This window comes from Cydia pomonella, chromosome 10 (genome assembly GCF_033807575.1).
Source record: "Cydia pomonella isolate Wapato2018A chromosome 10, ilCydPomo1, whole genome shotgun sequence".
Lineage (NCBI taxonomy): Eukaryota > Metazoa > Arthropoda > Insecta > Lepidoptera > Tortricidae > Cydia > Cydia pomonella.
The window spans coordinates 13820591-13964769 of NC_084712.1; the positions used below are offsets into that span (position 1 = coordinate 13820591).

The 144179-nt window shown below is 36.6% G+C and overlaps 1 protein-coding gene and 1 non-coding gene across 4 annotated transcripts; one reads left to right on the forward strand and one right to left on the reverse strand.

Moving 5' to 3' along the window:
• Positions 1-13434: 13434 nt before the first annotated feature.
• Positions 13435-13507, forward strand: Trnad-auc (transfer RNA aspartic acid (anticodon AUC)). Its single transcript has one exon. It is a non-coding gene; the product is annotated as a tRNA-Asp (tRNA).
• Positions 13508-50253: 36746 nt separating this feature from the next.
• LOC133522190 (uncharacterized) lies at positions 50254-96079 on the reverse strand. Of its 3 annotated transcripts, none has more exons than XM_061857422.1 (5): positions 94993-96079; positions 70735-70869; positions 60816-60930; positions 51356-51453; positions 50254-50386 (listed from the first exon to the last, which is right to left on the reverse strand). In XM_061857422.1, the coding sequence occupies exons 2-5, from the start codon at positions 70784-70786 to the stop codon at positions 50265-50267; spliced, it is 387 nt and encodes a 128-aa protein (XP_061713406.1). In that variant the 5' UTR covers positions 70787-70869; positions 94993-96079; the 3' UTR covers positions 50254-50264. The 3 variants fall into 3 exon arrangements, with proteins under 3 accessions (XP_061713406.1, XP_061713405.1, XP_061713407.1); XM_061857421.1 differs by having other exon boundaries at positions 51356-51471; XM_061857423.1 differs by lacking the exons at positions 60816-60930; positions 70735-70869; positions 94993-96079 and adding an exon at positions 52476-53692 and having other exon boundaries at positions 51356-51471.
• Between the last annotated feature and the right edge of the window lie 48100 nt (positions 96080-144179).

A 144179-nucleotide genomic window follows, 5' to 3' on the forward strand; every position in this document is an offset into this window, starting at 1 on the left:
TGTTAGAGCTGGCACCAACTGTTAGGTCAGGTTAGGTAGAGGTTAAGTTTCGTGTTAGTTTACGAAGAAATCTTCATAGATACCTAAGTGCATTACATTACAAAAACTTTCCTTGAAATAAGTTCATTTTATAATTATTATTTCAACACGAAGAAGCTAGTCGTAAAAAGTACTCCATTGCGCAAATGATGGTTTTAATAAATGTCGACGTTTTATGAGACAGTGATAAAGAGAGGTCAAAGTTGTAAAGTGCTTAATGCGTAGGTAGGTATGAATAGACGTCTCCGATGTTATATTTTAAATAACGTTTTTTATAGTGTAGTGTTCTTTTCAGTCAAATTATACCTATACGAGTACGTAGACGTACCTAGTTAATTTAAAGACTAGCAGACGAGGGTAGTTTTAGTTAGTTTTGTAGTAGTAAAAAATATACATTTTACAGTTCCAAAAGGCAGACTTTATGCCACACGGTATTCTGTACTAGTCGCAGTCAGCCTTTAGGCCAAACATTATTTTTGGTTATAATCTTCCTACATTTGTTATGCGCAGAATTGAGCGAAGACAGCGTAGATGGAATGAATCTAGTGGAATGAATAAAGTGGCAAGATAGGATACCGAACACAGAAGTCCTCCGTCACGTCAAGATGCCTGGTATCGAGGCACTTATCATCAAGCACCAGCTAAGGTGGGGTGGCCACGTCGTGCGTATGGGTAATAACAGATACCCAAAGCAGTATTCTACTCGGAACTCTCCAGCGGAAAGAGGAAACAAGGGGGTCAGTACTTGCGCCATAAAGACGTCCTCAGCGTCACCTGACCACTTGCGGTATACCGAGTGATTCCTGGGAGAAACTTGCGATGCGTAGAACGGAATGGCGCGTAACTGTTCATAAAAATGTAGAGCAATACGAGCAGCGGCGCTTGGAAGACCTGGATGCTAAGCGCCATCTCCGTAAGACGCGACCGAAGCCCTCGTACACCTATACCTATAACCCAGCTGGCCAGCTTCATTGCGCACCTTGTTATCGCATTTTCAAAACCAAATTTGGCTTTGCAAGTCATATTAGAGTAGAGCGTTCCATGTTTCTGAATAAAAACAGTTGAAGGAGTCGCCGTCGTCGGATACGGCGAAGAGGACTATATATTTATATACATTTGTTAAATAGCCGTTGTGTCACAACTCCTTGTCCATTCGCCCTTGCACGCGTATCGAACTACGTTTTTTAATACAGTTGCGAAAAAATAAGAAAAACAAGTACTTTTTTATGCATGTTCTATAAGACAGAAACAATCCTAAATATAAAATATTATACTATTATTACCTAAGTATCGTTATTTACGATTATTTGTGTAGGTATAGTATATTTAAATTGCATGAAAACAATATCGAATGTTCCCTTTGGAAACTTAAAACATTCTTGCAGTAAGAAAAAACGCCTCTTCTTTTTCCATTCAGACCACTTATTAAGAAAGGTTTTTCAATATTCAATATTAAAAAATAAACGTGTTATAATGATGAAGAGGAAAGCAATAAAATATGAAATATGCTTATATTTATTATTTTTACATTAACAGTAGGTTTTTATGTTGATTACGACTTTAAAAGGAAACTAACATGAACACTCATCAATAAGTAGTCATGAATTGTAACAAGTGGAAAAGTAAAAAGCACTAGTTTTCGAAATCCAACTTTCCGCACGCTAAACAGCTACGTAAAGTAGCACTTTTTGAACAACTGTATTAAAAATATTATTTTTTATGTTTTGCCACAACCCTATGGGTTTCATGTCCTATACTGTCTATACTGTGTAGTGTATTGAATGCAAATAAAGAAATGAAATGAAGCCATCTGAGCAAGCTTCTCCCGTATATAGTTATATATTATATAAATATTTAACATATTTAAAGTAGGTAATTACACTCCTACAAGCTTATTTCCTGAAAATTACATTGATATTATTTAGTAAAACAAGAATGATCGACCACTTTAGACAATTCGTTTGTAAAAGTTTAAAAGCATAAAGTTTGTAATCGATAGCTGAGCTGAGTTGCTCCTTCTGTTCCAGTATATGTACCTATGTGAGTGCTGCCTCGAAACTTTCAACATTCCCAACTCTGTATCAGGAACTTCGGTACGAGCTGGTTGAGTCAAATTTACAGGGTATTTACAGCATGCGTCTGAGTTTGAACAGGCGTTGTAAGCTAAGTGGATGGAAAAGACACATACAAGTAGGTACAGTCAGCATCAAAAGTAGCGGATGAAGCAACGCGCCAAAAGTATCCGATATTCCGGATAACTTCTCCAAATATAGATTAATTTCTAAAATTCGCGTTCAAAAGTATATCTTTTACAGTCTTAGTTGTACTATAGAGTTGTATTAAAGACATCACTTTTTGTTAAGCTGTTACAGAATGGTAGTTACTTATGAAACGTTATTTGACCCGCTACTTTTGATGCTGACTGTACCTACCAATGAATTTTAATGTCTCACTATTTTTTTTGTTTTGGGTATTTGTTACTTTTTTATTTAGGGACAGGAACGGCTGAATAGTTTCGCTTTCGTTTAGTTAGGGTACCTACTTCTTTGGTCGTTCCCTGGGGGCCAAATCTAGTTTGCACTTGTTTTAACATTCAAACATCGCTCTTTTTTTAAACAATGAGGAAGTTTTGATTTGATTGAGTACCTATAATATTATTTATAGTACATATGGGGCTACTTTATAGCACTAGTGCGAGAAGTAGCATATTATGTTACTGTGTCGAACATTTAAAGGGCCATATGTACTGTAAAACGTTGTACGATACATGTGCGAATAGGTAATTCGCAACTCGTGTCGATTTAAAACACTCCCTTCGGTCGTGTTTTAATTTATCGCCACTCGTTTCGAATTTCCTATTTTTCGCACTTGTATCGTAATGTACTATTATGAACGGCTGGTATGTTAGAGATGGGAACGCGACCTAACGAGCTATAAAACTGTGCAATGAAACGTTCTTTGAAGATTAAAGGAGAAGTTACCGCTATGCGAAGTTTGCTGCTGAGAATTTCTTCACTGTCGCCTATTGCGGTGTTAAATCAACGTCTTTTGTATATCTTCCTCTGAACAGATTTTACAGTTCGTTTTACAGGCTCGAATGGATTCGGCTGACTTACTCAGATAAGCAACTTTTGGTTATATAACGTTATAGAAGACTTTTATATGCTCAACTTACCTACTTTATCTGCTCTCTTATACGGTCGGTTTCGAATAAATAGGCTTTGTGTAACTTCTTAAATCGCATGTTTTCCTCTCTAACTTTTGGTAAGTTTCAGGGGCGTACATATAATGTATTGTAAAAAAAAATTATAATCAAAAAGTCAAACATGTCACTGTTATGTAAGGTACTTGGTGTTTTTAAGGATTAGTTGTTTTGAAGTTGCCTTATGACATAAAAGGCAAGTCACGTGGCGTTTATTTTAGTTGCCCGCGAAACGAGATACTAATCGTAAATTCTCTTGCAAATCACTTATGATGCATTTCCAGTTGACAACAACGTCAAATACCTTGAATTTTGGTTCAACGTTCAACGGGGAGTATAATTTAAGTTGTCAGTAATCGTTACGAAAACTATCGAGACTGTTAAGACTCGGTGGAAATTGCTTAATGGCTTTTAAACTTACTTATGGCTTGTTAGGTAGTTGAGTCTAAATTTCTCTGTTAGAGTATTAATTAGGTAATCGTCTAACTTTCGCTAATTGTCATACATTGAGGTACCTATGTAAGAATATTGGCAGAATTGTTGCCTGGCAAAGTTACAAAATTAAAGTAACACTGTTCGACTGTTTACATGATACGGTAGGGGTCGGGTACCTACTGGCTAGTAGAATATTTGAAGTATGCTTTAAGCGGTTTTCTTTTCCTAGTAAAAATATCAGTACAAGATACAATAGTTATTTGTACAACAAGAGAGCAAAGTTTGATATTTCTTCGAGTGCTTGTTTTGAGTCCCGTGCAAGCGAAAGATTCTATAATATAATTTAGAATGTTGAGCGTAGTAAGGGACTCAAGAGCGCACGAGATGTAAATAACTTTGATCTCATGTAGTACACAAAATTTTTCACGTCAGTCAGCCATAAAAAAATACAGCCTGAAAAAATGTAATCCAGACGGACGGACGGACGGATAATCCAGATGTGACATGCCTATATCATGTGCATCACAATCTACAACAAATTACCTGATCATTTTAAAGACATGGATCTAAAGCTGTTTAAGTCGAGCACAAAAAAGTGGCTTATAAAAGAATGTTTTTACTGTATAAATGATTATCTAAGTTTCTCATGAGTGTTACTAGTATGTAAGTTAATATGTTAACATAATTATATGTGTATACTGTAAATGTATGTACACCTGAAAAGGTAAAGTTTCGGTGTGACTAAATATTCAATTGTATATTCGACCTACAATGTAACCTGATTCTTACATACAATAAAAAACTTTGAACTTTGAACTTTGAACGGATCACTATTTCACTCATATTTTCTGAAGGTATTCTAACAATTAACTTTAATTACCGCAATAAAACAAAACGAAAGAAATTTCAATAAAATAATACGAAAATAATGAATTAACGAACATCAATAATTGTCAGTTCAATCGACAACTTTTTTTTTGTAAAAAAAAAACTTTGTAAGATCCGGACCGAATTGCGGATACTACTATTTGTCAAGTATAGTAGAGATCGTTAAAAGTAGTTAAGTAGAATTATTTACTGCGTAACAATTGCGTAAAATTGTATAAGTTCATTGTTTTGATTGTATAATAAAATACGTAAAATATGGTGTTAAAAAAAAAAAAAAAAATAAAAAAAAATTTATTTCGTGAAAAAAACACGTGTTCTTATTAAATTTTAAACTTTTATTTCATTAATTAATTATTACGAATGAAGAGTCGTAGGGTGTTTTGGAACGATGCGGTCTGACTTATTTCGGGGGTCTATTATAAACCGTCAATATACCGTTGAATTACGTATGCACTTTTTTTGTCTCTTTCTTTTTGCTAATGACGTGAAAGGGATAAAGACAATAGAATCCAAATATTTCGAACTTGTATTAGGCTCTGCACGTTGAAATGACATTCGAATCTAAAGGTCACTTGAATGTTATTTTGTCTCAATCGGTGAGCAAAATGCGATTTTGCTCACTGTTTTTAAGCAGCAAATTACCCTTGTTCGAGCTGCTGACGTGAAAATGTTTTATTTTTAACTGCCTTTAAGACTTCCTTTTTGTATCAAATAGATTGCTTCAAAAAGTCAAGGAAACCTTAAATATTGACACACGCGTATGTTTTGTACTGCATGCATTTTCTCTCAAAACACGTAATTTTCTGAAGAAGAACTGCTAATTTAGACCATAAAATGATAGCATTTTGTTATGTGAACAGATTTTGTATTTATCATTATATCCACGAATATTAAAAGCGATTACGCCACCAGCTGGAGCACGGGTTAAAAAGTTTGAAGACTCTTACAGGACGTAATAAGAGAACTAGATAAGGAAGCGATAAGTTGCCTGGCAACGCTCCAGCGTCCTTACGCTCGTAATTAACTAGAACCGCCGTCCAGCCATGCCATCGCCGCTGCCAACGACAACCATTTATGACAACAAAGTCATCATTATAGTATATCAATATTATCAATTGAAACGCAGACCGTTGATGACGTGCTGATGAGGTAATATAATATATTATAATGTATTAAGATGTGTAGATTATATGAAAATGTTTAGTTGAGAGGATTTTGCGATTGTGGAGCTCAATTTAGATCCACCATACAAGACCCTATTTCACTAACGTTTGGCTGCTTATTTTCCTTACAAGTTTCTGTTTTGGTGCACTTGGTTTACCCAATGTAGAAACTACCAATCTTAAGTTTACTAATAGATGTATGTATTGAACCACAATCTTGGTACTTACCTAATATTAGTACCTTTATAAATGCTGTGTTTCTACTAATGAAAGGATAATATGAAACGGTCAAGCAATTGGAATACCACCGGCGAATCCCGAATTCCTTGTACTCAACGAACACGACAGAGTTGATTATATAGAGGTAGTTAACAAAGCAAGTTGCGAGACTACCGCTTCCTTATTGTCAACAACATGTGGCAAACACATTCGCCTGCTTAATCAAGGTAATGCTTTACAAATTCCATAAGCCAAGTTTAGTTTTGTCACGTTCACGCACACAGGGATAGGATAATATTACGTGCAAACTGATCTAAGGAAGGCGTGAAATAATTGTCGCGATATTGCGGTGCGAAGTTATCGCAAACAGTTTGAGAGCTGGCAGCGCTCCAGCGACGTCCGCGCCCTCTTTATTAACTAAGAACTGTACGTCCGGCCGCTGCCCCGGCCCCTGTGCCGGTCGCGCCGGTGCACAATTACTGACCAACAAGTTATCCCGCGATATTCTGGTAGCCCAAATAAATGTTGATGGCTTCCAAATAAATTTATTATTAGACGTTCTAAGTTTAATATCGATAGTTATTCAAACAAGGTTCGATCCATTTTAACGTCATACCAAAAGTTGCATTGCAACCCTCTAGGTAGATGAGGAATCACTGTATTGACAGTTTATTACCAGGTCCCTCTACGCCAACTCTATATGCATTCTGGGACGTTCTGGCAACATGATCTGTTTGTGATAATGATTACATATGTAGAAGTAGGCATATATCCCAGAAAAATTAGGTATAATTACAAGCCGCCACGAAGTCTCATCTCCTTATTACTGTTAAAGTTTTCGGACAGTTGACTAAACGGACTTCTGATTTAATAAACTATCCATCAAGTAACAAATTCCAAGGTTGGTGTAACTTTCCCATTAACTAGGCAATAGGCATCGTTGTTCGCTTTATGGTCGGTTTAGTTTTAGGTCGGCAGTCGCCAGTCAACAATTTGCAAGTTTTCTGTTTTTGACGTCTATTAAATATCCAACAATTTGTCTCGCGTTCAATCCAAATATAGTTCAATTTGCAATAAATTGCTTTTGGACAGTTGCTTTCCGTATGATTCAGGATTCATTTTATGATTTACATTAGCTGTTGCCAACTACCAAGGGAAGCAAATACTACCAGATAATATTTGTCATTTACTGCACAGTTTGCGATTTGATCATGATTTATTGACCCATTAGTACATAAATCGGCGCGAATATACTCCATAGATTTGATGCGTGATTTGTTTTGGTTAACGCTGATTATTCACGTGTCCGCCCTCGTTCCCGACGCTCCGCTACTATTCAGGGATAATAAATGAGCCCTTAACTTAGGGCTTTCCAATGCCGTAGATATATATTTTAGCTATCGTATATTTACAGCAGAAGTGACTGCGATCTTGCGATCTCTATCGCTCGCGCATGACTATATTGCTGTTCCGCTCGCACAGTGGCATTGACCGCCGGCATCATGCGAGTGCGACAGAGATAGGAACAGGCGGGTCAATGTACAAAATTCTTCGTGCTTAGCGTCCTTACTTTATAAGTACGTGAGCCTTAACCTTGCGTGGATATGTGTCTTTTCACCCCGCAAATGACTTGACTCAACTTGATTCAACACAAATCATAACAGTACAACAATTGGCTACTTGACAGATTTTTAAGCGACTTCAATTTCATAGAAGGAGGAGGTTCTGTATTCGATTGTGGCAATTTTTGTTTATGTATGTACACCGATTACTCCGACACCTGTGGTCCGATTTGAGTGATTCTTTTTTTGTTTGAAAGGAGTTACCTCCAAGTTGGTCCCATTTTTTATAAATAATGTCAATCGATCTTAATTTTCCCGAGGATCAAATGTGTATATAGGACTCATGGCATTTAAGCAGCACAAAGGTCAGAAATGAGAGTCAAAGTCTGACGCTCGCACTCGACGATTGAAACGCCTCTAATAAAATGATATTGTAATGTGACGTCACATTACATGTCTGTCCTAAATGTATGGAAGATCATGAAAATTGCTGTTTGACTCTGAAATATTGCGTTTATGTATGTAGTTGTGTTACAATTTATATCTCAATAAAATGTAAGGAATCGAATGGTACCAATGGTTCTTAAAGAAAAAAAGAAAAAAAAATTTTTTTGAGACTTTAAGAGCCTTGTATTTTTTTATACTCTCAATATGTGATTCTAACATCCACTTTGTTATAATGGAAGGCTCATTTTCTATCCATTTAGCTAAATTTTGTTATAATATTCAACATGTGTCATGTACCCAATTATATTTCTCAGAGAGGCGTAGAATAATAAGGCTTAATTTTTAATAATTGTAAGGTGTAAATAATTTCCTTCTTATTCAAACTTATAATCATTGTAAGGTATTACAATTATGACAAGATTGAACAAGAAGGAAATGATTTAGAAAATGTAAATTGCTTGCGGGTAAAATATTTACAATTTAGGCGACGCACTGTGGTCTGAAATTCGGCTTTAATTGACATAGAAACCGAAGTTGTTATTTTTACGTTTTTTTTATTAAAATAGGTTTTGCCCAGCATTGTTATGGTAACCTATGAATTTTAGACGATTTGGAATGAAAATTGTGGAGTTACGTTTTTTTTTCAAAATAAATGTATGGAGCAGGAACAAGAAATCATCATTACTCAAGAACCGCAAAACAAACCGTAATATCCTCGCAGGTGGTTATACTACGAATTATTTGTGATTTTTTGGCATACTACATATATCCGCCACGGGTGCGGTTTTTTTTTTAAATCATTAATTGTTTCTATGGAAAAAGCATAAAAACCAAATTCAACATTTTAAGATTTTTTTGATTGAAATGGGTTTTGCTCAGTGTGTTTATGCTAAGTTATAAGTTTCACACGATTTGAGTTGAAAATGGTAGAGTTATGATTTAAAAAAAAAAAATGTATATGTAATCAAGAACCACAACAAATACGGTAATATCCTCGCAGATAGTTATGCTAGGAATTATTTGTGATTTTTTGGCATACTACATATATCCGCCACGGGTGCGGTTTTTTTTTTAAAAATCAATTATTGTTTTTATGGAAAAAGCACAAAAACCAAATTCAACATTTTAAGATTTTTTTGATTGAAATGGGTTTTGCTCAGTGTGTTTATGCTAAGTTATAAGTTTCACACGATTTGAGTTGAAAATGGTAGAGTTAAAGTTTGTTTTTCAAAAAAAATTTATGGAGCCGGAACAAAATATCAAAATATCTCAAGAACCGCAACAAATACGGTAATATCCTCGCAGATAGTTATGCTACGAATTATTTGTGATTTTTTGGCATACTACATATATCCGCCATACATTTGCCATGTTCCGGCTCCATACATTTTTTTTTAAATCATAACTATACCATTTTCAACTCAAATCGTGTGAAACTTATAACTTAGCATAAACACACTGAGCAAAACCCATTTCAATCAAAAAAATCTTAAAATGTTGAATTTGGTTTTTGTGCTTTTTCCATAACAACAATTAATGATTTAAAAAAAAAAAACCGCACCCGTGGCGGATATATGTAGTATGCCAAAAAATCACAAATAATTCGTAGTATAACCACCTGCGAGGATATTACGGTTTGTTTTGCGGTTCTTGAGTAATGATGATTTCTTGTTCCTGCTCCATACATTTATTTTGAAAAAAAAAAATCGTAACTCCACAATTTTCATTCCAAATCATCTAAAATTGATAGGTTACCATAACAATGCTGGGCAAAACCTATTTTAATCAAAAAAAACATAAAAATAACAACTTCGGTTTCTATGTCAATGAAAGCCGAATTTCAGCCCACAGTGCGACGGTAAGTAAATGAGAATGATACATGACCCAATATTATAATAGTTAATCATAGTGTGTACCTTATTCAATCACTCACGCTGCATTCAGATATTTTACTAATTTGAAGCATAATTCTTCTTTTTCTCTCTGTATAAAAGACTTGACAATATATAACCATGAAAAGTTGAATTTAAGCTTGTAAAACGCTAATAAAGCCTAAAGAGAGTATCAATTTTTGTAAATGGGGATTTCCATTCCTGACGTCGGTTGTATAAAAATAATAACTGCTGGTGTATTGTACTGTCCCGATGTTGTTTCGTTGGTTATTTATTACTTATCGCAACTTTCTGCCATTCTGGAGTTTTGAAACCGGTATAGTAGATATTTTTAATTGAACTTTAGGGCTTACATTCATACGATTAACGTATAATACATATAATTAGGATCCCCTAGACAATAAATGGCAAAAACCGGAACCCTTATGGATTCGACATGTCTGTCTGTCTGACTGTTCGTCCGTATGTCACAGCCACTTTTTTCAGAAACTATAGGAACTATACTGTTGAAACTTAGTAAGTAGGTGTATTCTGTGAACCGCATTAGGATTTTCACACAAAAATAGAAAAAAATAACAATAAATTTTGGGGGTTCCCCATACTTAGAACTGAAACTCAAATATTTTTTTAATTAAAACCATACATACGTCTGGGGTATCTATGGATAGGTCTTCAAAAATGATATTGAGGTTTCTAATATCATGTTTTCTAAACTGAGTAGTTTGCGCGAGAGACACTTCCAAAATGGTAAAATGTGTGTGATAAGATAAAATGTAAGTTACAGGGGGGGGGGGGGGGGGGGGGGGGCTGTAACTTCAAAAGTAAGAGCATGATAAAACAAAAAAATATATGTGATGTACATTACCATACAAACTTTCACTGAAAATTGGTTTGAACAAGATCTAGTAAGTATTTTTTTTTAATACGATATAAATTGTACGGAACCCTTCATGGGCGATTCTGACTCGCACTTGGCCGCTTTTTTTATGGGGCAGCGGCCAACCCTTCATACAAAGGCCAAAAATGTGTCACGTCAAACGGCCCGATTCGAAGAATGATTAAGACACGTTTAAGATCTTGGTAAGATTTTTAAAAGATCGATAACTAAAAGACATGTCAAATTTGACGTTTATTTCGATTCCGCTGTGATCCCAATAAGATCTATCAACGATATTTCTAACGTCAAAGTGACATTAGTTGCTCGAATCGAGCTGCTTCTGTCAATTTTACGACATACAAACGGTATCTGAATGCGTACTTTTATAAACCAGAACTTATCGTTATCGTATCTCATTCGAATCGGGCCGAAAAACTTCTACTTTTTCCTAATCAGAACACGACTGCCACAAATATGCCCTTAAACGGATCCCCGCTGAATTTGTTACTTCCTATATATTTATAATATTAACAAAATCCAATATTAAATATAATTTAAACACTGATTAAAAATCAAACCTCTATCAAAAGTCAATCAGTTTAAGATTCTTTATTCTCACTAATAACGTAACGTAATTTAAAACTACTTAAATACATTTATATTTATTACGCAATGTATGCAGGTCCAAGGTGTATTATATTGATATACTATATATGTATGTATACAGGTGTATAGTATAGACTAACAGGTACCGGAGAGTCCAGTAAATCTCTTGGACGGAGGTTGCTGCCGAGAACCGTTGTCGGTATATAGCCTAACAATTGGTTCTCATGCAAAATGCAAACGAGAGCCACCGCGCCCCGGACTGTCGGCCGAATAGCTTCCGAGCCACGAAACTGCGGTTACTCCTACCTGCCGCCACTCTAAACAAACGCATACATACGACCTACTACGCTTTTTACTTTTACCTATTTTAATTTTTTAAAAGGCCACAACCTTCTTTTATATCGCCGGACTAAATTGGGACGCTCTATTATTTATGGCTTTGTCCGCACGACAGCGCTCTTTGCAGTCGATATAAATATGAACAAGAAGTAAGGGCTAATGAGATACCCGCATAGAGCATCGCTTTATTTTCGGTAGCTCAAAAGGAAAATAAATGTCAATATTGCGTGTGGAACACTTGCGAGACCAGTGTTATTTATACGGCTACGGGTTCAACCCTTCTTGCAATCCAGTATAGATGTGATCTTCGTTATGGGTAATCGTTCCGGGTCTGGAGGTCGCATTATACTAAAGACAATATTAGCCAAGACAAATTATATTTGGAATATGTGCTCAGGTGCTTACTCGAAACATTTGGAAAATTAAATTGATAATTTTTGTGTCCGCGGCAAGCAATCTGCATTCACTTTTATGTCTTGTTTTCGGTTTCGGCAAATTAAAATTTAATTAACTTGTAGATTTTGTAGGTCCAGGTGGTTATAATTGTTGAAGCAGACCTTCTCTTACTCGTATTTTGACTACAAGTGATGTTTTATGTGCATTTTGTTGTTGGGTTTGCAATGGTTTACAATTTGCAACAGTCTTACACCGGCGAGATCAAGGCCCTCTTTTAGGATTTTGATGCGATTACATCCAAAATTGTTTCTATTCGTACCTAAATACTAATGAAAAATACTTATTCTGTAAACTTAATTCAGATAATTTTAAATACCTGTCGGATATCATGTGCTATAAATGGATATTTGCAGGCAATAAACTTGGCTTATGAAATGGCATACGGGCAGACAGACGGTCATGAAGAAACTTGGGGTTCCATTTTTGCCATTTTGACTGTGGAACAACACGAAATATTTGTGCGATAAAACTGATAAATGAACGCCAGTTAGCAGCTGACTGACGTTTATTCGTATTCTTATGCGCCGGTAGGGGAGATATTATTTTTTGCTTTCCACAGCTTTATATATGTTTTTGAGTGATTGTACCTAGTTTGTAATGTTTAACTATTTGTGGATATTGTAAATAATTCTAATTATTAATATTATTATTTAACATGTAAGCGCTTTGGTGCCTGAACTGTAAGCTTGTGTGTTGCATGAATAAACAATAAACAACAATAAACAATATGCAATGAAACGGACGCGTTTTGAAACGGAGACTATAGATATCTTTAAAAGTCTTTTAGTTGTTAGCAACACTGATGACTATAGATAAACCCACAATAACGACAGATTCCGGCAGCCATTATTTCAAAAACACTCACTTTCAAATATATTCTAAGTTTAATAGCATCGTTCGCAGACGTTTCTGCTTGTTAATAATTTATTTTGTATGGGCAGCACATCGTTACTGGTGAATTTCCAATATGACTTGGAACTCTGGTAGCCGTCTAAAAAGTGTAACGTTCTTACGGTAGATGTCGCTAGGGTCCCCTAGACCCATATGGTGGAAAAATTTGCTGCCTATGTCTGTATCTTTAGGTATTTTAAAAAAGGTAAACAAAATCTACCCTCAAATGGCTCCTTAAGGCAGCTGAGGGTAGATGAAAACATTACATGATCAAATAATGTAGGTTTAAAGTCAGGTCGTTCAGTGACAGATCCACGCGGTTTTGTATTTGGTTGGTTAACCAATAAATATTAAAACTACCCGAAAATGTACAAATTGTTTGTTTACCTTTTTTTAAATACCTAAAGATACAGATGAGGTCTTGGTGGCTCAGATGGCAGAGCGCTGGAGTATCGATCCAGAGGCCGTGAGTTCGAGTCTCACCCAAGACAGTAGTTTTTCCACTTTTAAATTTATTCTAAGCCATTATTTCGTTTACCTACTTTTTCGCCCTTTTGCACAGAATATATTATATTTGCAAACTGATTCGATAATAACATAAGCTAGAATTGTGATGGTTGTATTTTTCGTAACATAATCTCGAGAAGATACGAAACGGTGAGTCAACAATTAATTATTTGTAATTTGCTAAAATGTTTTTAGGCATATTCATAATATAATACACAGAGACCGATAGTCTCCATACGGCTAATCTGTCAAAAGTGAAGCCGAAACACGATCGACGTGTGCGTGCGACGCTCGTGTCTTACGCTTAGGAACGCACACACGTATGTAAAAATATGTTGCCAGTAGTTATTTATTCCCGTCAGAGTAGGGGTATTTTAACAACATACTTATACTTGGTTATGAATAATTTGGAAGTTTGTAGATTTTTAATTTTGTAACAATAGCTTTTTAGGGTTCCATTATTACATTGAACCCTCAAAATTTGCGTGTAATTGTAGTATAGCTAAAGCTTTTCTGACAGTAATGCAGTCAGCAGTATTGTCGTGCCGCAATACTGCTGCGGTCGACTTCATTACTGCAGGTAATGTCAAATATATAGGTCATTTACCTAATAAAAAATCTATCAAATTTGCCGATATAAATATGTATCAAAATGTATTCGTTCCGTAGCAGTGCGCGGAAACCACTGCTAGACACCAAAATTGGTCTGGGCATGGACCGCATCTACTTGTAGCGACGCGACAAAATCGCAGGGTGAGCTACGCCTGTTTTTTGGCAATAAGGTTTAAATAAATTACATTTTACTATTTTATTTTATAAATATGGAAATAATACAATATTTGTAAGTAAGTAAGTAATCATTTATTGTCAGATTGTGCATGTCAGTACCGATGTTACAATAGTATGTTATAATAGCAAGTGTCACAATCAACCAGTTAACGGTATACAAAGTACTTATTCCTAAAATACATTAATACCCCATTCAGAGACTTCTTTTAGGGAAGTCTCAATTTCAGACACAAGTTTGTTCCGGCTCTCTATGACGTTTTCCCGAGAGATATTGGTGCGGCCGGTGTAAGACGCATCACCCGTACTATCATCAGCATAACAATGAATGCCGCTGATTTGCAGCATGTCATTGATATGAAGAAGGAATAGGGTGGGTGATAGCACACAGCCTTGGGGGACACTAGCATTCACAGACATGGAGTCTGAGCATTTACCGTCAACTACGACGTTTATGCTTCTGTCTGCTAGAAAGCTCCTGACCCATACACATAATCTCTCGGGAAGCCCATAAGATGGTAGCTTCGAAAGAAGTGCTTTATGCCAAACGCGATCGAAGGCCTTCGCTATATCCAAACTAACAGCCAATGCTTCACCTTTTGTCTCGATCGCCTGTGCCCAACGATGTGTCAGGTAAACTAGAAGATCACCAGCCGAGCGGCCTCTACGGAATCCGTATTGTCGGTCACTAAGCAACTGGTGGTCCTCTAGGTACCGAAGGAGCTGGCAGTTGATAATGGCCTCCATTATCTTCGAGAAAAGGGAGGTTATAGCTATTGGCCTGTAGTTGGATGGATTTGAGCGGTCGCCTTTTTTAGGGATCGGGTGTACCAAAGCTGACTTCCACGAGGTTGGGACTACGCCAGAAGAGTAAGAGAGCCGAAAAAGACGCGTTAAGACCGGTGCCAACTCAGGAGCACATATCTTCAGCACAATCGGAGGGATTCCGTCGGGCCCACTCGACTTATGAGTGTCGAGGGAAAGAAGTGCCTTACGCACTGAACTTTGGTTGAACCGGACATCCGGCATACAGCTCTCGCACCGCGGTATGGTCGGCGGCGCGTATCCCGCGTCATCCAAAGTCGAGTGGGACGCAAATACCAATTTATGACTACTTATTGATGAGTGTTAATGTTAGTTTCCTTTAAAAGTCGTAATCACCATAAAAACCTACTGTTATTGTAAAAATAATAAATATAAGCATATTTCATATTTTATTACTTTCATCATTTTAACATGTGTATTTTTTAATATTGAATAACCGTTCTTAATAAGTTGTCTAAATGGAACGGAATAACTGCCGAAACACCTGTCAAAGCAGAGGCGTTTTTTCTTACTGCAAGAATGTTTTAAGTTTCCAAAGGCAACATTCGATATTGTTTTCATACAATTTAAGTATACGATACACAAATAATCATAAATAACGATACTTAGGTAATAATAGTATAATATTTTATATTTACAATAGTTTCTGTCTTATAGTACATGCATAAAAAAAGTACTTCTTGTTTTTCTTATTTTTTCGCAACTGTATTAAAAAACGTCGTTCGCTACACGTGCGGAAATGTCATTCTTCACTCGTCCCTTTCCGCACTAGCATCGAAATGTACTATTTCATTTCCCGCAATACGGCCATAAAACAAAGTACACTACAATACGCGAATTCCTCACTGGAAATGCTTTTAAGTGGTTGAGCTTACGAATGTTTACCCCCTCTAGTCCTCCTAGTTGGTTAATTTTCCAATTTTTTTATACTAAAGCAACGTTTACTTACTCGGGCTGAGTCAACAAAACTTGGGAAAACTCATCATACAATAACAAACTTCTTCACTGCTGGATGAATTGTTTTATTATTTTAGGCCAGATACATTAGAAATTATAATATGACGAAAAATAAATACTTACTAACATTATGTATGTATATGTATTTATATACCTTTTTTATTAGGGTTCCGTAGCCAAATGGCATAAAACGGAACCCTTATAGTTTCGCCATGTCCGTCTGTCTGTCTGTCTGTCTGTCTGTCCGAGGCTTTGCTCCGTGGTCGTTAGTGCTAGAAAGCTGAAATTTGGCATGGATATATAAATCAATAAAGCCGACAAAGTCGTACAATAAAATCTAATAATTTAATTTTTTTTAGGGTACCTCCCCTACACGTAAAGTGGGGGTGAAATTTTTTTTTCGCTTCAACCCTAGAGTGTGGGGTATCGTTGGAAAGGTCTTTCAAAATTAATAGGGGTTTTCAGGAAACATTTTTTGATAAAGTGAATATATTCGGAGATAATCGCTCCAAAAGAAAAAAAAATGTGTCCCCCCTCCCTCTAACTTTTGAACCATAGGTCCAAAAAATATGAAAAAAATCTTGGAAGTAGATCTTAAGAAAGACATTAAATGAAAACTATAGCAGACATGATCAGTTTAGCTGTTTTTGAGTTATCGCAAAGTTTCCCCTTCATAGTAAAAAGACTTACTTTAATTAGGTTCTGATTATGCAAATTTGCCTATTTGTTTAACTCGCGTGAAAGGTACCGTTTCATCCCTTGGTTAACAATTTACTATACTTTAAGCTCCAGTTTAGCTTATTGTGACGGAAGAGTAACTACGGAACCCTACACTGAGCGTGGCCCGACATGCTCTTGGCCGGTTGTTTATATTTGTATATGATATATTGTTTTGTTTTGTGTTTATTCTGTGCTAGACTTCTTTTATTGCATCTGGAACACCTACTGACATAACATAATTTTTTTTTAAATTCCGCTACCGATCGCTTTTTAGCGATAAGACCGCCTGTTGTTTACCCCTTCGTTATGTGTTGTATTATATGTACTGTTTCTGTATTGAGGTGTGCAATAAAGAGTATTTGTATTGTATAAATGCGAGAGTAACTTTGTCTATCTGTCTGTCTGTTACCTGTTCACGCTTAAACCGCTGAACCATTTCTGTGTGAAACCAAGAAAAACGATATTTGTATTATGTCTCGCAATATGTTGTGAACTTTGTAGCTACCACATGAATTAATCTGAAATATCTTTGTGCCAGTTATTATTATTATAAATATACATTAATATTTTTTGTAAGCACGGGGCCTTAAAATTCGTAGAAAGACATTTTGTTAAATTATAAAAATAATAATTTCAGCAAATTATTCATTAAACATAACTAATAGGTACAGTCAGCTGCAATAATATGTATCGAAAGAATCGTCGCATAAATATGGTACTGCGCTCTTATTACACTGGAATAAGATGCTATGGGACATATTTTTGAGTAAGATGTGTACGCCCATATTTTTACACTTGACTGTACACAATACGTAAAGAGTACCTCTAAGATTTTGCTTTAAGCTTTTGGTTATTCTTACCTTCTGCCTTTATAATACCACATTAAATTGCAGTGTAATTTTTGAAGCGGTCTCCAGAGTAGGTACAATGATATCTTATCAGTGTTAGTTTTTTTTTATTGAGCAGTAATTGCGGCGAAGAAAACTTCTCAAAGCGAACAAGTTTTTCATTAAGGGTGACCGGACTCCTCTACGTGACGTCATTTTAGCTTAGCCGCTCGGTGGTACTCTCATCATGACCATGGAAACGGTTACTTTCTACGAAAATTTCCGACAAAATAACCCGTTTTAAATGCTCTTTATTGTATGAGGTTAGATTAGTTACCCTGATCACGTTGTTAAAATAAAAATACCTGAGTGTCACTTATATGTTACTGCTGTCGGCGGCCGTCGTGATTTCATTGTTAGTGAGGAGAAGCAGAAAGTCATTCTTATTGTATATTCATTTTGAGCATAATTAACCATTTGTTCCCTTTATTGAAGAATGAGTTTTTTTATACAAAGTTTTAAATTTCTCCTGTTTAATGATTATCGGCATTACGATATCATTCGAATTCGTCCCTTCCCGTAACTGGGCAAAAATACATGTATATAAAATAAAAAGGCTATACGTTTTTGAAGTTTAATATTTCAATTGTCCCATAAAAACATAATTATCCCTTTACATGACTCAATTGCGACGAATAGATTTCCAGACGTATTCTTCAATATCCCTCTTTACACGCGAATCTCGTCATTTCCTAACGTAAAAAGATTTCACAGAATGCTATTCTATGTAATAACAGGATCTTTTTATCACGTTATATGAACTTGGGACTCAGAGAGGTGATTCAGTCTGAGATCGGTGAAGACTTCTCGCTAAACCAATCAGACACAAATAGCTGAGCTGAAAATATTAGGTGAACAGAAACCAACCCGGTAAGGAACCCCAATTTTAACGATACGTTTTGTTCTTCATACCCTACTTGTACTGTATATTTTTATTGTTATATGATAATCAACACGAACTGTATGGTGACTGTGTGGCGTATTATGGCGTTGTGCTCTGTAGCGAAACCAGTTTCAATGGCAGCTAGCGCTGGCTTGTAATTTGGCCTCGTATAAGCAGTCGAGGGAAGACGAGCCAGCGCTGGCTGCCAGTATGAATAGAACGTTTGTCTATTCCCGCCACTCCCGCCAGTGCTGGCTTGTCTAAACAGTGGTGGGGAAACTTTCTTCATGGGGGGCCAGAAAATTTAAAAAAATCAGGGGGGGCCGGAACTGTTACGTCGTGAGCCATATACTAAATATTTCGAAGGACCGGCGGCGGGCCAGATAAAACCCTTGCGCAGGCCGGAGCTGGCCTGCGGGCCGTACTTTGCCCACCACTTGTCTAACTAAACCTAGCTTCAAGTGGTTTCAAACAATAGAAAAGAAAAAAGAAGTATTTTAGTTAACAGGTCTTATCCTTTACCCCTAGTGTAAATTTATTCGATGGCATAACGTGACGTACGCGTTTGCGTTAAGTCTCATTTTGTATGGGATTTAAGTTTCCAAAACGTTCCGCTTGGCGCGCTGTGTCTAAATCCCATACTAAATAAGACTTAACGCAAACGCGTACGTCACGTTTCGAAATCGAATAAATTTATACTAGGGGCTCTGTGCCCCTAGTGTAAATTTAGTCGATAGCGAAACGTGACGTACGCGTTTGCGTTAAGTCTCATTTTGTATGGGTTTTTGAACAGCGCGCCAAGCGGGACGTTTTGAAAAGTCAAAAATCTCATACAAAATGACACTTAACGCAAACGCGTACGTAACGTTTCGCTGTCGAAAATATTTACACTAGGGGTACTGATCTACGATTCAAGTGCCTATGTACATAAGTATAAGTTTACCACTTAAATTAAGCGGCTAATAGTGTTGTGCAGTTGCAATATTATAAATCAAGGTTACTATCGGATGACTACAACATTACTGTTGCAACGTTATTGCTGCAGCGTACTACACTGTCAAAATAAGTGATAAACAGGGCTCGTACATTTCATACCGTGGACAGAAAAATGTCGTCACGCTACATAGAGTATGATTCCTATTAGTATTTTCGTAATAATTAATCATTTGTCAACCTCTTTCGTTAACTGATACATATACAGTGTAAAATAGGGATGTTACGGAGCTTCGCCTCCGGATCCGTTAAGACAGAACTTCCGTTTGGTTTCACACCTCCGGATCCGCCTCCGCCTTCGCTATTTTTTTATTTTACACCTCCGCCTCCGACTCCGCCTCCGTTACATTTTTACCGGAGTTATACCGGAACTGTAGGTATTGTATTAGCCGCGGCAGCGGCGCAGCGCACGTGAACTTTTAAAAAAGGAAGCACAGTCCTCATCCACAGGTTCAAGTTCAACGCCTCTTCAAGAGATAAAAAACAAATAAAACTACAAGATGCGTTTACGAAAAATCTTCATTTTAACTTCGTAGAAGGCATTGGATTTAAACGGCTTGTAAGTTACCTTGCGCCGAATTATCAGCTACGAGGACGGCAATATTTCACGACATATATATATATATATATATATATGCGAAGAAATGTACCCGAAATTAGCAGGAAAAATCGGCGAATTAATTGAAACGTTCGATAAAATATCTTTCACTACAGATATATGGAGTGAACCCAGATCTAATGTGTCGTTACTAAGCCACACAACACACGGGATAGACGAAGAGTTTAAAAGAATAAAACTAATCCGGAAATGCCATACGTTTGTAGGCCGACACACAGGCGACCTGATAGAAGTAAAATTTAACAACATGCTAACAGAATGGGGCATTATTTACGAGAAAATTCACTGTTTTGTTCGCGATTCTGGTTCAAATATGATACAAGCACTGAGGTTGGCCGATATTCCAAACGTGAACTGCACTGTCCATCAGTTACAACTTTGCGCGCGACATACGTTGGAGTCTAATGAATGCATCAAAGATTTAATAGCGAAATGCAAAAATAAAATGTTTTGTTTTATAAATTTAAAACTAGCGCGATGAATCAATAATCTATCTAAGTTTAAGTGTATGTATATACATTTAAGTTAAAAGTTAAGAAGTTATTCTTAATTTGTTTTTATGTTCGCTTTCACTTTCGTTTAACGTATTATGCATTACTTTTTTTATACGTTACATTATGTAATACATTAAGTTTGCCTTTCAATTAAGTTTCGTCCTGACATATATATTTGTTTGTCTAAAATAGATATTTAATTATAATTAAAGCAAAGCTTGATTCTATTGTGTCGTTTCATTAAAACTTGCCCTTATCAAGTCAGCTTCCACTTAAAAAATACTCGTCTCCGACTCCGCCTCCGGTAAACCTCCGGATCCGGCTCCGACTCCGGATCCGGGTGCGGCGCCTAACCCGCCTCCGGCTCCGGATCCGACTCCGTTAAATAAAAAAATAAATCTCCGCATCCGGCTCCGGCTTCGGTAAAGTCGCCTCCGTAACATCCCTAGTGTAAACTCTATATAGCGACACAAGGGCCCAAAGGTTTTTTTGCTGCTACAGAGAGTTCTCGTTATATATAGAGAAATTAATACTAAAGTAAACCAACTATTGCCAACAAATGTCGACATTCTAGGGAGTGAATATCGAGTGACGTTATATGGAGTTTACACTGTACTTGACAATAAGTACAGAATCGTCTAACTGACATTCATCTTATTGTCACTCAACTATTTAATAGATTATTGATATAATAAATAAAACATAGTTTTGTTTTTTAAAATCGTATTTCACGTAACAAGTATTTATTTTTCTACGCGTCAATAAGTAAGTTATCTAGTAGTGTTATCAAAAAAACTTCCTGTATGTTAAATTACGTCATTTTTGCGTCAACAGCATGAAAACTACGGGACCTGGTAATAAAATTATAACAACAATATCTCACGAACGGCCTCTGTTAAGTCTAATGACTACATTGAAATGCCGAATAGGTACTTATACCAGTTATACCTCAATACTACTTTCCTTTCTGTGACAGGAATTCCCTATATATTTACTAGGTAGGTAGGTATGTTAAATTGATGACAACATCGATCAATCCCGGCGGTCCGGACGCGACGTAAAACATTATCGTGAGGCGTCGGTCCATCACGACTAGTGGCGTTGATGAATCCAGTAATATACTTTTTACAGCAGATATGGCAGTGCCAATCAACTTTTTTGCAAGTGACGGAAATATTGGTCTGATATTGATGATTGGATGATTAGGTATTATGTAGTACATTATAATTAAGACTGGCAAGAGAAATATTACGTAGGTACGAAGAACGTAGATCCTTCATATATGCACAGTATGCAGCAAGAATGTTATAGCAAATAACACCCTGTGAGTGTGTGGCATTCGAAGAAGCGCGGTATAACACTAGCCTTTATGTCAATTATAGACCCAGTAGTTAGGTTGCCCGCTGGTGGTGGTTGGGCTTTAATGTTTAAGCTATTCGATACCTCCTAAGAGTCCTAAGTATACTGAGACAAGTGACCATTTTAAGATTTTGCGTTTTTTTATTAAAATACCAATATTTACCTTCCACTGAAAATTCATGCTGAAATTAGTATTCGTTTTGCAAATAAAGTGACGTAAATGGATGCAACTAACTACATTTAATATACTCGAACATAGTATACTAAGCCACTTGCGCCACAGTACACGGTACAGTTAACGCGGAGGAGAGTAACAAAAGTGTGGCATACTGATACAACTCACTGGGTCAACGTGGTGGACGTAAAAAAAACGGATAATAACAATTGAAATCACAACTATTTGATCAATTTTAAATATTTTTATAATTGGGTAATATACAATTCCACTTTAAATCAAATATTATAGTAAAAACTGTCAAAGTTTGACATATAGGTACTGGAGAAAATGCTTGTTGATGCGGCTAAAATACGCGTATACTAGAGTATGTATATTATACCCTTATTTCATAGGAATCTCGCCAGACCAAAATTTTATGCCCTTTAACAAATAAGGTAGTTACGTTCCGTTGTACCTTTGAATCGTTCTCCTGCAAAATACTGATTTTGTACTTGCCTCAGTATACTTAGGAGATATAATATCTGCGCTTGTAAAATCCGCTATGTTATAAAACCCAACTTTACAGGAGACACAAAAAACATGTTTATTTTATAACTTTATATAGAACACAAAAACTGGGGATGTCAAAAATTCAAGTTCTCAATGGGGCATTAAATAATGAGAAGTATAGAAATTTTAACTTCTTATTTAAGGAGCTATAATTTTTTATTTATATTTTGGGCACATAGCGGATTGTTTTTGTGTTGCAAAAACCGATATGTGCTTTTGAAGACACAAGTCGGGTTATTTTTCTATACAATATCACTTTGATGAAGCACTAAGCTTATCTGTACCACATAGAAACGAATGAAAAAACATATTGTTGTGTATTGAACTGTTTATTGGCATCAATTTTTATGATATTATTGTTTTTTTTCCAATTAAAATATAGCAATAAGTTTTTTTAACTGGTAATTTGTCAAAGCATGTCAACATTGTCCAACATAATGTTTATCAAGTAACCAAACTACCTATTCTAACTATATATCTTCAGGCGTATTCTGATTTTAACAGGTTACGAATTTGATCTAGATTAGTAATGGATATGATCTGTCAGTGTCAAAATCCAAATCATCTCAATTTATCATTGATAAATTTAAAAATGTGTTTTATCTGATATCTAAACGCACTTAGATATATACATAGATATATTGAGATATTGTCATAAAATGCATTGTAATCACGATGCATAAAAATACTTCAATGACTGTAGTCTATAAAATTTAGTTTTTTTTTCTATATATAGTGTAGAAACGTACAAACACTGAGCTTCTACCTATGAAGCCGATGGTGCTAGTTTGTGCTTTGTCTGGTATCGATGGTTTGGTAAGATGGTGCTTTGTTCTTTGCGTTATTAGAGTCCACTCTTAATCAATGTGTTCTCTATTATTATACAGCAGGGACCTTACGGCGTTCACCGTCGGACCACCGGTTCTTTTACCAGGACGTATGGACTTGTAATTACTAGGCAGGTTTTCGGTATCCTTCACAAATGTATTACCTATATAATTTTCTTACGAGTACAATATACATCATCATTATCATCATCATCATGTCAGCCCTTTATTGCCCACTGCTGAGCATAGGCCTCTCTTCTAGTACGCCGCCGTGAGAAGTGATCCGTGGCCATATTATACAGTTGTGATGATCTAGCTTTTCGATTACTATTAATATAATCGACTGGTGCGTAGGTATAATGTTTTAAGTCCTTTGATAGAGTAAAGTGCACACTATCAACCTCTATTATATATACTCCTTCAGGTGTTTCGTTTAGTTCTGTAGTTATCTCTATTACCAATACGTGGGAATTTTGCCTATCTTCAAATATAATTGAGAACAACTGTTCGACTTTAACAGAGAGTAATGATGTTTGACTTTAACATGACTGCTTGAAATTTCTTAAGTCATTGGTTCTTGCAGTTCATCCAATCCGGCAAACAAAACAATCGAAACTGAACACAGAGTAACGTTTATCGTTAGTAGCGTTTTTGTTATTCAACCACGTAGAATACGTGCCACGAACCAAGATCCGTCTATTCTAAAGCCTCATTAACCAGATCAGAATAAACAATAGGTCGAAGCACGGTCGAAGAGTATTGATAGCAGTTTGCTTCCGCTTCAGTCTCCTCTAATAAAGAAGACAGTTGAATAATAAATTTCTTTCTTATTTGCCAATGAGACAAGCAACCCTGCACTCTGGTGCGTTCCATTTTGAAAAAGTGAACTTGAACCTGTGCAACACTAACAAATGTTCACTTCTAATTTATATGTGTTCTTAATAAAAAAGTAACAAATACTTATAAAAACCATTAATGGACTAAATATTATGAGAGGGGCCCCACTGGTGCGTTGCGTTGCGTTTACGCTGGTGATAAAACAACGTGACGCAACGCAACACAACAGACCAGTGGGGTTGGGCCTTGTTTCGTATCTGAATCAAATAGAAATGTAATTATCTCACTATTACTAACTCAAAAAGCAAATCGGTGAACCACAAGTTATGAAATAAAACAGAGGTACCTATGTATGTATGTGCCTACATACAAACATATGTAGATTGCTAATTCTTTTTATGTCTTTGCCTCTTATGCCTTAGTATGATACACAAAGTGCTAGAGGAAGACCAAGATAACTCTGCAGTGATTTTTATGGCACAGACGAACAAGTGTTCATGGAAGTTTGACGTTTAAAATAACACTTGCACGTCTGTGCTATAAAAATCGCTGCATAGTTACCTTGTTCTGACTCTATTGTATAAAAATAACTAAACTAACTAATGTAACAAATCCTTGGCACTAAACAGAGTTAAATCACTATTTTTTAAAGCGTTCCTAGGTCACTTCGATTATCTGTTTGCAATGAATTCATATAACAATTAACGTATTTTCATGTTATATTTTATTAAATTGTCTACCCACTTGTATGTAATACCCGCTTTGTGGCATAATAAGGCGCAATATAACCGTGATATGTACCTTTGGTAAAAACAGCTATGTGATATTTGAACATTTAGCGCATTTTGCGCGGCTAAATGAGGCATATTTTACATAGCTGATTTTATTTTTTTGTGAACCAATTAAAATAGAGAAAAATGGATTTTTGAGGAATATGCGCCTTTAAAAGTAGTTTCAAAATACGTCAAAAACCATTTTTCAAAAAAAATCACATGTTGGATTTTACAAGCGCAGCGACTTTATTTATTATGCTTGGGTAAAAAAAGGGTAATTTAAAAAAAAATGGGTAACATAATGAAACGACTAAAACATCTTGAACTAAGTGATCATTTCATGTAATAGGTATGTAGGTAATGAAACTCAAAACAGGTAATTATTTCGTTCTTTGAAGTCCCCACCGAGCTACCCAAAATATTTACTGAGATTGCCAGGAATAAAGTATGATCTCCACGGTTTGATTAAATAAGCGTAAGCTCCTCGTGTTCGTTTTGCGTTTGAAAGACTCCTACGCTAATTGTCAAACAAGATAAGAAAGTTATATTTCCTCCAAATTAACTTACGATGCTTACTAGAAGGAAAACTCTGATCTGATGTTTTGCTGATGAATGAAATGTGTTCTCACACAATTTTCCCCTTGAAAAGGCAGTCCCTCTCGAGTGAATGTTTGCTATCTTACATATTCCTCCGCCGAGCCTTTCTAACGAATGAGTGCTTGCTTGTATGTCAAAGAAACGTAAATGAGACCTTTAAAACGAGCTCTGTGTGTCACTCGGAACTTGGACTCCGTTTCTTTATACTGCGCGAGCGACTATAAATACGTAATGAGGCAATCAGCATTTGCTTAAAAATGATCCGCGTGCACGGAAATATCGTTGCTTGCTCTGGTTTTTAAACGTCTTTTAGTTTCCGAATTTTCGTATGTTTCATAAGAATATTGTTACTTGAGTCTTTAATTCACTCCAGCCTGCAGCTGTCGTGAATATAAAGACTCTCGTGCAATATTTCACTTACCCCCCTCGTGCAACGGCACAATATACTACCTATTTGATCACGCTTGCTCGATAAAGATATTATATGCAGGCATACTGAAGGACTAAGGCATGTATTGCTTCTGGGGGAGTTATGGATTGTGAAAAAAATCCATAACTCTCGAGGGAGTTATAGCTTTTTTTATGGTGTCTCTAATTCATACGAACCAAGTTGGTATGAAAAAGTTTTAATTTTAAAATACTGACGTTTATAATTTATTTTTATTGTTTATGTTAAAAATATTTTATTTGATTAATTGAATAGTCATTTAAAATATTTTTACAGATGCTGGATAGGTCTGTGCTTTCGATGCCTAACCTGTCAAATAATGACAATATGACGGACGAATGATTGAAATGTCACCGTATTTACGAATAATTTCACTTAAAATTTAGTTTTTTCTTCGCAACTGTGATGTAAATCATTGTGTGTGACTCTGGTGGTAATAATATTGCAAAACACACACGCACGCACGCACGCGCACACGCGCACACACATCATTCAAGACTCTTAACTTGTCTAGAATACAAAATTTCGTAAAGGTAGCTCAAACATTGAACTTGGAAACCACAAATAAAATGACTTATATTATAATTGAATATGAAGGTACAAAAAAGGTACAAAAATTTGGCTTTTATAGAATTTATCAATAACCACGGGAACATAGCGTAATAAAGTACACCTGCCATTCTGACTGTCAGGATGGCGGGTGTACTGTTTTTTGATGATAACTTTACGTACCGTGAGGTAAATTTTTTTTTAATGGAGGTACTAAATAGTACAAATTAGGTACAAAAATATGGTATTCTTTTCAATTATTTTTATTTAGGTACACCCGCCATTCTGACTCTCACTAAATTATTAGTATTATCAATTTTAATGTTTTACGCATAATATTGGAGCACCTTGTCTGCGTTCTACGCTTGGTGCCCGAAGGGTTAAGAATAGGGGGATGACTATTGATAGAGCTGCGGGAAAGGCTACCGGCACACTATGAATCAGATCAACAACTGTAATGTACGCCGGGCCAGGTAATGTAACCAACAGAACGATGAGTTACACTCGCAATTTACCCGAATAATGAAGCGTCATGGTTGTTATTCTCATCGCTTACTGATTTCAGGTGTGTATAATGATTATTTGAGACATTATGCGTGTACTCTTGTTAGTAATTACCGATCTATCTATATCTACCGATTAAGACATTCTAGGATTCGTACTTTACTTTCCCACTGCAGACGATGTGATAAGAAAATTCGCTACTAGTCGAGAGTTTTCTAGCTGCCATCGTGCACTTGAGCTGGATGCCTGTAACATACCATCGCGTCCGCTTATTTTTGACTGAAAGCTGTTGCCGAATCCTACAACAAACCAGGCGACGTGATTATATTGTTCTCTACAAACATTTTTATACATAGTTTAATACGACGTTACATTTAATCTGATTCATTTGATTGATTTCAGGTGCGCCGGGGTAACTGCACCATTTAACTGATAGGAATACAGCAAAATATTGATTACTAAACAAGTATCATTCATTTCATAAAAACAACTTACAAAAAATACCCGTGCTCCGTAGTCCAGGTTATATTGATTTTAAAGTAACAAAACAAAGAATACTTAGCAGTAAACCTACCTGCAGTGTAATTTTTACGTATACATTTTTGGGCGCATAAAACGTAGTAGGTTGATAATAAAATATAAAAGTTAAATGAAACTGGATGACATTCCTACGTATACCGCAGGTAATTAATACAAGTCAGTGAAATTATCAACATTGGTAGTACCTAGCAGGTGCAGTTAAATGTATTGGCTTTTACCGGATTCGTTGAAACAATTTTTATAGGGTGCGTGCATGAACTGTAGGAGGCAGCACAGGAGCCGTCAGATTTTTGGCGCGAGGCGTAAATGTGATGTTTTTTGTTCCGATGTAGCCCACAAGATGGCAGAACCTACTATGCACAAGAAAACACGTGACGTGTACATGTGCATGTTTATGGTTCCGATTCAGGCCACAAGATGGCAGACCCTCCAACGCGGTCCAAAGTAGCGCTATAATTTTTATTACGTATTTTTGAACCTATATTTTATGCAGCACCAGTATGAAACAAGGTTGGTAATACAAACTTATTTATAAATGGGTATCAGACTGCTTAAGTAAATATTATGAATACATAGCCTGAGAATAGACGGGTATATCAATTTCAAGAGATGCACACTATTATCGAATTTAATAATAAGTTTAATGACTCGTTAATTATTAATAATGATTCATAAATACTCTACTCATACTGCCATGTTCATTCTCAATAGTTGTACAATATATGGAATTGGTACACGATGTTTTACACACCTTTTTTAAAAATATGAAAGTTTTCGATTTTATTAAACAAACAATATTCGTACGATCATACACAACAGAATCTGATGTACTCGTAAGAACATCATTGATCTCCCTATGCAACTCAATACGATATATGTTTTTAAAAGGTAGAAAACTACAAAGTAGTGGATTTTAGTAACACTTCTCTGCTAAAAGTATGCTACAAGAATGATTTAGATTTTTTTAAAGTTGGGTTTTTTTTAAATGAAAAAAAAAATACGTATTTTGCTGCAATATGATTAATTTTGGTTTCGTGGCTGAAACTTAACAGGCAATTAGCGTAAAATGACAGTAACAATATAGTAAATAATAATATTTAATTATTTGAGAACCGAAACCTAAACAACAACAACAAGTCTTAAAACAGTAGGTATTTATCAATATATACACATTGCAATGACTCATATACAATGATATGCAGCGAGTTGGTAATCGGCATAATCAAAAATCAAAAGGTTAGAATGGCACATCTTACAACCTTAACAGCAGTAGACTGTGATATCACATTCTTAGATCGTTCTAGAAAAAAACGCGATGCGGCGAGACGGATATAGCGCATATATGGGCCATCGCGTTTACCCCGACGCCTAGATTACCTGGAACCGTATTTAAAAACGAAAATTCATTACTAATATTGCTTCAGTGTAACGTAAACATCTGTTTGTCGTAGTCGCTCACATGTGTTTGCGCTCTAGAGTAAGCTAGAACACGAAAACAATATGTTTTTGATATCGTTTTGATAAGCCAAGTACACATTTGAGAATAAAGCCTCCACTCCCGCCCTTTACTGCTCTTCGTACATTGAACGGGAGCACCGTTCATATTTAAAAGCTTTTCCACAGTGATCGTTAACGCTAACGGTAACTAACGACCAATTAAGTTGTGTGACAGGAAATCTCTTAATTGAAATATAATAACACTTGGTCGAGGTCTTGGCTACCACGAGGTCGATGGTAGGTATTTTGTTATCTAAGTCTTTACTAGCGCTAAATTAAAACGGTGTGCTTATAACATGTATCAGAGCTGACTGAGGTTATATAGCCCCATGAATTTTTAACATAATATATTTGTAAAAAGGAACAATATATGAAATCCTGGATACGTGCTTTTCCGTTGGCCTTGCTATTGGTGGATTATTTTTTTTGCACGCCAGCCGCTTTTCTCATCTCTTGTGGGAGTTGTGGGTGCCATCTCTTATGGCATCAGAGTTTACCTCTATAGACATTACTACCTATTTAAGTATTTTGTTAGCATATTCAAACTATTACGAACGTTATTTTGAGGTATATATTACAAAGTACCGAGTTTGCCAGTGCTTAACATATTGTTGCTAGAAATATCTGCAATTTATCCTGTAGTTGTATCAATTTAAGGCATCAACGTTTACACAATCAATCTCAGCGTAGAAAAAAACTTCTGTTTACGCGGAATAAATAAACTGACGTCGATTCGATTACCCACGTTATCAGGACAAGCCAGCAGCACCGATTGAATAACAATGTTTGCATTGATTGCCGGAGACGAGCCAAATGGTTTTCCTCTTTATATAAGGTGACAGAAAATTGTTCTTGACATTTTGGTAAGTCTGTCGTGCGAAATAATCATAGATGTGATAAAAAAATTACAACAATAACTCACGTGATTGGTAGTAAGCAAATAATTTTATAAGGGATTTTAAGACTAATGGCGTTATTCATAAATACGCTGCAAGCATCAGTTGCCTATTAATCGTTTGTCTTAATCTGTCATTTGACTTAAGTATTTGTAAGAAAGAGGTAAACCACAAATTGACTTATTGAAGCGTATAAAGTTTTGTGAATAGGTAATATCATACCATCTAGTAGGAAAGAAAATATCATACCCTCTAGTTAAGCTGGAGCAGATGGCGCTTTAATTATGCTTTTTAATCACTGAATTGACATACCAAAGCAACCTTATAACAAATATTATAGGGAGATTCTTACAAGTCCCACGGTAAGCTCAAGAAGGCTTGTATTGTGAGTACTCAGACAATGAAATATATAATTTACAAATACTTAAGTACACAGAAACATCTATGACTCAGGAACAAATACCTGTGCTCATCCCACAAATACATGCCCTTACCATGATTCGAACCCAGGACCATCGGCTTCATATATAGGGTCACTACCCACTTGGCCAGACTGGTCGTATAATGTATACCTACATACACTGGCTGTCAAATTCAGAATTTATCTTAAACTTTACACATCTTTTTTATACCACGTCGGTAGGAAACAAGCATACTGCCCGCCTAATGGCCTGATGGTAGTGATCTTAGTACATTATCGATTCTCTAATTGTGATGGAATTTAATCACAAATGTGAATGTTCTACGAGCACTCAGGTTCACAGATAATGTTATTGTGCTGTAGATACGCTACTCTTAAAATTATCATTTTTCAATTTAGAATTGTAAAAAAAATATGATCAAAACATATCACTTCATTTCAATTCATAATTTGATGACACGGATATACTGCGTGTGTTTATTTTTTCTATTTTCTATCTGTTTAGAATTTTTCTATTTTCTATATTTCTATAGGTAAATTAAATTATTAAGCTTATTGCACATTTTCGATTACACATAGGTAAATTAAGTTTTTCTAATGGTTCGTCATGACAAACAACATCCCCCGCTACGCATCCTCGCAGATCTCTGGTAGAAACGTAGCTACCGTCAAAATCGAAATTCTAAAAGTGTCTATCATTACTTTCTTCGAATTCTGATTTCCGCGGTAGACGTCTGGCCTCGTACATACCTATTTGTCTTTGGACTTATTAGGGCATGCAACCAATTACATTTTTGATCCTACAGCTCTATACATTAAACATCGGATATAGTTCTAAACCCGTTCAAGTAGGTGGGTAGGTAGGTAGGTAGGTAGGTAGGTAGGTACTTAATAAACTTGAGCGCATCCAAAATATCTGCATCCGGTTCATATTTGGGTTACGCAAGTATGACCATGTTTCTCTTTTCCGCTCACAGCTCAAGTGGTTGCCTATTCGTTTTCGTCGTAACTTTCATATTCTGTCTCTCCTATATTCTATTCTTTTCCTTCCAGCAACTCCCCGCTATCTCAAGGAGCGTTTTAACTATCTAAATTCTGTGAGGCTGTCGCGCAGCCTGCTTCTCTCCGTCCCATCTTCTTCTACAAAATTTTACAACGCTTCATTTACTTTTCAAGCTGTCCGACTCTGAAACTCCTTACCCGTTGGCATTAGATGCGCTCAATCTCTTGCTGTGTTTAAAAAAATCACTCAAAGAACATTATTTATCTCTCCCTTAGTGTTTATATAGTACATAGTTATTTTTACTCTGTAGCTGACATGCTGCTGTCATATTTAACTATGTCTCGGTTAATTTTATATATTTTTATATGTATGTTTATGTATGTCTATTTGTATTCCTTATATGTGTATGTTTATTCACTGTAATTGTGTGTGTGAATGTAGGCTTCATAACGGTTTAGCAACACCTACTTTTTCGATTAACTTCTCTATTTCCGCTACCCAAAGGTTGTCTGGAAGAGATCGCTTTTTAGCGATAAGACCGCCTGTTGTCTGCCTCTAAATTTAATCAATTGTATATTTTTCTTGTATATTTTTACTGAGGTGTGCCAATAAAGAGTATTCTATCTATCTATCTATCTATCTACACACAAAGTAATTGAACAGATTTTGTAATGTAGATAAACGTAGCGCGGAAAAATTAGCATATCTACTAGTGAATGCAATCCCGACTCGGGATTGCAAATTCGAGATCCCGCGGGATTAGAAATATCCCGGAATTTTCGGGATCCCGAGTAGATTAAAATAAAGTAAAATTCGAATGAATTAAAACGATAATAACGGCACGTTTGTGATGGTGACGTTAATTAAAATAACGTATTAATAGACAGAAAACAAAAACCTTTATTCTTTAATATTATTAACCAAATCATCATCAGTTTTCCTTGGAAATTAACAAAGGTAATCAAAACAATAAGTATAACTGTAATAAGAATCAAAACAACAAGGAATTAGAGAGTATTACAAGTGATTTTGAAAGTGACTTCTTAAAAAGCCAGCTGCTGAGAATGCCCTCTCCGACTCAACACTGGTTGGCAACAGCGTGTCGAAGCAATTATATGCAAAGTGCAAAAATCTCCCCCTTGTTCCTCCACACTCAAATAAATCCATTTCCTTTTTTATGACAGACTCTAATCTGTCTAAGCTCGTGGATACACGTGTAAAGGGACTTTTAGATGCTCGCAGAGTTTGTTCTCTTTAAATGACATATTAGTTTGTACAGCAGTAGCACGTAAATTCAAATCTTCTGCAATCATTGAAAGAGGCAAGTCATCTTCGTTTAATACTGCCGTATTAATCTCTGCTTAGTTCGGTTCTTTACGATATAATACGTGTGTTACATCGCTGACGACTGCCGCCCAATCCCGTCAATCCCAAACGGGATCCCGTCATATTATGCGTCGGGATTGATCCCGAAAAATTACACGGGATCTCGCGAGATCGGGATCCCGCGGGATCGGGATTGCATTCCCTAATATCTACTCGAAAATAGGCTGCGTGGAAACGAGATTGAATGCGCCCATAATAGGATGGATGCTGACACAGGACTGTGTCTACTTATATTCAAAATTAAACGTAAATTGTGTTGAACGTGAATCAAGGACATTAAATAAAATGGAACGTTGTACGTGACCTTTAAAAAAGCGAAAAGTAAACGCCTACCTATTTCGCTGATTCTTAAGATACAACACGCAACAGTCATTCCTATCGCTTACCACAGATAATTATTCGCCATAGACAAGCCTGTTACCATTAGATTATCTCGAGATATTATAAATCTTATAATATGCAAGTACGAGCGAGATACGTAGAAAGTAAGTTACACTCACGCTAGCGAATATGTGAGTGACAAACTGGTGGTAGCCGTACTGGAGAATAGAAGGAATACCACACACGTAGGTGATAAAACATATGAAGATTATACTTTATAATTTAGGCCTTCAGTACCCCTAGTGTAAATAAATTCGATTTTGAAACGTGACGTACGCGTTTGCGTTTAGTCTCATTTTGTATTGGATTTAGAAAGAGCGCGCCAAGCGGGACGTTTTGGAAACTCAAAATCCTATACAAAATGAGACTTAACGCAAACGCGTTCGTCACGTTATGATGTCGATAAAATTTACACTAGGGGTACAGAACACGGAGCGTAATCGTAACGTTACGATTACGAGACGCGTAGAGTACTGGGCACCAAGCGTCGCGTAAGCTTACTGTCCCGTCAGAAGATGAAGATTTTGCCAGAAGTTTTGTTTTTTACGCTTGTATTACGCCTATCGTAATGGCGACAGAAATCTCATGCGCTACGCTACGACGACGCTTCGTGTGCGGACTTGGTTGAAGTTATTCCGGTTATTCGTACTCGTAGCGCTCTCGTTCTACGCGCATATACGCTTACGCGTCTCCTACGCTTACGCTCCGTGTGCTGAGGGCCTTAAAGTGACGCTGACACTTTCATATTTATACACGATTGGAGGTCTACTCTAATATAACAATTTGTTATGGTTTTGATACGACGTTTACGATCGGTTTGGTGCTTGGCGCGTACCCTCAGATCATAGAAAGTACTAGATGGCTGACGGAGGCGTGGCGCGTGTCGCCGCGACATGGCCACATCGTGGCCATACCGGCCCGCCGTAAGACAGTAGCAAATTAGCTGTCATTGAACAATGTGCGCGTCAATTTTATTGAAATGCCGAATTATAGCGTTATTTTGTGTCGAAATAGGAGTGCATCCAAAAACTATAAGGATCATGGAGTTACATACCACATTTTTTTTCACGTATTAGTCAATAAAACCACACATTTTAACAAATAAATCCAGTGACATATGATTTTTCTGAGTCAGACCATGTTGTCATACAAACGCGTGGCAATTTATCTATGCATCCTACATTGACGCTTTGGCATGGAAAACTATTTGTAGTGTCCATAGCAACGGCGCAATGCATTAAACCGCTAACGATATTCACAGGGGCATTATTGTTTCTTGGTACGACCGCCAACCGCTCCCTTCATTGACGACGCGAAGTAGAGTGGTGCTCGTGCATATAATTGATCTTTGAGCGTTATCGATAAAAATGTTTGGATATAGTGTGTATGAAAGTAATTATTTTTCAAGTAAAATTTTACAATTATTTTATATGCACCTAATGTTTATTTTAATACTTATTAATTTGGATTAAAAATCGAATAGGTAAGCCAAAAAATAAACTGATTTAATTAAGTACAATTTATTTATAACATTATAGTTTATACCTATAAGTATATTTTAATCAGGTTCTTAGCAACGATTCGAATAACTGCACTAGGTATAATCAAATATGTTGATGATTGCAATTTTTTTCAGTTTCCCGAAAAATTCCAGTATTAAAAAAATATGGATAGATGCTACAGGTAGAGGGCCCTAACTGGTTTACGAGCGAGAAAAGTGTTATTTGTTTGGATCATTTTCAAGAAAAATGTTTCCAGTTACACTTCACCTCATTTATATAACGATAGAATATAAATAAAGATTTTTACTGATAATTATGATTACTCTTTCCTTATTATTCGTACATATGATTTAAAAGCTTATTTAATGGTGCATTATGCTTACAATATAATTTACTATAACTTGCTTTCGCAGTTCTTCATAACTCTATGTAACATGCTGGAATTGCTTTCAATTGGTGACGAAATATGCTATAATAAACTGAAACTATTTTTTTAATGAAGCGCTCACGTCTATCGACAATCCCAAAGTAAACAATTTAAACAAACATTACATCAAATAATGACTAAAATTTGATTAGTTGAGCATAAACAAGCTTTCGCATCATGGTACATGTTTTTTTTTTAAATATAAGCTTTGTATTACATTTTATCAGTAAAAACCTTTGTGAGAGAACTTATGGATCAACTAATATACCTTACACGTACCTTAAAATTCTTAGCTCGTAAATAAGGTCAAAAATTTAAAGGAATATAAATTAAGTCTATGGCAATTATTACTTAAAACAAAAATGTCAAAACTCTAAGGTCATGTTACTCATGTTCAGAACATGTAAAATATCGATAGCTCTATCGAATTGTCCTCACTCTAGTGCCGCCGCTCTAGGCTCCTACACCGCGCGGTTTGGCCAATCACAGCGCGTGAGTTGGTTGTCTGGCCACGCCTTTAATGATGTGGTGGGGGACAGTTGGAGACAGCGAGACTCGTTGAAATTATGCTTCGTTATAAATCTCCTTACTTCTTATATCTATGCGCGTACCCCACGCACGACTTTCACTTAATATCGCATGCAACAAACAGCGGGAGCGATCTTCAAGGTCGTATGAAAATAAGATCAAAACCGTAACAAATTGTTATATCTCAACCGGGCTCCTGTGCTTGTGTATAGTTTTTTTATAGTTTATCTTTCTATATTATCATGATTTCAGTGAAGGGTAAACCTAAATCAGCTCATTCCAAATTACCCATTTAGTTTATGTCAATGCTCTGTCTCTGCCTCTCTTATGAAAACTATTTGTTATTTTTATAGGTAGGTCGATCTATATTATGTTAATCTCAACTACCCATTTTCCAGCATACTAACATTCTGTCTCTTTTTTTCTTATGTACTCAGTATGTTTGTTGCATGTCTACAAATTAGTATATAAGTAGTACGGTTACCTAAATAAATATTCATTACATCTCTAAATCTCGTTTCACTCACAACACCCTAGCTATAGAAGCTCCTACCTCAACATTTTTTATGATTTTATAGTTTTTTTTAATAGTTTATTGTGTGTCTGAATGTCTCCACTACCTTGCACTACTTATACCATCCTATACTTAGATACTAATACTTATAAAACTACTCAACGAATTTTATATTTGACGAAATACTGCCTGTTTTATGACTTTTAATCTGTCCTGCGGTTGCAGCATGGTTCCCTTTTTATCACCTGTCACTATGCCCGTCACTTTCGCGCTTACATACTTGTTAGAACGTGACAGGCACGGATGATAAAGAGCCGACCATCTTAGCCCTACTGAGGCTGTAACACAGTCGTATTTTTATCACTTGTCACTATGCCTGTCACGCTAAAGTGACAAGTGATAAAAATGCGACCGTGCTACAGCCCCTGTATTGTTTTCTTTTATAAGAATTATAATTTCTTTACACGCTACAATTCCGCTAATCAATGGTTGTCTGGGAGACATCGCTCTTTAGCGATAAGACCACCTGTGGTCTACCTCTATCGTAAATCAATAGTTTTCTTTAAGCTGTATCTTTTACTGAGATGTGCCATGCCAATAAAAAGTATTCTATAGATCTATCTAATATCTACCAAGGCGTCTTTAAATTATACTCCGGATAAGAAAGTAGGACATGTTCTCCCTTTATTTCGAAATTTCAAGGCGTAAAACGTAATTACACAGTGAAACTTGCAATTGTGTAAATTACATTCACATAAAATGTGACATCGTTGTTCCATTTCTTAAAAGGAAAGGGGATGACCACTTCTCCTTACAAACGTAGTCCCCATTTTCCTCTCTGGATATTGACATCATGGAAAATCATTTTATATAATTTGATGTTTATTAACCATAGCTATGCCCTGCGTTTGACTTTTTACGATTTGTTGATTATTGTAAAACTTAGGAGCAAAAAACAGATTTCATACAATTTTTTAAATGCCCTAACTCTTAACTCTTATAATACTCAAAAATTCAAACGTAGGGGCATAGCTATGGTTGATATGCAACAAATTGTGTCAAAATATTTTCAATAATGTAAATATCCAGAGAGGAAAATGAGGACTGCGATTGTATGAAAAGGCGATTTAGCGCGGGTCCTCCACTTTCGTCTTAAATTAGTAAAAAAAAAATACCTTGGAGCGACATTGCAAAAACAGGACAAAAGCATTTTCAGGCCGCTGCATACATCAAGCACTAGGTACCTAGGTACTCTTAGTGGACGTGGGGCTCTCGCGGCATAAATACACTAAATATGATGATACTTACCATACAATAGACCACTCCGCCATAAGTTGGATGAAGTTCATTGTTGTACTCGGTTCATTCTTCTTCATTTCGCGGTTTTTTGCATAGAATTGTATACTGCAATTTCTTACTGCAGGCAGCCGAAGAAATAGTTATTTGTGTTACAAGGGGGCAACCGTTTAACCGCTCGTGCTATTATTAATACCCGAGCAAAAGATAGAGTCCAAAATTCAAGATGTGGAATCTTGAGCGTTGCGAGAGTTTCAAGGCACGAGGGTTAAACAAACTTTGCCTCCGAGTGAAACACAAAATTTTCACCACACTAACGCGAGGAAAATACTAACTTAAAAATACCAAATAAATCGCACCAAATGAAAGTAACATAAGGAAACAACTCAAAATTTGCATCTGATTACTTTGCCCCACATGTGGATAAAATGCAACTCTGAACTCATTGGTTCACTTTTACCAGTTTGTGTGGTGAAAAATATTTATTTATTTGTGTAACAAGAGAGCAAACTTTGAGTCCCGACCAATTGAAATATTCTACAATAGAATCACAATTTACGTTCATTTTTCTAGAAACGCTTTATACAGAAAGGTTAATTCAGAGTGAAGAGCATTGCTGTTGCAGCGTTGCTACTCCACCGTGATGGCAGAAATCGGTTAATGACATTTTTTTTCATAAATTAAGTTGCTGATGTTGCCGCCTTCCTCCGTCACCCATTTAATAAAGAAGAATGACAATGACATCGTTCTTTTCCTGCTGCTACTGCAATTCTGTACAGCAAAGTTTTAACAACCGGAATATAACCTTAATTCTGCCGGATTAGAGTTTGCCAGCTTTATGTTAAATAATAAACGGGCGTCTTGCAAGCTTTTTCTATGACTACACTTGGCCAGCAACCCCCTATTTGTCGGCTTTTGCAGCAATTTACTATTGTATACTTATTATAGCGTAGCGTAGCATTAGTTATCGCGAAAAGTCTAAAAAAGAAGCAATTACGAATAGACGATAATTATTTTGAACCAATTCGATAGGCTATAGTCATTTATAATTAAAAACTTGGCTCTTGGAGAAGATAGAGGTTGAAATATGATATTGGAAATGCCGCTATAGTATATCTGTTTGTACCTAGTTTTAATGCCAATCTTTCAGACAAACTTAAGACAGATAGAACTAGAAGATTGTATTAAAACTTGCGAAGAGCCCACCCGTCAATTTGTGTTAGTCGTTTTGCCCGAAAGTTTATTTTCTTTAGAGATCAATTTTAAGTTGCCCTGTCTATTTGATACCTGAAATTAATTCGTTAACTTGTTTTGAAGCATCTGGTTGGCTATTATTATATAATTATCAGATTAGTTTATCTATGAAACCATAGAGAAGAAAGTAAGCTAAGTGTGCGCACACCATAATTATATCTGTTTTCTTACTTAATAATAATATATTATATGGGAGGTATGGTAAAACGTAATATTAAAAATCGTTTAAAACTTAATACATATTATATAACCTTAAATCTTATTACAAATAAGTTTTCGCAAATATAGTTTAAAACTCATTATAAATTATATCTACGTATGGAGTGAGAACTCTAAGCTTCCATTTTTTACACCACGTCAGTAGCAAACAAGCATACCGTCCACCTGATGGTAAGCAATCCCGTAGCCTGTGGACGCCTGCAACTCCAGAGGTGTTACATGCGCGTTACAAAGCCACTAAAACTACTCCAACTTTACTCAAAGCTTACTTATTTATACATACATTCTTAAGATTCTGTAAATAAATTCACTCACCTGATGCTATGCTAATGTGTCTACGTAACCACTTACCTGCACAACCAGTACAGGCGTAGACGCGATGAACCGGTGAACTGCATAATGATCCGCAAATCCTGGCAAATTAGGATAAGCGCCCGTGTTGCTGGCAGACGGAATTATACGAACAAAGGTATCGGTTAGCTATAAACACACAGTTGCGAGTGGGACGGTGTTTGGGACTCATTGACCTAAGCGTTAGCAAAATATGTGCGGATGTTCTCTACAGGTCGCAATTCTCAACCGATTCTCGTGAAATTTTGTGAGCAATTTAGTTAGATAGATTTTTCTATCGTTTCGTTTTTGTTTGGCGTTGAAACTCTAGGTCCATGGGGTCCCAGCGCGCACAAGTTTTTTGGAGAAATCGAAACGTCTGGTTGACGTAACTGGTGTCCGAAGAGCTGGCGGCTTCCTCGCACAACGTATCAGTATTGCGATACAACGAGGAAATGCCGCCAGCATCCTTGGTACAATGCCTCGAGGGCCTATTTTAGATATAAGCTAGTTATAGTAATAATCTGTATATATCCATTATGTATATTGTTATTGTAAATAAATATTTTTGGTTTTTTGGAAAATGTTAATTTTTTTGGAAATTGGCATAAAGGGCTTAAGAGCCACTAGTTAATTATATCTCCTCATAGGCGTCAAACACGGAATACGATATAACTAAAAGGTAAAGTAAGTTTTTGGAAAAAAACATTTTTGGTACAAGCTTTTAGCGCTGACTGTAGTTTTCTTTCCACAGACACTTAATACTCATCCAGACAATCCTAACAACCCCAAAACAATTAGGTTGCGTTGTTTTATTGCAGAGTTCCTATAGCCACCACCTGTCTCCATCATCAGATCAGCTCGATGGTACCATAAATGCATTGTCGCTCGACTTACATATGTAGGTATGCAAATTTTCAGCTTCATCGGAAACGGGCAAGTGGGTCCAATTTAATTCTGATTAAACAATTTGTTAAGGGATTGATCTTGTTTTGATACGAACCCAAGCTGAGTGGTGTGCGTGAAATGCAATTAGAGCCATGTCATTAGGCATCTCACGCTCACTCCTTCACTTCCTAATCATTCTTAAAACACTTATTTACGCATTTAAAGACCAAATGGTACAGACGTAAACCGATAACATCGTGGCATGTACTGTCGAGCTGATAAATATGTATTCATTTCTTCACCTTATTCCATTTCATTTAGGTGAAAAAATGTATATATTTTTATAAACTCGACTGTATCTAACTACTCGTGTATATAATGATTTATGTTGAAATATATATGTTTAAGATCCGGAGGAACTATAGGTGGAGAGAACACTGAATGCGTGCCGCGTAAGCATAGGTACACAATGTTTTTTATGTTCGTACAATTTTGATGCCGTACGTTAATATTCTGAACCCGGGGTCTTTTCGTTTCATTTTGAAGCAGCCCCGGCCACGATCGTGATTGCGCTGCTGTAAATAGCCATGTCTCAGTTTGGTCTTAATCCGTCTGGCCTGAAATGTTACAACTTGTTATTTAGCCATTTTAGTTTATTTATTTATTGTTCGGAGAACCAACAGCTATAAATTGTACAATAGTTATATATATAGTTTTCGAACAAACCTCTGTTTCATACTTACGTTTATTTTTTATCGCATTTTTTGTTTATGATGGTATTAAAATTCTTGATATAGTTTTACACAAAGTTAAAAAAGAATGCAACGCAAAGTAATAAAAAGCTGTGTAAAACTATAAATGTTGCGGAAGCTTAAAATAAGATATGTACTAGAACACAACCATAGTCGTCGTATGTGTATATAGGTTGGCGAAGGATGGACTTTTTCTTAGAGAATAAACTTTTCATTTGTAGGTACTTCATAATCAGAGTACTTAACTACTGATTTCTTATTATTTCAGCAGTTTTCTATAAAGGCAACATGACAAGTTATGGCAGGGCAGGTATAGACAATAGAAGTTAATATGTTTAAATCATCAAGTTAGTATTTTGGTTTAGTTTTAGAAAAAAGCAGTTAAGAGTTACAAGTTTATAGTAAAAAATGTGACATTTATGCATATTATCATTTTTATATAATCGCTAGTTTATCGAATCTCGCAGGTACCTTAGCTGCGTAGTATAAAAGTGGAGCTGGAATTAAAAAGCTCTTTATTCTATTATGATTCGGTAGGTACATTATTATTAGGTAGGTATACTTAATATGTTTAATTCTCATAATATCAAATGTGTTATAAACCCCAAACAGGTACCTAAGTATTACTTTCAAAAACTGGAAAAATAAGATTAAAATCATTGATATTTCATAGCACTGAAAACTACAGCTTTAAAAAAAAACAGGAGTTAGAAAAAGTTAAAAAAATACAAGGTTACCTATCCTATTATTAACTGTGAAAGTGTGTGTGTGTGTGTGCGTGTGTGTGTGTGTGTGTATGTGTATGTGTGTGTGTGTATGTGTATGTGTGTGTGTGTGTGTTTTCACGCGTATGAAATGAATGTGAGTTTTTAATTTCACTTAGACTCTCGAGTCGAAGGCTCTCGCAATGAGTGGCTGTTTCTTTAATAACTCGGATGAGAATAACGACTACGTATAGTAGCTACACGTATAGCGCGGTGTAGGGTGTCAGGCGAGAAAGCCTTTCTGTGTCACAGTCGCTGCGACGAGAGCGCCTCGTCCTATATTTTCAATGGAATGGTTTTCATTGAGTTACGTCTAAATTATCTTATGCTTGTTAATTATTCAAGATTTCTAGCGTCCAAGCCAACATTAAATTTTAAATTTAAAGTGTATAATATAACAGATTCAAAGCTTAAATCATGTGCAGTAAACATATTAATAGTTCGGCAATCTTTGGTTGTTATCATTATCACACGATGCGATTCGCGCGTCGCTCCGATGTGCCAGCGGGATATAATACGCACATAGCATTGTCTCGCTCAAACATTTGAGCGATGTACGAATCGCATCCAGTGTGATAACCGCGAAATGTATTTCTTTGAATCATGAGTATCAAATACGTAAGGCAACGCATGCATCCGCCTTTTTTCCTATTATATATTACAGACGTTAAATTCGGTGTAATGTAAGCTTGACCGGACTATTGGTGTATATGCCTAGATATATTGTGTGGATAGTCAAAACCAGTTACTGTTAAAATGTTAATAATAGTTACTGTCAAATGACTAACTTCTGCTAAGATGGTGAAAAATATACTAATCCAGTTTTAAGAGGGAAGAATAGTTTTGTGATCCTCATCGAACGTACATTTTTGATGAAATTTCCATTTCGGGAAAAAACGGTTTCCACTCACTAAATCTTAACAAATCACTTTGATTTTGATGTTAATATCTTCAGCATAATAAATTCTAGGTTTATAGGTTTCACTTAAAAAAATACACAGTTATTATAAAACAAACGGCTTAATTCGACGAAGTTTTAATCACGTTTGTTTTACAAAAACTATGTTTTTTTAAAGCGAAACCTATAAACCTATAATTTATTATAACAGATTACGCTATTCTTCCCTCTTAACAATTTCATAAATAGGTCTTTAATACATATATAAATAAAACCAATTGTTTGTTATACATTTATATTAAGTATTTGCGATAAATTATTTTAGTACATACATTACCATGAATCGCTAAGATCATGTTGAGTTTATTTTTTTCTCAATTCCTAAATCAGCCAAGCTCACCAGAAATCCAATCCACTTACAAAACATGCCTCCAGAAGATTATCGAATTTATGATGCGTGCACAAAACGCATGTCATAGATACAATGCACCACAATGTAAATTGACGATTACATTTTCGAAACTGTATACTTACCACACTAGTCGTAAAACCAAGTTGCAATTATTTCGATACTATAATGTAGGTATCACAAATTTCTGTTACAGGAATGCAATAACAATTAATATTAATGTCAAACAGGAGAGAATTACTGCTGTGGACGCTGTGGTGAAGGGTTAGTTAGAGAACACGTAGCAAGAATATCTTTTTCGTACCTACACATTATCGATAAAAAATAATTTGGGTATCCCAGAAGTATAAAAGCATCGTTTAGTTTAAATGGCAAAAATAATTATACGTTTATGGAAATCTGTTCACTTAATTAATAATAATAATTCAGCCTATATACGTCCCACTGCTGGGCACAGGCCTCCTCCCATGCGCGAGAGGGCTTAGGCTATAGTCCCCACGCTAGCCAAATGCGGATTGGGGACTTCACATACACCTTTGAATTTCTTCGCAGATGTATGCAGGTTTCCTCACGATGTTTTCCTTCACCGAAAAGCTTGTGGTAAATATCAAATGATATTTAGTACATAAGTTCCGAAAAACTCATTGGTATTGATCGAAAGTCGGACGTCATATCCACTCGGCCACCACCGCTTAATTAAGACACTGAAAACACTTGAAGAAGTTAGTGAGAGAATACAAGTTTTAAGGCGCATGGCACAATGCATTCGATTCGCATGTCGACCGACGTGCGAGCGAGATGCGCGTAGCGTTGTCTCGCTCAAACATCGGAGCGACGTGCGAATCGGATCGGCCATGCGCCTAAGAAGTAAAAAGTCTGGGGTTTTAGCAAGTCTAAAGTGTAGCAAAGTACTATGCAAAGTAGAATATTAAATTATGGTCTAGAATAGATACTTTTACAACAAAAGACACATTTATAAACATTCAGACAAAGGACACAATACATTTATTGTTAAGACTGAATAACAAAGACGAACGTATCATTTTATCAAATAGCACAAGTAGTGTTCTGCCTGACTCTGTACACTCACTTACTTTATCCACTGGAATAAAACGCTTATCTACAATCGTCTAATTCTTATGAATGTTGACTATTCAGTCTGGTTTCTTATATCTATACGAGTAAAATCTAGGTGTTTAGTTTTATACAATTTTGATGGATTCGTGTTATTGTGAACAGCATTCTATTCATTTTAGCCATGGTCTATGATAGGGTTTCATTTAAAATATTTAACACGCATGAAAATCGTGAAAATTGATTTTATCCGGATTCTAATATTATTATTATAAGTTTGGCACAAAGTACAATGATTTCTAAATGATAACTAATCAGATAAACGTGCTATATATATGTACCTGCCTATATTCGCATATTGCGACATGAGTACCTTATAGATGATTCTATTCTTGTGGATATCGAGAAGGGGAATCGTCTCAATCTAATATTTCTAAGTGCCTGATGGCATACAAAAAGATCGTGTCATTCACAATAACGCGTGCCTTGACTCGTATTGTCAAGCTATTAAAGGTTAGATTTGACAAATCTGCGCATCATCGTGGATGACACGAACTATATTAACTAAAATTATTCAATTGCATAACTGATAGCATTATTTCAATAATAAACTTTTTAGTAAAACAAACTGTGTTCTAGTGTTTTTATAAGAATACTGATAATAGCGTTCTTGTGAGCATTAGAACCCTGTGTCATTTTGGTCGCGAACGCCCGTATTCTGCTACATTTTTTTTACTAAAAATAATTTGTTCTGCCGTTGTAGATTAAATGTATATGCAACGACATACGTAACAAGGTCTTCATTTTCTGGGGTGGATCAGTTGTTACAAAACTCTACTATACCTCGTGTTTTTACTTCTGCCCTCGAATTTTAGGAATCCATGTTATGTGACTTGCAACAAACAGATAGATATAATACTCATAATATACTTTCAAATGTCTTTCTACATAAAACTCAAAGTTAGGTACCTCTTTTTACATATATGTTAAGTGAAAGGCTATATTCTACGTTGAATTCTTATTAAACAAAAATAGAAATGTGAATAAGAGCACCAATTCTTAAAATTCAATGGCACGGAAACAGCAATAAACCCAAACATATTTATTAATCAATAAATTCGAATCACATTATACAGAAGTATTCGCTCAGTTCAATTTTATAGGTATTTAATATACCTATTGATATATTATAGTGTTTGCTTCCTAAAACGTTTTTTGGCCTAGATAACGCTTTTAGCGCTTATGTAAGTTTGACAACCTGTGATGAAATGAGCTCCTCTTTGTTGTATATATCATCAGGTCCTTCGTACTAGCAATATTAGCGATAGCGAACGTGTTGCAGAAAAATAAATTGTAACATGTCCATTTATACAGTTACGATTTGTTAATTAAATTGTGAATCTACAGTTTTCTGATATGCGTTCACAGAATAAACTCAACATGCGTCATGTTATTAAATAGAGATATTTTAAAATGTTGAGTATCCAATATATGTTTATTTTTGACGCGTTAAAATACACTCGCGTGCAAATAATATGGGTCAGTGACTAAAATCCTTATATTTTGCAAATTAATAGCGGTATCTGCAGGAAACTGTCTATTATAGATAATTTAATATCGAATTTAATTGAAACTTCAATGTTCTATAAGAAATCTGGAAAATGTATTAATTAAAAAAAAAAAACTCGAATTTGGTACTAAATTCAAATTGAGCTCATTACACTTTTGCTTGTTTTCTCACTTTTGTTTTTAATCTGTCAAAGCAAAATGATAAGAGGCAGTTATTGTTGTCTTTGATGGTCATTATTGAATTACTATCATGTCGCTAACACACGATGAATGTACACGTCACACTAGCAGTACGCGATTCACAATTAAAACACAATTAAATTTATATTTTTATTATGTTTATATTTTATTTTATTTATCTATTTTTTGTTAATTATATTTTTTTATTAATTAAAGACCTAAGCTCTCCGAAACATGTCGCGCGAGTGACTAAAAATACGTGAGTGTAATCCGTAGAATTAATTTATCATCACTTTGTTACAAGAAGGCAGAAGTCAGAGATATACAGCAAGAAGGACAGGCGTGTCACTATCTATACAGTCCTCCAACGTTTCCTAGAAACTGGCAGGAACCTTCGAAGACCAGGAGCCGGCAGGCCAAGATGTACTACGGTTAGAAAAGATTGATTTATTGTTGAAGTCTTTTACTGCAGTTGAAGTCAAAAACCAACTTCGGGAGACCCGAACAGATGACATCAGCGAGTGGACTGTAAGACGAAGACGGCGGCTTCGTGAAGCTAATTTGACCCCACATAGACCGGCAAATAGCCCAAAACGTGACAGAGGACTACGTACGCGAATACAGGTGATGGGGTGACGAAGAATGGGCAACAATTATGTTTTCACGTCAGCAGCTGGAACAAGGGTAATTTGCTGCTTAAAAACAGTGAGCAAAATCGCATTTTGCAATCTAATTTAGAATCTTGAGCGTGGTAAGGGACTCAAAAGCGCACGAGATGTAAATAACTATGATGTAGTACACAAAATTTTTCACGTCAGTCAGCCATCAAAAAATACAACCTGAAAAAATGTAATCCAGACGGACGGATCACTATTTCACTCATGTTTTCTGAAGGTATTCTAACAATTAACTTTAATTACCGCAATAAAACAAAACGAAAGAAATTTCAATAAAATAATACGAAAATAATGAATTAACGAACATCAATTGACAGTTCATACGACAACTTTAAAAAAAAAAAAACTTTGTAAGATACGGTCCGAATTGCGGATACTACTATTTGTCAACTATAGTAGAGGTCGTTAAAAGTAGTCAAGTAGAATTACACTGCGTAACAATTGCGTAAAGTATAAGTTCATTGTTTTGATTGTATAATAAAATACATAAAATATGGTGTTATATTAAATTTTAAACTTTTATTTCATTAATTAATTACTACGAATGAAGACTAAGTAGGGTGTTTTGGAACGATGCGGTCTGACTTATTTCGGGGGTCTATTATAAACCGTCTATATACCGTTGAATTACGTATGCACTTTTTTGTCTCTTTCTTTTTGCTAATGACGTGAAAGGGATAAAGACAATAGAATCCAAATATTTCGAACTTGTATTAGGCCCCGCACGTTGAAATGACATTCGAATCTAAAGGTCACTTGAATGTTATTTTGTCTCACTCGGTGAGCTAAATGCGGTTTTGCTCACTGTTTTTAAACAGCAAATTACCCTTGTTCGAGCTGCTGACGTGAAAATAACTATTTCCGACGAATCCAGATTTATGCTCTATGCACATGACGGGCGGCGAAGAGTTTACAAACAGCTAGGTGAACGTTTTATTCCAGCTTGTTTTGAAGAAAAAGTTGCCTTCGGCGGTGGGTTTGTTATGGTTTGGGCGGAATTAGTTTTGATAGAAAATGGAACGTTAACTAGTGCCAGATATGTGATCGGCCCATATTTAATTACTATGGGTGAAAACTCCATGTTCATGCATGACAACGCCAGGCCACACACAGCTCACATTGTAGAAGATTATTTTGAGGAGGTTGGCGTCATCACTATGAACTAGCCCTCGAAAAGCCCGGACCGAAATCCGATTGAGCACGTATGGGATGCGCTTGGGAGGCGTGTAAGAAATCAAAACCCCGCCCCAGCTACACTTAGGGACCTGAAACAGGCGTTAGTGGAAGAATGGGCTAATATCCCGCAAGAACACATAAAAAACTTAATAAACAGTATGCCCAATCGTTCAGAAGCTGTAAGAAGAGCCCGAGGAGGCAATACGAAGTATTAATATGTTTTTTTTTTTGTGTGTGAGGTACCACTGTTGATTTTTAATAATTTCATGTCGTGTTTACTATGTCTTCTGCTACCTAAGCGATATCCCGGCCTTTGCCAGGGTCCGCTTTCCTGCTTGCTCTCCTCCACTCGTGTTTACTATGTAATTTAAATAAACAAGTGAATATCATTTTTAATTTTGATGTTGTTTTATTAAATATGAGTTTATCTAGAATATACAATTTAATGTAATTCATGCTCCTAGCTTTATTATTTTAGGAGATATGAAGGTATTCGAGTTTTTCGTACTGACCCGTATTATTTGCCCGCGAGTGTAACTAAAAATTACAATTGTTAAAAATGTAGAAATCATTCAATTATATGTCAATATTACTAAAAGGGATTTAATATAAAATCCATATTCGATTTTTTAAATTAAAATGCGTCTCCTCTGCTCTTGGATTATACTTATAGGTAGCCAAGGTAGTTTTACGTTTTAACACGTTTACGGCCACTTTGAAGGCAAACGAAAGGTTTTATTACTAGTGCCCTAAAATTTAATTAAAAGGAACGAAAGGAAATAAACAAGACCGTACAAGATAACATGGTTTTTGATTTATCTTATTCCTCATGGGATTACGATAGGTTTTTATTACTTTGATGTGAATTTGTTCCCATTCCGCACACTGATAGATTAAAATAATTTTCGAAAAGTTAGTCCAGAATTATAAACAAAGTAGGTAGGCATATTTTTAATTCGAACCATTAGTTCAAATCGAGTTCGTGAACACAACTACAATGCTTACAATTACTTAGATTTTTTCTTTTATGAATGTTTATTTAATTAAATCGTTAAGCTATTTAACTGGCAGGCGCTATTCCAAAGCTAAATTTGTAACAATCATTATTTTAATTTGGATGGATCCAGAAAGCTGAAAAATATTACTTTGAACAAGCGTTTAATTTATATGCAGGTAACCATTATTAATGGTTTTACAAAAACTTTTAGGTACTAAGGTAAAAATGCCAATAAAATGTATCCAAATTCTACAGATGTACATGTCGTTGTCTCTCATTGTTGTTTCTTATCCTATTGTGAAGAGTTTAGAACTTTTTTTATCCAATTGACGTACAAGTAGCAAGAGACTTTGGTCCTAACTCTTGCCCTCGAGCGGCTAACGATGCACTGCGCATTGATAACTCAACAAACCAAGCCGGACACTACGGACTCCAAAGAAATCAATGGTAGGTTACCTCAAATGGAGGAAAGCGTAATTTAAAATCCTATTGTTAATTACGTCCCTCTCAAAGTCTATAGAACGGTAAAGGCACGGTCATGATGTGTATGCACTTATGGGATTACTTGTCCTAACAGACAGAGAGAAGAAATTTCTTCTAAATGGTTCAAAACTCGTTCTAATCTACAAGTCAAGTCGAGAAAAGCGTTTCAAGGCACATACTTTTAGAAACAACAGTAAAGTATTACAAAGGGAGACGCAGTCGCACCACGTTTGAGTTGAGTGTTGCGTCAGGTGAAGTCCAGGAAATTAGAGGGACCGCTAGAAGCGTTGCCTACTGGGAAACATCCGATAATACAGTGAGCTTCTACTTCGCTACATAATCCCGAGCGCTCACCTGCGCATAGGAAAATCGTCTCGTATTATTACAATAAGATACTTTACATTGATGTACATACATACTCGTATTAATAATTAAATAAATCTCTTACCCCAAGCTCTTGCAGTTCATTAAAATGACACCTTGTCGCCGTTTAAAGTTCAGAAAAGACTTTCCACGTCTGGTTTATTATCGTACCTACCTACAACGCGCTTACAAAAGTCTATTACAACAATTAGTCTTTTCTAATCACTTATTCGTTATCGCACACTCCACCATTAGCTATAGTCGAAATGAGATTGCCGTTAGTTTTTTCATGTATGCGGCAAGAAGGCCGCAACGGTTCGTGTCAAAAAACCGGTGGTTCGGTCCTTCTGTCGCAGGGGAGTCGGAGGCAAGCGCCGCGGCAGAAGTGGCGCGCGGCGTGGAACAAGGCGGGCGCCCGCGCGGGCGGCGGCGGCAGCACGGGAGACAGCGAGCCCGCGCCCGACGGGCTGTCGCGGTCGCCCGCGGCCGACGGCGGGCGCTACACATGCGTGCACGCGCCCGCCGCCACGGGTCAGCCGCCCGCCAGGATGTCCTCCGGCTCCGGCGACCAACAGTTGTCCGACAGCCAGCACCCCACCACTACCGTCACAAACCCGATCAGCAGGGCCAGCACTATGTACACTTCTGCGTTCCCTGTATACGATACATATTTCATTAGCTTTTTTAGAAATACTATTTAGAAATTTCTATTAATAACTGTTTCGAATACCATGTATTCATATAAGAGGTTATGTAGATATTTGATCTGGATTTGTGAATGTCAAGAGCGACGTTTCTGGTTGAAGATCATATCCATTGCATAGCAAATCCAGATCACATTCACAAACTTTTATTACAATCAGAATACGCCTCCAGGATGGCTTGAGCATTTTTTCTTATATGGGTACATGTAACCGTATTTCTTGGGGTTAAGCAAATTGCATGTATTGGAAGAATATTTAATGAATGTGTAATTTGTTCTGAAAATGAATAAAAAAATCAAGAAATCTGTATATATAAACAGTGGTCAGATTTCTTAGCAGACCACAGACAATTTTCTCTCGAAGCTCATTCAAATTAGTTTCCCGATAAACAAGTACTCTCACTGGTACACAATTATCTTGGCGCCATACGTCTATGAAAATAGTGCGTACAAATACAGCTAACTAAGTACCTGTACTAAATAACATGATTTAATGGGGAACTTACAAAATGGAATAAGTAATGGTAACTGGGACTGTCGCTAGCATTAGGGACCTATACTCTGTATCTTTAGGTATTTAAATACAAGTAAACAAAATGTGCCCTCAAATGGCGCCTTAAGCCAGTTGAGGGTAGATGAAAACATTACATGATCAAATAATATAGGTTAAACTCAGGTCGTGCAGTGACAGATCCAGGCAGTTTTGTATTTGGTTGGTTAACCAATAAATGTTATAACTACCCGAAAATGTGCAAATTGTTTGTTTACTTTTATTTAAATACCTAAAGATACAGAGAACAAGGCTGCAGCCTAAGTTTAAGCGAGTTTACCTGTGCCCTTGATTGGAATTAATTAAAAATTGGTTTGAGTGAGGTGTAGAATCTTTCAGCAAGCTGCTAGAGCAATTAAATATATCTTACCAAGTTGTTTCCGGATACCGAGTGGTTGCCGACTGCGCCAGAGTGAGTTGATGAGCGTGGGGTCTCCACGAGTGCGCCAGTCGCGGTATCCTCGCCCTCTGGAATACTGACTGAATCTGCGTACAAAATACGAATACGTTGGCATGCATAAACACCCGACTGCTCCTCGACGTGTACTCATGCGAGCGGGCACAGCGCGCGAACACCTCGCGGCAAATCGAAGAAGTGGCGACTAGGTGTGAGGCCGACGTTCGCCCGCTGTGCTCCTCGTAATGAGACAGCAAAACTGCCAAAGGTGCCGTTGATCATATATTTGGCGTGAAGCCAAAACTTTCAATGCCGAAGCTGCTCATACAAATTTGAGAATATTACGTAATTACAGCAAAAAAGCGAAATTGAATTGTTGCCATGTTCCGTCCATAGGATATTTACTGCGGTCGTGCGGGATTCGCCTAGTAAAAAGGTGCATGCGAATGCAATCATAAACTACTGTGACAAAAGAGTAAAACATTAATATTATTGTAATATTATAAACTCTAAAGCAAATTGAATTTATTTCTGCTAAACAATAAGACAAATAAAGTGGTATCAAAGCTCGGTCGGTCGACGACGCGATGCCGTTCGCTCGTTGTTGTAAAATGTCTACTGTATTTTTCGATATCTCGTTAGTTGAGTTATGTTTTACAAAACAATTCAATTTCGCAACTTCGTCTTGTTCTATTTGTCTAAATAATAAATTTATTATGTTCATTTTAGAACTTCAATCGAACATGATTTACATAGTTTAAGTAAATAAGAGTTTCCATTTTAAAATAACGATAGTATACAATAGCATCCTGATTAAAAGAGTTACATTTGACATACATACGTTATAATATTACACTAACATTATGTTCCCAATACGAATACTACTGGTGAGTCAAACGTGCAAATAAAATATCAAAAATATTGTATTGTCATGCAGCGGAAGTCTACAACAATCTGCGTCCATCGGCAACAATCGATGGTTCGCTCGTTATCGATTTCTGCGTTTGGTTCCCATACATATAGGTTGTTACAAAATAAAACTTGCTGAACGTAGATAGGTAATTAGGTTGTAGATGTACTACGGTCTACTTACATTGTCTCGTCGCACCCATTTCGTAGCAGATAATGAAATATTACATTACGTGACATTAAATTTGGTAATGTGACATTGAAAAAATAAACAGTTGTGTTCAGAAACATACAGTGGAATGTAAGAAAAAATGTGGGATCCGAAAAGAGAGTCGATACGTTGCGTACACACAAGAGTGACGGCGGCGGGTGAGATAACGGGTACCGCTAGCACGGTCGGTCGCCGCCTCACCTAGCAACACTACTCCAATTGCTAACTAAACTTCCCGCACTAAGAATACCCTCCGATGCATGGCAACTCGGGTACATAAATTGCGTTAACGGCTGCCGCAGAGCAACGCCAGGAATGCAATTTTAATATTGTTCATGTGCACCGTGATTAGAATTCCACAGAGTACGTGGGCGATTATTGGTGTAATCAATAGCGCTACGAATACCGCATTAATGTCAAATAAGCTAAGCATAATAAAACGAATCAACGGTTACTACTCAACTTGCTGTTTGAGAATTTATCTAATTATATAAATATTGTGCGCTTATGTATAAAGAAATTTTGACCTACATGTACTTATTTAATCGTTGCCGTAATTATAATAATACAAATGCATATTGGTGCTTATCAATTGTACATATTGTATATTTAAAAAGTGTATAGTATATAACAGTACGCCATATTTTTTATATGTCATACTGTTTTAGTGGCATATTTTCATAAAAAAAATGTTAAAAAAAGAATTACTTATTTTCAGGTGGCGTCTCATTCTGTGGCCCTAACCACCGGTAGTTAGTGCCCTGTCCCGCTGACGGCGGCACCCTAGGTTAAGGTTTTGATAGTATTTTAATTATTAATTCAATTGTGTTTCTAATTTACCTATAAAAATATAACTAACTTACATTAAAAATACGATATTATAGTAAATGATAATTCAATACATTTCAAATGTACGTGATTTTCATGGAAACCAATACAGGGTAGCAGTAGTCAATCAAACTGTAAAAACCTCAGAAAATAAGTAAAAACCAACTTTGTGCTTTCATTGCCCGAGAAGTTCTTCTAACTCCGAGACAGCATAAGCATGCTACGTGCTACAACGTATGGTCTACGGCGTAGCACTCTGCACTTGTAACGATGTATGAAACTTTCCTATTTAATCCCCAACAGTGAAAAGTTGTCCAAGCTGAGGTAGTATTTGAGCCATCAATTACTTGATATATACACACAGCTTGTTGCAACATTTATCCTTAATTAAGAATTTTAATTTTATAATGAGCACTTAGATCCAGCACCATCACATGCATTCGGTATAATATACGTCGTGTTATTATTGATTTAGTAATAATTAAACTGACAAATTTTGCATTTTTAATTGTTTTTCTTGTAGATGTACTGTGATTATGTTTGATGATTACCGTGTAGAGGCTGCCCACAGTTGACCGCCGAGCAGATGCATGTTTCAATGAAACATGATGTGAACGGTTCACCTGGGTCTCCTTCGCCAATTATTACAGTGCATTACACTTACGTAAATCCACTTAATGAACTAATGTCGTGCCGTCTAATGTCAGGTGAGAACATTGATACCGACGAAATAAAACCACGATTTAACTAATAAAAATCTTGCTTCTTACGTCCTTCAATGTTTTTTTTTTCGTACAGAAACCACAAATAGGACAACTAAAACAGAGTTCTTGAATTTTTGTGACATAGGTTGGATTTTGACATGCCATTTACCGTCGTTACGCTTTAAATATGCTTCAGTGAATAGTGAGACTAGACAGTTCGGTTTGAAACGATATTGCGTAAAACGAAATAGCTTTATTTGTATTGATTATGCAGAATGAAACAATCGAATAACCTATTAATTTAATTTGTTTAATTTCGTAACACTCACAGCTGATTATTTTATTAATTAAATATTGCATTTGTAGCATTTCATTCACATTCAAGTTGGGTGCCGTTAAATCATAAAAAATGTCTATATTAATCGTAGCATACTTGGTGTAGAACATTTCACAATGAGATTTTGTATACTAAGTCGTAACTTATTAACATTTGTAGTTGCAAAGATATGAATTATCCTACATAATATAATAATGCGCAGGTATGTTAAAGTAATTAACAACTTTGCTGATGTCAGACGCTGTCTGTGACGCCGGCATCGCTAATTACGTTTTAGAAGATGTTGGCTGTCGTAGATGATATTTGTACTTTACTTGAGGATAATACGAGCACACAATTAAACACAAATAAGAGGGAGTTATTCAATTCACTTCCTCTATTTTTCTTCATTTGAAAATAAGGAAGTTATTTTACATATATTTTACTTTCGAAAAAATATAAAAAAGAAAGATTTTTTTCCCCCTTATTCATAGAACTTAGCAACCTTTTACAAACATTTATTAGCCTCTTGCTAACAAACAGACGTGTCAAAATAACGGATAGTAACAAACAATTATCAACGGTTACGGTTTGTTACATTTGACAGAAGCTTATGAATCCTTTGTAAGACAATTAATCCTTTAGGAACAGAAAGTTGAAATTACAGAGGTCGTAAAATGCCAATTCGCGGATGAGTGATGCGTCGGAAGCTGAGTTTACTTTTATTTGGCAGCAACATAATCTCTCATTATATTTTATTTTAAAGTTATTCCACTTTACAGAATTGATATAGTTATTTATGGCATGTACCGCATGTATAATGTAAGGCAATCAGAGTTTTATTATTATTTATTATATTTGTATATTTAAATTGCTTTTGAAATATAAATACCACTTCCGCATGAGTCCGCTAACCATTAATAAATATAAAAAGTATTAAATGTTTCCAAATTCAACTATTAATTAGTGATTGTAGTAAAGTCCTTTCGCATTCAGAGCCCTTTGTCTTCAGTCAGTGACAGCATTGTGATGCACTCTGACGCATGTAAATGTTAGATGTCTGTTTCTCAATTGAGCTATATATATATATTTATTTATTTCTGTCGCGTGGACTATGCCATCCACAGCAATAGTAATCACGAAATAAGCAAATATGTATTCTGATTGTCTTAGGCAGTGTCTTAAGTGAGCGAATAATGCATGCATAATGTACTTACCTTACGCAACGGCTTACGTGAGCGAGGACTCGCGAATGCGACGCGGCGCGGTGAATTCAATCCCTTGATAGTTACCTATGGAAGTGTCCTACGTGGGCGATCTCCGATTGCCGTTGGGTCGCCGCGCCGCACCGCGCTGCACCGCGTCGCACTCGCGAGTCATCGCTCACATAAGCCGCTGCGTAAGGTACATTATGCATGCCATAAACAATTATATAAATTTTACTATTTTTTTATCCAACAGATACGTCTACGAGCGATACTACAAATTTTATATTAAAGGAAAAATGGGAAAAAATTCACCGTTTGCGGCAGGACTTGAACCTGCGACCTTTGGAAACTAATAGCTCAACTGAGCCACGGAAGTCTACTAGAAGCACGCCCTCCATCCTTTATGTACGATTATATACGCCTCAGGTTGTCGCCTAGTGGTATCTACCGAAATACTGTTCCATCTGCGATCGGACGGTTTCCAATGGTCGCAGGTTCAAGTCCTGCCGAAAGCGGTGAATTTTTCCATTTTTCCTTTAATATGAAATTTGTTTCCCAATTTTGTAAAGTGGATAAGCTATAAATTAAATATAATACCGGAAAAAATGTTTATGAAAGATAATTTGGCTATAAAATATAAGTATCTACTCAGATTCCCATCATCCGGTAAAATTGCTCATCTACGAATTGGCGTTTCACTACTCACACACTTTCTGTAATAATGCACTAGGGTCATACATATTGTATTGTATGTTTAACTCGTTCGTATCTTTCCTGTAGACATCGCAAAGTTGAGGGAATCTAAAGCAATTTTTTACAGGCTTTACAGGCGGCATATTTTTTCAGTCTAATAAGAAAAAACTATATATTTGTACGAGATTCGTTAACATTTATTATATTGCCCACAGATGTGACCTTTTCCACACATTTTAGGAAAAGGTCACTTTCCTAAAGTGTGTTTGACCCATTATTTTCTCTACTCAAAGTTAAAATGCCAAAAGTCTACTTGATCCTTTTTAAAAGCAGTAAAGTTTAAAATAAATACTCTATTTGTAAGTTGGAGCGCTTGAGCTGACGCTGAATACTAAATTCAGGGTGAACTTTATTGACGCGCTACCGGTCTCTATTGGTTCAGGTGAGACTCGCCCGAGAAACTTCTTGTTCAGAACAAATACCGTATTCAATCTGACTACGCAGTATGTAATGTTTCCGGCTTTGGGAGTTCGAGGCAACCTTTTGGGGCTTAACCTATCGGTTTATAACATAACAATAAATCGGAATAGCATCAAACACTTATGTATACTCTGACGTCCTCAGGATTGACTGATACGCGTAATTTTATTTATTTTATTTATTTTATTTTATTGATAAAAATGTTTACATGACATTACAGTTGAACCAATGCGTCACGAAACTTAAACTAACTAATAATTATAAGTATTAACAATTATAAAACAATAATGGCACATTAACAGATTAAATTGGGACAGTAGAGCACCTAGCATCCATCGCCTCACAGAATCTCAAGCATTCACTATACACTGCCGCCCATCGCCAAGCAAATAGATCGCATTCAGGCGTCGATGCCAGGAGCGCATTGAGCAGTGAGAGGGCGCGGGGCAGCGGCGAGTTCCTGCGCGATACGGTGCGCGCCGGCGGCACGGCCAACAGGTCGCGTTGTCGTGGTCTGAGGGCCATTCTCGGGACGTCCGGAACAAACAGGCGCACGAGACCAGAAACAACTTCGGGACAGTCTGACTCCCCACGCAAGGCTCGGCATGCCATGACAAGGAGTTGGTAATTCCGCCTGACCTCCAAGGAATTGTACCCGAGGGAGCCGAGAAGATACTTTGTCGGGTACAGGTACGGATAGAATCCGAATATTTTTTTATAAAGGAACCTTAAAAACGCTTTCTGGACCTTCTCAAGCAGTAAAGCATACGTCGACTCGTAGGGGTTCCAAATGATCGACGAAGTCTCCAGCTTACTCCTTACTAGACCATTGTACACCATTTTTATGGCCACCGGGTCATGAAAATCGCGAAGGTTTCGGATTACAAAACCCAGCCTTTGAAAGGAGCTCTTCGCGAGAGAAAAAATATGCTCGTGAAAAGTTAGCCGTGCATCGAACACTACGCCCAGATCCTTGACGGAAAAGACACGATTTATCGGCTCTGACCCCAGTATATAATGCCCATATATAGCGGAACGAGAGCGGCTAAATGTGATGAATAAGTATATAATGTTTTAAATAACACAAGTACAAATATCTTCTAAAAATTAAGTCTTTATACTATCCGAACTGGAATCACTTCTAAATAATGTCTAATCACTTCTAATGTTTGCCAATTTGGAAATTGAATGTTTTCGACATATTTAATTTTATCAAAATCTAATTGAAATCATATATATGTACAGCGGTCACAGCTTTTTTATTCTCTCGATTTATATTTAATTATATTAGCACATTACATGTACGTGTCTATGAATTAACTCATTAATCAATCGTTTTTAGTTTTGATGGGCAGTACAATCATCAGCGATCTCTCATCAGGTTCGTAGACATAGACAGCGTGTATATGTAATTCATATAACCCACAAATCATTAATATGCATTACATTTACATTAAGCTCGATATATATCCGGATCAGCTTAAGTATACATATCAGCTTGTATGTATGCCATGACAGTTAGTGATTATTTGTTTATGTCACGAATGCGTAATTCCGCACTGCCGGATTGTTTGCATTTACAAACATCGTCAGCATCACATGCCTTGTGCAAAAGCCCGTTCCTTTTCCTTCTGGGTGCGTAGCCAACATATAACCGCGATAACTTGAGAAAAATTATACCGCTCTTTATGAAATTTGGAAAAATTATAGTAGACTTTAGCGAACTCGGCGCCATCTGAACTGGACTGGACAGAAACGGTTTTGGACAGGGAAGCATGGTGGTCTTTGATGTCGGAGGCCAAGATCCACTTCGGGTCGCTGCGCCACAGCAGTAAGTAAGTATAGTAATTTTTTTGAATATTTTAGGAGTCTTGATATACTGGTCACCTAGTATGCGAGAAAGTACGGTCAAGTAATCAAGTTTGATATGAATCAAAGGGATTTAATCTTTTACGAAATTGTATATTAAAATAATATAAAAACAGGAACTAAGTAAAAGTATACTCGCTCAATATTTATAATAATTTTTGTTGTAAATACATATTTTGACAAGGTCAAATGAGTCCAGAATCCAGATTATAGACTTAGTATTTACTATAATAGACAGGACATACGCGTTTGCCTGTGAGGGGCAGAACATGAGAGACAGCGCGATGAAATTAACAACACGTTTTAAGATTCCTGACAACATATCAAACACAACCTACGTAATTTTAGTCGAAAATATATTGATGTGGCAATGAACTAGGTTGGTCACCATCTGTAAAAACAATGTCTGTTGCCTGGTAACCTTACACTTTGCATTAGGTGACCGACCAGATCAAATACGCATTAATTTAGGAATATATATCGTAATATAATATAATACTGATTTGCAACATTGTTTTCCACTGCCAATATAATCCGTGAATCCGATATCCGAATATGATACCTAGCTTTTCACCAGCTTAAGTCTGGGAAAGTTTTCAGGCGCTTCCTGACAAATTGATTATCGGATTTATGAGTTTTATGTAATTATGTAATAAGTAGGAACTTACTTTCAAATATTATGTAATAATTAGAAACTAAGTCTTTAAAATATATGTATTTTTTATGTTGGAGATTGATGATCGGTTTTCTAAATATCCGTTATACACGGTGTAACACGAGGAACCCGAAAGATTTTAACCACGCATTTCTGAGGCCAAAACAAGGAAAAAATGTTATATGAGTTTATGTAAATTTCACTATAAAAATATTTTTATTTGAATTTCTTGAATGTATTTGTATATAAAAACTGGCACTTTAAATGAATTTTTCTTTTTTCTTTTCATAAAACCTTGTTTTTGCAGTGTTATTTGTCACTTTTTGACATCTAACAATAACGAAGATGTTTTTTTATAATTGTTATAAACTCTGAAACTAGGCAAATTCCAGCAAAAAAAAGACATTTTAATCTTTAAATGTGATCAGGAATACACTGTTAAAAAATTTCTGGTTCCTTGCGCTACATCGTGTATATTCTTTGTCAAAGTACCTACTGTTCCTCAATTGCGTTGAGGAACCTAGAAAATACATCAGTAAATTAAGTTCAATGTTAGTAGTTTTAAATTTGTTGAGTAGCAAAAATATCCAAATCGGGGATCAGTAAAATTATAATTGCTCGTAGTACTATTTATATCATTACGAGATATACTTAAGAGTATCACGGATTTATATACAACGGCCCCGTAGGTTATATTGAAATAAAGCTGTTGATGTCCCAATCAAAGTACGAGTAGGTGCGTAAATAGTTCTTTTTCTGTTAATATGTAAATACATTATAACGCATAAAACTTAACTCGATTACAAACAAAACATAAATATGTTTTGTCCTTTCGATAATTGAGCTTTGTAATGCGTTTATGAATAATAATTATGGCTTAGTTAAAAAAGCCATAAGTGGTTATGGCTATTTCTCATTTGCAACGACAAGTAGTATTTTTATATAAACTATCAGAATCACTCATTCGCTCTTTAAGACCAACCAAGGATATAGGATTGTAACGTATATAAATAGTTGTTAGATATAATTAATTGACGTTGATCATCTTTAAATTATTGCACTCATGTTTAAACTATTGCACTCTGTTATCTCAAAGAAGGAATAAACGAACGTTGAAACACTTAATGTATTAATACATTTATTTTGAACAATCAGCATTAAACATGAAATTGGTGGTCACTACAACATCCTTATTATACCTGTAACAAATGTTTGTATTTTGCCTCTTTGGCTGTTACAAACTTGATACTGACTTTAAAAATTAAAACCAAGGAAAGAAGCAGTTAAGGTTCGGTGATTATATATTAAAATCAATAGAGCTTTACGCAAGTTTTATATTGATCACTGTTTTAATAACAGCAGGAATAATTTAGATTTACTCCGGTCGCGTTGAGATAACGGAGTTTAAGCTTCTTCCTGACTGCCGTGGTCTTCAGTTGCGGCACTAGTTATTTCGCGTGCCACAACCACAAAGGGCTAGCTTTCTAGTCCACGCCAGTCTGAGAGAAGCTTCATAATAATTAAACAGTCCGTTAAATGAAGTGTGGTCGGTGACCGTACCTGCGGACACCGCCGTGGCCGGGCGGCGCGGTGGAGTGCGGCACGCCCGGCGGTACCTGCGCGCCGCCCTGCACTCCGCCTTGCGCGCTGCCTTGCGGCGCGCACACACAACACCCTGCGCTCACAAAAAATACAACTTACTTTTAGAATAGAATAGGATAGAATTCAGTTAGGTTTAGAATTTGTTTCATTCATAAACACACAAACAGTAAATAGGCATACATAAAAGCGAACATAATGAGAATAAAGTGTCACAAAATGGCCTCAGCATGTTGCTGGCGGCTTCCAGCGCTGATCTTCCGATGAGACCATCGAGTGAGAAATAATCACGGAAGGTAACAGACAAAAGGAAAGAAACATAAAATAAACCGAAATAAATTACACACAGTAGTAGTGTGTTTGATCTACAGATAAATAATCTGACTTATGGACAACACAACGTATAGCGCACGTACACACAACACTCAATGCACCAAATCAGGTATTTTTAATTCAGCGTTCATTTACAGGACACACAACACCCTACGCTCTTAAAAACGTTTTAGCTCTAGTTGCACCAACGACAAATGGCGAACTGATCAACATCAATCAGAAGTGAACATATGTTTAACAAACATGGAAACTATTAGGTCTAGATTAAGAGAAGAAAGTGTAATAATATTTTTTGTATGACCGTTTGTTTCATATTTAAATAAAATAAAAATAAAATTATACTTCTTATACAATAAAATTTTGCGAAACTTTAACAGTGACAGACAGTAACAGACCAATCACTTTTGCCTGTCCTGGCAACATACCTAGTACAAACTATTTCCCGTTGCTGGAAAAAAAAACAGACAATTTTAATACCACCTACAATCTCCTTATTTGTGGCGCGTACATACACAGGCATACGATATCCTGTGTTTAAAAAAAAGGTTCATATCTCATTGAATTTACTTTTACATACTGATGATTTACATTACACAAGAATAAATATATATTGCAGTATAAAAATTACTAAGTAGCTATCTCAATTTCAGTGTAGTTGCTACTATGAGATTAAGACACAAAATCAAATCTAATGTAATTAAATGAACAAAACAGGCACGGCCTCGTGCTTGCCTAAAAATACCTATTTATAACAGAACTGCAAAAAATACTTGTGTACTCGTATAAAATACAGCGCAACTTTCTGTCCGCAAACCACAATACCTACGTTAAAAAAACACCCACACATTTAAAAATAACATTCCTTTGCGGGGGGGTCTAACATAAATAACATAGCCCTGTGTTCATAATACGAGGTTATTTTTATCATCAGGCCATCAATGTCCCATCAGCGCCTTTACGTATAAAAATAATACGGTACGTTGGGGCTGTTTTACATATAAATGGCTGGCCACTCATCCCGGGTTACTTGGATTCAATCACCAATATAAAATAAACCTATTATGTCACTGGGTGTAAAACTATTTCCGTTAGTGCGATTTGTGGGATATGTTCAGAACTCTTTAAGTTTCTGAACTTAGTGACAAACTTTTTCAATAATACAAATACAAGCAAACAACAAATAATAAAAAAATGGTTATACCTAGTTATTGAAGAGTTATCAGCATTTATAACTATTGATTACATATTAATCGGTGAATTGGCTAAATGTAAGTATTTTACTTCGTTCATTTGATTTATTAAAAAAGTATTTTAGGGTCATCGTCGTAAAAGCAAGTGATTCGTATGTACCTAATCATATTTTATCTCTAGGCGCCTGACATCAATTTTCCTTGTTTCGCTTTCCCGCCTATTATTATATTGTTGTATGAAGAAATGAAGGGGAATTAGGACAAGGCTCGCCGCACAATGACTGGCTTTGTAAGGTGTGCTGCTCCTGATACTTCTCCGGAACAATGCGGCTGGACTACTATCCATTGTTTTCATTTTAGTCTCAATAAAGCACGTCTGTCTCCTTTATAAAGGAATCAACATTTTGTTTTCACGAAATGAGAAAATTTGAATGAGCAATTTTATGCAGTTTTGTGTGAACTTTATTAAGACATGTTAGGTAAGTTAATCATTCGAAATAAAATAAAATATTTATAATTATATTTCCTTAATCTGGGGAGTTGAGTACATATAAACGTACATACAGTACACACCGCACGAATTAAATGACAATTTATCTTTCACTGTTTAAAACTGAAACCATACAAAATTACCATATATGCCTAAATATAAAATGTCATTATTATGTTCAATTATTATGAATTGTTTTTTTTTTACTTGTGTATTTGTAAAATATGATTTAGTGTATATATTTTTTAGAATAGAATAGAATAGAATAATTTTTATTCGTAGACACAAACAAGACACATTAAATTACATGATATAACTCCAGCGCTGATTTTCCGATGAGACCATCAAGTGAGAAAAATCACGAAAGGTAACAGACAAGAAGGAAAAAGACATAAAATAATATAGAGTGAACAAATTGAAAAAAATAGATAAAAGATAACAACTAAATTAAGTAAAGATTATTTTTATATCAAGCATCGTAAACAAAACACTGTATCGGTCCGGTCCAACCATAATAATAATAATAATAACAGGGTGGAAGTGAAATATGCATAAGACGCGAGTTGGCACAGTGGCTGCTGACAGCCACTGGGTAGAAAGCGGCGTACACCTCTCCACACCCTGAGCCGCTCACGCAATGTTGTCCCCTTGTCGCTCCGTGCGAGCGGCCGTTTTCGGGGACCCATATTGTGAGTTGGCGAGTCACCACATGCCCATTTTGTCGTGTTTTTAAAAACATATGATCAGGGCAGGTGCCATAGTATTCTCCATAGTCCCGGTTTCCAGTCCACTTGCAACTCAACCCAATAGCCCGGTTTATTTTGGTACCCTTCTTTTACAATAGTCCTACACTAACCGGGGCTTATCCTTGGGTGCACTGCTATAGTATGAACAGGGATAATCGTCGGTTGGTGTCACGTTACATGTAGAGTAAATTGTCTTATTACAAGGGGCCTCTACGTGTTGGCTTCGGCCCCACGCACGCCTTCCAAATGTCCGGGACCCCATGGTCCCGAGAATTTGTAAAAGACAGACATAATAATAAAATACTTTATTGTGCACTACAAAGAAAAATACATGTTACAAACAAAAAAAAAGGACATAAGTAAGTAGGTAACAACAGGCGGACTTATCGCTAAAAAGCGATCTCTGCCAGACAACCTTCAACACACACTTCTTGCTGGCTGAACATTACAGCTGCACACGTTTTTGACACGTTTTTCCATGTCCTGGCGTTTGATCTGCGCTGTGAGCCGGACATGTGTTTGAAAATAAATAATAATAATCTAACATGGAGCATAGAGAGAGATATCCAAATTTTAAAAATATGATGTTAATTTGGTATCAGCCACTGGTTGGCGAGCGCTCTAAGATTCGAAAGGGGCGCAATAATATTTTGAACCCAATATTACGAGTATATCTTTCTTGTTTGTTATATTTCGTGATTTTTCTCACTTGATGGTCTCATCGGAAGATCAGCGCTGGAAGCCACCAGCAACATGCTGAGATGAGGCCATTTCGTGGCACTTCATACTTCCTTTGTTTTTGTTATATGATGTAATTTAATGTGTCTTATTGTGTCTACGAATAAAAATTATTCTATTCTATTCTATTCTATTCTATTCTATTCTATTCTATTCTATTTTATTCTATTCTATTCTATTCTATTCTATTCTATATTTCAAAATCTGAACATGCCTCTTAGTTCGGTTCAAAAGAGCAAGAGAAAAGACGCCTGTAAAGCCGTAAAGCCGAACGCTCGCCGGCCGTGCCAATAAAGACGTTCTCTGTGGACTGGACAGCGCCGGTATTGCACTAAATTACTGCCACCATAAACGGTTTAATACTTTTGAATTAAACATATTTCAAGCTTCTTATTTATTTTTATTCACCCTAAGGAAGATTTTTTGACAGGTGACATATTACTTTCTAACGTGTTACAGGCTTAAATTGTACATGCAGATTTGAATCACAATTAACGATGATCAACTCTGGCTATGATAGCAGGATTGCCGGTTAAACAACTAACCACCGGACCGGCATCACCATGACCGGGGCCGGCATGCTGCATGCGAGACGGGAACTGCATGTAAAATTTATACAGAGTGTATTTTTGATACGAACGTCATAATCAAAGGGTAGTAGGTTTAGGCTTCAATGAACAAACACACTTTCATAGGCTTTATAAAAAAAATAATGACTTTTATTTTTTATATAAAATTATTTAGCAAGCAATGTATCACTAACGTCCTCAAAACGTCGTATTTAATGACGCGACGTCACAAATATGCTCTAGTAGTTAACTACACACAATTCTGGAAGATTTTTTAAATACTAAATCAAAAAAATCTTCCAGAATTGTTTCATAGCACTAAAACACGTCTAGTTTATGTTTGCGGTACACATAAAAATATATACTGTAGATTGTAATGAGGTACGTCCCACAATAAAAAAAAGGCAATAAAAATATTAACATGTTGTCACAGGCTCCTTCAACTTTTAATGCCTTAATCGTCGAGGGTGCACCAAGGCTTACAAAAGTCTGTGTACTTGAAGGCGTATCAGGAGATTTTGAAATATGTAGGTACTATTTACTTTTGAATCGATCAACTAACTAGCTATTTTCAAATATCCTAAAGATCAATCGTACGGATTTTCATGCTTTTAACACAATTTGCAGCGTAAGACGAGCAAAGCGAAGTGCAAGGGCACTACCTACTTTTTCTCTGAACCCTAATAACTTGTGTTTGGATTATACGAGGTAAATAAAATTCTCGGGATATAGTGTCAATAGTAGACTTATTAAGCACAAAAAAAAATCAATTACATAGCTCTCATACTTTAGATTTTATTCATATTGAAAAATCCCCGATTTCGTCACTGACTCACTCACTCACTCACTCACTGAAGTCCTAGGAAACTGAGATATGGTATGTAGGATAGTATTTTTTTTATTTACAATAACAATATTCTTAATGGATATATACAGATGATTACTATAACTAGACATATACAAAAAGAAGTGAAATTCCATAAAAACATTTTCATGTAAAATGTTGCCAAGACGAGACTCGCACTGCTGTCAAAAAGTTATCAGATCTCTTGTAGAGCCAAGCTTCTAACTCGACAAGCCCTAACTTAACAAACTCTACACCTTAGTCAAAATATATGGCTTGGCCGTTTCACTGCCGTCACATGGGTGTCAGGTGAAACATTTTACATAAACATGTTATTGATGGGATAACATGTTACACGTACCTACTGTCTCGGTATTGCTTTCTTGTAGTCATTTAACAATGACATTTTAAATGGACATTGATTGTCATTTTTCGCGATAAAGACAATGCCAAGTTTTAGTAAATAAGACGTCAGGTCAGAGTTGAGTGCGGCCCCAAAACTGAGGATAGTGCCATAATATGCGCTTAAGTGTGGGCAAGTATTACTAGCTTAACTTGTGAGTACTTGCTTATGCTATGTAAGACAAGCACGAAACTTGAACTACTGAGCTACATTATATGAATGACGTTGCAGTATCGGGTGAACCTCGAGATTAAGTATTCACTAGGCTTACCGCACCGTCTTGAGCAAGCCAATATATCAATAGTTTCCGATAACGCATAGGTGTAATGGTTATTGAGGTCAAGTAATACTAGTATCGAGGATTCATTCGTGATAAGTTGTAAATTTGGTAATGCCCTAGCAGGAAATGGGGCAATAAAATGTTACCCCTATAAATTAGGGATGATTAATTTATAAATTGTGCATATTATAATAAAGGTACTACTTACTTTACATACACCAAATAATTTAAAGGTTTAAATTAGTGGCCGCTTCTCCATACAAACGTATTCCCAATTTTATTTTTCTCTCTGGATACCAATATCATAGAAAGCATTTTGACAGAATTCACCACAGCTATGCCCTTTTATTATAGATATAGATATTATAAATTATTATAAGGAGATATAGATATTATAAAGGAGCATTTGATATTCTTAACTTTTATAATAATCAATAAATCGAAAAAAGTTAACAACATATCAGTTGGTAACGCATACTTATACTTACTTAAATAGGATAATAATTTATACACCTATACTCCTTATACCCGGCCCCTCAACTCCCAGCCGTCGAGGATTCCAAGAACTACAAATAAAATATTGATTTCTTTAAGGATTACGGTTTTCCTCATTTACGTATTTTTACACGTGACATTATAGTGTGGCTACCACCAGTCGGCACTGACATAAATGCTATCGAGAACGTAACTTACTATCTATGCATCTCGGTCGTACTCGCATATGAGTGCGAGCGAGATGTATACAAAGTAAATTACGTTCTCGATAGCGTATATGTCAGTTTTGACACTGTCAGTGACTCATGGTACGGGTATAGGACTTAAGAGGTCGTGTCACTGTTGACAGCTGACAGATCATATCAATAACTATTTGATAAATATATAGTCACTTTGAGTACTGATAGCACTGAGGTTGGCTTGGTTATTATTTATATTAAAAACAAATTGGTGCAGTTAGTGTGGTTAGTTATCTGCTGAAATTCACATAACTAGACCCACGGACGCTTGCAGTTACATACAGAAGAGTTATATCCCACAGGAGTTCCCTTAAATTACTACATCATAATAAATTCTTCATTAAAACTTCTTTATAATAATCTTGTTTTCTGATAGTTCTTTCCGAAATATACTCAGCACTTAATATTCATCTCCACGAAATAAGTGGAATTTATTACACCTTCGGTAAGTGAACACGGTGTGTTGCATAAAACTAGTTTGGAAAAGTGGCTAACTTCTCTTGACGGTAATGAATATTTATCAAATTGAAATTTTAGTAACATTAATATCTAGGATTTCGTTTGAATATTCACATGATTAAAATTAGTAGATTCAATATGGAGCCAAATTGGCAATGACTAATAGGTACTGCTACTAATTTGCAATTGAGAAGTATTTAAATCGATGCCATGCTGCAGGAAGCGAACCACTAATTAATGCAATGCGAATTGTTTGATTAGTGGGACTATCCATGACCCCTCTGAGAGCTTTAAAATCAACTCGATTATCAATGTAAATGAAACGTTGATGCTGTAAAGAGCCGAAATTTTAATATGTAGATAGATACTACAAGTATACAATACTCTTTTCACTTCTCATACTCCGAAAGTGGGTCGTTGTTGTTCTAAAACGTATGCAGAAAATGATACGTTCCTGAGCACTGTACTTTACATGTACGATTTTATATGATAAGCAATTAAAATATTGGTTTTGAATGGATTAGTTATACAATTTCTATTCGAATAATTAACTGCCCATTCCATAAATAACGATACTTTTACCTAAATATATACAGAGAATTACTATAACTAGCTTATATATCTAAAATAGGCCCTTGAGGCATAAAATTAAAGTAAGATCACCTAAATTGTTAATTGGAAGTACCCTCAAGAAATACTAATGAAGAGTATATTTAGCCGTGTTTTATTAAATGCACATGTATTCGAAACGAAAAGTAGAGTGTTGAACTCGTGCATTTCAGTCTCGGACTATTGGCATACATTATTAATTCCCTAAGGGCACTAAAACTATTACAAGAGGGGTGACGAAAGGGGGGAAGTAATAGAAGTAGTTTAAGTTTTCACAAAATAGTACATTTCGATGCTAGTGCGGAAAGTATGTCATTACTTCACGAGTACTGAAGTGACATTTCCGCAGTGATTTCCGAGTGAAGAATGACATTTCCGCACGTGTATCGAACGACGTTTTTTAATACAGTTGCGAAAAAATAAAAAAAACAACAAGTACTTTTTTATGCATGTTCTATAAGACAGAAGCAATGGTAAATATAAAATATTATACTATTATTGACCTAAGTATCGTTACTTACGATTATTTGTGTATCGTATATTTAAATTATATGAAAAGAATATCGAATGTTGCCTTTGGAAACTTAAAACATTCTTGCAGTAAGAAAAACGCCTCTTCTTTGACAGGCGTTTCGGTAGGTATTCCGTTCCATTCAGACAACTTATTAAGAACGGTTTTTCAATATTATAAAATAAACGTGTTACAATGATGAAGAGGTAAGTAATAAAATATGAAATATGCTTATATTTATTATTTTTACATTAACAGTAGGTTTTTATGTTGATTACGACTTTTAAAGGAAACTAACATTAACACTCATCAATAAGTAGTCATGAATTGGAACAAGTGGAAAAGTAAAAAGCACTAGTTCGCGAAATCCAACTTTCCGCACGCTAAACAGCTACGTAAAGTAGCACTTTTTGAGCAACTGTATAAAAAAATAATATACTCACTAGGTAGTAGTAACAGTTCTAAACCGTATTAGTGTCGCGATTTAATGCAGTCGCGAAAACGCATTTCATTCGTATGTGTCGGCGAGTGATTGAAGAGCGTTACAAAGAGCTATGAGAGTCGTTAGCGCGGTAAAGTCAGCTCTTGCATTTCCAACGCTTTTCTAAAACAGCCTCAGGCGGCCTAGTTTAAGTATCATCTCTGATTACGCCTAGTTGTGATCTATTTCGAGGTCAAGTTATACTAGGGACTTGGTTGAGACAAATGGAATCGAACTTGATAGCAGAAGTTCAGAACGACTGATTGATATCAACATGTAATATGCATCGCATCACATGCATCGATTTAATTATGCTGCCATTACGCCGACACCGCCCGACATAGTGAACTGATATCATCAAGCTTCGGTGACAAGACTCATATACTTAGACAGCAAGCTTTTTCAAAATTGAGATCTGGCTAGATTATATTTCTCTTAATAATTCTGTAAGTACATTTCCGCATTTTATAAATTTTATAAAAAAAATTGAGGTATATAGAATTTCCCAGATATTTCCATTTAGGTACTTCATAGCTGGGTGCCCAGCCAACGTATTCTCTCTATCACGCTTCGATATTAGTGCGACAGAGACAGTTGCGTTTCCTTCGCTACGGAGCGTAAACGATTAGGACGTTGGCTAGGCACCGCGAACGGAGTGATTGCGTTCCAGAGCGCTAGAGGTCAGAATCACCACAGTACAATGACAAAGGCAATTTGTAAGTATAAAAATAGCCACAACCGAATACAGAACCTCCTCCTTCTATGAAATTGAAGTCGGTTAAAAATGTCCGCCGCACATACGCCATTATAGCCGCCCTGTACAATGCCAAGATGGTGACTTGTAAAGAACGCCGAAAACGAAATTTTTCAAAGGAGTTTGACCCCACTTGACCCAGTAACTAGACCTTGAAATATATACCCCCTCTTCATAATGGGAATTTTCCTATAGTTAATAAAAATAAAATAAATAAATAATATTTTCCATGTATCTGGGTTAGCATTGTTAATAACTATTCCAAATTTCAAATCGATAGCTTACGTAGTTCTCGAAATATTACGAGAGACAGAGACAGACGAACGGACAGATTCGAACCATTAGGGTTTCTTCCTTTTATACCTTTTTGGTACGGAACCCTAAAAAAGGTGACCGGGTGTTGTGTGAGCTATCGTTGCAATCATAGATTGAAGACGTAGTACTAACGTACCAATCTATGGAACGTATACATGTACAGACCCCATCGTCATCGCGCGGCAAGAGATAATAGTGAGGTGATAAAAAGATTGGGTGATGTGTGAACAGCAGCTTTTATAGTTGCAACAGTAGTTTCACCTGCGTTTTTACCCGACTACCGAAGGATACTGATCAATAAAACAAGTTTCTTAGAAATTAATTATTAAAATTATTTGACCACATAATCGCTTATTTTATATTGAAACTACTGTGTTTACTTTTCTATTACCTAGTGTGACGCAAAGGGACTAAAGAAGGTTACCGATTGCTGCAAGAGTTGCCAACGTCAGTAGCGCGAAGCGGCTGAATGCCATGTCAGCGGGGCATGCCGCGGGCAGTGCGCGTCATCGCGTCCGCGCGAGCATGGCACGCGCACGCCGCGACTTCTTGCCCCTGCCTGTAAAACATAAATAATAGCGTCATTCTTATATTAATATTTTGGACCCGGGTACGTCCTTAAACTACATCCAAAAGAGAGGTATGGGCATTGCGAATGTCATCTCGCTTTGTGTGGTAGGGCACAGCCAGTGGTTGTCATTCCAGATCTAGAGCAGAGCCCAACTGGGGAAGTACCTCCACCTTATAGAAAACAGCAGCCAAATAACACTAGACCCTACTCATAGTGTTGTGTTCCTGCCGGTGAGTAAGGTTGCCAGAGCTCAACGAGGGGGGCGGGTTTAGGGTCGGCAACGCGCATGTAACTCCTCCGGAGTTGCAGGCGCGAATAGGCTACGGAGACTGCTTACCATCAGGCGGGCCGTATGCTTGTTTGCCACCGACGAAGTATAAAAAAATTAAAATAATATCCCGTTCCCGAAATCAATGGACGCTGAACAAAACCTGATATTTAACAAGTACCTACATATAGTGCTTGTTATGCTATTTTGTACTGACATTATGTATTACATACATTAAATAAAATTTAATTCTAATCTATCCAATGAATTATTTAATAACAAAACAACACATACGAGATAATAAACACGCCCTGTAAATTCTGAGCTATGATTTTTTTCTGAGCAGCAAACACGAATAAAATGTAATGTGTTATACTTACATATCGTCAGTACTTTACTACGTTTTAACTTTGAGTAGCAGTGTTATAAGTATACAAGAATTTATCATATTAGTGACGATATGTATTCAAGGCGCAGCTCAAACCTCTAGTAAATGTTGTCGTAAATATTGTCAAACCACATGTTTGCTATGTTAATCGTAAATGAAACTTGGCAGCATCAAGCGTCCTGAGCGTCCTCTTCATTAAATGTGTTAATTTACTCATTTAGATAAGAATGTTAGAGAAACTTCCCGCAGTAATCAACAGACCGCCACTATGTTCGAATAGACAACGCTAAAAACTTAAAAACCAAAAGATAAGCCGTCGCTGCCTGGATGTTGTATACGAGTAGTGAAATGCAGCCGGATTTTGGGATTGTTAGTTTCGTTTCGGCCCCAATCGCACTGCTGTTGTCGTTTTGGCAGCAAGAATGCTTTTATTTGATGAGACAGCCGGGCGAGCGGACCGCAGTGGCTGTCCGTAGAGACAGACAGATTTAATTCGCTTTGTGAGTACCCTCTGTACTGTACTTAACTCAATACTTGTACTATACACAAATGCACACAGTTTTTATGTTAGAGCTATTGACTCCAACACGGAGTTTATCTACTTCAAAGTGACGAAGCGACCTCACTAAATACCGGATCTAACAATAATATAATATATCATACCTATATTCCTTAAAAATATATGTTCGTTATATATGTACATTTTTTATCTTTTTATATATAAGTATATCGTCGCCTTTTATCCATAGTATAGTCAGCATCAAATAGATAGTGACTAGTGACGGCTAAGGTGGCCATATATTTTGGAACACACCCTTATTTCTCTGGTAAGTTAAGTCTCCGATTACTATCTAATCGATGCTGAGTTTACAAGTTTTTTTGTTTAGGGCTAGTAGCTACACCACGAGCTTGTCATTGACATGACACTGGCATATTCCATAGCGTGTGCTTAGCTTACTTTCTATGTATCTTATTCGTACTGGCATATTAGTGCGAACGAGATGTATAGAAAGTAAGTTGACGCAGACGTTAGCGAATATGTTAGTGTCAGGTCAGGGATAAGTTTGTGGTATCCGTATTAAAGATGCCACGAATATTCGGCAACTATTCGGTATTCGGCCTATTCGGCCACTTTTTTGCTATTCGGTATTCGGCCGAATAGTGCGTACTATTCGGCCGAATACCGAATAGCAAATCATGTAAAAAAAGACACGTTATTTTACTCAAAATTATGTATTTATTTCCAAATTACAACATTTTAGTACTTAAAATTAATCAGTGGTAAGTTGTGATGGATAAAAACGAACTTTTCAGCATTTTTTGGTAGCAAACGATTGCGTTTTTCATCGTAAACGTTACCAGCCTCAGAAAATAACCTCTCACTATAAACGCTACTTCCAGGCGAAGAAAGATAAACTTTTGCAAATTTTGAAAGGTGCGGGTATTGTTTTTCGTTTTCTGACCACCACTTGTAAGGATCGGCCTTCCGATCTAGGCGAACTGTTTTCAAATAAAAATCCAACTCTTTTGCCACAGCATTCTTCTCCACGTCCTCCTCATCATTAGCATTTCCCATATTATCTGTAGCGACTTCTTCAAAGCAGTTCCAGAAACTGTCGTGTATTTTAATAGTCCTATCATTTTCATTCAAGTTTCTTTTCTTACGCGCTGGAGAAGAATCGTCATCGGTACTACTTAGTTCATCACGATTTCAACGAGAAAAACAGGTTGTGACTTGTCTTATTTCAGCTAACGCGCCCCCACCAAGCATTCGGCGGCCGAATATTCGGCGCTTCGGCCGACAGCGTTGCCGAATATTCGGTATTCGGTATTCGGCCAATTCACTATTCGTGGCATCTCTAATCCGTATAGGTTGATCTGTGTAATATTGTCCTTTAAGAAAAATAAATGTCAGTTAGTGTTTTAAATTAATAAGTGCTATGTTGCATTTTGGCTTAAATCGGGATTTATACGAACTGAAATACTCTTTTCCAATAGCGGTATGTGACCGCTTTGGATTGCGGGGTGGCACGATCTAATTGGTATCTATTTGATTAGGTCCTGATAAACTAGTCGATGCGGTTTAATCTCATGTGGGACGTGACGGTCAGATTCTAGACACGACAACATAAAAAGCTTTCTAATTTAATTAAATTTCGTGCATTGCATACCAGCCAAATATTCAGTAGGTTTGGTACTAAGTTACTACCTAACATTTTGTACCGAAAGTAAATCTAAGCCCATTATTAAAATAAACGTGACTAGACCCACAGACCGGGAGAATACAACCATTAAGGTTTTCATATGGTTATTACTTACGCCTTCAAAGATTCATCGACGGAACAGACAAGACATCTAGACCCAAGTTTGACCCAATGGTTGACTGGTAGAGAATGCCTAACGTATTAATCCGCCATTCGTACAATTTTACATCGTGTAATATATACCTATTTACCTATATGGATTATTTCACAATTTGGTAATAATTATTATATAGTCTTAGGTACATTAAAAATTTTGATATCCATCTCCCTTGAATTAAGTTAATAAAATCAAAGCAGTAGCGTATCTAATATAATGAGGGTGACAGCTTTGTCATTATGAGAACAAGAGCGTGTACAAAAGAACATTTTAGGCTTCTGACCCGCTTAACTACTGGTTCTGCTGACTGTATATTTTAATTAACAGTTCAAATAAATAAGCTTAAACATTTTTGTTGATAATTACTCGAGTGTTCAATGCTGAAGTCATTACTTTCACAACATCTATATTATGGCTCAAGAGTGATTGATGAACCTGACAGAAATATAAGTACAGCTTTTAAATTGTTACTGGCGAATATAGGATGTTTTGTTCAAAGGGAGCAGTAAGAAATACGTATTTGACAAAAAAAACTATTTTGGTACGAGCTTTTATTTTATTTAATCTTTATTGCACAATACATGAAGGTACGCATGGCGGACTTAATGCTTTAAGGCATTCTCTACCAGTCAACCAATGGGTTAAACCAGAAAGATTTAGTAGGTGCAGTGTCTTTTAAAGTAAATGAATTTGTAACCGAGACTATATCGCTATATTTTATCGCTAAATGTATTTTTCTTTCCACAGGCAACTATTACTCAGCAAAATTAGGTTGCGTTTCTTTATCACAAACTTCCTATGTACTCAGTAAATGAGTTCATGAAATTGACATTTTGATTCAGAAATTGTTTTTATCTTATTGTTTTTATTTATTGACATTGTTTTCTTTATCATACAGATGATCCTTATTGGGAGATACTATTTAATTGTTTTTTTATATTGTTGTGTGTTGACGATTCTTATTGGGAGATATTATTTGTGTTCTTTTATTAATCTTTCTTTTTTATTTTTATTGTTCTCGTATTTTCGTAAGTTTTGACATTGTACATTTATATTTTGGATTTTGTAAGTATTTACCTACTTACTGTTATTCTAATTGTATTGACAATCCTTATTGGAGCTATAATTTTATTTCATTAGTATTGTTATTATTTTCATTTTTATTTTATTTTGACGATCATGATAGAAATTCTTATATTTTTGACATCAATGCAAATTTATTATGTAATTGTCTTTCATGAAATAAATCATCTAATCTAATCTAATCAAATTCAAGGGATGTACTAGTACCCTATCCAGTGAAGAGTTCCATTATATTATAATCCCTACTATCGTGTCAACTGGTTGTTACTATATCATTGCATATTCACTGGGCTGGGATGAAGTAAAAACTTATAATGGCAATAAAGTTCTGAATATTATAAATCCTGCATCCTTTAAATAAATAGGAAGAATAAATAATAAACAAGAAATATTTAATTATTTTAATGAGAACGTTGTTTTGGTTAAACTGCGGGTTCAGAGAACTTGTTTTCAGCTATCGCCCGAGGCTTTGTTAACTTCAAGTCGGCAAAGGGCAGCTAATTTTATCCGAGATGGTGAAATTACTAAGCACGAGCGCTATGTTACACAACTTGCAACATGGATGCGAATGGCGAGTTTTTGTGACTTGTGACTAAAGAGTCTATGCTGCACATGGAGAATAAGGACCCGTTAGGCATGCAAAGTCACAAATACTCGCCACTCGACTAAATTATTAACGTAGTCCGAACTAGCCTTTACTCAAACAAAACTTGCAAAAAGCTTTACGGCAGCTCTACATGCATTCAATTGTCTATAATATTATTATTAAATCGGGTGAGGTTAATAAAAGGTAATAATGAGAGCAACGAAATTTGACAGTTTGGTAGTTCTGTTATTCTTATTACTGAATCCCGGAGTCTGGCAGTTGTCAGTTGGTGAAAGTTTATCAGTGTCATATCGGAAACAGATCGAATAACTAAAACTCGAATTGTCCTGTTTTAAAGCTAATGCCAATTGTTTAATGGTGCATTGTTCTTGAGCATCTATGCTCAAGAACAATTCGCCAATTCGAATTTTAGTTATTAGATTTCATTCCAATATGATACTAGTAGTAGTAGGTACATCAAAATTTTCAAGGACATGTACTACAGTATCAAGACCAGAACTCTCTGTCTGGCTGGTATTGGCCCAGAATTTGAGTTGAATGTCGAGGTCCATTAGGGTTCTACTCTTAGCCCGCTGCTCTTTAATATAGTCATGAACTATGTCACTGAAGACCTTCAAAAACCTGCTCCCTGGTCTTTTTTATATGCTGATGACATAGTTCTCATAGCGGAAACATTGCCAGAAATCCAAACCGACTTAACGGCATGGTGCACAGCACTGGAGCGCAGAGGGCTAGGAGTAAGTCGAAGCAAAACTGAATACATGTACTGCAACTTTTCGGGAAAAGTATCACCTACCAATGCGATGCAGCAACCATACCTTGACCACACTCCATTAAAGCAAGTTGATCACTCTAAATATCTAGGGTCTGTACTAACATCTACAGCCTCCATTGACAAAGATATCGAAAACCGCAAAGCGACTGCTTGGTTAAAGTGGAGATCTTTAACAGTAGTTCTGTGTGAGGTGAAGATGCCTATAGAAATCAAAGGAAACATATATAAGAGAGCAGTAAGACCAGCTTTAATGTATGGATCCGAATGCTGGGCCACGCGAAAATCTGACGAACAAAAATTGATGAAATGTCACAGAAATGAAGATGCTAAGGTGGTCTGGCGTTGTAACGCTCAGATAGAGTCAGGTACGAGCATATTAGGGGAACTTTTAAAGTAGCGTGTATCACTGACAAACTCCAGGAAAATCGCCTACGATGGTACGGTCATGTCATGAGGCGAAATAAAGAGCACATGACAAGGGTCGTCATGGAAATCGAAGAACCAAAAAGAGGTCCAGGTCGCCGTCCGACGACCTGGATGGGAACCATTTCCAAGGACATGAAGACGACGGATTTAAAACCCGAAATTGCACAAAAACGCCCAGAATGGCGTCTTAGGACTAGGAGGGCTGACCCCAAGAGACATGGGAAATAGGCTCGGGAGAAGAAGAAGAAGAAGATGATACTAGTAGTAGTAGTAGTAAAACTCCTTATTGTACAAAAAATAAATATTAAAAGTAACATACAATTAGTAAGAAGTACAAAGGCGAACTTATACCTTTGAGGGATCTCTTCCAGTTAACCTTTGAGTAGATGAGAGGAGAGAGTACTAATCTGGTAGTGTCAAAAGTGACGTTTTTGGTTGAAGATTGAAGAATTGTGCATCTAAAGGAGATTCGAACCATATCGTATTGGAATGACGTCAGATGTCAGATCCATGTTAGATCAGTACCACAATATATTGTTGGAATTGGTCTTAAATTATTTATTCAAATACTTGGATACCTATTATTACACAAATCATTAAAGTATTTGTCCATAACCATTCAAAATATTCATATTGTTGCGAGTAAGAAATTCTATTTCGATTATACGCGTCGAGGGTGCGATTTTGTTCTAAAAATAAGAGTACAACAGGTGGTTCATGTTTAATGGTTATTGGAAGGGTGCAGTTCATTTGTCGGATCTATTGGAGCGCGACGGTATAGTTTAAATATTATGCAAGGTGAAACAGATACGCTATTAAAAACCATGAAATATCTAATGGCATTGTTATTTATGGTATTTTTATATATCGATATTAAGTTCGATTCCCGGTGTAGGGAGGTACAATAAACACTTTCTACCTTATAATTATCAGGAAATGTTTTTTTAATAGCTTATTGGACACAATATAAAGATGTCACCTAATTACAGTTACCAAACTAACTTCGCCTTGCCTGTTGCGCAACTAAAAGCAATTTATCTAGAATAATCGGCAGGTATAAAATTGATCACGCAGTACATATTAATCCACTTAAACTGTAGTTAAATGTCTTTGAAAGTATTGTCAATTTAGGTTAAATCCCGCGCCAGCTTTAATGAATGTATTTAGAAATCGGGAACGTAAATAGTTCCGCTTTTTTGGGCGTGCAGTGTCTGTAGATAATCTGCAATGTAGTGTTATGAAAAACAAAGGCACGGGTCGCGGCCCGACACGGGTCTCTTATCCGCAAACAACAACTGGGATTCTAACGTTATCCCGAGAATTTGTTATTACCGATGTAATGTAATTCCCTAGCTGACAGATCCACCTTACTCATACGAGTATTACTACATATTCCGCGTATAAAGAATAGTGATTAGGAATATTTCGTTATCTTAGGTATTTATTCCTTCATATCTCTTTTATTTAATTTAGTTTATTTAATAAACCGGGATTAGACAATTATTTACAATGATTGTTCTTTCTCGGAAATTTTTACGGGTAGGCATTTTCGGCATCAGAAAACCCATGAAGGAACTGAGTACATCATACTTCCATCTTCAAACCAGCTAAAAAGATGTGGCGAAGGTACGATAACTGAAAACTTTCAAAAAACAATTTAAACTTAAACGGGCCTTATCGCGTGCTCTTACTTTTATTATGAAATTGCGCACAATTCGTTTAAATAATGAGTAATAAATAGGCAGTATATGTTTAGGTACGTGGATGTTTACATCTTTAGTATCTTACAAAAACTGAAATACAAAAGCACATTTACAATTTGCGTAAATTGTAACTTGATTGAGTTGCAAGACAACAACTATAAACTATATCACAGTGAACTCTCAGTGGAAACGAAATGTACTTAGTTTTTGTTTCTACTTTTACGTATGTTTTGTGTTAAAAATTTCCTGGGCGAACTTTGAACACAATCAATCAAAGAATATCGTAAAGAAAAGCAATGGAAAACGCCGAACTACTTTTGCAAAAGAAAGAAACAAAACATGAGTTAGGGCAATAAAATTCGCGACATTATGATGAATAGACGGGAGTACACGGACTACAATAGGCGGCACGCACTGGCGACCTCATAACCATCTACTTCAATTTATGGACGACATTTTCGGTTCGTAGAGTGCCTCGCGAGATACGTTACGAATAGTTGTAGTGCTTGCTGTGTCATCTATTACACTTATTACTGGCTATTATTTCTGTTATGTCTGATTGTTTTTTTTTTGTTCAAAAGCAGCAAATTGCCCATTATGGCCGACGTTTAACAACTTTTTATATTGATTGAACTTAATCTTCACCTGCACTTAATATGAAATGTAATAACACTGACTAGTCTCTGAATACCTTTAAATAAACAATGAAACACACAGAGGCAGATAAAAAAATTGAAAACAAACTTTTAAACGATATCTAACATATACATATAGGCTTACGCTGTAGATTTAACCCTTCAACAGACCAAAACATGTTATAAAAAATGTGATTAAAGTTATATATAGAATATACCTAATTAATATAGCTACAAATATATAATAAATATAGCTGTCTCAGCTACAACTATGAATTCGTAGCTTTTAGTGTCGTGACACTCGATCCGTAGAGCAGAGGTGCGCGAACGCTCCACAGGGAGCTCGAGAAGCTGTAGAGGGAGGCTACGCGCTATACGCGGAGGACCCTCGCGCGGGCAGCTTTCTCGCGCAAAGGCTTGTCATCGCGATACGGCGCGGGAATGCTGCCTGTGATGGCTGTGATGGGCACCATGCCAAGAGGCCAAGGTTTGTTTTAGGTATTATACTTAGGTTTACTTTTATTTTGAGTAACCGTAATTTTGTTTTATTTCTATTGCCGCATATGAATACATGATTTAGGTAAAGATTTACGTAATTTATAACTGGTTAATAATTTGTCAAATGTGTTAGATGAGTGTGTTACATGACGTCATATGTACATATATATTTTATAATTTACACATATACACATAGCAAGTCTAGTTAAAATTTAAGTTTTTATGAAAGGTATTATTGAAATATAAATATTTATGAATAGCAAAAAAAGTCGTTATTATGCATGTCGTAGGTGTTAGTTTTATATTAAGTAGATATTATATTATGTGTCTATTGGCAAGAACAGTGTGATATGTCTACAATGGCTTGAAGCAAACGCTGTTTGTTGCGAAAATAAAGGCTAAATATATTTTACTTGTTATACTGAGCTAAGGTTGACCCATTCAGGATGACCGTAGCTCAGCAGTGAATGTGTACAGTTAGGGTAAAATATTTGTTAACAAGTGAATTCATAAATATATTCATTCAATGGTTTTTATTTTCCAAACTGAGTAATAAGAACTGAAATCGATATAAGATACAATCAATTTCATTTTAGTAGCAATAATATACGTTGTACTTTAATTTTGCTGTTGATCCAGTTGGGCTTTTTTTTTTAAATAATATAATTTAAATTAGAACATAATTGGAAATATTCATGCTTAAATTAGTAGATTTATCGTTAAACATAATTATGTTGTTGAATAGACTTATGCGCAAGCGCTTACAAATGTCTGAGACGTGTCTGAAAACCAGAAATCTGATGCATTTTTTGTAGGTGGCTAAACTTATTTTTATTCGGGAAAGCTATTAGACTAAGAGATAGCCCCGGAAAAATGTATAATAAACAGTGATCGGTTTTTTGGATTCGACATGGGGTGAACGACCTCAATCATTATGTTAGTATGGATATGCCCCGGGAATCCGGGCTTTATGTTGTTAGAAAAGGCAAAAAAATACAATGTGTTTATTTTATTACACTTTAAAACATCTAAGTAGCTGATAGAAGAGTACTTACTCACCGTTCTTTTGTCTAAATCGATGAGCACAAGTGATTACACTGACATCTCATTTGCTGCCTCCAAAGCGGCACATTTTGTACCGTTTGGATAAAAGTACGGCGAGTAAGTACGCGTGTCTTTCAGCTAATATATGGTTACTGAGGGTTAATTGTTTGAATAAATGAATTCGTTATCAAAAAGTGAATTACACTTCTTTCAACTGAGAGGTAGTTTTAGAAAAACAATGTCCACAATGTCAAATGGTTTTATTGCTCACCAAAAATAATTAGAACTGAAATCCAGAGAAAATAATGAAATGTCAATGTCAAGATTTTGAAGTATTTTTTCCATCATGACAGGTATATAAGCTAATACTTTTTGGAGGTTTTAATATATTTTGCTTTAAATAAAACGTTGAGATTAGGAAAAGAATAAAAGTTTTTGTCTCAACTTTGCCATGTAAGAGTAAAAAATTCCTTAGAGATAATTTAAATTGTTTTATTTTTGTACGGTTTGTTTGGTATCGCGGGAAACTGTCGTATCTATATTAACTTTTTTACTTGATATCCCGCGAGGGAGAATCCAAATAACCGATCACTGATAATAAAAATAATAATATTCTGTATTGTGCACAACGAAAACATGATTAAATACAGCATTAATATAAAAAACTTAGCAACAACAGGCAGCCTTATCGCTAAAACGCGATCTCTTCCAGAAAACCTTCTCTCTTCTCTGTATACAATTTCGAGAGCAACCAAATCTCTCCAGTTAGTTTCCTATCCTATACTATCATTATTACTAGCTCGGGGCGATAGTAAGCTGTTCATCGGTGGAGGACAGAATGACAGACCAGCAAAGGGTAGCAAAATCAGGGTTATCCCGTTTTCCATAATTTCACTTGCACTAAGTTTATTTGCCATAACGACGAAAATATGTTGTTAATTATAATATTATATGCCATGAAATTGAAGTGGGTTAATAAATGTAATGTGCTATCAATCAATGTCATAATTCTCATATGCCATAATTTCAAATTAAATAATGATACTTGCTATAAATTTCAGTAGCAATGTCTTTCTCATCACGGAACAATGGTGATCCGAACATTTGGGGGGTGTGCGCGGAGCCGAAGTCAACACTTAGAGGCGCTTATAAAAATGCAAGAGGTACACCGAGTGGATGCTGCCCTGGCCCGTGTCATGGGACGCACGCAGAGGCAGCACCCGGAAGGTTGTAAGGACTATGGAGAGTTGACTCCAAAATGGACTTCAAGTTTATATTTTTATATTTCATTAATAATAAAACATAATATAAATAACAAGTATTCCCAGAGAACCAATTTTCGTGCCAACAAAATCCAATTCCCTTGCCCGGATAGAGTTTTTGCAAATTTATGTATCTTCAATTTTTTTATGATTACTTATGTGATATAAAGTTTTTTTTTTCTACCAATTATCACAGTCCATTTTAATATATAAAATCAGTATTTTAAAATTCCATGTAAATTAGACAAAAATGCGCGTTTGGTGAAATTGACCCATAGCTGTAAACTACCCGCTAGGCACGATTTTAGTAAAACCAATACAGTAATGGATTTTCGTACAGCTTCCCGTAGGTATGCTAAAACAGTGCAATAAAGTTTTTGGAGATTACTCCTTAAGAATCAATTTATATAAGCCCGGGATATGAAAATGTATGGGAAATAAAATCAAACGTTATGTTACGTAACGCGTTACGTTATGTTTTGTACACAACTTATCTTGCGCAACCCCTAACAACGGCTGCATGGAAACACTTTATTTATTAAATGTCAACAAAGAACAACTGTCAATTTGCGGAGTAATGCTGATTGCAGAGCAATTTGAAGATTTGATCTTAATATTTTATAATTGTTCGTAAGGAATAATCTCCACTTGTGCGTCGAAGCTCACACACTTTTTTTTTAAATTAAGTTTTTCCATAATGAAGATCTTTCCCGTTCTATTGTTGCTACAATAAGGTGAACATTTCCGAGCATATTGGAGAAAAACAAGTTTTACTTAACTTATTAGAGGGGTTTCGCTGCTCTTAAAATGGTTGACCTTTTTCCGAGGCTAGCTCTCCATCTATAGATATTTCGCCTCCCTAGTGGCAGACGGCGGTCAGGCGAAAAGACTGTTGTCTATTGAATATTCTCGACGCCGATTTCGAATGCATTTTATTCGTAGCTTGAAGAGACTGAAAATATATTCACATTGAATTACCAGTATTTGATTTTTCTTTATTACACAAAGATATACAATTATGTTCAAATGGCGGACTCAATGCCAAAAGGCTTTCTTTACCCGTCAACCATAGGGCCAAACAGAAACACTAAAAGTTAGTACAATGAGAAACAATCCAGTAAAGACAATTGACAAATACATGTTATTACAAAGGCTAACATTGTATAATATACACCGTGGGTCAATTAAACCCGACAGATTTTAACCACGCATTCCTGAGGTCATAAGGAGCAAAAAAAATTATAAAGTATTTTTTTTTATTTTATTTACAGATAAAAATTAAGAGTTTACTTTAAAACTTTAATGTATGTATGTAGGTATGTCTGTACCAAGGCACATGGTGGCAGCGTCACAGCTAAAAAGGCGTTTTTCACAAAGTTATAACAGAAACAAATTTTCATAAAAAGTTACATTCGGCCCTATTCGAAGAATGATTAAGACACGTTTAAGATCTTGGACAGATCTTTAAAAGATCGATAACTAAACTACATGTCAAAATTGACGATTCCGCTGTGATCCCAATAAGATCTATCTACGATATTTCTAACGTCAAAGTAACATTGGTTGCCCGAATCAAGCTGCCTCTGTCAATTATACGGCATAAAAACGATATCTAAATGAGAACTTATCTAAACCAGAACTTATCGTTATCGTATCTTATTCTTAGAATCGGGCTGATAGTCTCGAACACAAGATCGATTTCAGGAAACTTTGTATGACATTTTAGTCTCTAAATGCGGTCAAAAATACACTTTTAAAATCTGTCCAGTTTAATTGGCCCACGGTGTATATACTTACATAAACATACATACATATTATACTTATAAATAATTATAGGTACTAATAGGGACATACAGGATGTTTATTTAGTCACCTGCAATAATTTACGTCATACTGAGCAAATTTCAATATGGGATCAACCCCGAAATCGCGAAAAAAAATTACTGTCCCATAGAAAATATCAAGGTGAAACAGCCAAAATATCAAGGTCAAACAGCCACAATGTATGAAACAGACAATTTTTTTTTTCACGATTTCGGGGTTGGTCCTATAGTAAAAGTTGCTCAGTATTACCTATATATTCACCCGTAAATTATTGTAGGTGACTAAGTAAACACCCTGTATATGGGATGATGATGAATATTTTATAATTTGAAGATCGGTGAAAGATGAATATAGGCATATTGGATTGGGATTGACCATCTTATTTCAAACATAGACAGAAAATCATGCTTTCATAATGTCTTGTTCTTACGACTAGCACCCAAAAGTAAAGGATGAGTTTTTTCCGATCAATAATAAATGATGAAATTAATTATTATAATGTCATTGACTTATACTTGTGGCTCTGTGTGCTGTAGACCTAGCGATAACTTTTTATGCTTTAACATTAAAAAATACTTCGTTGAGTCATTATCGCAGTCATTTCAATTATCGAACTCACAATGATCTGAAGTGCCACGGCCTATTGGCACTTAAGTCCTTTATGCCAATTTCTACCATTTTCATCTTTTCCAAAAAAAAGAAACGGCAGAAAAATTCTATCTAACTACCAAACCTGCTCACAAAATTGCCAGAGAATCAGTTGAGAAATGCGACCTGCAGATGAGAACATCCGGACATACGAAAGCATTTTTGCCCAAGCTTAAACGGAGACCTTCGCTAGCGCTCGGTCAATTAGCTAAACGCAATTGCAGAATTGACCTAACCCATTAAACTTTAGCTACCTACAGAGTCTGAACTGTAACTAATTTACTCTAACGTAACGATGTACTCGTAACAATGGCATACAGCATAGCGAAAGAATCTCGGCATTCTTGCCCGTATCTTAGGTGGAATAATTGCTTGCACACCGGTATTCTGTACATTCCATACGCTTCGTTCTTTTTAGTTTCCTATATTTATGGGATTGTTATTAATCTTCGTAAATACAATTGTAATAAAACGTTTAAATTCATTTGAATGAAACTTAAGATAGATAGCCGTATTAGTTAAAATTAACCCCCTTATTTATAAACGTCTACTAAGGTTGACAATCCGCTAATAATAGTTTGTCCCTTTCCATCATACCAATACGTCGGAAAGGGATAAACGATTATTAGCGGCTTGTCACCTTTAGTAGACGTGTATGAATAAGGGGGTAACTCTTTACCGCATATGCAACCATATTATGGCAGTTATAATATTCTACTCTATTGACAGCTATTAAAGTTACATTTTACACAAAATAGTTTTTATTACATGTGTTAAGGAGTTAATTCTGCTTCTTAATTCTGAATCAGTTCTTCCTAGTTTAATATAATATAATAAGTGCATGAAGTGCTAAGAGTTCTCAATACCAACGTAGTTCCCATTTTCCTCTCTAGATACTGACCTCATGCAAAATTTACACAACGTGATGTATTTTAGATTATTTTTAAATATTAACCATAGTTTTGCCCCTTCGTTTGACTTTTTCTATTTTTGTTTTTATAAACAAACGGAACTACAAATTTTTGAAGTTCGTAACTCTTTTACAATAATTACGGTCCGATGATATGGATCGGATGTGTCAGTGTCAAAAGTGACGATTCTTCAAACAAAACACTTTTGACACTAACATATCCGATCCATATCGTATATAATCTAGACCTAATATTTGAAATATTCTAAAGTTCGAATCAGGCCGTAAGACGCAATACATAGCGAAAACAATTCAAAGTGCTACACCATAGCCTGATGAGTACCCTCTGCACAGAAAGACTGTAAGGCATGTATTACAAATTTGTTTCTGTTATAACTTAGTGAAAAACGTCTGTTTAGCTGTGACGCTGGCTGTCACTATGTGACTTGGTTTAGATATATCTACTGACAAACATTAAAGTTTTGAATTCGCAATTTGTATCTGTAAATAAAAAAAACTTTACTTATTCGTTGTAATTTTTTTTACCAAGGTGTAAAAATAAATAACGTGTCGTGTGGTGTAACGAAAACGAAAAAAGGTTTTTTTCGGCATTTTTTTTTCTTTTTGACCAAAACTCATATAAAATTTTTGCTCCTTATGACCACAGGACAGGAATGTGTGGTTAAAACCCGTCGGGCTTAATTGGCCCACGGTGTATATTACGGCTCTGTACGCTCTATAATTATAATAACAACATGGAAACGAATTGTGAAACTGATTTCGTAAATAAAAGAAGTTGCGAGTGCTGATTGACCCAACAACGGCCCTCTAATCACATTCCAACTCTCGCAATGGTCCCATTAATTTCTCCCAAGCGAGAGAAATGGAAGAAAAGTTTATTCATTGGCCGACGTTTGGGAGAATTCTGCTGCCTATATGAATTACATATAAACAATTACACATGTGTGCGATTGTGCATGCAATATCATATATTTACAAAGTTAAGAAGCTACACGTAACGACTGAAATATTTAAAAGTAAAGTATAAATTTAAATTAGATTACACGCAACATTGCCTCTTTTTATAAATTTGATATTTTGTTTTTAATTGAAGTAACACGATTTAACTCATTAGATTTTGTCAGTATTATGGTCGGAAATTCATCACTTCTTCGAGACTCGGCTTCTTTTACTTTTAATGTAGGTAGCATATATTTTTTTGGATTTTTGCCAAAGCTGCTATTTATTTGTTTTGCGATGTTTGTCTCCCAAATTCTTCTGGTTCCTCAAAGTCTACTTACACAAGAGGACTTCCACGCCATAATGCGCAAAAGAATCATGTCTATAAGAAGCAGAATCCAAGGTAGTTCCAACAGCATACTAAGTATGTTAGCGGATAGGCCAGACACAGCACAGTAGATGTCATTCCAGATCTAGAGCAGAGCCCAACTGGGGAAGTACCTCCACCTTACAGAAAACCGCAGCCAAATAACACTTGACCCTACTCATAGTGTTGTGTTCCTGCCGGTCAGTAAGGTTGCCAGAGCTCAACGAGGGGGGTGGGGTTAGGGTCGGCAACGCGCATGTAACTCCTCTGGAGTTGCAGGTGTACATAGGCTACGGAGACTGCTTACCATCAGGCAGGCCGTATGCTTGTTTGCCACCGACGTAGTATAAAAAAAAAGACAGTCTTTTGCAAAGACATTGGATGTCCGCATTAATAAACCCCCATTCTGGGCCTGTTTATTATTAAAATTAAAATTTTGTAATCGTTTTTATTTTTATTGTTCATTTTTTTTGTACAATTAGTAAATAACTAGCTTATAAGATACTCAAACTAACAAATGTGGACCACTTAGTGTCTGATAAAAGAAATTATTTATTTATTAGTCATTGTTTTCCATGTCTTCATTTTCGCATTTATCAGGCAAACATGAGAAAACCTAAATTAAAAATATAATGCAAACGGAGTTGAGTATCGAACCTACACCATTACAACTACATATATTATGAACGTGGTTAAGTAACCCTTAGCCACGCATGTTTTATGTTGACGAATTTTCCCATTGCAATATGTGCGAAAATATGTAACATGAAATGTCATGTATTTTGCCGACCAATTTTGGGTATTGTACTTTCTACGCGGTTTTGGAGATTACCAACATTCCCAATCTACTCATATGCTCGAACGTGAGATAGTAAACGTATGAGGAATATGTTGACCGAATACCGGCCTACACTCATGCCAGACAAGGAGCGGTATAACGTGAGTGTTACTTAAGGAAGCGTGTTTTTGTATCATTATGTATCACCGGAGAGTATGCCGCTAATCCTTGGCAACCTCAATGGGATTAACATAACATTTCAGTAGATGTAAAAGGCAACCTGTACTGACTAAAGTAGGTAAACATGGGTTCTACGGAACCTTTTTTGTCCGAGAATTATTTGACAAATTTCGCAAGGAAAATAGGTTGTCAAGGGTATTAAGTGACGACGTGTTAAATAAGTAGGTAAGACGGTTCAGAGTTTGAACAACGTACAGAATTTATACTGTATTTTTTTTATAATGTAAACGTTCAGTGCTTGACATGCTCATGTCCAGTAGATGACACCCTGCTGTAGACTCTATAGATAGTGACTTATTGAAATGTAAATTTAGTGAAAAATCAATTAAGAGTTGAATCAATCAAGTGAGACACGGAACCCGCGAGGAAACAGAAAGATTTTAACAGTATATTCCGGATCGTATTTAGAGACAAAAATATCATATAAACTTTATTTTGAGTAAATACCATTTAAAAAAAACGTTTTTTTATTGTATTTCAGTGCATATATGTAATATTATTATATTTATTATATAAGCTACATGTTTGAATTATTTACTTGTGTAATGATTGAACCATAGTTTACGTAGTGTTCGTTTGTCTTTCATGTTTTACTCTGACTCTCAATTGCTCAAAGGTTGAATGGAAGAGATCCCTTATAGGGATAAGTTCGCCCTTGTACATTGCCAACATTTTTTTTATTATATCGTTACCTGTCCCTTTTGTACAATAAAGTGAAGAGGAAACTAATACTTGTTCGTAGGATGTTATGGTACAAACGAGCGCTATTTAACAGCAAAGGCATGCTTATGCACCTATGCGGGCTACCATGCCTAAGGTTTTTTTTTTTCAGATGCCTTTTTGATAAAGATTATATTTCGTCACTTCATTTTTCAGATATAATTTTATATTAACCATGTAGTTTCCCTATTGTACAGATAGCATCGCACACATTTAAGAGTAACTATTTTGATTAAAACTGTGAAAACCAATTTCCGCCCACTTCCGCTTACTGGTTACCTGCGTGCGGCGACCGCTGCGCTCTTCATTCTTTATTTGTGCGTGGTAGCGTCCACACCTCGGTCTAGTTGCCGAACACTTCGGCACAAGACCACATTTTTATAACGATCTTCGTTGCCTACTATGGTGTTAGCTGTGAGATTTCATTGAATTCGTTGTGCAATATACATATATTTGTTTTTAAAATCGTTGTGCAATCCTTCAACTTGAAGGACATACATACATCCTGGAGGTTAGTCGAGAACTAACACGATGGAAAAAATCATCCTGGAGGTTGGTCGTGAACCAACACGAAGGAAAGTCTGTTCGTATTTCGAACACCGATTTCGCCCGGGGGTTGGTCGTGAACCAACACGAAGGTATAAGATCGGATAACGCACAACGAAACAAAGGCATAAAAAATCATCCTGGGGGTTGGTCGTGAACCAACACGAAGGAAAGTCTGTTCGTATTTCGAACACCGATTTCGCCCGGCGCGGCGATTGGTCGTGAACCAAAAGATCGGATAATGCACAACGCACAACGAAACAAAGGGCCTAGACATTCATATTGGTGCATTTTTCATAATACCCATATATTTTGTGGGAAATTTATTGCCTTAAAAATGGGAATAATGTTGTGTTATAAAGCCGAGGGAGGCTTTCTTTTTATTTGGTTTTAGACGGCCCAACACTTAAAATATATCCAAATTTTACTCACACCTAACCCATAGTACGGTATTAAATGAAAAAAGAAGTATGAATCCCCGCCCATAGGTTGGATGTAAATCAACAAGCGACTCACAAAGGTTGTATTTAACACAATAGTACATTGTTTTTATACTACACTACCCACATAAATATAATATTAATACATTGGGTAGGTATAACTTGTCTCTAAAAGTGGGAATTGCTACGTGTACCTACATCACGTCACAGTATTATTTAAAGTATATTCTTTCTGACGTACAATATTTAAACTCTTATATGTCATAAAAGACCTGTAATGGATTTGAAAGCAATTTCTAAACTTAATCTTGATAAAATATCTTGTTAATATGTATAGTGGTGCCCTGACAGTGCATACTTTTTGGTGTCGATTTTTAAATCATTATGATATGCAGAAACATTCATAAATCGAACTATAAAAATATGGCTACGTACGTCAATAATGTTATGGGCAACTTTGGTTTACTCCTATATTAAATCGCATAAAAAAGAGTCAACCAAATGAATACTTATATCAAAATATACCTATTTATAATATCAGTTTTAAGAATCTTTATTTCTCAAAATAAGATATAACAAAACTTGATATAAATGAGTAATTGTCATGGTCGCTTATTGGCGATGCCAGTAAGTACTTATTATCTGTTTGAAAATTAGATTTTTTCTTAAAGTTATACCGGATAATTAATTCAATTGAATCATTGAATTATAATAAGTACACTTACTTCAATTGAATTAGAGGAAGACGAGTTTTTTCATCACAATTTACTAGAACAATTTGCAAGAGCTCAGTGTCAAGCACCACTAGAGTACCATCCATCTGAGTTAATCAGAATATGGTTTTCTCTTGATTTTGGCGAGTTGCACATATTAAGATATTTTGTTCGCATCTCTCACAGACATTGAGTGTTTATTTTTATGGTTGTAAATAATCGGTAACTAGGTAAATACCTATTCATATATTTATTTAATTGTATTAAAACAACAAGACGATTACCCTCTGATTATCCTTTAAAGGATTACCCCTCAGATTACTACTTAAATAACTAAATAATTAATTAGGTAATAGAAATCGTATAAAATAAATAAATAAATGTATGGTTCAACTCTCATGTGTCTGTCGCGGTACTCTTTCAGCCATTGCGATGGTACTATGCAATACGTTCACTAGACTTAAAACACGCAAAACGGTTATTCAATATGTTTTTGCTAAGTTTGAAATATATGTACATATACATTTAGTATCTGTAATCTAATTATACTACTGTATAATTAATATAGTCATTCATAAAATTAAGACCGAATCACTAAATATAATATTTGTTTTCTAAACTCGCAATACAACCACAGTAGCAATACATTTTTTTATTTTATTATGCCAGTGCTTCTATAAGTGTATTTTTTATACATTATAAAAATATACAACATTACGTCTATGTCTTTCGTTACCGACAGAGCGAATACTTGGATAAAATAAAAATAGAGGGCATTTGAGATTTGATGCTTAATACGTGAAAAACTATGGATTGTTATCATGGTTGATTGCTGTGCTAGTTTAGTTTGCGCTGAGAGAATAGCAGCTACAGCACCGATATTTGTGCAAATATGGTCAATCGTGTCATGCTGTCATTAATATTTAATAAAAGAAAAAAGGTCATCTTATTTATCTTTATTCGAATGAAAAGACTTGTCACATGGAGTCATGTACATATGTTTATTAAGCTAATTACTGATCATGTATGTTGTACGCTGACTTTACCTACTCAGGTTTAACTGGTTATTATTAACTTAGCACCGTAATACGAGTAGCTCGAATATACATTAGGTATATAAAATTAATTTATAAATATATTCCGATGTCATTAATGGGCCTTGGCCCTTGCCCTATTTATTATATGCAATATGAGCGCAATAATAAACATTTCAATTTGGGTAAATTATAATGTTATATAAGAAATAACTTCGAAAGTTGAGTAGTAGTTATAGTAGCCTTATAAATTTATTTTTTCATATCTTAACCGAAAGCATATGGATTTATGCACGTTCATATATTTCTTATATTTCAAGAACATGATGGATTTTTGCATTTGATAAAATCCAAAATATATTTCTTCTTGAATAGATCAGAGATTTTAATGCATTTTAATGACGTTAGACACGTTTTGGAGAAAATAAAATAAAAAACTATTATTTTTAAATTAAAAATCTTAAAACGCGCTAGGCCGCGTGAGTCTTTGTATCTACAAAGACTCGTTGTGTCACTATTCGTTCAGCAGGAGCTGCTGTAAGCCGACATGCGTGTGCATGAGCCTAATAACTGAATTTTCTCATTGTCGCCATCTGCTCAATGAATACAACGTATCCTACCCTGTCTGGAGGTAACGCTGGGTTGTATCGTTGACATAAATTACGTCTTATTTTAGTTATTATTACTCTTAGACGAGTCTGAAGTTGATATCAATAGTAGTACCGCCTGTCTTCTTTAATTCCGTATCGCGGACAAGGACCGCTAGTGAACTTTCATACATTCATAAATGGACGTTTTATGAATTAATTCTACTTTTTGAAATCGAATTAAACTGAATGTAAAGTAGACCACAAAGTGTATAGAATCTTAGTGAATTATGTGTCATTGTGAACAACAAATTGAAACGGGATTATTAGGCTTTGTTTTGATATCCTAAAAGGTGTATTAATATATATATATATATATATATATATATATATATATATATATGTATCATGTGTACATACCTAATATGTACTTTTTATTTTGAACCTACATACCTAAACTTTCTTTATGCTTTTAAACAAGGCTTCATAACTCAATTGCCACAGTATACTTGTGTACACATATTATGTCCTGAACTTGGTCTGCAGTCTACGCAGGTGGGCTACTCTGCGTTCGATACAGTGATAATAACTTCTATTACTTGATGGCTTAAAACACAACCCATTACACAGTTGTTCGCTAAAGCATTGATTTAATTTTGGTTCAGTTTCATTTACCATACTTCTGGATTTCTTTAGCAGTCAATTAAAATAGTATCATGTGTTTTCATAAAAAAGGATCATCAGATCGTTTTCTTTTATTATAGAATTGGTAAAAGTTAAACGACTGAAATACGATTTTAAATAATATAACTCAAAACATCAAAATATGGTATATTTGGGACACTAACTTAATACAACTGATGAAAATAAATCTCTAGAAATTGAAAATAAATAAATTCTGATCAAAATAAATCTTTAGCACCTGAAAATAAATAAATTCTAGCCATATATGGATGGCGATTAACTTATAATCTAATAATTTGAAACATTAAACTATAATATGAATATCTCATACCAAGGATACTTTATATGAGTAACGGCCTAACTGCAAATACAGTAGTTCAGATAAATAAAAAATAAATAAAAATACTAAATATTTCGGTTTAGTACCATGGTTAACATTAACAAATAATTTTCACCCGAATGACTTATTTTACTTCGGACTAAGATAGATATAATATATCTATCTTAGTCCGAAGTAAACATATTATGTTTTTAGTGTCTCACTATGATGTTTTTTAATAATATATTTCTAATGTTAGTACGGTGTATACGTAACGTACAGTAAATAAAATAAAATCCTGCGGTCATTGGCATGGCATATAAATTGGGAAGTTTTTTCTCTCTCTTTGGGACGTCCCGGCGTCCATGTGCTAGTTAGGAGGAACGTCTTAACTTAAACCAGATACTCAGACAGCCAAAGCTTTCGGCTTATTTCAACCAAAACTTATATCTCTAAACATCTACATGGTTAATATAAAATTATATCTGAAAAATGAAGTGACGAAATATAATTGATGATCAAACGAACTTCTTGAAGTGAAGTTCGATCGATATTATATGAGTCACTTCATTTGAAGATATAATATAAGGTCCCACCCACCCTAGAGCCCTGATATAAGTTTTGGTTCCTGCCTTCTCTAAAAATAATGAAGAGCGCAGCGGTCGCCGCACGCAGGTAACCAGTAAGCGGAAGTGGGCGGAAATTGGTTTTCACAGTTTTAATCAAAATAGTTACTCTTAAATGTGTGCGATGCTATCTGTACAATAGGGAAACTACATGGTTAATATAAAATTATATCTTCAAATGAAGTGACTCATATAATATCGATCGAACTTCACTTCAAGAAGTTCGTTTGATCATCAATAGTTTATTATTCAAGTAAGCATATTACAATGCGCTTATTTGCGACGTTTATGAACGACAAATAAAGCTACACCGGCTCTAACCCTACACCTCTGACCCGAAAAGATTTAAATCCCCCCTCAATTGGAAGATGGTATCTCAATATGGACCGGCAAGAAACTCGGCGGGACACACCTTTTCAAAATATTATATCTTTGATTTACATGCATTGAATAAGAAAAAAATACAATTTATTCAAATTAAATTTGATTAAAAAATATATATGTCATATCAAATCATACAAATACGTTGCTCTTTCAGAAAACATGTCGAATTCTTACAAAAGGAAAAGAAAAATAAAATTAATAAAGAAATGCGAATAAACATTATATAAATCTGACTGATTGCTATACCTGTGCTTTCTTACTTGAGCTGTGTCACTTATAACTCTACACATAATACAATGATTTTAATTGCTACTTGTTTTTAGTTTCTGGGATATGGTTTAATAGATCTTTCCACAACTTGCCCTTGTTAACTCCTAGTCCCCTTACTTTACTTTTTTACCTACTTAATAAGTTTAATAACTGACCGAGCATTAGCAAGGTGTCCGTTTCAGCTTGGGCAAAAATGTTTTCGTGTGTCCTTCTATGCGGGTCGCATATATCAGCCGAATTTCGTGAAATTTAGTGAGCAGATTCGGTAGTTCAAAATGGCGGAAATTAGCTTAACAGACTTAAGCGCCAGTAGAGTCTATGTGACTTAAGACTATTGTGAGTTCGATGTGATAATGACTCGTCGTAGTAAGTATTTTTAATTGTAATTTTTTTTAAACTTATCGCAAGGTTTACATCTCACAGAGTCACTAGTTGTATTTATTTAAAAAAGCATAATCAGAAACGTATTACAGTTAAGCTATCGCCAAGTTACGCTCAAACATTTCCCTTGTCAGAACTTAAGTTATCCCTTGACAGTTATATCATCTACCTAAACCATATTTATCCGTGACAGAGTCTTTCTACGTGGAATCTCGGAATTATAATGCTATTTTAATTCTTAATGAGAAGTACCAATTTAGTTTTGTGACGTGGAAATCTAGCCATCGAAAAAAAAGATAATGCATATCCAGATCCAGCTGCCAAAAAAGTACCGAAAACCATTTAGCGACGGCCTGCGAATTTCCCGGACAATGTGAAATCGGTTTAAAACTACCTATTTCTTGCCCCGTGCGTATGTTGTATGGTCATATAAACCCGTTTTATGGTTTTTTAGCGTAGACATTTATTGCATACGTTTTGCTTTCTAAGCTTAACCAACTCCTGTCACTTTGTGGTCTTGCAAAACTTTTTGCCATATGTTTGTTGTTATTTACTACTTAAGCCGAATATCTTAGTTATGTCTCAGGTATTAATTAATCTTAAAAGTAATTAAATTGTATAGGTACTTACAGTATCGTTTTCAGTACCGGCGTTTGCTTTAACAGCCTATCATTTTCAAAGGATCCTTGAATGGGAAAACAATCAGCACTAGTAAACTGTTATCTATGTCCGCCGAGGCACCACACCGTAATTTGTTTAGCAAATGTTTCATTAAAGTTTCATGGTGTTGGGGTGGGGGGGATGAAGTCAGCGGGGGTTGCCGGCAGCCTGCGGGCGTCGGGCGTCGGCGCCACCTGTCGCTGCGCGGGGGTGGCGGCGGCGCGCGCTGTTCGTTCGAGGAAAGCTCGCTGGCGACTGAGCAGCGAGCGAGCGGGCCCGGCCCGGGCACGTGGGCCGCCGCCCAGGTGCACTCCTCGCCCCGCGCCCGCCGCCGACGCACACCCGCCCCCCGCTTGCACCCTGCACCCAGACTGCACGCGACGTCATCTTATTAAAATGTAGCCCTTACTCCCAGACAATTACCTATCCTAACCCAGTAAAAAGTTATACTGTCTACAGCCGCCCCATCATAACGTCTGTAAGTTTATTTCATTGATTTATAAAGTGGTTCTGCCATTAATCATCAACTCATACATGTCATTAATATGAGTCATTCTTTTATAAAGGTTTCTTGCTTCCTTTATAGCCTCTTTCGCAAATATAACTTTATTTGTGGCATACGTCCACTTTCAATGATTATTGCTTTCATTGTTAACTCCTGGATTAAAAGTAATATTTGAAACCTAGACCAAAATTAATTGGATTTCTTTCATAACACGACCTTAATCAACGTTGAATTCCCCATTACCAGCGCTTCGCCAACCCTTTTTTTGTGATAGGTACTCTATTCCATTAGCAGCGCGGGAATTGAATTCATATTTCGTTCCGCCTACAGTAAACTTCCTGAAAATTAACGGTCTTATTGTAGGCATCCGTGGTACGCTACTAAACGTACATTAGCAAAAAATGTTTCCACAAAGTAGACAGCGGTTGTGTATTCCTAATTATTTATTAACTTTGTTCTAGATTGTGCTACGCGGTCGTAGCAGCTGCTACGAGCTCGCTTTAGTTTTGTCCTATAGTAAAAGACGAAGCGCAGTTGTGATCGTATAAATATGAAAAATGGACAAACAACAGCGCAATGGTTTAAAAGAATCATTACACAATTTCATTTAGAATGTATGGGAGCACTCCTTTGAGGCCAGGTTTGTCTAGTTTTCTGTTTATTCTGGTTTCGCCGCAATTAGATACACAAACGTTGGAGCGTGGCTAGTCACATAATTCAAAACCGAGCAAAAACCATCATGAAATGTTATTACGTAGTAATATATCTGTACTGATAATAGGAGGTTTTTCATAATTTAATCGTCAAACGCGACAAATTAATGTAATGATGGCAAAAATTAAATAAGGCAAACTATCATATTATGATGTTAAAAGGTTGAAATGAACATGTTGATTCCTTTACAATGGTTACATAAATGCAACGTATAGACGTTATTTATGAAAGTGAATTACATGTAGCTACTCCAGACTGTTGTTTCGAAACAAAATTGCGCTTGAAACTTTACACCGCACTGTAATATCCAGGGCGCGGTCAGCAGAGCAGCGGAGTAAAACAAGCGGCTACATCCACTCTGCACGGCGTTAATGCGCTATCAATAAACATTACGGCAAAGCAACGAAAGTGCTTCTAACGCGCCTTCCTTACCTTACATGAAGGTAGCTTGGCTTATATTCAAAGGTCACTGATTTCAGTAAGATGCAGTGGGTGCAACTAGCAGAGTGAAAAACATAGCGCTTCTTTAGATCATAATACGCTTACCAAAAATATGAATTTTGAGGCCTTTCTCTAGTAATATAATAGATTCGAAGCCAGATTAAACAACCTTCGTTTGATAAAAAAAAATCACGAACATAGGTCTAAAAAAAAGGTAAAATTGTGTAACTATTTTAACACAAAAGCTAATAACATGAAAATTGCTTCCAAAAATGCCTAATTGTATATGTATTTCATCGCACTAACCGATTACTATTTGCTTGTTAAAACTAACTAAAAACAATTATATCTGCGATCCCGGGCACGCACGGCCGCGTTCGGAATAGGACCTCATTGTGCCTTCATACATTGCCGAATGCACCGCAAGCCACATCGCCCGACGCACAACCTGACCGTCAATAAAGCTCACAAGACAAGAATTTCAGGTTTTGACAAAACTACGTAACGCTTTTAGCATAATTATTACGCCAGTTTTTTTTTTTCATCTGTTAAAGTACTACGCCATAAATTTTCTATGCAAGACACAAAAATTTGCATTCCATACTATTTCCTATGAGCAGCACTTTATAATTAAAAGCACTTTATAATTAAAAAACGACGATCTCTGCAGCTTAGCAGCATTGAATTATTTTGTATGAATAATACTACGAAAATTTACTGTGTAATTTAGCTTCCATAAATGTACGTAGCCATAACGCCGAAGTTAACTGAATTCATCAAAAACACTGTGTAGAAGCTTTATTTATATAACAAAGCCAAAAAGCTAAATAAATGTAAAGGCACACGTTTTCCCTTATCCTGGCATTGTTTTTCATGAGAAATTGTCATTTTGGATTTAGATTGGCCTCTTATGCGCGACTAGTAATTGGTGTTTTAAGTTCACTTTGCACCAATAGATGACAGCGTTTTCAATTAAGTTGTAACACTTTGTTTGTTCATTTGAGAATAAACGCACCAAAATTGTGCGGTAAATACCAAAATGACAAATATCACAATAAATCTATTTGACAATGTGGTTCACATTTTGCAGCTCCTGTCATGTTTTTTGTTTATTCGTGCAATGCTTCCTGCTTGTCGAAAACGTCCGACAAAACAGGTTCCGTTTTAATAATAAACAGACATAGGAATCCGTGGGGCAAAATTGTTTGACAAGTAGGGAGTTCCTGTATCGATAAACTCGACTATCGATGCTAGTTCTATATACTAGTGATCACTCAAGGGTTTGCTTGTAAAAATACGTTTTTATTATGAGTAAAAATAATAATTAAATAATAACTAAAAAAATAATAATTAATAAACATCAACCCACTTATTCATAAACGTGTAAAGTTACGATGGCGCTGATCATCGTTTGTCCCGTTCCATCATACCAATACGTCGGAAAGGGACAAACCATGATCAGCGGCATCGTAACTTTAGTACACGTTTATAAATAAGGGGGTAAATATAAGATCTTGTGTGCAAAATTAAAAATTGTAACTGGGTCGAACATATTTTACATCAATGTATGTAGTAACTACTATCATAAGTAGTGGTTTGCTTTTTATTGAAATTTATTCTTAACGTTTTTGTTAACCTTTTAAGTACATATTCGTATCTCAAGATTTCCATATTCGATATGAAGCCCAGCATTTTATGTTCCCGGTTAATACATCTGGAACACCAGGCCGCACTCTAAAACTCACATTGCTGGCGTAGGGAATAAAACTCTAGCCTCAAATGAGCCGGCCACGTTCACAACATGTACCTATTTGGATAGGTAGCCTATTAGTAGTATGAACAAGAGTCGGAAGAGTAGGCGTGGTAATCCCAGGAAGAGGTGCCGGGACGGCTTACAGTGCGGCTTACGTGGGCGATGACTCGCGAATGCGACGCGGCGCGGCGGCCCAACGGCATTCGGAGAACGCCCACGTAGGACATTTGCAAAGGTATCAAAGGATTGAATTCACTCGCGCCGCGCCGAGCCGCGCCGGTTCGCGTTCGCGAGTTATTCGCTCAGGTAAGACACTGCCTTAGACACCTCCCCTAACTGGCCATGTAAAGCAGAGGCACACTCAAATAGGTTAGTAAAAAAATCTTATCGTGTAAAGTTTGTCAGTTACGATACAAGCGCAGAAAATAGGAAATTCGCAACGAGTGGTGATAAATTAAAACACTACCAAAGGGAGTATTTTTAATCGACACGAGTTGCGAATTACCTATTCGCACGTGTATCGCACAACGTTTTACAGTACACATGGCTCTTTAAAGTTTAAAACTATAAGACTATTATTTACTCGTACACCCCTTTATTTATCTACTTGTCTACCGCTACCCAAAGGTTGTCTGGAGAGATCGGTTATTTGCGATAAGATCGCTTATTAGCGATAAGATCGCCTGTTGTTGTTATCTAGTTCTATTTACTTTGAAATTTCTTTTCAGTTTAATATAATATAATCGGCGATAATCTATCAACAACAATGGATCGATCATAAAGAACTTGTATTGAAGCGTATCATATAACAAAACCAATAAGTTTGAACCCGAGACTGTAGTCAATGTAACTAACTATATATGAACAAACAACGCTAAAGCACTTTACCAGTATATATTGTACTGGTGGTAATTTTTCAGTGTCTTAAATAATAGTAACATTTTTTCTGCGGGAGCAGAATTCATCATAGATTGGTGACAAGTCAATTTTGTGAAGAATATAGACTGAATCTGATTGACTGATGGCTGCCATATGTTGATACATTGTATTTCGTGGAGTTGTCTTTTATAATGTTGGCAAGTATACTGCTTCTTGTGAACAGACTCAGAAGCGAATTATTGAAATGATAATTAAATGTAGTATTTCATTGTAAATACATATCCCTTAGTCCCACCCTAATCGAAACCCATCAACATTCATATCACGTACTTACCAAATCTTGGTTCGATAAACCGACGTCCATGCATAGGTTGTAACTTGTAATTCAATCAGCTATATATATACAATTGCGATACAATACCAACAATGTCGCTTTAAGGAAATATAACGTGTAATATTACACCGGTATACGATTTAAATTACTTTGTCAAAACATAATTTCCAATTTCCAACAGCATTTTTGTTGTAGAAAATAATACATGTATCTTATTAACTATTTATTAACAGATTAAATGCTTAGTAGAATATACTGTATTTAAATGTCAAGCGAATAGAGTCTTACCACACAGGCTATGCGATTACATAATAAGGATTGTAGGGAAGTGTCTCCCGCCAAAGTAGTGCGACTTGATTCTCAATAAGTTAACTTAGTTAATTACCCAATGATTAACGCTCATTGTCGTTCTAGTGCTCAGCTATGCAATCTAGCGTTGAATAAGCGGGTCTAGTTTGGTTCCATTATTCAACGCGTCGTTAATTTGCGGATCTTACAACTTAGCGATTTATGGCATTCATTACTACCTACTTCTGCAGGTGCCTGTGTAAGTTCAATATCCGATCCACTCGGAATCGCCAATAGTACAATTGCATCCTCTAGTTTCAAAGCCAGTAGGGGAGTGTGCGATGCTAGATTTAGTACCTACCACCTAAAATTAGATTGATCCATTTACTGGGCCAATGTAAATCTGCCATGTCCCAGTGGACGTATATATATATGCCAACCGCCGCCTGACCCGTTCGCGCAACTAAACTACACCCATATTTCATTCGCTTAAGTTTTATGTCTTATCAGTGTTCGACGCTCTCGAACTTTTTCCAGTTCCACAAGAAATGTTTTCAAAGATCGACGCGCATATTTTATGAAATATGCAAAAGCACTGGAAATCTGTTAATAAATTGATTCAAGACGATGGAACGAAGCTATTTCGCACTTTGCGTGATCAGAATGTAATTTTCATTCGAGGTTTACGATAAACAACCCTCGATAATTCTTTTCACATCGCTTATATATAGGTTCCTACCTAAGGATGTTCCGAAACGGTAGCATATAGGTACAGTCGCCATCACATATATAAGAGCTGCCGAAGTGCTCAAAAATATCATAACACGCACTCTAGCGCCTTGACAATAGAGGTGTGTTCAGATATTTGTGAGCGCCTTGGCCGCTGCGATATATCTGATGGCGACTGTACATATATATATATATATATTTTATACTACGTCGGTGGCAAACAAGCATACGGCCCGCCTGATGGTAAGCGGTCTCCGTAGCCTATGTACGCCTGCAACTCCAGATGAGTTACATGCGCGTTGCCGACCCTAAACCCGCCCTCTCGTTGAGCTCTGGCAACCTTACTCACCGGCAGGAACACAACACTATGAGTAGGGTCTAGTGTTATTTGACTGCTGTTTTATGTAAGGTGGAGGTACTCATATCAGAGCTCTATAAACCTCGATGCAAGCTGCGCAAACTTGATGCGAGATATGTTCGTTTTTATGGTGACCGGGGCAATGGAGTTTATAAAATATATGTTAGTTGCTGACGAGTATTGCGGACAAAAAACAACATTGACCGCGATAAAACGTTGCGTATGAGCTTGTGGTCGTGTCCGTCACATCACGTACCGCTGTAACTGCACGTTCATGTCAGCAACCTGTCTGTCGAATGAAAACGCAATTAGGGTTATTTAACGAATATTATATACTAGTACCTGGGCGACCGAGCTTTGCTCGGTTATAACTATTTATTGTAATATGGTGGTGTATAGGTGATAATCTTAACTACATTTTTTTACTAAATTAAACTTGTCTAAAACAATAAAAATTAAAAAATTATATATAAACTTGAACATATAAAAAAAAAAGTTAGTCACCGGGCGAGGTTCGAACTCGTAACACTCGTTTCTAGCCGTCCGCGTCTTAACCCGCTGGACCAGACGGACCGTGGCCGGCAACACGAAATTAGCGACCATATTCTGCGTCGAAAGAAAAACGCATGAAAACTCGAAAACACGCGTTTTCTCAAACATAAGACTAATCTAGATCGATTGTATACCCACAAAAACCCCCATATACCAAATTTCAGCGAAATCGTTAGAGCCGATTCCGAGATCACAGAAATATATATATATACAAGAATTGCTCTTTTAAAGGTATAAGATTGGCATTGTCGGGTTAAGTTAATTTAGTTTTCGAAATACACACTACAGCAATGAAAACGGGTCGAATCGTATAGAATTTTCATAAGTGGCCGTTTAAACTGCTCATAGGTGTAAACACATGTATAAAGTGAATATTCAGACTTTTATGGTATAATTTTTCCATCCGTATATGTACCGTAAAATTGTACCTACCTGGTACTTATGTGAGGTTAAATAAACTCCAAGTTTTCGGTTTTCTTTCAAAGCCATAAGTTCTCCCGACAGCGCAATGCAAGGAAAGATTATATATTTCAATGGGTTTTCATCTTTATCATTTCTGAAGTTAGATTGTCATAACTTCAAAATCATATCCATATAACAAGCAAGCCCATGTAATCTATTTTCTGTTCCCCTTACGTGTGTTGTGAATAATGTGCTTAACGGATTATGGAAATTGCTGCACTCTACATAGTGTGTAACCTCGGTGTGTAAGTGCACGGTATCTTACGGCTTGTGAGATAAATAGATATATACTTTCCATTTTCCTCTTAAATGAAACCATTCAAAGACCACTTCTCTGCCACCTCCATCTGAGGTAGCTACATTTATTCAAGAATGAATTGAATTGTTTGTTTGATGAAAACTAGCTTTATTATTTTAATAATTATTTAAACGCGGGCAGTTGAGTAAAGGGTTATTACCACCACGACCACCAAAATACCCAAATAATTATATATATATTTTTTAATTTTACTTTCTCCGACTGCAGACCTTAGCGTGAAAGACATGTGATAAGGTTATTTAGAGAACGAGTCTTGTGAGACGGGAGAGTCGCATTGCCGGGAAATCCCGTGGGAATACAATGAAATGGTTGCCAACGTATCCGTGTCACGAACAGCCGTAGAAAAAAAAGCGATTTATTTCACTTTTCCTTTTTAAGTCAGTTTTTAAAGAGAACCCTTAAATATTGGTGTATATTTCGAATAAGTGTAAAAAATACTAGTTTAAAAGTGTTTCTATATTCTGTTTTTAACAAAATAATTAATGTAATAATATTTATTTCGCAAATTAAACTTAATATTGAGTCATTACACAAAAAACTTAAATAAAACACTACTATTACAAAAAAAAAAAACAAGCACCGCTATATAAACACAAACTTAAAATTATTTAACTAGCCCGTCCTGTGACATGCCCTGTCCAAAAGTCCCCATCACACTCGCAGCGTTGCCACGCTGTATGGCGATGGAGACCTGTTGGACAAGCCAAGACCCAGAACGGGGATCGTTCCCCCTCTCCCTTAGCCGCCGACCCAGTTCCCTGAACAATTCGGACGCCTCGCTGCACCAGGGTCCGGCTGTCTCGACAGCAATGGGCACAAAATCGTACGCCCCCTGTAACCCGGAGTACTTGGCACGCTTATTTTTGGCGGCAATTTCTGCCGCTGAACCCGCGGCCTTAACCGTGTGTCTTAGATGGGATGCAGCAAATGTACTAACACATGTCGCATCCCATAAAAGACACCGCCCCCTCCGCCAGGGGACTAAGGTGAGCCCGTCGGGTCTTTTACCGTCCGACCGTGACAAGCCTGGTGGTTCCAGTACGCACGGGATATTGGCCGACACCATTGCCCGCCGCACAATTTCATTTAAAGAGTGGTGTCTAGGGAAACGACCGGCGCACCTTTGGCAACTCAGCCCGTGATGGCCACTCTCCTCAACCATCATGCCACAAATACACCGGTGTGCGTTGCACACTTTGCATCCCAGCCTTAGGGCCACTGCAATTCTCAGGGAGTCGTTGTCCAACAGTGTGCCCAGGTGCGGAGATGGCAAAGCATGCAACCACGCTCCCGACTCCGGCATGGAAACTGCCTTGAGGCGCGCCAAGTCGGCCCCCGAAGCCCCACTCTGTAAATTTGCGCACGCAAGTTTGCAAAGGATGTCATCCCATGCCCTCTGCGTCACCAAGCTATCGGGACGTTCACTGGTAGGGCATAATGTGGCCCATTTTTCCAAAGCCTCGGAAACGTATGGTACGCACACGTCGCTACCCTGGATTCCCAGAATACGAGCAACGAGACCCGCTGAGCCATGCGCCGACGCCAAAAAGGCCACCAAACCGACGTCCTGCACCCGCCGAATACCAAGACCGCCGTAACGAACCGGTAAGGAAGCCTGACGCCACTGAGTATCATTCAGATTCACATTTAGCAGCGATTCCAAAGCAACCTTGAGCGTGTCGTCCAGAGAAAGCAGATCCTGCTCAAAAAACCAAGTTGGAGACGTGCGCAAAGTGTACACCATGCGGGGCAACGCGAAACAATTCCGCAACAAAATGAGGGAGACGTGTGCAGCCAGATGCGCCAAATGCTCGCGTACTCCCGAGAGTGCCTGCCTTTTAAGTTGTAGTACAGAGCTGACACCCTCGGAAAACACGGGAGCACCTAGCAAATGGAAAAAGGATTTATCAATCTGCCTCATTCCGGGCAGAACTACTTCAAGCTCCGTAAAAGCTTCACTGGATATGCCCCCGCAGGTAAAATACTCGCACTTGGATGGATTAATCTCCAGGCCGATCTCTTTAAAAGCTGGTATTAAGGTCTTTAAACTCTCAACGACCACATCTGGGCTACCTCCAATGATGCCGTCATCCAAATACCACACATTTAACGGAGCGTTCACCCCCGAGATAATTAATTAAATAGTAGATGAAGCTAATACAATTTTTTCTAAATCATCCGTTTCCACTTACAGTCATAGTGACAGTCTCATATTGGAAACTTTAATGGCACTTAATGTTATTTGCAATAGCAAGTTTCTCAGTATGGTATGAGTACCATTTATGTGTCACACCTATGTATATAAAATCACGTTACAAATTATCATTTATTTTTAAGTAAAAGAGTTGTTGCATTTTAACTAATCACTCCGTTTTTCCTATAAGGACCGTGAGCATTGAAGGGTGTGCCTCTAGTGTCTTGAATAAGGAACATAAACATGTACATTGACACTTCACGCGAAAGCAAGTGCTGCCATCTACCATTCTCATACGTTTTCTTGTGCATAGGAGGTTCTGCTACCTTGTGGGCTACATTGAAATGGAAGCATAAACTTCACATTTACACCTCGCGCCAAAAATCTGACGTCTCCTGTGCTGCCCCCTACAGTTTATGCACGCTCCCTATATGGAAATTATCTGTACTTGTTTATTAATAATATATAAATAATTCACAAATTAGTTATTTATACTTACTAAGTACAGTAGTAGCCACACTAAACTAAACCCATTACCTATGCAGGTCAAAGCCTACATAAATTTTTACACTTGTTGCATTTTTCCTAACCAGGATCATTAGGACTACTGAGCGTCAAGGAGGCTTGAACTAATACCCGTCAATCATTCGTGCAAGCGAATGTTTTTTAGGGTTCCGTAGCCAAATGGCAAAAAACGGAACGCTTGTAGATTCGTCATGTCCGTCTGTCTGTCCCTTTATGTCACAGCCACTTTTTTCCGAAACTATAAGAAATATACTGTCCAAACTTGGTAAGTAGATGTATTCTATGAACCGCATTAAGATTTTCACACAAAAATAGAAAAAAAAACAATAAATTTTGGTGGTTCCCCATACTTAGAACTGAAACTCAAATTTTTTTTCATTAAACCCATACGTGTGGTGTATCTATGGATAGGTCTTCAAAAATGATATTTAATATTAAAATGTGTGTCCCCGCCCTGTAACTTCTAAAATAACAGAATGGTAAAACTAAAAAAATATATGATATACATTACGATGCAAACTTCCACCGAAAATTGGTTTGAACGAGATCTAGTAAGTATTTTTTTAATACGTCATAAATGGTACGGAACCCTTCATGGGCGAGTCCGACTCGCACTTGGCCGCTTTTTATTTAACATTGGTAGCTTTCAAAGTCGTGTAGGTTTTTTGATGCCCTTCAAAGGATGCGAAATTTTTACCTTCTCGTAGCTAAACATTCAGGCAACCGCGAATCCATTCGCGCTTTGCATCATTCGTGCTTGACATTTATGAATGAATATCTGACAGCCCTCCACATGCCTGCAAACTTTTGCACAATTTGTGTATTTTCATTTGAATGTTAGTGGCCCAGGTTATTAGGTACCTTGGCTTTTTTGCGCCAGAAAGGAGAAACTCGTAATATAAAATAAACATGAGACCACGGGATCTGCTCTAGCTTCAAGCATCTTATTATCGAAAAGTTAGCGGTTTCAAAGTTATGACTAATGATAATATCACTATAATTATATTATGACTTTCGATAATTATGCGAAAGAAAGGGATCCAGCGGAACACGCATATTCATATTGGATTAAATGTTGATCATCATCTTCCTCGCGGTGTCCTGTTTGGCAACTAATCTCAAGAATTGGCGTAGGCACTAGTTTTTACGAAAGCAACTGCCATCAGACCTTCCAACAAAGAGGGTAAACTAGGCCTTTATTGGGATTAGTCCGGTTTCCTCACGAAGTTTTCCTTCAGCGAAAAGTGACTGGTAAATATCAAATGATATTTCGTACATAAGTTCCGAAAAACTCATTGGTACGAGCCGAGGTTTGAATCCACGAACTCTGGGGTGCAAGTTCTTAACGCTAGGCCACCAGCGCTTCCAATTACTTACTACAATAACTTACTTATTCCAACATTTGTTGATGACCTACTAAATACAACACTACAATTATAATAGTAATCACTCCACGTTTCACAACAAACGAATTATACATACCTAATCCTGGTGACAAGTGCGTTAACTTTTGCTCTTTGCGAATAAATGACAACATGTGACGAGACTTAATGCCACGGATAGATTAAGGCTCGAAATATGTTAGCCGCGCGATTTACCCCGCCATCTGTCAGCATTATTATTAGTGCCTCCGCCGCGCTCCTATTCCTACGCTTACCTGCTGAACATTTTGTAATGAACCACTGCGATCTTCGACTGAGCATTTTGTTACGATTCTTGAGGGCACGTGTACTGGTTTACCCTGAGGCTATTCGTCCCTTTTCGCCGGCAAATGATGAGAATAACAGTCTTGTAACAAGCGCAAGTCACACTGGTAAGAAATGTTGATCCTGAACTTTTTACCTTCTTGGATTTATTTTCCGTTTTTTAAGGTTTAGCTCTCGAAAAAAAAACGAAAATCTGCGCTGCAATGTCCTGCCGCCTCCATTTTTGTGCTAACACAAGTTTTAACAAATTGCAGTGTATTGAAAAAGTCCACTCTAAACAAGTTAATTATTGACATGATGTATTTTGCTTTTTACGAATTTTCGTGTGTCAGCTCAGTTCAAATTAACTTTGTTTGAAAGTATTTTAGTACATGCTACTCTATAACAAAATTAAAAATAACGTTATGTAGTGAGTTAGCCTTATAAGTCAATCAATTTCAATCACAAACACCTACAAATAAAACGCTTACGAGTATCAAAGTAATCGTAACGATCAGTATTTGAAGTAGATATTTCATAATACATACTTACATTGTCAAGTCATAAGTTATGGTTGAGATATTTGATTTAGAAAATTTACGATTCTGAATAGTCCAGATCTACTAGATAACTAGTGGCACTGGGTTTTGTAAAATTCATATTCCACATTATTCCATTCTCATCGGTCCACGTATTTGCGGTATCACTCCGGATGACTGAGAATAAAAGTTCCATGCAAAAATGCTGATACAAAATCCGGGGTGTTTTCCACTTTTAACAATGCAGTGTCATATGCCGGCAGCGATCGAACAATAGACAAAATCTCTGTTATATGATACACATACAAACTTGATATTATTTAAATGCTAGCAGTTGACAAAGATTAAAGTGAATACAAATGAAAAATAATAGGTGCAATCGTGGTCTTGTGGACCCTGCACACTGGCATAAATTATGCAGCTTAATTTTCTTCAGCATGGGTTGACGACTACTTTGACTAATAATAATTACCAACTAGAACTCATATCAATCAAGCGCTGGTGGCCTAGCGGTAAGAGCGTGCGAATTTCAATCCGGAGATCACGGGTTCAAACTCCGGCTCGTACCAATGTTTTTCGGGACTTACGTACGAAATATCATTTAATATTTGCCGGTTGCTTTTTGGTGAAAGTAAACATCGTGAAGAAACCGGAATAATTCCAATACGGCCTAGTTTACCGTCTAGGTTGGAAGGTCAGATGTCAGATGGCAGTCGCTTTTGTAAAAACTAGTGCCTACTCCAATTCTTGGAATTAGTTGCCAAGCGGACCCCATACTCCCATGAGCCGTGAAAAAAGCCGAGATAATGCAAGGAAGATGATAACCAACTAGAACTCATGTGCTTTGAAAGGCGCAATTAATTGTTGGACATATTCTTGTCTATGGCAGCAGTCATTAAATTGATTTTATTTTTAAACGGCATATATACATAATACATATACATAATCAATTTTAAAGTTACTCGCCAAACTGCTTATGCAGTTTATTGGCGAGGCAGCGCTCATTTTTTATTTATTTTTTTATTTTTTTCATTTTTGTTGGATGCTGCACTTTACAAAAGTTTGATCGGGGAAAGGGTTGTTACGTTACGTTACAAAAAAAATATCTCTGTAAACAGTCAATCATGGAAAAATATAATCATACAATGTATTTAAAAATTACAGACGATTACAATGACCGATTTATAATAAAAATACATACATTTAAGGAGTATTAATAATATACTATGAAAGAAAATTTTGAACTCTTCTAATTTAACGTGATTGTAATATTATTTTGAATGTACATATGTGTTAGGTATTATTTACTATGTAAAAGGTTCACAGAAGCAGTAAATGAAGGACTTCCATTAACATGTTAGCTCTGCCCCTTTTTTGAAGTCGTTCAAAAAGATTAACTAAATAAAGTGTTTGTAAAATTTACCCATTTTGCGTATCAGTTTTTATTTTATTTTTTTACTAAAAAGTAGAGTTTAATTTTAATATGAACATTACAAAGCAGACGAAATGCTTCGCCTAGGGCTTTGAGAGTGGTAATATTTAATATTCTGTAGTGGTACAGCTTGCACTTCCTTAGTTAGTGACCACTATTGTTTAACTAATGAAGAACCCCTATTCGAATTCGGGCTTCGGCCATGCTCGAGAACGTCTCAAACAACTTGCTCCGGAATGCAGAGCAGCCGTCTCGTCAGTCGCCTTCGTGCAGTGACAAAAGTCTATACAAATGTCTCTTTACTCTTAACTCCTGGGGCTCCGTAGCGTAGCGTAGTCATCTCTGTCTCTATCACTCTTCAATATTAGTGCAATACTGACATTTGCGTTTCGTACGCTACGGAGCGTAAACGATTCGCATGTTGGCTACGCACCCTGTAAAGCTAATCGTAAGTATCGTAACTAATAATTTTATTCTACATGGAAAACGTAAAGTTCAATTACGAACTAACGAAGGCTTTATTTTGTAACATTCTCGAGACATTCCAAGTTAAAAGAATGGTGATTGTGGATAAACCTTTACCCGTGTACAACGTATAAAACTTTTGTAATATAAAAAAGTATATCTTCCATTGGTTACTTTGGCCTAGAAGCAAATATTTTTCAGGAGAGTGGCACGCAATGAATATATAAATAATATGCTTTACAAATATTCGCGTTGCCTATTCAATGCTATAAAATGTCTCGAGGCATCTACATCTTGGTTAATGTGGTCACTGAATATGTATTCAGAATTTCGGTGTTTAACATAATACTGAGAACTCCTGATGCCGGGTCATTTGCATACTTTATAATCAAATAATAAACAACTGAGCAAGCACCATGTCAGCGAACTGCACTACAATGTGAACACGTTAACTATTTCAGGAAATAAATAGGTATAGAAGCAGAGTTGAGAGCTAAATGTAAAACGCGAGCCTCTATTCGCAGTGCGATATGGGAGCTTGTTCTGTAAATTAGAGAAGGTATGTTTGGTGAAAGAAAGAGCTTAATTGAAGACTTTTTTTTTTATTGAAGTGTAAATTAAAGTAATACCTACCTACGTCAGAGAATCAAAGTAGCCATTATTACTCTTAATGTTGTCAGACTGTATAAATTGATAACTTCTAATGCAGAACCAAAAACTATCGGAGTAAGCCTCTTTTAGAATAGAGACAGAGACCACCTCTTGGCAAGCAAAGTATACGTCATCCACTTCACAGGTGTTCAAAAATGATCTTTCGGGATGCCATATTCTTATATGCTTAATTCTTAGTATTTAGCTTTAACAAAAGATTTTCCGTGGGGCTGTTCAAAGAAGCTTATACAGTCTTCTTCTCCAAGAATCTTACCAAGGGAAGGGAAGATGTCATGATAAAAACTTAACCTTGTCTGAGTTAAATTTAGCGACTTCATTACGCAATGCAAATATGACGTGACATGAGCATTGGTTTTAATTTGGTCCGGCCCATTAGCAATAAGCAGACGAGTAAATATGTACGCACGGTTATCGTTGGAATGAACGTTCAACTTCCCCGGGGGAAATTTTTCAACGTTAACAATAACCCAATAGTTTATTATACACCTGAAAGAGTCGAACACATTTCTACCTTATTCTCGAGCTCGCAGTGGATTCAATAAAAGTGTTATTAAAAGGATACTAAGTAGATCGTGAGCGCGACGCACTGAGTTTTAATTGGAATTGCCTTCAATAACATGACCTCATTATTATTTATCGGCAAAGCATTTCTCTGCAGGTTGGTAGGTCAATAGTTATTGTAAATAGGTAATTTCTTATGTTTTCACAAATAATTACACAAATAAATGAATATATATTTGATAAATTCATCATATACAGGATGTAACAAAATAGGTACTGAGGATCTGTTTAAGGGCATATTCTGTATCAATTTCTGATTAGGAAAAAGTGGAAATAAAATGAATTGATGCGAAACTTTTTTTTCAATGCGGCAGGTCGTCTAAGGCCGAAAATATTTCGCTTCAAAAAAATGTTTCTTTTACTTTTTCCTAATTAGAACACGATACCGAATATAGTCTTTAAACGGATCTCCAGTATGTTAATTACATACTGTAGGTACTAACCCAAACTAAGCAAAGCTTGCACCTACTATGTGTACCTACTAGACGATGATATACAATACTCAAACACATTATCCATTACTCAGGTTTATGATAAACATGAACAATTTGTTCTTACCGGGACTCGCATTTATTAAGGAGGGTAGGACTTTTTTAATAAATTTTCGTCTCTATATCCCAACCCATCTCATAAACATAATAGCATTAATAAAACAAATTATACTATCTTATATCTTCTATACCTAATACATACCTAAGTCAGATGTAAAAGCTATAACGAAGTTTATCTTATATATATATTAATATTGATATTCAAGGGTGCTCACTTCTCAAGCTTCCGTAAACTTGGGCGTGGCAGTATCATATGCGATGCTCTGTTAATCAGTTGGCTTTGGAGTTTGATTATATTTATTACAATCAGAATACCGGCGCTTAACTGATCACTCGAAGCATGAACATAAGTCAAACAAACATGTAGATATAATATCTCTACAATAAAGGCCGCAGATTAAGCTAACTCCGAGCTTAATAGTCCGCTCGGCCGCTTGTACTCGCACAGTACTCTCATTCACTGTAATTTTACAAGTCTGTAAAGTAACTAAATATCTAAATGCATGAAATAACTAATTAGGTATTTTAATTACATTACCTTTCAATTTTGGCACAAACTAGCTAAGCGACTTAGAGCGGAAAATGTAGGTATTTACATTTATTGAACCCCACATAGGTACGTATAAACTCATAAGGGTTACGAGGAACATACCCAACTACTTCGCTGTCATAAACAACTTCGCTCGGACGATAAAACCGTGCAAAAACCTAGTGAAAATGGAAAGAGCGGAAGTCATTATGTTCAGTTTAAATTAATGTTATGAACATTATATTTTTAAATCCTTACCCATGTTTTATATCTACTGCAACATGTGTACGACTACGAAGTTATTATTTTACATTTTGCAGCTGCAAGCATTTTACATCTGCGTGAAATAGTTATTTGTACAACAAGAGAGCAAAGTTTGATATTTCTTCGAGTGCTTGTTTTGAGTCCCGTCCAAGCGAAAGATTCTATAATAGATTCACGAGCGTAGCGAGTGAATCTAATTTAGAATCTTGAGCGTAGTAAGGGACTCAAAAGCGCACGAGATGTAAATAACTTTGATCTCGTGTAGTACACAAAATTTTTCACGTCAGTCAGCCATCAAAAAATACAACCTGAAAAAATGTAATCCAGACGGACGGATTACTATTTCACTCATGTTTTCTGAAGGTATTCTAACAATTAACTTTAATTACCGCAATAAAACAAAACGAAAGAAATTTCAATAAAATAATACGAAAATAATGAATTAACGAGCATCAATTGACAGTGAAATCGACAACTTTTTTTTTTGTAAAATCCGGTCCGAATTGCGGATACTACTATTTGTCAACTATAGTAGAGATCGTTAAAAGTAGTTAAGTAGAATTATTTACTGCGTAACAATTGCGTAAATTTGTATAAGTTCATTGTTTTGATTGTATCATAAAATACGTAAAATATGGTGTTTTTATTAAATTTTAAACTTTTATTTCTTTAATTAATTATTACGAATGAAGACTCGTAGGGTGTTTTGGAACGATGCGGTCTGACTTATTTCGGGGGTCTATTATAAACCGTCAATATACCGTTGAATTACGTATGCACTTTTTTGTCTCTTTCTTTTTGTTAGTGACGTGAAAGGGATAAAGACAATAGAATCCAAATATTTCGAACTTGTATTAGGCCCCGCACGTTGAAATGACATTTGAATCTAAAGGTCACTTGAATGTTATTTTGTCTCACTCGGTGAGCAAAATACGATTTTGCTCACTGTTTTTAAGCAGCAAATTACCCTTGTTCGAGCTGCTGACGTGAAAAATGTATTTTCATCAGTCACACTTGGTCGAAAAAGATCTTATTTCATGCAGGTGTACTGAAGGACAAAGGCCTATATTGTTCCCGCGGGAGTTATGGATTGTGAAAAAAAGCTATAACTCCCTAGGGAGTTATAACTTTTTTTTTAATTAGCTCACTAATTCATACAAATGAAGTAGGGTAGAAGAGTTTAACTTTGAAAATACTGCCGTTAATAATTTAATATGTTTGTTAATGTTTAAAAATATTTAATTTGATTAATTTAATAACTGTTTAAAATATTTTTACATAATTTTCAATCGTGGCTGAATGCCGTAAGGTCTGTGCCTTTGATACTTAACCTGTCAACAAATGACAATATGGCGGACGAATGTTTGATATGTCACGTATTTAAGAATAATTTCGCTTAAAATCTAGTTTTTTCTTCGCAAGTGTGATGAAAAACATTGTGTGTAACTCCAGGGGTAAGAATATTGCAAACTCGGGTCTTTAATTCTAAATGTCTGAAAAAAATCTGAAAAAATGTACCTTCAACCCCCCCCCCCCCCCCCTCTCCCCTACACCCTCAGCACAACCCCCATCCTCGAGGACTTTTAGTATGTTTATCTGGAGACCACAAGATATAAGTATACTAATTTTCAAAACTACACGAATTATTTCCCCTGATTTCCCATATTCGGGTTAATTTTCTTGACCTAACTTCTTTTTGAGATTAGACTCAAGAGAACCTGCATGTTGCATCTTGTTTCTTTCCAATTTGAAATATGTATTTGTTCAACTGTCCTTGTCACATACAAGTAGCTGCGAAATTCCATAGAGAAATTATGAATGAATTCATTGATAAAGTCACCATGCACTTTTACGGCTGAGAGTACAAAGGCAAATAGGTACGTAGTAGGAACGTCAAATATATTCAAAGGCAATTGAAATCCTAGTTAAAAAAGTGCCCGCTTTCGTTACTTATGTGCCTACACTGTAGGTACGTTAGTTATGAGAATTTTGTTTTGTTTACAAACGAGACGTGCCAACTAGTACGGTAACTAATGGCATATAAAACGAGACTATCGCGATTCCAATTAATTTACTTATATTTGTTGTTGTCCGGGCGTTGACAGTAGGTACTCGCAGTTGAGTTGAGCAGTGAAGACCTAAAGTAATTATTTTTTTATACATAATAAAGGCCTTAATTAGCCTACAGTTCAATTATCTCAATTGTGTAACGAAAATTACATATGAATAACTTGCGACAAAAAAAAATTAAATTCCTTAATTTATTCCTTGGTTACCTCTAATTTGTGGTTCGATTTTATTTTCTACTATCAACATAGTTATCAAAAAGTATTTATTACATTAATCAAGTTTTCATGATGCAAGAATAGATGCCTAGATAATTATAGTATGATGCATTTTAATAATTGGCATTCAATTATTAATGAATAACCTCATCAAGTTTTATGATGTTAAATATTAAGAGCACGAAATCATTATAAATGTAAAAGATTAAAGTAAGCCACAAGCTTTACTGTTAAACAAAAAAAAACAACGTTCGCCTGTAAAATATTTTTGCATTTTACTACGCGTTTATTATGGACGCTTTAATCCAGGCTTTATCACTTTTATGATTGTCGACCACTGACCTCGATATAAATAGAATAAACCTTCACTGAATATTTTTGAAAAGGTAAAGGTAGGCAGGCATGTTCTAGAGTGATTATAAATCTCCTCAGCTACTTCATTTTATAAATAAGTTTTTGTGGAGTTTATTTGATTCATAATAATGGCAACGACCTTCATCAGTTTAGTTTCTATATTTATATAACTTAGAAATCCTAGTTGATTACGAAATACAAAAAATACGAACCCTCCTATGTATACCCGAACCTAGATTCGAAACAGCTACTTCAACATTCGTAGTTAATACCCTAATCTAGGGGCCTAGCCAAGATGCCAATGGTTTGCTCTGTAGCGAACGAAATGCTAATGTCTCTCTGTCGCACTAGGTAGGTACGTAATATGGAAGGGATAGAGACATTAGCGTTCCGACCGATCTGAAAAGATATTGATAAAAATGCGTACCCAGGTTTCATTCGTTTTGCTTATTTCCGTATAAGGAAATTATTTGTAATCTTAGACTGGCTTTGTATCTTATTCCCTAAGCATTCCCTAGATAATTGACAACATTTCATTTTTATAATTTTTTTTTTCATTTTTTTTTATTAGTAATCGAAAATGAATAAAATTGTGCCTAAGATTTATTACTTAATAATTAATTCTTATAAAACCCGAAATTTTACATTTGATTTAGAAGAATGTTGCTTCCTGAACACAGCAATATATTTATATAAATTTAATATCGCTTATTACAAAAAATACAAAAGAATTTAAAAAAGTTGTGATTTTACCAAATCTACGACACATTAGGTGAAATGCCATTACCATTCATCACGAGAAAAAATTAACTGGCATAATATTGGATTTCGCATTGAGGTATATATCCCTCCAAAGTATACCAAATATTGTTTCGTCCCTTGCCAACTGCAAATATGATTCGTCGAAGACATCGGACAAACATTTAATTACTTACATTACATTCGTTAGTGTTTATCCGTCAGTCAGATCGAGACAAGCCTAGCTTCTAGTGTAGAACTAGAATTACGCAATTGTATAATTGTACACATTTAAAGAATATACAAGGCCTTTGTGAAAAAATAAACTATCAGCGTATTCCTCGTTTCAATTAAAATAGCGTGAACTAATAAAATTATAGGATCAAAAATATGAAATGTCGTGAATCAATATATACCACGATGCAAAACTAGGGAAATTCTTAAATTGGTTGAGTGAACTCGTGTCCTGCAGCGGTAATTACTTGTACGTAATACCGTAAGTCACGGCCGCTCTAACGAGACGGTAACTGCAAGTGAGCTCGAGCTATTCACATTGCTGGGCTGAAACAGTAAGGCTATCATGACTTGCAATCGAAAATTTCTAAACAGACTACAGACGACAACGAATAAAGCTTTGAATAGTTTTCTTTTATACGTGTTCCTTAAGTTACATGGTGGACTGAACAGATGCAACTTATAAATATGTGAGCTGTCACGCTTTTCATACAAGTAGGATCTGGGATTCAACTCGTCTGCAAGTTGCATAGTTGTAGTCCGCTTGTTTTAACCTAAATTCGTTTTAAAATAAATAAATTGTCCATTGAAATAATCTCAAACAATAGGTGTTTCTAAAGTAGTTGTGGTTTTTGTATGTAGGTTGACATGCTTATTCTCAGCAGCCGTCCAATAGATCATCGTCAATCATCGTTTAGATCGTAAAACTTTCGGATTTTACAAGTTTTTGTTTTTGTTATTCTCTCTCAGATTAAAAGTAACTTAGGTAATACGAGTAATTAAGAGTTTCGAGGGAATTGTGCATGCGTAAATAACCTTCGCCTCAAGTTTTTATTTCCAGTCTGTTTGTTACCTTCAGTCGAAATTATTCCTCCACTACTTGCGATACCATTTCCAGTTTTTTATTTAATCTCTGCTTACGCAAAGTGACCAGCGTCGAGATCAAATTATACTAGGCACCAGCAACGGTTCAATATTTGTGAGGTAGCTAGTAGTAACGCTTGACAACGCCAACAATGAACCGGTTGCACTGGAATGTGGATATATGGTTACAGTTTTCAATATTGTCTCGTCAAGTCGTGAATTCCTGTTTTTAGATTCCAGCCTTCTTCAATTTCAAGTATTATGAAGTTGTGATATAATCCATGTTTACTACCGAATGAATAAAAGGTGTCATTTTCAGCAGACCAAAATCAAATGAAATATTCTTTCAATCCCCATGCACAAATCCAAATATTACCTACTGTGTGCCGAACTCGTGGAAAATACCTTTTACTTTGCATGCTGCCGCCTAGCTTTCGTATCTACAATACAACGCAAAACTTCAATTCAAACACAAAGGGATCCTCTGCTTATATAAAATCCGTTTACATGCATTTTATTGGATCAATCAAACTTAATCTGACAAAGGAGACTCGTAATTCAAAGTTTTAACATCTTTTTTGTAGGATTCCATTTACGAGCGTCGTCTCGCCTAGCGCTCGAAAAACTATTCTAGCAAGCGCTAACTGATGAATGAGTTTAGATTGGGATAGGACCGTACTGTTTTCACTTATGAGAGTTATGCATGCATGCATGTCTATCTATGAAAGCGCAACACTCTTACATTAAAAAATTATATAAATCTTCTATCTCAAATTTTCAGTATTGTGACGTAGCAGTAGATACTAGCAGGACTTATCTCGGTAGTTTTATTCCAAACTATGTTTCCAAAAGCGATACTACTCTGTGCAAATTCAGAATATTGGCCAGAAGCCATATATGTAAATGGACAAGCCTTATTGTATTTCACAATTTAGGTTAGAGAGATACCTACCTACTTTCCTATGCTAGCTTTGTGTAATAAAACTGCATTAAGAATATTAGTCAAATTTATATTTTAAATAAATAACATCAATTCAGGATGAATTATTATTTTATTATTATCTAATAAATACTTAAAGCCCTTTTTTATTTATTCTTTGTAGAGGGTGAAATCGGAATCGCTACATTTACAAGATGGCGAGATTTGATTCCGCTTACCCGTTGGACCCTTGCCAATACAATAGATGGGCAGTGACTTTGCAAAATCGCAAGGATATAGATTTATTGATACTTTTTATTAGGCCGCTATAAATGTTCTATTTAGGGAATATTATGCACCCACACATAATATTTATTTCAACCATTACTAAATGTAAGATTGTGAAATGAAACCTCATCACATTAAGAAGCTTGCTTAAACGCGCGCTTATATATAATTCTATTGATTATAATTTTTCTAATTACATTATACTTAACATACATTACTACAGTCTTCAACAAGAGATGTCTAAACAGATTAATATTGCTCCTGAAAAACCAGAGAACAAAAATCTATATTCAGTGATTTTGTAATGTCTAACTGTAGAAGAAGGTAAGAAAATGTGAGATCATACTGAACTAATTTTACTACGAGTAGGTATGGGGCCAACTTCGAAATTGGAAAAAATCAGCTGTCTCATTCATTGGGACGAATCACATCTCAATGTGTATACAAAAATACGTGCCTTCGATTTCTAAGCTGCCTAGTTGTACGTCTATCAGGGTTCTCGTGCCTCGAACAATACTCGTATTTATGGATTTCTCTGTCCCACTTTCAACGAAAATTCCTATGACAGACTGTACGACTGGAGAATGCACAGAGCGCGGCAAACATTTGTGGGGGTTCTAATTACTGCTGTCCGTGCATTTGACATATTTTCACTCTGAGACCACGTATTGGAAGCTGCAATGTTTTTCAGCTTGACGTGTATTCGTGGGCGCCGTACATTTTAAGTACTTTGAAGCGCTTTTGGGGGCCGTGGAAGACGTCCTGCTACTCGGCTGACAACGGTCCAGAATTACTTGAAAAACACAAATATTGACGCTGTAGCAACAAATCGTCCTGTGTGGAGAAAGAGTACAAGGACAGCAGATCCCAGATAACGGGAAAAGGCTTAGGTTGAAGAAGCAAGTGCTTTAATTACCTACTTTCATATAGAGTAATTTTACACCCTCCGATCTGAGATCGAATACCTATGAAAGTTAGCAAACGATAATCTTTTACAGAATAGCCCAATCGATAGCGTAGTTTGCCTCTTGTTGGATGTCAGAAGCCGGCTCCGGTATAAATATCTTGTCAGATAATAATGTACCTATATAAAAATTAACCTGTAGGCTGACCAACATTTGTTCAGGTACTTTTAAAAATAACTTGTGTTTTGATTTTTACTTTCTTTTAAAACACAATGTATTGGTTATGTTTTAAGGCGTAATAAGCAACGTGAACTACAATGATGATGGCGTACATTGAAGATATTAATTTGTATGAAAAATAAGAAGTCTAAATTTTTATTTTTTAAAGTTGTTTAACTAAAGTGTCACCGTGCGAGGAGTACGATCAATGTTATAATTATTTACTCGTGTTACAGGCGCCACTTGGTATAATAAACAATACAATAATTGTAACTCGGAATAATTAATTTGACAAAGTAATCTACGATTTGCCGGTAGCAACGACACATTAACATAAAGAAAAGTGTCTAGGAGATGATGTCTATAGGAGTTAATCGTTAATACATGATTAAACTGCACCTTATAAACGATAAACTCTGACTTAGTTGTCTAGCCCTGGAACGCGCAAGTCCTTAAAGGATCCATAAAAACAGGGCAGAAACTGTTGGCATAGAAATATTATGATATTTGTAATAAATAGTTCTAAACAACGTTGACACTTATCTTATTTAGACCTCCTTATACCTAACAACAACAGCATTACGTAGATAGATATGAATAATTCACAATTATTAACTATGTCAGTTGGTAAGGTCTCGGGAGGCAAGAAAGGGCGCCGTGATCCCACCTACTTGCAGGCTCTTATCCTACATCCTTCATGTGACCAAATCCACCCCTTCTAAAGTTATTAATGAACTTGAATATTTGTAATTATGATAAACTTAAACACAGACTCAGGTTATTTTTTTATTTATCTATACTATAATATTATAGGATGCGAAACCGTGTCGTCTGTCTGTCTGTATGTTGCCTCTTCACGCTTAAACTGCTAAACCGATTTAGGTGAAATTTGGTATAGTGGTCGTTTGAGTCTCGGGACATATAGTAGTTTTGAACCCAGATCACCCTCAGAATAACCCTATGAAGGGGAAAGGGGGGTGGGGGGGTGGAGGAAGTTTGTATGGGGAATTCTTAATCGTTGAATAGATTTAGTTGAAATAGTCCCCTAGTCCTACTAAGTCCCACAGTAATAAGCTCATTAAGGCTTGTGTTGTGGGTACTAGACAATGATATATATAAATATTTATAAATACTTAAATACATATACATAAGGTCGATATTTAAACCATAGATACAATAACAGCTTCGACAGGAAAAGATAACTAAGTATGTAATAATAGTATTAAGCAAACGCGGATCGGTCCGCGCGATCTCGCCAACTATTACATAAACCCTAGAGATTTTCAATAGTGGATTATTGTGTAAAACCCTGTTTCAAAAAAATCATAGGGTCACTACCCACTAGGTCAGACCGGTCGCCATAAAAGAATGAGAGAGTTGCAAGGATTGTAACGTCAGAAGAGATTGTAACTCCTACTTACTTTACCTAATAAAAAGTATTTTGTATTTTGAAAATAGAAAATAGGTCCCAAAAACTATTTGAAATAAAATACAAAATAGTTTTCTTTAAAAGGTATTTAAATACAAAATACAAAATAGGTATTTTGCATTTTGTATTTGCATTTTAAATACAAGTATCTCAAATAAGTCACATCTCTGTAATTCAATGCATATATAGTTCAACCAAACAATTGAAAACTATAAAAAATCAATGCCATATCGACCATCGATAGTCCGAGATAGTACTTGCGGTTAGTACCAATGTATGAACTCGTACTAAACACTAATCAATAAATAAACAGATCTTAAGACAAGTACACAACTACACACGCTCTACTCGTAAGACATGGTGGTAATCAGTGGTAACAACTTGGTGGTAACTAGTGGGAATAACCAAAATTTGTCGTATTTTTGAGAAATAACTTTAAATTTCAAGCTCAAGAATGCATTATTGAAATTAAAACAAACAAAATACTGTCTTATTTTTTCATACAGTGGGGTGGGCGGGAGTCTTGATAGTTCTTACGTACCTAAGCTCCCAAAAATCGGCGAAGCCGAGCGCGCGAAGCGCGCGTGCTTCGCAAACGGCCGGCGAGCGCTAAAACCGACTTTTTCTCGTCGTAGGTACGATGTTATCTCACAAAAACCAACTTTTTGTCCTTTGTATTAGACTTATAAATTCATTCTTCTACCTAAAACGTAGCGTTTTAAAAAGTATTAAAGCGTTAGGTTGAAAACCGTTAGGTTAGGTGTTGAGTTGCTATTTAATTATTCGGCACAATGAAATTATCCGAATAAATTGGATACGATAAATTTAGAAAACCGGTGTGGCTCGGTCTCAAAAATAAACTAAATTTGAAAGTAATTAAGGTTCAGTTAGCTTGTTTAGCTTAACACCCCTTTAACAATGTATAAGAATTCAGAAATTCGTATTCATACTCGTACTTATTTAAAAAGAAAAATTGTACAACGCTACTGAAACTGTAAATTAAATGATGCGCGTGCAGAAAATAAATGAATTACGCAAGAAGTTTTACTGAGCACTTTTAATTCAAAGCAAAACTAAATGACTTAAGTTAGTAGGTAAACTTCTCTTAATCAAGTGTAAGTGCCCACCTTGCACCTGCAATCTTACTGAAATATTACCCTGTTTTAGACGGTAGCTACGTTGCTCCGGAAACATAATATATTTAGTAAGTGTACACATAAGCAACCTTAGAAACGAACGACGAAGCCTGCATTGACTTACTTTGACTTGACGTTTGTCATATTTAATAAGTATTTTAGGTACCTTAGAACTATACAGGGTGGGGTCTGTAAAAGGAGCAATAAATTAAACTGTAGGTTGTAACTCCTCCTCTGGACCTCAAACTGACCAATATTAAATTTGTTCAGCAACTTTTAAAAATTAACTTGTGTTTGGTTTTTAGTACAATTTAAAGGTTATTCTAAGACGTAAGAACCCATCAACGTGGTCACTAGCGCCACTGCTAAATAATTGTGATGGTTTAAATTTAACGATAGATATTTTAAAAAAGGGGGCCGCTACGTACTGTATTTTGTATTTAAGTACCTTTTGAATACATCAAACTAGTTTTTATGTAACTGGATTCGTCGATCTATGAACTCAAAACAAAAACGGCCGTTTTAACTTTGGACGCCTAGATTGACGAATCCAGCAACGTAAAAACTATTATGATGTATTCAAAAGGTACTTAAATACAAAATACAATACGTAGCGGCCCCCTTTTTTAAATATCTATCGTTAATTTTAAATATTCTCAATTATTTAGCAGTGGCGCTAGTGAGCACGTTGATGGGCTCTTAAAGCGGGACAAGCAACGTCAATTACAATGATGTTAGCGTACCTTCATTGAAAATAATAATTAATTTATATAAATATACGTAGTCTACTTTATAATTTTTAAGTTTTTAAACAAAAGTTTTATCGTTTGAGAATTACGATATGTTTTAATTATTTGCCCGTCTTTCAGGGCCCACCCGGTATAATGTTATTATGTGCATAATGATGACTTCAAGTACTTTAGGTACAAAGTAAAACTAGACTTAATATGTCGTAGCTTCCGCAAAATGCCCCAAGAGTTCAGAAAAATCATTATGACATGAAAAGTACCCATCTAATACCACTCACCACGATAAAGTAGGCATTAAGGATAAATTTAAGTCTAAAAGAGGTATTAAATTCACTAAAAACCGCTTATTGTCATCTCCATCTCCGTCATATTTAAGAATAAGTAATGGGTCTCGTTAATCTATAAAGGATGTCGGCGATATTCCCTAATGAGGGGTAGCATAAATCAATTTGGATGGCACAAGAACTTTTGTAGATAATTAATTATATTAGGTTAGTTTGATGATGAGGGTCCTAGGCGTGAATCCTATTGGCATACCTACCTAAAATCTATTTTTAGTGTTGAAACTTGTATAGGTGTTCTTTTTTATTTAATACTCTTGTACTGTTGTGTTCATACTTAACTATTCCCGGTAAATATCAGTAGGTACCCCTAGTGTAATTGTATTCGATAGCGTGAAGTGACGTACGCGTTTGCGTTAAGTCTCATTTTGTATGGGATTTTGAGTTTCCAAAACGTCCCGCTTGGCGCGCTATTTCTAAATCCCATACGAAATGAGACTTAACGCAAACGCGTACGTCATGTCACGCTATGGAATAAATTTACACTAGGGGTTCTGATCAATTTGATAGGTGGTCAATAGTTATATCTTTTACAAGAGGGCAAAGTTCAGTTTAACCACTTGTGCTAATATTGATACCCGAGCAAGCGAAAGATTCCGAAATTGGAATCTTGAGCGCTGCGACGGTTTCAAGGTACGAGGGATAAACAAATTTTGCCACCGAGTGAAACACAATTTTTTCACCAAACCAATGCGTGGAAAATACCAAACCAAATCAAATCCAAATGAACGTTATTAAATATTTATCATTCAATATCATCATTTAATAGTCAATTCTACCAACATAAGGAAACAACTCAAAATCCGCGTCAGAATGCTTTGCCACACATGTGGATAAAACGCAACTTTCTCATCAGTTTTTGAACAATCAATTGAGCTTTTACCAGCTGGTGGTGATTTTTTTTTCTAAAGCAAGTGACCCGTTACGCTACGCCACGCTACGCTACGCTAGAACATATTATAATTTCATATCTGATAGTGAAATTAGAAAGGAACTTAGTCAAAAGTGTTAATCTTATCGATTCACGTATCCTCAGTGCCTCGAGCGGAGCCATGAAGTAAAAAAACACTGCAATTTCAATCGGTAGTTGGTATCATGTTATAAGACAAAACGTTGGAAGAACCATGTGAATGTACGAGTGAACTGAACAAATGGCATTAGCAACTAGTTATCCGTCGCAATAGGCAAGTGTTCAGTGCAGTCAAAGTCCCGATTCTGGCGCCTTGCCTGCAGCGAAATTGAAAAGTTTCGAGTCCGACGCGGCGACACAACTCGCCCGCAATATTGCGCCAATATCACTGCTGGTCAAGTTTTGCGGGGTCACAGCGACAAATTGAATAACAGCAGGTGACTATAACTTATTGTCCCGTGCCTATGTATAATGTGCATGTGTGTACCGGTTTCTACAAGCTACAACCGATACCTACATACGTTCACGAATAGTACCATCGTAATTATGTTGGTATTAGAAACGTTGGAATGACTTTTATTTGACTATGTTTTGTTTATTTATAAAGCCTCTCCTATTCTTTCAAAGTGTAATTGCTTGATACCTCATTTACCAAAATCAGCTCAATAACGTTGACGATGGGTGAAACACATAAACTTACAACTACATGTTACATTATAACATAGATATCTAGTTATCTACATTGTACAAAACTTCCGTAAAACTAAGAAATATTAAAATGGGTCACTCGCGAGTGCGTCTTACATAGAACTTCGAATTACAAACGTGCGATGAACTGCGAACGAAATTATCAATCGCTGGCGATGAACGATTGCTCGACAGATCGCTATTGCGATAAACTGTTGGTCGGCAGTACGGCTCCGCGACGGGATAATTAGAAGTGCTTCATTAAAATTCCGTTGCACTACAGTAAAATATAATCGAAAAGTGCGGTTTTTCGCATTTATTTATATATAATTTTGTTAAAAGGCTGCAATCGGATATTACTACCTACTATTTAGCATGATATACCACTCTCGTGAATTACGAATTCCCAAATTAATATTGGTTATCTTTTTGTAGCCCCCGACGTAAAAGACGGTTGTTATATGTATACGTAATATCTGTCTGTCTGTCTGTGGCATCGTAGCTCTCCAACGGCTGGACCGATTTCAATTCGATTTTACGTGAAAGCAACTCGCTTAGTAGCAGTTTTAAGAGCTCTTTTTCAAAATGATGTAAGGTATTTTTGCGTAGGGGTTTTTTTAATTTTTTTTTAATTTAATAGTTATTATTGCAAAGTATATAAATATATACAGCTGTTAACTTGTCAAGAAACGAAGCACCAAGAAAGTGGCTATACTACTTACGAGTATAAACTTGATCTGAATTAAAAAGAAGCAAAATATAAATGTATTCAGGACGCTACAATATTAAATTATTTTTATTTAATTAATTTAAATACGTGGGTAAATTTAATACAATAGAAAGTTAAAATAACAAGTTAGAACAAAGCTTCACATAACTACATTATATGTAAAGTGAAGAGGCCGAATCTAAAGTAAACATTTTGTTTTAGTTTAGATCCTGTTATCGTTGTTGTCAACTGCCTCGGCTCGCAGTAGGTACATCTCACGCGCACCATTAGGTAAGTGCGAGAAATGCCTAATGAATATAATAAATCAACGATGCTTGCGTGCGGGGACCAATCTGCGAGATCGAATGTCAAGGTAAACAATATCAAAACCTTAACAAATAGTTACATCAGAATCGGTGTCCCTGTACTTTAATATATTTTTTATTAATATTTATATAAATTTATTATTAATTTATTCTGAAACATACTTACAATTAGCAGTGCCGGATTAAGACATTTTGGTGCCCTAAGCATTTCTAGACCATGGTGCCCCCTCATCAAGATTACATTTAATTTTCTTGGTAAATTGAGTGACGTTTATTGCCGCATTACTGCTGAGAATAGAATTTTCAATCCGTCACATCATTTTATCACAGAAATTGACAGTACTGCAGCAGTATTGTTCCAAGAGTAGGTAAGGTGAAGTGTAAGCAAATTCGAAGACCGTGCTTCGCATAAGTCCGGAGGCCAAGCCAACCATTGTCCAAGTGTAAGCGAAGACGTAAGACATAGGCCGTATTCTGCACAGGATTTTGCAACCTCTAGAGCTTTCCTGCGAAGCTCATTCATGTGAGGGCAAAGGCCGAGCTTCAGTAGGGGCTTAACCATTGGCCATTGGTTCTTGTCAGAACAAGTACCAATGGTCACAAATGTCTTAAATAGCAAATTATTGTTTACGAAAATGGGACTCAATAGGGTAAGTTTTAAAATTACCTCTGACCCGACGTTTCAAGGACGGCGTTGTCCCCATGGTTTCTCATTATTTTGATGTTGGAGGTAATTTTAGAACTTAATCAAACGCGATTAAGTCCCGTTTTCTTAAATAATAATGTGTCACAATTAGGCCAATACAATTAGATTTTTTTGACCTAAAAATACGTGTAATCCGAGTTTGCTCCATTCCAGGAGGTGTGCATAAATGTTTCCTCTTTTTCAGTTTTTTTGCTTGTAAATCGAAAATGGTACGGCCGACGGAAAATTTGATCTAATTAAGAGTATTATTAAAATTTATACTGAGGATCCAAAATGTAATTTAACTATGTTCTTGCATAAAATATATTGATTGTTTGATTGACTTAAGGTAGGTACCTTAATATGTATTCGTAGTAAATTGTAAATAAAAAATAACCGGCCAAGAGCATGTCGGGCCACGCTCAGTGTAGGGTTCCGTAGTTACTCTTCCGTCACTATAAGCTAAACTGGAGCTTAAAGTATAGTAAATTGTTAACCAAGGGATGAAACGGTACCTTTGACCCGAGTTAAACAAATAGGCAAATTTGCATAATCAGTACCTAATTAAAGTAAGTCTTTTTACTATGAAGGGAAAACTTTTTGCGATAACTCAAAAACAGCTAAACTGATCATGTCCGCTATAGTTTTCATTTAATGTCTTTCTTAAGCTCTACTTTCACGATTTTTTTCATATTTTTTGGACCTATGGTTCAAAAGTTAGAGGGGGGGGACACATTTTTTTTTTCTTTCGGAGCGATTATCTCCGAATATATTCACTTTATCAAGAAATGTTTCTTGAAAACCCGTATTAGTTTTGAAAGACCTTTCCAACGATACCCCACACTCTAGGGTTGAAGCGAAAAAAAAAATTCACCCCCACTTTACGTGTAGGGGAGGTACCCTAAAAAAAAATTTAATTTTTAGATTTTATTGTACGACTTTGTCGGCTTTATTGATTTATATATCCATGCCAAATTTCAGCTTTCTAGCACTAACGACCACGGAGCAAAGCCTCGGACAGACAGACAGACAGACAGACAGACAGACAGACGGACATGGCGAAACTATAAGGGTTCCGTTTTATGCCATTTGGCTACGGAACCCTAAAAAAGGTCGACATTTTTTATTTTTGGTAAAATCATGTCAATAATCCGAAAACGCTTTCTTACCAGTGTCGGATCCACCAAGTGCTAATATAATTGATAGGGGGTTCCTTCTACATCGAGTGGTTTGGCAATCCAAAGAAAAAAATTATCTCCAAAGGATCTCACAATGTATGCACACACCTCCTGAGATAGAGCAAACTCAGGTTATACGCATTTAGGACCAAATAATTGTATTAAATCAATTTCCAGCTTGCTGGGAATTAATTCCTCAAAACGCTATTTTTGGATCTAATTTGATTGGCCTAAATCGTGAAGGTTGAAATCAGTGTTTTTAAAGGCAAAGTCTAAGCCTGAATGCGCTGAGCGTTCGATGAGGCGGCGCTTACGGATGAGGCCAAAGGTCGAGCCGAAAGAGGACAGCATGGATATGGATCCATAGCCAAGCGAAAGTGAGGCAGTTTGCATAAAGTAAAAGGCCTGGCGTCGCATAAGACCTAACGCCGAACTGCAAAAGAGTGGCTTGAAATCGAACCTATGTAATCACGGTCCTCCTACTGCTCGGCCTTTGCCTTAACACGAAAGCGCAACTTGATAAAGATGCTTTTGTTTTTCGGCCTTCGCAGGGCCCTTTATTACACTTTGACAATTAGGTCGCAGGATCGCGGCTCTGCAGCAACTCGGCCTAGCCGACACATCTGGTGTGCAATATAGTTTGTGTGTGCAAGAGAGCAAAATACGCTACAAAATCGGTAATCTACGTCGAGAAAATCGGTTGGCCACAAGCCCGACGGTAAGATTTTTTGGCCATGAGCTTTGATGGCCTCCGCATAAGGTTGGGGATGTGCTTAAATACGTGTCCTCACTCTCTTACGACCCTTCGTTATTAGATGGGTACTTGCACACGTATCAAAAAGTTTCGTGTACATAAGTACTACACTACGACTACGATGCTGATGCAGCCTGCGCGTTTTTTTTTCCTACGATTTTGGTGCCCCCCTACACGTGGTGCCCTAAGCAAGTGCTTATTTTGCTTAATGGTTAATCCGGCACTGACAATTAGCTTCATATACATGGAATCGTTGTTACTCCACGTCCGTAGGAATTACCTTAGATAACCCTACACGTGATCCGCGGGTGGTGCTAAACGAGTAACAGATTTAAATACATTTTTTTAGAGATGGTAATCGAATCTATTTCCCGTGAGACACAAATGTCTGTAATTCAATATCTATTGTATCCCCGAAACTTTGAAATTGCAAAAGTAAATGTGGCGGTAAATGTGGGTTGCAGCGGGGCGATGCGAGTGAAAAGCGCGTGAAGTGAAGTCACCTCGCTCGCGGCGTACGCCAAAATGTGAGCACAAGACATGGTTTTGTATTTCTATTATTTCAAGAATTGTTAAATAGTTTTTAAGTATAATTCTAAGCTGCATGTCTTCTTTTTGTCTATACTTACCTGCCGTGTATGTTGTGAAAACGAATAAAGTTTTTATCTATCTATGTTTTTAGCTATTTACGCCTTAAAAATGCGTTTCAGTATATATAGCGCTGGTGGCCTAGCGGTAAGAGTGTGCGACTTTCAATCCGGAGGTCGCGGGTTCAAACCCCGGTTCATACCAATGAGTATTTAGGAACTAATGTACGAAATATCATTTGATGTTTACCAGTCGATTTTCGGTGAAGGAAAACATCGTGAGGAAACCGGACTAATCCCAATAAGGCCTAGTTTACCCTCTCTCTGGGTTGGAAGGTCAGATGGCAGTCGCTTTCTTAAAAACTAGTGCCTACGCCAATTCTGGGGATTAGTTGTCAAGCGAACCCCAGGCTCCCTGCCGTGGCAAAAATGTCAAGATAATGCGAGGAACAAGAAGACCACGTCGGTAGCAAACAAACATACGGCCCGCTTGATGGTAAGCAGTGACCGTAGCCTATGGACGCCTATATTAGCTATCATACATTTTTTTCCTTATAGCATAAGAAATCTGTTACAAGTGTTTAATATACATTAGGGTTATAAATATATGTTAAAATTTTACATTTTTAAACTCTTATCTACTTTAGAATGATTTATGAATTAAAAATGTAGGTGTAGGTACTACGTACTTTATGCCTTGGTACATTATCACATATACAATGAATGAATTTTCAATCAACAGCCATACATACATTTATTCATAGTGGTACGAGTATATACGAGTATGACAGGTCATACTGAAAAACTTTTGTTATGAGACCAATGCCGAAATCGCGAAAAATAATTTGGCTGGCTCATAGAAATCAGAAATGTATGAAACAGCAATTTTTTTTTTTTTTTGTGATTTCGGCATTGGTCGCATCGTAAAAATTGTTCAGTATGACCTATAAAGACACTACACAGAGCTGATGATTAAAATTTCACCATGTATACAAAAATTTGGATGAGGTTTGACCCTTCTCTTAGTATTTGAATACTTCCACTTCACTGCGAATTTGCTACGCCGTAGCGTAGCCCGTAGCAAGCAAAGTCTGATTTGGAGTCTGAGTCGGAAAACTGTGATTTGAGGTCAGAGTTTAAGGCTTATTATAATAAATTATTATTCACAAGACAATAACAGAAACCATATTTTCATTAAATTAAGAAAAGTTTTCGGCTTGTTCGTAGACACAGCTCTTAAATTCTGATACACAATAACGGCTCGATTCGAAGAATGATTAAGACACGTTTAAGATATTGAAAAGATCTTTAAAAGATCGATAACTAAACGACATGTCAAAATTGACGTTTATTTCGATTCCACTGTGATCCCAAATCCCAATAAGATCTTATCTACGATATTTCTAAATTCAAAGGGTTATTCCCACTAGTTACCACCAAGTTGTTATCAGTGGCAAGTTGGTGGTAACTAGTGGGATTTTTTTTCCCAGTAGTTAAAGGTGGAAAAAAAATTCCCAGTGGTTACCACTAGTAACAACTTGGTGGTAACTAGTGGGAATAACCCCGTCAAAGCGACATTGGTTGCCCGAATCGAGCTGCTTCTGTCAATTATACGACATACAAACGATATCTAAATGATAACTTATCTAAACCAGAACTTATCGTGATCGTATCTCATTCTTCGAATAGGGTCGTTAGTGCCTAATTTGGACGTACAGGTAACAAATCATTTTATCAGGCATTTTTACAGTTAAACAAAAATAATCGGTTATTTTTGCCCTTTATGGAACACAGACGATATGCGTTTAGGATTTGAGAGGCTGTCACTACACTTAATAAAACAATCCCCCGCCGTGTCTGTCTGTGTGTATGTATGTTCGTAATAAACTCACAAACTACTGAACAGATTTTCATGCGGTTTTCACCTATCAATAGACTGATTTTTGAGAAAGGTTCAGGTTTATAATTTGTTAAGGTTTTGTGTAAAAAGCGGTGGTGGCCGAGTGGATATGACGTCCGACTTTCAATCCGGAGGTCGTGGGTTCAAATCCTGGCTCGTACCAATGAGTTTTTCGGAACTTATGTACGAAATATCATCTGATATTTACCACTAGCTTTTCGGTGAAGGAAAACATCGTGAGGAAACCTGCATACATCTGCGAAGAAGTTCAAAGGTGTATGTGAAGTTCCCAATCCGCATTGGGCTAGCGTGGGGACTATAGCCCGAGCCCTCTCGCGCATGAGAGGAGGCCTGTGCCCAGCAGTGGGACGTATATAGGCTAAATTATTATTATTATTAAGGTTTTGTGTAACACGTGCGAAGCCGGGACGAGTCGCTAGTTTGTGATATGTCGCAGGCAAATTGTATGATTCCGCCTTTTTAAAACGGCGTCGTCATTTAACATACGTGAAACTTTACATAAACAAATTGTAAAAAGTCCCATTTTGTAAAATAGCTTATGACTCTTATGAGTTATGATATTACCAGCGCCGCTACCTACCGCGGCACTATGTCCAAAACAGAGCGACCGATTTTAGTTGTGTTTTTCTGTGAGGATAGCTACACGCCAGCAATGGTTCTTAAATAGGTTTCAACTCAACAGATGGCATTGTTATAATTGCATCGGAGATTTTCAAATGTCATTACATACATTCGGAATTATAGTAGGAGACAAAGCTTCAAATCCATGAATACCTCTTTTATGGTTAACCGCAAGTTGCCAGGAAAATCCAAATAAAAAATCCCTAATTGCTCGCTAAAATCTATTGGCCACATTCCAAAAACGATGCAGTAGCCGCGCGATGGATTTGATTTAGCCACTCGACTTTCCGGAAATGATAGAGCTCACTGTCGGGGATAAACGAGACATGCGCGTCGCGCAAATACACATCCGAAATTCTCGGCTACGGCGCTTTAACTTTGTTTACTAAAAATATTTTCAAGAGTTTTAATGACCTACTTGCATTTATCATTTTTCCTAGTTGGGTTGGGAATGGCCATACTTACCAAGCTACTGATAAAATTAGGTATCTTTATTTTAGGACTTTAATACTGACATATTCGCTAGCGTGAGCGTAACTTACATTTTATGCATCTCGCTCATACTGGCATATTAGTGCGAGCGAGATGTATAGAAAGTATCGCCCACTGCTGAGCTAAGGCCTCTCTTCTTGTACGCCACTTGCCCCGGTCCTGAGCTATAGGTAATCTCATCCAGAAGTGACCCGAAATCACCCAACGAGCCAACGGACGCCAGGGGCTTCTTTCATCCGAAAGCGGCCACAAATCCGGTAACATTTTAGTCCACATGCCATCACGCAGACGTTAGCGAATATGTCAGCGTCAAGTAGCGTTACTGATAGAGTGAAATTACCAAAAGATGAAAACTTAAGCGACTACCCCAACTTTTCATATGTTGCAATTGTTTTTCGTCGACTTTTTTTTTATATAATTCAACATACCCGTATAATCAAGTTAAGATTAAACGACTCCGAACTCTCATCATTATTCAGTATTTTTATAAAAATAAATAACTGCCACGATAGGCCAATTTGCCTAGAAGATGAACAATGTGCCCTAATTATGAACAATTTGTTACCTATAGTTGAACCATTATAAATGATGTACAGTCAGCATCAAAAGTAGCGGATGAAAAAACGCGCCATAAGTATCTGATATTCCGGATCACTTTTCCAAATATAGATAAATTTCCAAATATCGCGCTCAAAAGTATATCTTTTATACTCTTTGTTATTCTATATTAAAGACAATACTTTTTGTTAAGCTGTTACAGAATGGCAGATACTTGTGAAACGTTGTTTGATCCGCTACTTTTGATGCTGACTGTACTCCAGTATAGAAATGTAACAAATAAATAATACAAAATGATCTTGTAGTATTCAAAAGACAACATTTCATAGAAACTAATGATTGTAATTAACTGAATAAAGCAAAATTACTATAAATAAAATTAAGAGAGAAGTATATACGTGATCGTCCATCCAAAAAGAAAAAACGATTTCCCCTTCTAAATATTTTCCATTCTCCATGTTTTTTTAGTATGTTATTGACACAGTTAAAAACTGGGATTATAGATATTCCTTTTTTTTTTAATTTACAAAACCAATAAATGTTTTTTTTTTTCAAATAAAGCAAAACCTATAAATTTACAATATATTATGCAGAAGCGATCAAAGTGATTTGTTAAGATTAAGCTAGTGGAAAACGTTTTTCCCGAAATGGAATTTAATAGAAAAACTACCATTATTTCACTAGGATCGCAAAACTATTCTTCCCTGTTAAGTAAAAACGTTCATCTTATAGATTTCTTCTTAAAACATGAACCAATAAAACAGTTGGTTCAACTTTTGGTCATGATTTCGATAAATGAACTAACTGAACTTTGGAGTTTTCATATTTTAGGAATAAAAGCCAAAAGATTAACTAGTAATTTTCTTCGTTCAATTATTGGGCATAATTTATAATAGATAGATAGATAAATCATTTACGTGGCAGCTGCAAAAACATACAATATAAAGTTTAAATCATCAGAACAAAAACAAAAATTATGACAGTAACAAAATAAAAACGGCACAAAAGAAAATAGAGACAGCAAAATAGGGATATCCCTATTTTGCTGTCTCTATTTTCTTTTGTGCCATTTTTATTTTATTTTTTATTAATTATTCCATTGTGTGTGTGTATTTTGTGTATATACACACACACAAAATGGAATAATTAATAAAAAAATAAAACACAATAAATGTACCGACCTACATACTGTGTGCGTTGCAGCAGGACAAAAGGGTCACGGCTCAGTGATACTCTTCACTCTTTCGAGTAAAGCACTGGTTTTCTGCCGGAACCCAAGGTTACAACAGATGTACTTTAAATAAAATGAGTATAGATATATATATAATACTGAGATAATAGATAAGTCGGCAAGGGCTTTGAACAGTGTATAGGTAGAAGTAAGAGTAGTGTAAGTAGAAGAAGATGAACCAACTAAAACAAACCTTACATTAACACCGTGTAAGATATAAAAAGCCATGTTCATCTTTTGGCTTAAAAATCAACTATAAGCGGATGATTAACTTGAGACATAAAAATGTCATCTACTTTTTTGCGTAGAATACTTAACGGCATTTGAAAAAAATAGGGCTTGTCCAAAAATTGAACATTGTTCATCTATTGGTTTACACGCGCTTTATTGGAATTATAGCTTGAGCACCAAATTTCTCATACTTTAATACATAAAAGAAAATAGTACATAACGAAAACTGTAGAAAAAATAGCCTAGAATGTGTACGAAGCAAAATCATATCAATATATGTATTAGTCTATTGTGTAGGTACGCAACTAAAGGCTTAGACTTTGAAGCGGCCATCTTAAAAAGATTTCCATACAAACGATGTTTTTATTGTTTTAGAACTGAAATGTTAGCCTCGGGGAAGTAAAAAGTTTTAGTAAAAAATACTACTAAGCGTGTACTGAATTTAATTATTTCGATTTTAAAGCCAAACGTTCATCTTCTGGGGGTCGGTCATCTTTTAGTGCCACTATCCTGATTCCGCTACTCGATGCTACGAGTCGACTAAGAAAATAATAAGCGTTTTGGTGTAAAAACTGATGTATGGAGTGAGCAGTCTATGCTTACTTCTCTACGTTTGAAGTTACCTAAAAAGGCAAAAAATCTTTAAGTAATCAAAACAATAGGGTATAATAATAGTATCATAGTTTCATATCCTAGTGTATGGACACTAGGATATGATATGATCAGTGATCGAATTTTCCGGTGCAACCGTGGGATACCAAGTAGAAAACGTAATATGGATCTGATCAAAATTCCCGGATTTCGTTTGAAAAAATTATATCGATATGATAGGTATACTTAGATAGGCAGCTCAAATTACGAATACACTCGTAAACTAAATCTTTATCAATGTATTGAATATTCTTTAATTTAATGTAAAACCTGTACAGTATTTTTAGTAGATATCCATAATATTTGTTATTATTATCACATATAACGCGGTTTATCAATACTTCAATAGGTTTTATACATATATCATTCGATATCTTAATGTTACTGGCCACTTATGGTGCAAAGCAATAAAACAAATAAATATTAGTGAATTGTCAAACTGACTGGATGACTGAAATATGTTTTATTATGACAGAGTTTTACAACCTATCTTTTGTAAATGTTGAAAGTATTTATATCGTTATTGCATAATAATAAACGCCCTGGCGGCATCCTAGGTTAGGTATTTTATAATGTGTTTTTATGCATTTTTTTATGTTTTGTTTTTTTTATTATATGCATATTATAAAAAACCTATACCTAAGCGTTAAGATGAATAAAGAAAATACTTGTTATACGCTTGTTATATGCACAATGCACATACATGTAGGTTTCTATCTACTGTCTATTTATCTGACTCCAAGGGTTTAACTAATTGGTGAGAAGGGAAAGTCACTTAGCACGGAAAATACAAAAGTTTATTTACTTCACTGTTACACTACACAGATCAAGGTTAAAACTTAATTGCTTCTACGAACACTATACCTATGTATAGTTGGGAGAGAACCGGGCTAGTCGAAAGTCGGGGGACGACTGCCGGGGCCCGCGCCTCGCGGCTTGCACGTGGAATGCCATGTCAGCATTCCTGCAACTGTGTACACATGTGTCCCTACAATAGTCCTCCCAAATTTTTTCTTAAAAAAATTTTTTACAAAATAAAATAAAATCATAAGTTCGGTCAACATGAATAGCTTGGTATCGCCTCTCTGCCAGTGAACGTTCGACCTAACACTTCGCTGTAACCGTATACTGCGCGCTCTGCACTTCGCGGCGGCCGGCGGGCGATACCAGGAATTCATTCTCACACGATAATACACTACAGGGTATTATGACTACTGTTGTTTACAATATACAATGTAACTGCATGACCTGTAATGAATGGCAAAATTTAAAGTGCACATAATTCGAATAAAAATAATCACGAAACTAAAATGGTGCTTTCATAACTTAAACCTAAAAACACTAATCCTTAATGTCACTTGCACAAGAAATAACGGGAAAAATTCTTTCACAGAGCTGTATTAGGCTGGACCGCTTGGGGTGGCAGGGTTTGCACCCGGACCACTGGCTGCGTCAGCATACTCGCGGCTCCGACTTCTTTACGTAACCAACGTCTGGTTTTGTGCACACAAAATCTTCTAAATACGAACAGCAGGCTGATCGTTATCAGGCCTGCCACCACTATCAGTATAATGGATAATATGTTCAATCTCGTCTCGACTTGCGTGACGTTTGAAACGACTTGGGCTTGAGCTATAACTTCATTATTGGTTTCCTTGCTCTGTCCGTAACCCATCTTGAACTGTTCTGATGAAAATAATCTGTTGCAATGAAATCTAATTGAAATAACGAATCTTTAAATATCTAAAATATTGAACAATACTGCAAATAAATGACATACTTATTTCTTGTGCAACGACTTCCAAAGTAAAACATTATATCTAAGCATGTTGTTACACGTGTTGAAAACTACTTAGTTTTGCGTTTATGCAATGATATAGAATCAACTAATTGACAATTACAACAATAAATGAATAAAACTAATAATGAGTTTAACCTCATACGATAACATGTGTTGTAATGATGCAAAATGTAATTACTCACAGGTTAGCTAGTTGTAGCTACATAACCAGTATAACTTGACCTACTGATATTCTATATCAAAACGAATAGGGCTGCGGACGACTCGTCCACTCTTAGTTGTCCTAAGGCTAGGCCGTAAATCCGTAGCCTCAGGTCTCAAGTTAGTCTGTCTGTCAGTTATGTCGGTAGTAGTTTGATCCGACTCTAAGTCGCTCGAATCATTTAATAGATATGCTGGCTTGAGTCGATCAATCGAAATATTTACTACACGGTCAGGGAGCTTAATTTTAAAAACTTTATCATAACGTTTCACAACTTTAAAAGGTCCGTCATAGGGTGATTTAAGTGGGCGTCTAACTGTATCATCGCGCACAAAAACTTTAGTACATGTTTTCAAATCGGGATGGACAAAGAATGATTTTGAACTACTATGAGATTTCAGAGTGGGCTTTAACTTACCTATTGTTTGACGTATCCGTTTCACGAGACTATCGTCGTCGCCTGACTCTGCTTGATTCGTATCATAAAAATCACCTGGTAATCGTAGATTCCTCCCGAATGTCATCTCGGCAGCGCTAACGCTATTGTCGCTTCTTAGTGCTGCACGGAGACCAAATAAGACTGACGGTAACTGGTCTACCCATGACTTACAGTCTAAGCTTGCCTTAAGCGAGCTTTTCATGGACCTGTGGAACCTCTCCACCAATCCGTTGCTCTGCGCGTGGTAGGGCGTTGTTCTTAATTTTTTGATACCTAAAATTTTGAGTAAATTATTGAATAAATTGCTCTCAAATTGTCTACCCTGATCGCTGGTCAGCTTGAGTGGGCACCCATAACGAGTTATCCAACCGTCGTAAATGGCTTTCGCAACACTCTCTGCGGTGATCTCTTTGACGGGAAAAGCTTCCGGCCAACGCGTTTTCCTGTCTATGACGGTAACACAATACCTATACCCCTCCTCCGTAGTGGGTAAAGGTCCTACTATATCCACGTTAATGTGTTCGAACCTATCGACGGGTGGATACTCATTAAACTCTGACAAGGTGTGCCTTGTTACCTTAGCTCTTTGACAGTGTAGACAGCATTTCGCCCAAATTCCTATATCACGATTCATACCTGGCCAGAAGAACCTACTAGTGATCATTTTCCTTGTAGTCCTTATTCCTGGATGGCTAAGGTTGTGTACTGACTCGAATGCTACTTTCCTAAAGTCAGTAGGCAAATAAGGTCTAATATTGCTAGTTGAAGTTTCGCAATAGATTGCCTTATCGCCAGTGGGCAAAAATACCTTTCTGAAATGTGAGCTGTTGTTTTCGCCGAGCGCTTCGTTGGAAATGAAGTTGTCACGTTGCTGTGCGTCAGCAACTGCGCCGTAGTCGAGAATCGTGGGACAGGAAACCGTTTCTATTCGCGATAAACAATCTGCCGGAATATTATTCTTACCCTCTACATATCGAATGTCTGTTGTAAATTCGCTAATAAATAACAACTGCCTTGCCCTACGAGGCATTTCCTTGTTGTTATCTCCGTTTTTGAATGCATAAATGAGAGGTTTGTGATCTGTAAAAATGATTAAAGGTTGCCCTTCAAACATTTTTCTAAAATAACGAACTCCGAGAAAAATTCCTAACAGCTCTCTGTCGTAAGTACTGTACTTCTGCTGTGCGTCCGTCAGTTTTTTAGAGAAATATCCTAAAGGTTTCCATGAGTCTCCTACCTGTATCTGTAGAACTGCACCAACTGCTCGGTCCGATGCATCTGACATCAGCGCCATGGGAGCATCAACGTGAGGGTGAGACAATGTAGCCGCGTTTTTTAAGCTTTGCTTACATTTCTCAAACGCCTCAGTCGACTCTGCTGTCCATACGATCTTGGTTTTGTCCCGCTTCTTGCTGTTATGCAGATACTTGTTGAGCTCTGCTTGGTATGATGCTGCGTTTGGTAAATGAGCACGATAAAAGTTAACCATACCTAGAAAACGGCGTAAGTCCTGTACCGTCTCGGGTTTCGGGTAGTCTGTGATTGCTTGCACTTTCTCTGGCAATGGCCGTATGCCCTCTGTAGACACCTCGAAACCTAGAAAATCCAGTTTCGACTTACCAAAACAGCATTTTGACACGTTGATGGTGATTCCAAACTGGTTCAACCTCTCGAACACAGCTTTAAGGTGTCCCTCATGTTCTTGCTCCGAGTCGCTAGCTATGAGAATATCGTCAATGTACACAAAAATAAAATCAAAATTTGGGAAAACTGTGGTGTCCATGAATCTCTGAAATGTCTGCGCTGCATTTTTCAAACCAAATGACATTTTTGGGAACTCCCACAAACCGAAAGGCGTAATTATGGCTGTCTTCTCTATGTCTTCATCCGCCACCGGAATGAAGTGGTATGCCCTGTTGATATCTATTATCGAAAAAATCTTTTTTCCTGTCAAAATGTACGTAAAATCTTGTATGCGCGGGATTGGATATCTGTCGGACTTTGTGGCCTGATTTAACCGTCTATAATCTCCACATGGGCGAAGTTCGCCGTTCTTTTTTGGAACGACATGCAACGGACTTGCCCAAGGACTTTTTGAAGTCCTGCAGATACCCAACTCCTGCATAATTCTAAATTCTTCCCTTACCTTTTTGTAGCGATCCGGAGGCAGTGGTCTCGCTCTAGCGAAAATTGGAGGTCCTCTGGTCTCGATATGATGTTTGATGCTATGGCTAGGTGGTTCTCTGAAATTTACGGGTTTGGTAATGTCCGGGTAATTACTTAGCAAGTCATGGAAAGGGTGGTTTCTATCTAAAACTCTAATTGACGGATTACTACAATGCTCAATGGATCCGATTACACTTAAGTAGGTTAAACTGTCTAATAACCTCTTGGATCTCAAATCTACAATAAGACCATAATTAATTTAAAAATCTGCACCCAATATAGGTTGTCGGACATTAGCAATGATAAATGACCATTTATATGCTCTTCGCAAACCTAAATTTAAATCTAGAGTCTTTATACCATACGTCTTAATTTCTGAACCATTAGCGGCATATAATCTACACACACTTTCACCAATAAAGTACTTGTTTTTGACCGGTATTACACTGACCTCGGCACCCGTGTCGATTAGAAAACGAAAACCACTGTTAGAGTCTGTCACTGACAAGCGGTGCGACGGTGGAGTTGTACAAGTTTCCGCTACCTCTTGTACTCCTTTTAGTTTCCCGACGGCTCTGTTCTCCAAGCGCAAGGTGGTACGCATCGTTGCGCCTTCTCTCTATACCTGTAGTGGTAAGAACATAGCCAGTCAGGGCTTTCAGGCGTTCTTCTGGTGGTGCTCCTTCCGCGCGATGCTGAACGGCGACGCATGTTCCCTCGTGATGCGGATCTTCCTCGCGTTTGACAACGGCACCGATCCGACCGCTTTGATTGCCCCTCCAGACTGCACATCCTAGCGTCGAGTTTCTCCAAAGCAGCTAACACCGCTGTCATGTCCGGGATGGGCGTTGCTCCTCCTCGCGAGGACGATGTTTTTACTTCGGCCACGTGGGAAATCGGCCTCACCGCCTCTAGCACCTTGTCTGCGATGGCGGCCAGACTGTCCAAATTCTGCGTGTCGGCGATCGCAACTGCTGCTCTAGCCGCTTGAGGTAGGTGATTCTGCCACAGAATACACAGCGTCTGGTCAGGGACGTTGCCTCTCGCTAGATCCCTCATCTTCCTCAACAGGTGTGATGGTTTTTGGTCGCCCAGCTCCATATCGCTGAGGAGCTTCTGCAGCTGAGCCTTTGCAGAGTCCTCATAAATCTCCAAGAGCTTTTCCTTAAGGGCAACGTACTTCCCTATTGCTGGCGGCTGAAGCAGAAGGTCTGTGATCTGCCCTATCGCACTCTTCGTCAGCTTCCCCAGCACTAGGTCATACCTCGCCTGGTCCTTGAGGTGCTGTGGATTTAGGATGGCCTCCACCTGCAGGAACCAATGCCTGGGCTGGTCCGCCCAGAACTCTGGCAACCTTGATGCCACCGTGACAGCTGCCAGGTCCAACTGCCTGTTGGTCCGTTCCTCTCTCGCTGCAGACGACGCGTCCGCCGGCGGGGGGCGCTGGTCGCGCTCCCTGACGCCGGGCGCCTCGCATTCACCGTCCGACATATTAGAATGTCTTTGTGTACTTGCCCCGGTTCACTCCCGCAAAATGAATTGCCCCCGATAAACAGAAAACAACTTTCCGCACTAAATCGTTTATAGTCACTATCGCGTTTTTGACGGGGTCACCACTTGTAGGTTTCTATCTACTGTCTATTTATCTGACTCCAAGGGTTTAACTAATTGGTGAGAAGGGAAAGTCACTTAGCACGGAAAATACAAAAGTTTATTTACTTCACTGTTACACTACACAGATCAAGGTTAAAACTTAATTGCTTCTACGAACACTATACCTATGTATAGTTGGGAGAGAACCGGGCTAGTCGAAAGTCGGGGGACGACTGCCGGGGCCCGCGCCTCGCGGCTTGCACGTGGAATGCCATGTCAGCATTCCTGCAACTGTGTACACATGTGTCCCTACATACACTTACTTTCCGAAAATATTTATTTTACACGACAAAATGTTACTAAAATTTACTGAATGTAATATAGCCAGTAACTTATTCTACAATATAAGTTGTGGAATCCCGGGGTATATCCATATTAGTATAATGTTTGAGGTCATTCACCCCGTGTTGCACCGGGAAATCCGATCACTGGATATGATAGAGGAATCCTCATAAACTTACGCACTGGAGTGCTCACTCTATACATTAGTTTTCATACCAAAACGCCTATTATTTCCACAGTCGACATTTAGCGGCAAGTAGCGGATTTATCAATACCGCTATTGACACTACATGTCACGAGTATCGCTACTAACGAAAAGTGTATTGCTCAATAATTTACAACTAATATATAATAAGCAAAAGGAGTTGAAATTAGAGTTCCGGTTATAATATTAGCTAAAAAATTGAACACTTTTCGTTCGTCGCGACATCTATTGTCAAGTAGCAGTACTGATTGACGCTATGCACTTACTTACCCACATATATAGTTATATACCTAGATCTATGAAAAAGGATCTTAAGGCACTTACGTTACAAGCCGCCGTTTTATCATACGAGAATTGTTAATAATGGCGTACGCGCCCATCGACTTAAAGTCGCTTTTTAGGGTTCCGTAGCCAAATGGCAAAAAACCGAACCCTTATAGATTCGTCATGTCCGTCTGTCTGTTCGATTATGTCACAGCCACTTTTTTCCGAAACTATAAGAGCTATACTGTTCAAACTTAGTAAGTGGATGTATTCTATGAACCGCATTAAATAAAAAAAAAAAAAATAAAAAAAAAAAAAATAAAAAAAAAATAAAAAAAAAAAAAAAATAAAAAAAATTATTTATTCTCAGACAATTAATATAGTCCATATTTGTTAGTCTCAACTTACAACCTATGTTATGTTACCTTCCGCACAATAAATTACAGAAATTAAATTAGGTAACTTTAGATTGCTGGTTATCTTGGCCGATTTACCGAACTGCACGTTTGTGAACATGCAATTCGATAAATCGTCCCAAAATACCGGAATCTAACCGCTCGGCTATCATTTTCAGGATCCCGTTGGTGCCCCGCGTATACGGTGTACCACTGATGCATTTTTTTTTCGCATAATAGCATAAAAATCATCTACATGTGCGTCCGCAAACATGCCAGAAGCATATATCGCGGAAGCCTCAACAGGGCCCTTTTTTTTTTTTTTTTGACGGAGTGGGAATGCATTTACGCACAGTGTGTGGGACTCGCCGCTCCTTTCCCCTCTCCTGGCAAGAGGGGGGGAGAATTGGCCCTACCCACTAAACCCACTCCGGCGTTTCACCCACTTTGCCGTTTATGAGGGCGCACTGGGATCGATTACATTCCACCACGGCGCCCTCCGGCAGCCCCGGCTTATCGCCAAGGCACCCTCATAATGGAGGGGGGGATCAGAAACGCTTGATCCCCCTCCCCCGACAACGTCTATGGGGCCGTGCGGTGCGGGTTTGGTACCCGCTGGACCTACTAAGGCTCGAGGCGAGCATGGGCTCTTCGCCCTCGACCCTGCCGCCTGCGACGGAGAGGAGGCGCATTCGCAGATGCTTCTCGCTCCCTCTCCGCCTTCTCCTTCTGCGACATGACTTTTTCGCAGAAGGAGGCCACCGCTTCCCATTTCCTCTCGCTACCCAGCATCGCCACAATTATGCTGTGTAGCGAGAGGTCCGCAACCCCCGTCACCGCCTTAAGGGCCACTCTTTCCACGGCCCAGCGGTTGCACTCTTCCAGAGTGTGCTGGGCCGTGTCATCCGCTGCGCCACATTCGTTGCACTGGGGCCCCGGTTCCCTCTGTATCTTGTGCAGGTAGTGTCCGAAACAGCCGTGTCCGGACACTACCTGCGTCACCCTGAATGTCAGGGCCCCCTTCCTTCTCCCCAACCACTCATCCATTACTGGGAGGATAGCCCCTATGGTTCGGGTTCTATAACGGCTATCCTCCAAGGCATTCCTCCATCTTTCCTTAAGGCGCTCCGCGGCTGCTCGGGCCAACCTCTCCACCTCTCTCGCATCTGTGGGCTCCCCACGCCTCCTGGCCTCCGCCCTCTGCCAGTATCTTTCAGCCAGCACCCCCGCGTCTAGTTCCCACGCCGGAGTGCCGGCAAGGAGGCATGCCGCTGCGTGAGAGGTAGTGCGGTAGGCCCTCACCATCCTCTGGGCCATGAACCTCTGCGGCCGACGGAGCAGTGCCTTCGCGCGTCTCGTCAGCCGTCCGGCCCAGATTGGCGATCCGTAGAGCGCCATGCTCCGGACCTCAACAGGGCCCTGAAAACGTTGTTATACTGGACCCTTAGAGAGTCAAAGAATTTCTGCTTAAAATTAGCCCACAGGCCACTGGTATAAAAACATTGGCAATACGCACGGAATAAAGTAATTTTGACCTCCATGCTACACTTAGCGAACCTGTGCGCCAACATACCGCCACGGACGGATAATGCCCTCCTCTCCCTCTCCATGTCCATGTCATCTTTTAAATCCTCTGTCACTACGTGACCTAGGTATTTGAAATGGGTAACACGGTTTAAAGCAGTTCCATTTAACATAATAGGAGGCACATTCGCCGGACCCTTATTTCTACCTTTAATTACCATAAACTCGCTTTTATTTTCATTATACTTTAAACCATGTTGTACCGCATATTCTTGGCACACTTCCAATAATTTACGTAAACCAGCCACCGACGGGCTCAACAACGCCATGTCATCAGCGTAACTGATATTATTAACACTTGTGTTATCTATTCTACATCCGACATGCATGCTGCTGAGCCTGCCGATCAGCTGGTCTACATATAAATTAAAAAGTCTAGGCGAGGTTAACCCCCCTTGTCCTACACCACAAGTAAGTATATACGGATCAGAAAAGGCATTGGCCCACTTAATTACATTAATTTGAGTTTGATACCAATGTGACAATATACCTATTAGTTCATGCGGAATACCTATCTCTTTCAACTTAGCCCAAAGTATATCATAAGACACCAAATCAAATGCCTTAGATAAATCTAAGAAACAGGCAAAGATGGGCGTTTCCCTACTGACATAATATTAAGATTAAGATGTTCACATAAAAATAGAAAAAAAAAAACAATAAATTTTGGGGGTTCTCCATACTTAGGTTTAAAGATCTTTCTTTCTCATAAGAATACAAAATATTCACTTACATGAGAATTTTTCTTTTTTTTTCATGCAAAAAAAAACATTTTAGCGGTGAGCGCACACTTATAACAAAAAACGTAGGTACATGTATGACTTAAACTAAAAATCTAAAAGTTAAACTAAACACAATAAAATAAAATAAAAACATTTTTGGCGGGTAAGTGAAATAACAAATCGAAACAATTTGCAATAGAGTGCGAGCGTAGTTGCTACGGCCCGGACCGGCTGCCTCATAGTAACAGAGATAAGATAAGGCTACTACGTATTTACACGGATATAAAGAGCGTGGAGGTGACAAAGCGCTTTCTCTAGTTTGGCTTTAATGTTCCGATAAATGATAATATTTATTTTCTTAAATTTTTGGTATTTTTGCGTAATATTGGACTTACTCAATTTGTGTAAGAATGTCCCTATAATATTTATTTATTATTTATTTATTAAGTTTAAGGAGCAATTATAAATATTAGTTATATCTATAATATTAAAATGAATATGGGGAGCTATTTATTAGTGATATGATGTTTCAGTAATCTTTTAAATGTAACAAAGGACTTGGCGTCTTTTATGTCTTTCGGTAATTTATTATATAAATCTGCACCTTCATAAAGTATACTTTTTTTGCCATAGTTTGTACGTGGTGGACGAAGAATCAGATCATTAGCATTTCTTAGTTTCATTCTTAGTT

Coding starts and splice junctions, on each gene's coding strand:
- LOC133522190 (XM_061857421.1), bottom strand. CDS start 70,786: ATGGCATTCAGCCGCTTCGCGCTACTGACGTTGGCAACTCTTGCAGCA. Junction 60,931..70,734: donor GGCAACTCTTGCAGCAATCG/GTAACCTTCTTT, acceptor TTGTGAGCGCAG/GGTGTTGTGTGTGCGCGCCG. Junction 51,472..60,815: donor GGCCACGGCGGTGTCCGCAG/GTACGGTCACCG, acceptor TTTTGTACGCAG/ATTCAGTCAGTATTCCAGAG.